Source organism: Schistocerca cancellata, chromosome 6 (assembly GCF_023864275.1).
Source record: "Schistocerca cancellata isolate TAMUIC-IGC-003103 chromosome 6, iqSchCanc2.1, whole genome shotgun sequence".
Lineage (NCBI taxonomy): Eukaryota > Metazoa > Arthropoda > Insecta > Orthoptera > Acrididae > Schistocerca > Schistocerca cancellata.
The window spans coordinates 31,818,894-31,963,072 of record NC_064631.1 but is presented as its reverse complement, the minus strand read 5'-3'; the positions used below and the strand labels follow the sequence as shown (position 1 = coordinate 31,963,072).

At 40.7% G+C, this 144,179-nt stretch overlaps 1 protein-coding gene and 1 long non-coding RNA gene across 7 annotated transcripts; both read right to left on the bottom strand.

Moving 5' to 3' along the window:
• Positions 1-39,326: 39,326 nt before the first annotated feature.
• Positions 39,327-123,767, bottom strand: LOC126191150 (transcription factor MafB-like). 6 transcript variants are annotated; one of them, XM_049931907.1, is made up of 5 exons: positions 123,488-123,767; positions 121,200-121,289; positions 100,759-100,851; positions 71,990-72,082; positions 39,327-42,040 (listed from the first exon to the last, which is right to left on the bottom strand). In XM_049931907.1, exons 2-5 carry the CDS (start codon positions 121,269-121,271, stop codon positions 40,928-40,930), a joined length of 1,371 nt encoding a protein of 456 aa, XP_049787864.1. In that variant the 5' UTR covers positions 121,272-121,289; positions 123,488-123,767; the 3' UTR covers positions 39,327-40,927. The 6 variants fall into 6 exon arrangements, with proteins under 6 accessions (XP_049787864.1, XP_049787866.1, XP_049787865.1 ...); XM_049931909.1 differs by having other exon boundaries at positions 123,514-123,767; XM_049931908.1 differs by lacking the exon at positions 123,488-123,767 and adding an exon at positions 123,190-123,471.
• A 3,132-nt stretch (positions 123,768-126,899) lies between these two features.
• LOC126190625 (uncharacterized) lies at positions 126,900-127,611 on the bottom strand. Its single transcript, XR_007538262.1, has 3 exons — positions 127,496-127,611; positions 127,231-127,341; positions 126,900-127,071 (listed from the first exon to the last, which is right to left on the bottom strand). It is a non-coding gene; the product is annotated as an uncharacterized LOC126190625 (long non-coding RNA).
• Between the last annotated feature and the right edge of the window lie 16,568 nt (positions 127,612-144,179).

Sequence of the window (144,179 nt, the reverse complement as noted above, 5' to 3'; positions counted from 1 at the left end):
TAGTCCTGTGGAACGGCTTGCCATGCCATTTCCACCTGGCGCCTCAGTTGGACCAGCGTTCGTGCTGGACGTGCAGACCGCGTGAGATGACGCTTCATGCAGTCCCAAACATGCTCAATGGGGGACAGATCCGGAGATCTTGCTGGCCAGGATAGTTGACATACACCTTCTAGAGCACGTTGGGTGGTACAGGATACATGCGGACGTGCATTGTCCTGTTGGAGCAGCAAGTCCCCTTGCCGGTCTAGGAATGGTAGAACGATGGGTTCGATGACGGTTTGGATGTACCGTGCACTATTCAGTGTCCCCTCGACGATCACCAGTGGTGTACGGCCAGTGTAGGAGATCACTCCCCACACCATGATGCCGGGTGTTGGCCCTGTGTGCCTCGGTCGTGTGCAGTCCTGATTGTGGCGCTCACCTGCACGGCGCCAAACACGCATACGACCATCAATGGCACCAAGGCAGAAGCGACTCTCATCGCTGAAGACGACACGTCTCCATTCGTCCCTCCATTCACGCCTGTCGCGACACCACTGGAGGCGGGCTGCACGATGTTGGGGCGTGAGCGGAAGACGGCCTAACGGTGTGCGGGACCGTAGCCCAGCTTCATGGAGACGGTTGCGAATGGTCCTCGCCCATACCCCAGGAGCAACAGTGACCCTAATTTGCTGGGAAGTGGCGGTGCGGTCCCCTACGGCACTGCGTAGGATCCTACGGTCTTGGCGTGCATCCGTGCATTGCTGCGGTCCGGTCCCAGGTCGACGGGCACGTGCACCTTCCGCCGACCACTGGCGACAACATCGATGTACTGTGGAGACCTCACGCCCCACGTGTTGAGCAATTCGGCGGTACGTCCACCCGGCCTCCCGCATGCCCACTATACGCCCTCGCTCAAAGTCCGTCAACTGCACTTACGGTTCACGTCCACGCTGTCGCGGCATGCTACCAGTGTTAAAGACTGCGATGGAGCTCCGTATGCCACGGCAAACTGGCTGACACTGACGGCGGCGGTGCACAAATGCTGCGCAGCTAGCGCCATTCGACGGCCAACACCGCGGTTCCTGGTGTGTCCGCTGTGCCGTGCGTGTGATCATTGCTTGTACAGCCCTCTCTCAGTGTCCGGAGCAAGTATGGTGGGTCTGACACACCGGTGTCAATGTGTTCTTTTTTCCATTTCCAGGAGTGTATTTCAAAAAACTCCCTAGAAAACAAACTACATGGGTATCCCCGAATCCAGTCTGTGGAGAGAAACAACTTGACCATGTTGCTATAAGCAGACTGTCTGCATCAGAGATACTAATGTAAAAGTTGCTAAGAGTGCAAGTTTAGATTCAGATCACTATCTATCTGTCGTTAAATTCAAAATTAGACCAATATATAAAAGAAAGAGCGAATATCAACCTAAAAAGTTTGACACTCAGAAATTAACCAAGGAACACAATTTCAGGACACTTTTGGAACAGAAAACACCTAAAACATGGGAACAACTTCAAAAAGATATAGTACAGACAGCAGAAGAAACCATTGTCCTTACCAAAAAATGGAAACATGCCTGGTGGAATGATGGCACTTTATAAAAGTGACCCAAATACTACAAGGAACTTGAAAAAAGAGGAGTTCCAGGCATTTTTGGGCCTTTTGTACATTTCTGGTGTTCTTCACGGGGGCAAAATGAATATGGAATAATTTTGGGACACTTGTGGCACAGGGACAGAAATCTTCCCTCCAAGTATGCCACTGCAAAGATTTCATTTTCTTCTGAGATGTGTTAGGTTAGATAATATTCACACAAGAGAGGAACATAAAAACAGTGATAAAGTGGCCCCTGTAAGTGATGTTATCGAAGGATTCACAAAAAACTGCACAAGGCATTACACAACAAGTGAATACCTTACAGTGGACAAGATGTTACTATCTTTTTGGGGACGTTGTTCTTTCAGAATGTACATTCCTTCAAAACCCGGAAAGTATGGGATCAAAATATTTATCTTGACAGATGCAAAAACATACTATGTAAAAAACTTGGAAGTGTATGGAGGGCAACAACCTCCAGGTTTCTTCCGTGTGAGTAACGCACCTGACGATGTTGTGCTCAGACTTGTGGTGCCAGTGAAGGGAACAGGAAGGAATATTACCCTTGACAACTGGTTCACAAGCTGCACTCTTGGAAGAAAACTGCCCACAGACTGTAACCTTACACTCATTGGGACACTGTGCAAAAATAAAAGAGAAATACTATTGGAATTGTTGCCTCACAAGAAAAGAGAAATACATTCGTCCATATTCGCATTTTGTGACAATTTCACATTGGTGTCATATCTGCCAAAGAAAAATAAATGTGTAATTTTTCAGTCTTCAATGCATACAAACAATAAAATCAATGAAGAAACTGGTAATATGAAGAAGCCAGAAATTATTACATTCTACAATTCAACAAAGAGTGGAGTGGATGTGGTTGATGCCATGTATCCAGAATATAACGTTGGAAGGCAAACAAGACGCTGGCCATTGTGCATGTTTTATGCCATTTTGAATATTGCTGGTATTTCAAGAAGGATATTTCTCAAGTAACTTGGTTTCGAACTCATAAAACAACACATGGCACAGAGAGCTAACCAGAAGAATCTCCCGAGCAACATTCGACAGCTGGCATCACGTCTATCTGGGATTACCATTGACAAGGAAGTTGTTCCAGAAGGAAAACGAGGTTGTTGCTATAAATGCAAGGACAATAAAACAAAATATTTTTGTAAAAGTTGTGGAAAGTGGCTGTGTCTCTCTGTAAAGTTATGTGAAGATTGTGCAGAAAATACAGATCAGTAATATGTATATCGTAACAAGAGAAAGCATTTTTTATTAGATTATGGTATGCACTAAAATGCATAATATTTTGAAATAGCATGCTTGACAATCCTAATTTCATAACTTGTGAGGATGTGAACTGTCATAAATAAAATAAAACTGTTTTAAATGTTCAAGAACATTTTTAAATACTGAATAATTTTACTTTCAGATTTGTGGAGAAGTGAAATGTTATATTCAAATAAATGTATGGTAAATTTAAATATTAATAAACAGTAAAAGAAGTATAGTAGCACTGGTGTCTTACTTATTCTGGAATTTAAATAAAATGGTGGGTCTGTCCGACCCAGCCCGTCTGTTTGTGTTACTTTTTTTTGCCTGTCCGTTCTAGGGTTAACCAGCCTGAAGAATTCCATCTCAGACTCTGCCTCCGATGCTGTCTCTGCGCTACTCTGCCCTTGGGGCAGGACTTAGATTCTCGCAGCACCTAGTTGCACAGGATAGTGACACCTTTCTCAGTGACTCACTTTTATACTCCGTACCTCAGAAGCTTGCAGTACACCATAAACCTTCCTTTGTACCTCCTTTTCATCATCATCATCATCATCATCATTTAAGACTGATTATGCCTTTCAGCGTTCAGTCTGGAGCATAGCCCCCCTTATACAGTTCTTCCATGATCCCCTATTCAGTGCTAACATTGGTGCCTCTTCTGATGTTAAACCCATTACTTCAAAATCATTCTTAACCGAATCCAGGTACCTTCTCCTCGGTCTGCCCCGACTCCTCCTACCCTCTACTGCTGAACCCATGAGTCTCTTGGGTAACCTTGCTTCTCCCATGCGTGTAACATGACCCCACCATCTAAGCCTGTTCGCCCTGACTGCTACATCTATAGAGTTCATTCCCAGTGTTTCTTTGATTTCCTCATTGTGGACACCCTCCTGCCATTGTTCCCATCTACTAGTACCTGCAATCATCCTAGCTACTTTCATATCCGTAACTTCCTTTTTAGAGATATATTTCCTCTGTGTACCGAGTTCTCTCGTCTGAAACCTTTTCAACTTGCAGCTCTAACTCCAGAGACTATGAGTTGGAAGAGTCCAGTGTACTTCTGGAAACTTTACATCAAACTTTACATCAAACTCCCTCATACCTGATCTGCTTGCAGGAATTTGCTGATGCGACATACAATATAATTCTTTGGTGGCACATGTGGGGTGAGCATCAGTTATTCATGCTTGGCATCATTTGGCATAAAGTTGCCACCAGTTACTTACAAGCCCACAGGCCTGAGGAATACGTACAGACTCTAGTATTTCTGAGAAAACTCAGCCCAAAGTTTAAACGAACTGACAGCTTAGATGAGGCAGGGAAAAGAAGCTTAGACGAGACGAACATCGGGACACGAGGCAAAGAATAAAGCAAGAAGAAAGAAGAAGGTGGTTCTGATGGTCCAAGGAGGTCCATTACGGCAAAGGTTCGACTACATGAGAAATGGGTCGATGACGAGGCATGACCGCACGCCTCAGGGGTTGTAGTGTTAACGGGATGGCTGAGAGGCGACACGATGAGAGAGGCAGCTCAGAAGGCAGCAAACGCCTATGTGTTATGACACACCACAGTAGAAGGTGAGAAAGAGATTCTGCAGAAAAATGCAGTCTAGTGAGCAGCATGTATCTGGTAGTCAGGGATCACCCTCACTACAAAGACAGTATATTAGTTTACGTGATGCAGCTAAATTGTTGCAACATTGTTTCATTGGTAATAAGGCGCAGCTCAATGAGTTCCTTTACAACTGTGCTAGTGCTTTCAACTTGGTTCCACCAGAACAGCACGATGTGTTATTAAAATTTGTAAAAGCGCGAATATTAGGAGCAGCATAAAGTAAATTGTTAGTCAGAGATTTGACTGCTACTTGGCCTTCAGTACGTGCTGCCTTAGTAGAAAATTATGGTTGTAAAAGAACTCTTGTCTACTATGTATGCTAAATGTTTGCAAGTAGGCATAACCATGGGAAAGCAAAGCCCAATTGGGTTCTAGAACAGATTCACTTCAGCATTAATTCAGGGAGGCAGTCAAGGGAGTTACGACAGAATCAGAGTTGGGTCAGGCTGTGATGTTGTATGCCGAAAGAACTGAAATTCAAAAACCTTTTAATCGCCATAAAACTTCGTGCTGTTTTGTACAGAAAACTATGTAGTTTCATATGCTATAGTCATTTTCATTTTAAAAAAAATTATTAGTGTGATTTTTTCTCACACATTTATAAAAAATAAAATATTTTCTGTTACGGAAGGTCATTTAATTTTTATTATTTGTATCGCACACATTGATGACCCTGTGACAAAATCTATGTGGACACTTAAGTTAGCCTAACAGGAATACATTGCTATTAAAAGAAGGAATTTGGTATGTTTATCAAAGACATAAAATTTCCCCCAAAATTGCAAATGTCCTTCTGTAACAAATTGTTGACATAATTTCAATAGAAAATATAATGAACAGTTAATATAAAATTTTCTGTTCCATAACTTCCTAATATAAGAGTATTATAATGTCTTCAGTACCATAAATCCACATAAAACATGAATACTTAATAAATATTTATTTTGTAAAACTTGTTACAGAAGGACATTTTTTGTTACGGAAGGACATTTTTTGCTATGGAAGGACATTTGTTATAAATGTCTATTTGAGTTTCCCTCTAAAAATGAAACCAGCCACTCACAGCATGTCTTTACCTAGCTATCCAATGAAACAATTGTGTCAGATGTTCTCCCTCCAGTTTTCTGTTCTCTCTCTCCATTGTTGTATAGGTTTAAAGTGGCTGTTCATGTTGGAAGTGTAAATTTGCTCGTTATAAAGGTTATATACAATTTGAAAGTAAGTATTAGTTTAATGTAAACAAAGTTTGCTTATTTATGCATAAGTCTGAAAAATGTTTTCGAATAAGCCTGATTACTTCAAAAGCCTGAGTGAAGAATGTAGGCTATAATTCCATGTGCTATATAAGCAAGTGTATCAAATATTTACATGCCGAGGCATCTTGTTAATATTGTTAGTATTTATCTGACAACTTCCAAATGTTTTTATAATTATTAACAGTGAAGGAATATTGTAGCATACTCTCCAAAGACTAGGTGACATTGTTACGTGCAACACTTTTAGAAACATGTAAATAGAATTTCTCAATTTTTTGGCTTTGTAATTTTTAATTTTTACTCTAAACAAACATGGCATATCTCCTTTGAGCTGAGCATACGTCAGACTTTGAGATTTCATATAAAATGTAATGTAAATTAATGGCTTACTATGAAATTTTTGGAAATGTAATGTAAATTCAATTGCTTCTTTGGTTCAGTTATAGACTTAACAAGTTTCTTAAATATATGAGCACGTGTGATGGCCAAAACTGGTGCTGAGTGTGTTAAGGAATGCACAAAATGAAAAATGAATGATCCAGGAACAGCACAAGTGTATCGTCAAAAAGATCGTGAAAGAAAGAAAGCAAAACGACAGAAGTTAACAGCTGAGGGAAAGATAGGTCATTTATGAAAATATGAAAAAGAAAAGAAAAAGATGCAACGCGCCCTTGCTCGTCAAGCCAGTGCAAATACAACATTAAAAATGTCACCTTGCACGTTAGGTAAAGCTACCGCTAGGATCAAGAGATGTCTCCCAAAATCACCTTCCAAGCATCCCGAAAGTTCTTGGAAAACTCGTCAAATCCTTTTCACCTCAAAAAGTTAATAACTTTTTTGAAGTTGCTGGTTTTACTGCTAGGAATGTAAAACCAAAACAATCATTATTTGAAAGAAAAAAAAAAGAAGGGATTCTGTGCCAAATCAAACAATACAGAATATGATACAATTTTATGAAAGAGATGACATAAGTTGGCTGTGCCCTGGCAGAAAGGAATTATTTCTATTAAATGTGGTAAAGAGTACAGGCAAAAGAGATTTTTGTTATAAAATATTAAAGAAATTTATGAACTTTTCTGCAAAGAGTATGGGGTGTTACCCATTGGACTGCCAAAATTTAAACAATTACGACCAAAGCATGTTGTACCTATAACACTAAGAGATCGAGAAGTTTGTGTCTGCACTTATCATGAAAATGCTGCTATGTTATTAAGGTCTTTGAACAAGCATGTGCCAAGCATACCAAAAAGTTTACATGAAGTACTCGAGAAAACAGTTTGTGATTCCACCAATATCAGCTGTATAGACAGGAATTGTGAAGAGTGTGGCACTTCAAATCTTGACAGCTATTTTGAAGGGTTAGATTTAAATGAAAGAATAACTTTTTATAAATGGTGTCTAGAAGAAGGTCGCACAAAGAAACAAGAAATGCAAACAAAGTTGTCAGAAGCAAAGCTACAACTTTATTTACAATTACAGACTTTGACCAGGCATGTTTACAATGCATGTAGGCAGCACTCCGAGTTGCACATGTTAAAACATGTCCTTCCCGAAACAGACATTGTTGTACTAGAGGATTTCTCAGAAAACTTTTCGATAAAACATCAATCTGAGATCATGCAGGCTCGTTCACCCAGTGTGTCAATTTTTACAGCCATTGTATATTACAAGTGTCCTGAACTGAAGCATATAAACTGTGTTGTATCTGATTCTTTAGAACATAGTAAGGACAGTGACCATGCTTTCAATCAGGCAATTTTAGCACATCTGAAAACGAAAGTTGGGTTTCCAATTTCACATGTCTATTATTTTAGTGATGGAGCTGCAAGTCAGTTCAAAAGCCGGTTCTCTATTTGTGATCTTCTTTTTCATGAAGAAGATTTTGGTGTAACAGCTGATCAAAGTTACTTCAAAACAGCTCATGGAAAGGGTCCACATGATGGCATTGGAGGAGAACTGAAGAGAGTAATTTTTTGTTCCATACTCCACAAAAAAAGTAGTAATTAATGCAGAAGAATTTGCAACAGCTTCAAAAGATCTTGCCAAAAGTATTATTGTGATTTACGTTCCAGAGTCAAAAATTGAAGCAGTAAAGAAAATGTTGGAAAGCCTATGGAATAACTGTTGGCCTATAAGTGGCCTTTGAAAATATCATTTTGCACAACCCTCTTCTGATAAAAAAACACATCACACTTTTGTAAAATTCTGTTTTTTCTGGGCAGCATAGTAGTGGAAGGACCTACAAACTTATCCAGAGTGCAAATGTTTTCAAGCAGCAGCAGAACCAATTAGTTCACAAATGATTCAGTCTTGTCTAATGGACCATTTTACTTTGCAAAGTGTTTAGTGATACAGCTGTTGTATACAGTTATGCATACATTATTCAGAAGTTTCATGCTGATAAAGACATTTACAAATTGATGGGAATGAAGTCAACAGACAATACTAAAAACACATTTAAAACTGTGAAGAATGATGTCTTTAATGTTGCTCCTGCTGACATTATTTCTGTGTTAAGTGAACCACATATTAATGGTAGTTCTGAAAGACTTACTTATAAATTTTCATATCCTGTTGATGTTTATGAACAATAACTAAATGAAAGTTTTTTTTCTGGTACTTTCTTAAAAAAACAAAAAAAGAAATGTCTCAGCAACATTAGGCATGCTTTCTTAAGCAACTACTTATGCCTAAGGATGTAATTTTTCAATTATTTTGAAGTTTATAAACCATTCTCCAGTGTTATTTTATTAAATGTAAAGAGCACTTTCTCAGAACAGTGTTTTAAATTATGTGTGTACAAAGTCTATATTTTACTAACAATAATTTCACTTTCCTATGCTACATAATTTTAATTTCAGTAATAAATTAATATGTAAGTTGTATGATAGCATTTATTGCTATAAAATTCAATAAATAACAATATATTTTGTGTTAAAAGTCAAATTTGTATATCTGGCAAAAAATGTCCTTCCGGAACACTGCAGCTACTCACTTTCTTGGATGCAGCATTTAACCTAAGAGCTAAAAAAATCTATTATGCCCTTATTTATATAATAAACATATGCACTTAAACAATTAACAAATTTGCTAAGTGAAACATAAACATCAGAGCAGGAATTAATCTTTATATTCAAGTATCAAAAAAGCTGTCCTTTTTCTTGTCCTTCCATAATGCTCAGTAAAATAATTAATACTGAAAATATAGAAAGATAATATTACTATTTAAATGTATAAAAAATTCCTGTTGCTCGTAACAGTTTTCAGAATATATGTTGTGCCCTAGTTTTCCATTTCTAATTAAAGTTTTTTATCCAGATTTCACAGAAAAGTGTCCTTCCATAACAAAAAAATAGCACGGCCTGACCCTAATGTGAACCAGTTTTTGCAGCATCATAGCTCTGAACTTGAGAAATTGTCCTATAATGATAAGTGGGTTATATATTTTAGTAGCAGCGAGCATGAGGACTGCCATTCTGAACAGTTGAAACTAATTCAGTATTTGTTTTGCTATTCCTGCACATAATGCTAATGTTGAAAGAGTATTTTCACTAATATGAGCACAGTGGACAGATGAAAGGAACAGATTATCTGTTGATTCGGTCAAAGGTATTGATTTTGTAAGGTATATTTTTAAAAATTTCAGTTGTTTGGAATTTTTTGATTATATTTCAAACAAGCTAAACGTTTTGCACAGGATTAGTTCTTCAGAGAAGTATAACTGACTGCTGTTGATTATCATATTTAACACTGTATGTGTCAGAATTAAAAAAAAAAAAGTATATGCCTGTGGGTACTATAAATAGCATTTAAATTTGAAATTTACATAATTTTTTTCATTGTGCAATAATGTCTTACATTTTTGACAAATATCCTACATTTTTTACCAATGTGTCCTACATTTCCATTAGATAATCTGGTAACCCCATACCATATGCAATTTTCATATTTAACACCACGCCACACAGCAGTGCACGATACACTCCATTTGAATTACTGAACAGGAGGAAAGTAAATATACCAGGATTACTATAACAGGAATCAATGCAGGTAAGTTATGATTAAAATCGATGTTAGCAGGCTGAAAGAGAGAATACAAGAAACTCACAGAATAGCAAGTGAGTCAATAGCAACACACAAAAAAGCTGGTAAGTAACAGTATAACAGGAAACAAAATGTAAAATAATTCAAGGCAGCAGGTAAATGTTGCATGATGAATCAGTAAGACGGGGTAGATCTAGAAAACTAGATTCAAAATGGCGAGGCCCATATGAAGGAGTACAAGTGGATATACCATATGTAGTCATAAAGATTAAAAGAAACACAGGTACATGCAAACAGACAGAAACAATTCTTTCAAATTTCAGGTATGGCACTCAAGTAGACAATTGTCCAACTCTTCACAGGGATAGCAACACACAACACGACTGCATTAGAGTATGCACCAAATTACTTTCAGGTGATACAGTTCCCGAGTTCTTCAGGATTGTACTATGACAATGTAGGACAAGTACAAATATAAGCACTACTTGAAGAATTGTTACTTGTGTAAATTTAGATGCAATAACAGAAAGTTTTTAAAAGGCAGAAAAATATGGTAAAGCAGCGGTACAAAGGTGCCGAGACACACAACAACTACTAAATGTATGCTCAATAGAATGTTGTTTACTAGACCAACAGGTGACACATCACATAGAGAAAGTTGCAGGTCTGCAGTGACTAGTACAACAGCTGACGAAACACAAGACCAGAAGGAGACCAGAAGGAAAAGAAGTGTCTAACTTCATAGGCCAGGTGAGTAAAATACTGTTTGGAACATTAGATGAAGTAGATGCAATATATTGCACAGAAAGAATCGACACTACGGAAAGAAATGCAAAAGGGCTGACAAAAAGAACAAGTGGCAGTGGTAAGGGGTGAACAGGACTGTTTATACATTAGTCAAATGAGCGTGTTTTAAAGATAGCCATGCAAAGATTAGAACATTTATGAAAGAGTATGTGAAAGAAACTGACATGGGATTTAAACATGTAGCATCCTTTGCCACAATAACTGAACAGGTCTTACAGTTATCAGCAGAATTTGGCTAGATTGAGGAATAATATGAGCAGATGGTCAATGCTATTGTAAATGCACAAAAAGGAATACTGCAGCCTCACATTATCAACCCTGTCCAAATTGTAAAGTATTTAAGTTTAGTACATGATGAGGTAAAGGATGTAAAATTTCCTGTTCCTCTTGCAGAATCTTCAAGTTCTTTGTTACTAAGAATAATTGATTTGGATGTTTTCATTTTGGGCAGTATATTAGGATATTTAATTAACATCCCCCTAATAGATAACTATAATGTACACTTGTATAGTGATTTTCCACTACCGAAAGAGATCCCAGAAATGAAAGGGAAGTATGTGTACATACAGCTAGAAACGGAATTCTTGATAATAGGTGAATCCAAAAGGCAATACATAAAACTTTCTGGGGAGCAGCTAAACTGCATAAAATTCAGTAAGAATAGGCGACTGTGCAGACAGTTATCTGCATTTTTGTCAACATTTGATCACGATTACGAAGTGATATAGACTATGTGATCAAAAGTATCTGGAAACCTGGCTGAAAATGACTTAAAACTTTGTGCTGGAATTCAATATGAAGTTGGCCCACCATTAGGCTGGTATTACACTATCAAATTTCTTTGTCAAAGTTGATAAGTCAAATATTTATGTCAAAGAAATTTGATGGTGTAATAGGGAACTTTTTCAAATCTCATCTGTCATCAAATAAATATGATCAAATCTAGGGCCTTGCTGCAGATTTGATCATAAAAGCCGCTTATGTTCTGTTCAATGCAATGTGACATGCTACCAGGTGGAGCGCTAGCATCGCAGCAGCGTTCTGTCATATGTAGTGTGTTTATAAACATGTCCGCTAGATTCAATTGGTGTGTACTGTCAACTACAAAATTAATAGAGTTGTATGAAGCTGATGAGGCACTTTACAATGTGAGGCACCCCGAATAAAAAAATAAATTAAGAAGATTGGAGAGCTATAAAAATATTTCGGAGGTCATTAGCTGTGAGATACGGCCTGGTTGCACGGCAGAAGACATAAAGAAGAATATTTATGGCCTCCGCTCAACTACTCCCATGAGAAAACAATTATTTCATTTTATTTATGCAAGTAAAGTTTACATGACATACAAGTGATTTGCATAAATTTGTTCACTGCAGCTACTTGAAGCATACAATAATGTTTGTATAACCAACAAGTATTTTATATTATTTTCATTACTATTATTGCAGATGCTTAAAAGCAAAAGTGGAGCCAGTGTGTAGGCAGTTTACACTCCACAAGTGTACTTGTTCCACTTGCTGTAATTCCTAGACTGGGCCACAGAGGCGGACGAAAGCGTGAGCAATGTAGAGAGTACTGAAAGTGGCAGTGAATGTGTAACTCTAACGTTCAAAGAAATGTTTGAGGTATGTACATTTGTTTACATTTTACATTACAAAATGTGATTATCTTGCCAGGGCCCTTTCCCAGCGCCATTGTAAAATGTTTTAAAGCATTCTCTAACTACTCACCCATGTACTGGATGTCCAGAAGCAGTTTGGCAAGCTACTGGTTCCATTCGCTGTAAGTCCTCAGTTCTTTGAGACTCAAGATAAGTGTAGTCACCTACTATGGCAGACAGTGTTTCCTGATGAGTGTACATGTGTTTTCTTCTCTCAGTTAACAAGTTGTGCAGTGTGCAGGCAGCCAGTGTAATTGTGGTACCTTTTTCTGGAGGCAGATTAATGGTAGTAAGAAAATCCTGAAACGAATGACAAGAATGCCAAAGCTGATTTCAACTAATCTTCTTCCTTGTGACAGTCTGTAATTGAAAACCTTTTCTTCCTTAGTGATTCCTTTTAAGGGGTATGGCTTCATAATGTTTTAACTCAGAGGAAAAGCATCATCTGCCCATACAACCATTGGAGTTGTAATGTTTGTGTTCCCAAGCTTCCTGCCTTCAGGAATGTTCAGAATATATCGGTCAATGATACACTCCTGTAGTTCCCTTCTTGAAAACACTACAGCATCACCAACGCGCCCATTAGTTCCTACATCAACATACAAAAATTCGTAGGTAGCATCTACCATGGCCAATAAAATGATACCGTTGAAGGATTTATAATTGAAAAAGTGAGATCCACTAGCTTGTGGGCATTTAATACTAATATGCTTTCTGTCCATTGCTCCTATAGTGTTATAACAGTTTCACTTCGCCTCAAAATCCTTTGCAATTTGCTCCCACTGGAATTCAATATGGTGTTGGCCCACCCTTAACCTTGATGACAGCTTCCACTCTCGCAGGCATACATTCAGTCAGGTGCTGGAAGGTTTCTTGGGGAATGGCAGCCCATTCTTCATGGAGTACTACACTGAGGAGAGGTGAGGCCTGTCACAAAGTTGGCATTCCAAAACATTCCAAAGGTGTTCTATAGGATTCAGGTCAGGACTCTGCGCAGGCCAGTCCATTACAAGGATATTATTGTCATGTAACCAATCTGCCACAGGCCGCGCATTGTGAACAGGTGCCCGATCATGTTGAAAGAAGCAATCTCCGTCCCTGAATTGCTCTTCAATGGTGGGAAGCAAGAAGGTGTTTAAAACATTATTGTAGACCCGTGCTGTGATAGTGCCACACAAACCAACAAGGGGTGAAAGCCCCCTCCATTAAAAACACAACCACACCACAACACCACCACCTCTGAATTTTACTGTTGGCACTAAACATGCTGGCAGATGACATTCACCCTGCCATCGGATCACCACATTGTGTATCGTGATTCATCACTCCACACAACATTTTTCCACTGTTCAATCGTCCAATGTTTATGCTCCAAACACCAAGCGAGGTGGCATTTACCAGCGTGATGTGTGGCTTATGGGCAGCCGCTCGAGCATGAAATCCAAGTTCTCACCTCCTGCCTAACTGTCAAAGTACTTGCAGTGGATCCTGATGCTGTTTGGAATTCCTGTGTGATGGTCTGTATAGATGTCTGCCTATTACACATTACGACCCTCTTCAACTGTCGGTGGTCTCTGTCAGTCAACAGACGAGGTCAGCCTGTACGCTTTTGTGCTGTATGTGACCCTTCATGTTTCCACTTCACTATCACATCAGAAACAGGGGACCTAGGGATGTTTAAGAGGGTGGAAATCTCGGGTAGAGACGTATGACACAAGTTACACCCAATCAGCTGCCCACGTTCGAAGTCCGTGAACTCCGTGGAGTGCCCCATTTTGCTCTCTCACTACTGAGGTCATGGATATGGAGTACCTGGCAGTAGGTGGCAGCACAATGCACCTAATATGAAAAACATATGTTTCTGGGGGTATCTGGAAACTTTTAATCATATAGCATATAAACCCAGGAGTTAAACAGTAATGCAGATGCTCTGAGCAGAATAAGGCCTGAAGAGAAGGAAGAGATAAATGTAAAACAGAGTGTGGAGACAGAGAAAACCTCTGTAGCAAAAGAGAGTGGGCAACAAAATCCCATCAATGTGTGACAAGCACAAGTGTCGACTAAAATAGAAAAGGAAATAGAAAAGAGGATCTCAGTCCTGAGGAGAAGGAGAACATACTGAAGGAGATGCATGATAACCCTTTCGGAGGGCATCAGGTAATGCATAGAACATTAGAAAGAATAAAGGCATACAAGCAGTGGTGCAGGATGAAGTGTGACATTGAAAATTACATTTGGAAGTGTCCGTCATGTCAGAAAAGTCAACACAAGCAACTAAAAACAAGAATGTCTTTAGAAATTACAAACACAGAGGAGACAGTATTTGAGAAATGTTCTATGTACATTGTAGGTCCTCTAGATGTATCAAGTATGGGTAAGAGGTGCCTGTTAACCTTCCAGGACGATTTAAGTAAGTTTACAATGGCAGTTCCATTTGAAAGGCAAGATGCTGAAATAGTAGCTGAAGCATTTGTGGAACATATAATACAAAAATTTGGAATTCCAGCCTCCTTTTAACTGATGAAGGATCAAATTTCTTAAGTGATGTGTTTAACAGAGAGTGTAAATTGGTCAGGATTAAATGGATAGATACTACAGCTTACCACCCAGAATCGAACGATGTGTTGGAATGAAGTCACAGAACACTTGCTGTATACCTAAGACACTTTGTCACAGGAGATCAAAGTCCATGGGACAGGTGGGTACCATATGCAATTTTCATATTTAACAGCACACCATACAGTAGTGCAGGATACAATCCATCTGAGTTACTGTACGCAAGGAAAATAACTGTACCAAGAGTACTACAACATGAATCAATGCAGGTAAGTTATGATTTCAAATTGTACATTAACAGGCTAAAAGCAAAAATGCAAGAAGCTCATAGAATAGCAAGAGAGTCAATAATGAGACATAAGAAAGCTAGTAAGAAACAGTATGACAGGAAACAAAATGTAAAAGATTTCAAGGAAGGAGATAAAGTGTTGTTGCATGATGAATCAGCAAGACGGGGTAGATCTAGAAAACTAGATTCACAATGGCGAGGGCCATATGAAGTAATAAAAGTGGATACACCAAACATAGTCATAAAGATTAAAAGAAACAAAGGTACATGTAAACAGACTGAAACAGTTCTTTTAAATTTCAGGTATGGCACTCAAGTGGAGAACTGTCCAACTCTTCATACGGATAGCAACATACAACACAACTGCATCAGAGTATGCATCGAATGGCTTCCAGGTGATACAGTTTCCAGGTTCTGCAAAATTGCGTTATGGCAATGTAGGACAAGTAGAAATATAAGCGCTACCTGGAGAATTGTTACTTGTGTAAATTTAGATGCAATAACAGAAATATTTCAAAATGCAGAAAGATAGGGTAAAGGTGCCGAGACACACTACAACAACTAAATGTAGGCTCAAGAATGTTGTTAACTAGATCAACAGGTAGAGAAAATTGTAGGTCTGCAGCAACTAGTACAACAGCTGATGAAACACGAGATCAGAAGGAAAAGAGGACTCTTTAACTTTTGCAAGATGGCGGCGCATATGGATATAGTGGCAAATCGCTCCATGAATATCGGTAAATTACCATCAGTGAATTGTATGCTATGTGCAAAAAAAGTGATGAAAGGTGTTAAAATATGTGTAGTGGCACGTAAATGGTATCATTCTTGTTGTTTCGTGGAAGCAAATCTCGGTCAACATTGGCCTACATGTGACTGTGGAACTGAGTGCAACAGTCTTGAAACTGCATTTGAAATGTGCAATGCTGGACTTGAAATAAGTGTGAGGGAACAACTGCAAAGTGACTTAAGTAAAGCTAGACAACATGCAGAAACACTGACAAGCTTCATCAACTATATGGACCTTCCCACAGATACGCAAACAGGCAAACGAGAGTGTGTATGTATTAGGCCTAAGAAAATCTCTCGACCTGTCTTAAATACCAATGTTTTTCGTGTTCCACTAATGAATAAATACGATGTTCTAAATGCAGAAAGTTCAGAATCACGGACAAAAAATCTCAGTGTAACAGGTAACTGCTCAGAAAGATCAGTTGAACAAAAAAGTGCCAGCAGAAACATGTTACCATCAAATACTATTAAATGAAAAAATCGTGTGAGAGCAACTTGTAATAAAACTGAATACAAGACAAAAAAGGAAACAGTGAAGAAGAAAAGGAAGAAATATACATATTATTGACAAGTTATAGTAAGGGACTGGCTACAATTATGTCTGATATGCAGTCCGAATATAAAGTGACTGGAATTTCGAAACCTGGTGCTCCTCTACAGGAAGTGCTGAAAAACTGTGAAAGTGCCGTGAAAAGTGACATCAACTGTGTCATAATCGGAGGAGGAACCGATGTCTGTAAAAACGAAAGCAGCCTTGCTGTAAGAACACTGAAAGAATCGCAAGAAAAAATTTCACAGGTGAAGGTATTTGTTGTAAACATTCCCTACAGACACAACTTAACAGAAGACTAGTGCGTAAACAGAGAAATCATCGCAACAAATCCGAAATTCAGGAAGATTTGTAGCGGTTTTGTGCACACAACTTTCATTGAAGCAACGAGTTCAGTAAGAGAGCATTTTACTAGACATGGACTTACCTAAGGTAAGTCTTTCCGCTCCCAGGATTGGAATGACTCCTTACCCTCTCCCTTAAAACCCACATCCTTTCGTCTTTCCCTCTCCTTCCCTCTTTCCTGATGAAGCAACCGTGGGTTGTGAAAGTTTGAATTTTGTGTGTGTGTGTGTGTGTGTGTGTGTGTGTGTGTGTGTGTGTGTGTTAGTGTTTGTGTTTTTTAGTGTCTCTATCAACATACCAACGCTTTTGTTTGGTAATTTATATCATCTTTGTTTTTAGATATAAAGAAAGTAATAGACTGTATCGTGTACCCCTTAACATTCTGTATAAATAAATGTATATCTGATGGATATATTCCCGAAGAACTCAAAGTGGCTAGGGTAGTTCCAATATATAAAAATGGAGATATAGACTCATCTTCCAGTTACAGACCAATCTCCATAGTCCCAGCTTTTTCTAAAATACTGGAATGTGTCATTTACCAACAGCTATCTGTTTATTTTGAAAAATTAGGAATAATTAGTGAATCCCAATATGGTTTTAGGAAAAAGTTGTCTACTGTGGATGCTATAGACTTTGTAGTCAAATACTTACATCAAGTGTTTGAGGATAAGGGCTATGCTCAACTCACATTTTGTGATCCAAGCAAAGCTTTCAACTGTGTGAAGCATAAGCCACTCCTAGAAAAACTGGAATTCTATGGCATTAGACATAACAGCCTTAAATTAATAAAATCATATCTTCAGAATCATAAGCAAGTTGTTTGTGTAGGGAAAGAAATGTCGAGTATAGAACAAGTCAAGGTACGTGTTCCGCAGGAATCTGTACTGGGCCCCTTTTTGTTCCTAATAATGATAAATAATCTGCCATCATTTATCAAGTCCACCACTGTGTTTTATGCAGAAGATACAACATTTCTTCACACTAGTGATGATGTCAATAGCCTTAAAACTTGTGCAGCAAAGACAATTGACCAAGCATTCTATTGGTTCAAGGCAAATGGATTTCTGCTGAATGAAAACAAAACACAGCAGATGGTTTGTAGTCTTAGAGATAAGCTTCTGTCAGATGATCCAAGTTATGTAAAATTTTTGGGGGTATACATAGATGATAAATTATCTTGGGGTCAACATGTACAATATATTAGTGGTAAGTTGTCAAGAGTTATTTACCTGTTAAGGCGACTTATGGATTGTGTTCCTGAAAAATATGTTAGAACATCCTATTTTTCATTCTTTCAGAGTATAATAACATATGGAATTATTTTGTGGGGGAACTCTAGCTGTGTACATGACATATTAATACTGCAAAAAAAAAAAAAAAAAAAAAAAAAAAAAAAAAAAAAAAAAAAAAAAAAAAAAAAAAAAGCAATTAGGATAATTACTGGTTCTGCATATTAGGCACACTGTAAACCATTGTTCTGTGAACAAAAAATCATGACTGTTATAAACTTATACATATACTATGTTCTAATTTATACGAAGAAGAAATTACCAGAAACAAAAACCAGAGGATGCCACAATACAAGAAGGAATAGGTGCCTTTATATTCCTAACCACAGATTTCCAAAGTCACTCAACAGCTATGAAATCATGGGGTACAAATTATTTAATAATCTTCCTCAATCTGTTCAAGAATTACCTGGACAATTATTCAAACAAACAATTCATGACTGGCTAGTCCTCCACCCATTCTATGATATAAGAGAATTTATGAACTGTAATATAATACTATAATGTTAATAACAAGCCTGTTGTTTCTTTCAAACTATTAATTGTATTTTAGTATGTATATGATGTTGTCCATTGCTGTAATAACCAAATTGTTGTGACAGTGCCACGACATTTAACAGTGCCGCCACGACAGTACGCGCAAACGGCGATAGAGGCACTCCCCAACTCAGCTAAGCACGGGAGTGCCACCTAGCTACAAACGGCGCCGGCCGCATGTCACGGCACGGCAGTCGAATGAGAGATACTGAGTTGTTATCATGTAACCAGCTTTTGTTTCTAAGTGAGTGTGTTTGAATATCCACGCAATTATTGGGGATTAAAGCTTATAACACTTTTTGGCGACGAGGTCGGATATTTTCACTGCGTTGTGGATTTGTGTGTTCGTGACGGGGCAGACATGGAACAGCTTATGCAAGCGCTCACTGAACAACAAACACAGCTGACGGCTGCTATTCAGGCACAACAAACACAGCTGACGGCTGCTATTCAGGCACAACAAACACAGCTGACGGTTGCTATTCAGGCGTTGTCGACGTCGCTTTCTCATCGTCTGTCTTCCTCTTCTCCGCCTCCATTCCCTACTTACGACGAGGCCGCTGAAGACTGGGAGGATTATGAGAAGCATTTGCGGCAACACTTCTTGGCTTTCGGCACTGTCAACGCTCCTATGGGTAAGTCATTATTTCTATCTTGGATTTCCCCACGGATCTATCAGCTGCTATCTCAGTTAGCCCCTCTGCGGGAACCTGCCTCCCTGTCCTTCCAAGAAATGTGGGACTTATTGTCTAACTATTACCACAAAAACACCCACGTCATTGCCGCCTGCGTGGCATTCTACCGGTGTCGTAAACAGCCCCATCAATCTTACCGGGCTTGGGCGGCGGAACTACACGGTCTGACTAGGAAATGTCAGTTTGTCACGGACACTCGTCATGAGTCTTATGCTGATTCAATGGTTAGGGATGCTATTCTACGGCTTGCTCCTGATAAAGAAGTTCGGCAACATGCCTACAACTGCCAAACCCATCGTTGTCGGCAGTTCTAAGCATCGCTCAATCCTTTGAAGTGTCTAACGCTGCTGGTGCGCAAATAGACACGTGGTGTGATGTAGGCGCTGTACAGTCAACTTTCGACACTGACAATTTGCCTGTTTCACAGGAGAACGAAGATGTGGCGGTGGTTCACTCGCGTAAACAACATCGCGTTGGGCCGCAACGCTCGCAGTGAAAACAGCAACCACAGAAGCAGGTTCGTTCCGCACTTCCTTCTTGTTCACGTTGTTTCGTACAGCATGACAGGGCTGCGTGTCCAAAACGTTGGGCCACGTGTAATTCATGTCGGAAAAAAGGCCACATTGCTTCTGTGTGTCAGTCCCCTAAAGTTCCTGTCGACGAGGACGAGGCATCGGACATGGATGTTAACTGTGTGCTTTCTCAAACAAATAAGTTGTTTGTTACTGTTCGTGTTCTGGATAAAGACATTCGCATGCAAGTGGACACTGGCTCTGCAGTAACTCTCATTAATTCTCGCACGTATTTGGAGTTGGGCTCCCCTCCCTTGTCTCCAGTTACGCGAAATCTGAGAACTTATAATAAACAGAAAATTCCTATCATTGGCCAGTTTGATGCTTTCACTGCCTACAAGTCTGTTGTTAGGCCCCTCACATTTTATGTGGTTGATCATGCAGGCACTGAAAACCTGTTCGGTTATGATGCTTTCCAGTTGTTCGGGTTCTTCATTGATCATGATGTGCACCTCATATCTGAGGATATCCCGTATCAACAGCTGGATGGATTGTGTTCTGAATTTTCGTCCGTGTTCTCTGCTGGTCTGGGTCGTGCCAAGGATTTTGAAGCCCACATTACTCTTAAACCTACAGCTTGCCCTAAGTTTTTCTGGGCACGCCCTATTCCGGTGGCGTTGCGTGCACCTGTCAAGGCTGAGATAGACAGGTTAACAGCTTCAGGGATTCTCCTTCCTGTTACCTCCAGCGAATGGGCATCGCCAATCATGGTGGTTTCTAAACCAAACGGGAGTCTGCGATTGTGTGGTGATTTTAAAGCCACCGTCAATGCTCAGAGCCTCATTGACACTTATCCTCTTCCCCGTCCTGAGGAGTTATTTACCAAGCTCGCTGGGGGCCAGTTCTTTTCCATACTTGACTTATCGGAGGCGTACCATCAGTTGCCATTGGATGCTTCTTCCAAGGAATTTCTCGTCATCAACACTCCTTGTGGGTTGTATCAGTACCAGCGGTTACCATTTGGCGTCGCTAGCGCGCTGGCCATTTTTCAGCGGTTTTTGGAACAGCTCACGGCGTCCGTTCCCGGCTGCATAAACTATCTGGATGACATTGTTGTCATGGGGGCCTCCACTGAGGAGCACCTTCGCAATTTGCGTTCACTGTTTCGGGTTTTACATTCGGCTGGGTTGAAGTGCAGTCTGGACAAGTCACAGTTCTTCCAACCCTCCATTGTGTATCTTGGTTTCCACTTGTCCTGGGACGGTATACGGCCTCTACGTCAGCACGTTGCGGCCATTAACGCTCTACCCCGGCCGTCTACGGTCAAAGAACTTAAGGCGTTTCTAGGCAAGATTACTTATTATCACAAATTCATTCCATCCGCGGCGGCGGTAGCTCATCCTCTGCATCGGCTGTTACCCAAGAACGTCCCTTTCTGTTGGTCCGATGAGTGTGAGCAGGCTTTTTTTCTGCCTGAAGGCTCATTTGCAGTCGGCGCCTTGTCTTGCCACATTCCGTCCAGGTCAGCACTTCGTTCTGGCGACTGACGCGTCACAGTATGGCCTAGGGGCTGTTCTCGCCCATCGGTATGAGGATGGGTCGGAACGACCCATCGCCTATGCTTCCAAGACCCTCAACGATGCGCAACGGCGTTACTCTCAAATTGAAAAGGAGGCGCTCGCTATCATTTATGCTCTAAAAAAAATTCAGCGTTTTTTTGTATGGTTCTAAGTTTCACCTCATCACCGACCACAAGCTGCTGGTCTCTCTGTTCAGCCCATCGGGGTCGCTTCTGGATAAGGCAGCTCACCGCCTGCAACGTTGGGCCTTATACTTGTCTCGTTTTCACTATGAGATTCACTATCGCCCCACGGCCCAGCACACCAACGCTGATGCATTGTCGCAATTGCCGATGGGCCCCGACCCGGTTTTTGATTGTGATGAACTACTCTGTTTCCACATTGATGAGGAAGAATGTCGTGCGGTCAAGAGTTTTCCACTTACAGGTTCGCAGGTCGCGTCGGCTACTGCACGGGACCCGGTCCTGTGTCAGGTGATCGGTTTTGTTCAACGGGGTTGGCCGGACAGGACCAAGGGCCGGGCATTGGATCCCCTTCGCAACTACCATGCCTTGCGCCTTTGTCTGTCTGTTCGTGATGGTTTTGTTTTTCTGGCCAGGGATGGCGCATCTCCATGGGTCATGGTGCCAGCCTCTCTCCGCAAAGCTGTTCTCAAACTGTTGCATGAAGACCATTGGGGGATTTCTCGGACTAAGTCCCTGGCCCGCAGGCACGTTTATTGGCCCGGTATTGATTCGGACATCGCCCACATGGTTGCTGCGTGTGGTCAGTGTGCTCAACAACTGGCTGCACGCTGACTTTGCTGGCCCCTTCCTCGGTACTTATTGGCCACTGTTGATTGTCGCCCTCTCGAAGTTTCCGTTTGTTGTTCGATGTCCGTCGCCCACCACTGCGGCGACGACGCTGGCTTTGTCCAAAATCTTTGCACTAGACGGTCTTCCATCCACGATCGTCACGGACAATGGCCCTCAGTTCTCTTCGCAGGCCTTCCGTGATTTTTGTACTCGACAAGGGATTCATTATGTTACAGCACCGCCTTTCCATCCACAATTGAATAGGGAGGTCAAGCGCCTTGTTCGCACTTTCAAAAGCCAGATGAAAAAATTCATTAGTGATTTTTCCATAGATGACGCTCTGCTGCAATTTCTGAGTTCTTATCGCTTCACACCTCTGGGTGATCGCAGCCCTGCTGAACTCTTGCATGGCCGCCAACCGTGCACTCTACTGCACCTGCTTCACACTGTCAGGCCTTGTGCTGTGTCTCCCCTAGCGCGGGAAAATACTCGGTGGGCACCGACGTGTGGGCACAAGGGTATGGATCTCGCCCTAAATGGATTCCAGGGGTGGTCAAGGCTCTTCGCGGCCGCCGGCTTTGTGAAATACGTACGGACGACGGCATGGTTGTTCACCATTACGACCAGATGCGCCCACAAGTGGTGGCAACGCCTCCACCAACCCGAGAAGCCAGTCCTGTCGCTGCTGCCAATCTACCATACGTGTTGATGCAGCCGACGTCGCTACCGCTTCTGCGTACGCCGGAACCGGCCCCAGTCGTGACGCTGCCTTCTCAGGGACCCATCTCGCTGGAGCACACCCCCAGGTCCACGACACCTATGGATGCTGCTCCGGAGTTTTCACCCATTACCTCGTCCGGGAGGCACGTTCCACGCACGAGCTTCCGTCCTGGACATTTTCGACCATACTCTCGTGTCTCTCCGCAGAATGTTCTCGGGGCCTCACAAGAGGCCATGGAGTCTCCGCACTGTCCATGTCTCCAAGGAAGTGAGTGCTTTTTTTTTTTCAAGGGGGAAAAGTGTTGTGACAAACCCATGACATTTAACAGTGCCGCCACGACAGTATGCGCAAATGGCAATAGGGGCGCTCCGCAACTCGGCTGAGCGCGGGAGTGCCACCTAGCTACGAACGGCGCCGGCCGCATGTCACGGCACGGCAGTCGAATGAGAGATACTGAGTTGTTACCATGTAACCAGCTTTTGTTTCTAAGTGAGTGTGTTTGAATATCCACGCAATTATTGGGGATTAAAGGTTATAACACAAATGACAATAAAATTATTATTATTATTATCATAGGCCAGGTGAGTAAATAACTGTTTGGAATATTAGATGAAGCAGATGCAACATATTGCAAAGAAAGAACTGATGCTATGGAAAGAAACACAGAAAGGTTACCAAGGTTGACAAAAGAAGAAGTGGCAGTGGTAAGAACCAGATTGGCAGGACTGAACAGGACTGTTTATACATTAGAGTCAAATGAGCATGTTTTAAAGACAGGCATCCAAAGATTAGAAAGGAGAAGTTTTATGAAAGAGCATGTGAAAGAATCTGAGATGGGATTTAAACGTGTAGAATCCTCTGCCACAGTACCAGAACAGGTATTACAGTTATCAGTAGAATTTGGCCACATTGAGGAAGAATATGAGATGATGATCAATGCTATTGTCAATGCATAAAAAGGAATACAGCAGCCTCACATTATCAACCCTGTCCAAATTGTGAATAAGTTTAAAACGTGATGAGCTAAAGGGTGTAAAGTTTCCTGTTCCTGTAGCTGAATCTTCAGGTTATCTGCTACTAAGAATAATTGAGGCGGTCCATTCCGAAACTGGTCTTTTTTTTACGAAATGAGTGAAGCCTACTCCGATTTTCTTCAGTACCCGACGCATTGACTGATTAGTCTATATTCACTCAAAAGTTGTTCTTTACTGTGGAAATCGTTAGCTAAAAATCGATCATCATCCCAAAACTTGCCTTATTTACTCCAAGTGTCATTCGAATAGTCACCTTATCCTCCCAGCCAATGAAATTCTTCATATTCCACTCGAAGGAAACGCGCGATATTTTTTCTGCGTTTTTACAGCTGTCGTCAGTAAAGTCTGAAGACGTGTGCAGTTTTGTGACAAAATAGGATTACGATGGAAGAAAGAATTACTCCAGGTCCAAAAGGCAAAGCAAGATGCCGTAAAAGTGATCCTGCTTTATGGAAGAAAACGAAGGAAAAATATAAAAGGTAAGAAAGACATCAAATTTGTGCAGTGTGTTTACACGACTGGTTTAGGCTCTGGTGTCAATGATCAGTGAACGTATAAAGATTAACAAAACGGCGGTGGTGGCTGCTGAAAATAAATTTTAGGTGTTCACAAATTTTTAGTAATACAATAGATTGTTTGCGCAGATAATTTTTTGATTTATGGTGACTAGCAGTTTCCAAATTCTCAGGGCTTTATCATCTGTAGTAGATCGCCCCAACATTTACTCCATACAAATTTTTTGATTCAGATAAACCTGAAAGTGTGAAACAGCATTTTCTGTAACAGTTATGATGACGGTCTGAACAAATTTATACAGCTACAATCACTGAGAATAATAATAGTAGTAATAATGGTAGTAAAAATAATTATTGGCATATTTGAGGAGTGTGCTACCATCTAGTGGGATTTATGTCAATCAAACGTCTGTCGTAATGTGCTACCACCTAGTGGCATTGACATAAACTCTGTGTTACGTTTAACAGTATTCAAAGAACTTAATAACTACTACATCCACAAGGTGTCAAAACTGTGGGTGTTCACACACTCTTGTGCTCTTACACAGCAGCTGCCACTGCAAAACGGGAATGTAACAATATTATATTCCTCTGATTTAATCAAACACCACATTGGGTTTTTATTATTAGTGTCCTCTTCATGTCCCATTTACATCAGGAGCTATTTTCAGGCCATTATTGTTATCGTTACAGGCATGGGCCAATGGAACCACCACAATATCCACAATGCAGTCATAATGGACCAATGTACAAATGCAGGAAATTAAGGATGTTAGACATTCAACAGTTCCATAAGAACTTCTACAGCTCTCCCAATAAAATTGAGCAAGACACTTTTATACTGAAATATCTGAGAGCAGAAAGGCCTAAAAGAGACAGATGCACAAAAGAAGGTAGCAGTAGGAAGAGTGTTCCAATGAGTATTTTGTTAAACTTGCTAATACCGATAAATTTCAAGTAAAAGTGTGCCAAAAAACATTTCTCAATATTTTACATGTCAGTAAAGATAGAATTCAGAGAACTGCCAGAAATCACTACCAAACCGGTGAAATGCCTAAAGAGAAAAGAGGTGGTGCTAGAGACAGGCCACAGTACGATGCAAAGAGACAATCTGTAAAGTCTTTTATTGAACGTTTGAAGTGCAGTGAAAGTCACTATTGTCGAGGAAAATCGTTGCAAAGAAATTATCTTCCCAGAAACTTAAGCATTGCAAAGTTACACAGGATGTATAATGCAGAGGTTTGTCATGATATGAGAGTGAAGCGATGGTTCTTTCGCAACATTTTCACAACAGGTTACAACATCGGTTTTGGTTCACCTGTAAGAGATGCATGTTCTACGTGCATTGAACTTAAGGGGAAAATTGAGCACGCAAAGGATTCGATGATTATTCAGTTAGGATTCATAAGTTAAAAGCTAAAGCTTTTTACGCAAAGCTGCAAGAAAAAAGGGATGATATGCTCACAATGTCATTTGACTGTCAGAAAAATCTGGGTAATCCTAAAATACCGGATCAAATTGCCTACTACAGTCGTCAGATATACACCTATAATTTTACAGTTGTGATGGACCATTCACATACTGAATTGACAGTACAAAATGTTTTCACATATACGTGAATGGAACATGAATACAAAAAGGGATAAAATGAGATATCCTCTGCAATATTTGACAGACTTTCTAAATGTGATTTATCGAACTACTCAAGTTTGCGACTTTGTGCTGATGGCTGCGAAGGACAGAATAGAAACTCTACAGTGATAATGATATGCTGCTGTTTTCTGTCAAAAGGGAGTCACCCAAATGTGAAGCGTATTGAATTGATATTTCCCATTCCAGGACACTCCTTTCTGCCATCGGGCAGAGTATTTGGACAAATAGAGAAGGACATCAGGACCAGGCCAGTAATTTGCAACCCAAAGAGTATGAAGATATTTTCGCATCACATTCTCAGGTTTCTAAATTGGGTATGGATTGCACAGTGAGAGACTGGAAGAAGGCTGCTGACAATATGATGAAAAAACCAAGTAGCTGGCATTTCAAATTTTCTTCAGCAAAGCGGTTCATCTTGTGTAAAACGTCTGAAGGAAATGTGACAGTACAAGAAGAACTGAATTACAATGTAGACTGTGGTTCAGGAAGGTCTGTGATGAAGAAAGGTAAATGTTTGATGAATATGGATGTTCCACAAGTTGTGTCCTCAGGAGAGCCCTTGAACCCAGCCAAGATTAAGGACGTAGAGCATTTGCTACAAAAACATTTTGGATTGGAGTGGAAGGTGAATGAAGAACTGGCTTTCTACAAGAATTTGTTAGCATCCAATACTGGAGAAACAAATTACTCCCCTGAAGAGACAATGAACGAATATTGTGAAACTCATGAGGATTTGACAGACTTAGTTATTTAAATTCTGCTCTATGAATAATAATGTAGAATCATTATTGTTTACTATGAATTGTGTTTTTTAAGTTCTAATAAATGAGTATAAACTGAATGCATCAGCACTATCACAAATGCACAAAAAAAGTATATTCCTGAGTACATCAACTACGCACTTGCAGTGTGCTGCAACAAAACTTGTCTAATCCTGGATATAAAGCAACATAACCAATTTCTTGATGGAAATAATTATATTCCCAATTAATCATGACTTTATTTATTAAAATTATGCATTCCTACCAGGAAAAGAGTTCAGTTTCTGCCGGCATTAAGAAGTTTTTAGTTTTTTGTGTCTCCTGTAAAATTTGTTATCATGCATAAGGCAAGTTTTTGAACAGACCGCCTCAATTGATTTGGATGTTTTCATTTTGGGCAGTATATTAGGATATGTAATTAACATCCCCTTAATAGATAACTATAATGTACACTTGTATAGAGTTTTTCCACTACCGAAAGAGATCCCGGAAATGAAAGGGAAGTATGTGTACATACAGCTACAAACGGAATTCTTGATAATAGGTGAGTCCAAAAGGCAATACATAAAACTTTCTGGGGAGCAGCTAAACTGCATAGAATTCAGTAAGAATAGGTGACTGTGCAGACAATTATCTGCATTATTGTCAACATTTGATCATAAAGATTGTGAAGCCTAACCGTTGTAACCGGTGAGAGTAATTTCGAAAGATTGTATGCGAAGAATAGATGCGCTGAATGAGAGCATTTGGACGCCCCTAGTGAATGGTTATACGTAGCTCCAAAAGAGGAAGGACTAACAGTTTTATGTGGGAGAGAAGCTCCTAAGGACCCAATAATGAATACCATGGGTAAAATAAGTTTTTACAAGTGCAAAGGATATGGAACAAGAGTATTTATACAGACAGACCGAGTAATCCACAGTAACATAACAAAGGAGAATATAATGCCACAGATAAATTTAGAATTTGACTGTTGTGTTGTGAATGAAGAGAAAAGAAACATTTCAGAGCTAACTTTAGATTTACTGTTAGATCATGTAGTAACACAGTTGGACAATTTAAAAGGCACAGGAAAATGACTGGATGACATCCAGAGAATGGCAGAGATACAGGAGGAAGGACTGAAATACTAGCGGTATCTTACACACTATTCAATAATTACATACATAACTGTAGCACTAATTATCCTAATTATAGTAACATGTTGTTGCAAACAATGTAGATGTTGTAAAGACTGTTTTAAAAGTATATGAAAATATTTTGAAGACAATGATTGTTGTGGGAAAGTATGTATAAAAATATTATTGTGAACCAACATCCAGAAGGCTGTTTGACTAGAAGACAACCAAACAGAGAGACTGAAGATGATGTGATTTACGAAAGGTGTTCAAAAGACAAAAACGAGGCAATTTCATTTATAAACAGACATTAAATTAAAGAAATTTGTAAAAATATTTATGTAAAATGTAATTGTAAAACAAAGGTAAAAGTTATCACAATTCATGAAATAGTTGTATCCAAGTAAAACAAGTGTAGCTTACTAAATGAAATGTTTAAATGTAATTGTGTTTTATCAATGTTTTAATATAACTGTGTTTTACCAATATTTTAATGTAAACATATCAATGTCAAAGTACTGATAAAAAAAAGTAATGTACGTCATCTACACCTATGTGGCATCTACGTGATTACTCTGCTATTCACTATTATGTGTCTGACAGAGGTTTCAATGAAGAGTAAATAAAAAATCTCACAACTGGTGCTACTCTGGACAGTAACACCAACTCTGCTGGCAAGGGAGGTGTTATATCCATGAGTAAGGCCGAGTCTGAATTGAATTATTCATAACAAACAGGGAATTGTTAAGGCATTTTTGTAACAAAAAGGGGAAACTGTAAAAGAGACAAGAGTAATGTACTGTATTTTGGCATGGCGTGAGGAACAACAGGCCCCAGAGCGGGCTTGGTGTCCAATGCCAGTCAGATGGGCAGTTGTGCTTCATAATCAGCAAAGAGTTATGTCATCAGAAGCCAATACAGGGCTTAGGACACAGTGTGACCATATTACAAAAGGCACCTCTGCTCCTCCACCCAGCCTCTGAAAAACCACTTAAGAATAGCACACACTGACAGCCATTAAGGAGGCAAGTAGCCCTCAACATTACGTCATGGCAGTAGCCGGTGAAATTGATGGGAAAAGGATACAAAACTCGGCAGCACGGCGCTCTGAGTTGTGCAAGTAGTGAAGAAAGTTGGCAGCAAGCATTCAAGGGCGTCAGGAGATAAGACGTGGGTCAGACGCGACGTGCTGCAGGGAGAGCCGGGGCTTGTTGTGGAGTTAGCAGGATCTGATGCTCAGATAGGCAGCAGCTGTGGGACTACGAGTTAGTCGTGTGGGTCACATTCCGAGAAAAGACGGAACGGCAGTTGTCTTACACCGTCTCTGTATTAGACTTGGCCACTCATTGGAAATGTCTGAGCAAGAGCAGTTACGAATTCATTCTGTACATTTTGAATAAACTTCTGATAGTTAAACGTTTCTGGAGAGTACTTCAATTACCTCCCAGTCTTTTTCTACGTTCACCGCAGAGACCGTAACTTCTTAGCTACGTGAAAGTTTCCCTCTCACAAATGCCAACCAGCTAATCTGTGGTTACGAACCATGTCGCTCAATCTCAAATAAAACTCATGCTCGGGACACGACACAGTGTCAAGTGTATTATTGCCAATGAATTAATATTAATATGTAAGATACATTTCAATGTAAAAAACAATTATGCCATAGGAATGTAAGAAAATGAAGAAATTCTGTAATATAATTTTGTCAAATGTACATAAAAAGACTCATAACTGATGCTACTCTGAAGAGTAACACCAATTTCACTGATGGGGGAGGTGATTACACCTACCCCATCAGTGAAACGGGCATTACAAAACTTGGCAGTGAGATGCTCTGAGTTGTGTAAGCAGTGAAGAAAGTAGGCAGCAAGCAGTCTACGGAAGTCAGGAGACGAGATGGGGCTCTGACGTGAGGTGCTCAAGTAGCCCTTGACACTACATCACGGCAATAGCAGGCAGGGTCAAAGGGGAAAAGGATACAAAACTCACCAGCAAGATGCTCCGAGTTGTGCAAGCCCTGGTTTTTGGGATACAGTTTCAGTCTCAATAAACTGTTGCCACATCTGAGAAACAACAGACCAGTTCACATTTAGTGATGAGGCTGAGAAAAGCCAAGTCTGAAATACATTGTTATTTATCAAATGGGCAACTGTTAGTAACAAATGAGGCAACAGTAAGATCTTAAGCGTGACGAGATGAGTTACAGTCTTGGAAGCATGGTGCCCATCAACCAGCCGTGGGCAGCTGTGCTTGATAACAAGCTAAAAGTTATAAGCTAAACACACAAAGAGGGCTGCGTGTACTTCTGACAATGGAGTTCTTGATAAGGAGTGGAATTGAAACTAATAGGCATACAGCACTTCTGGTTAGAGAGAGAGTGTGGAATGAGAGGGAGAAAGTGAGAAGGCCTGCTAGTGGGGACAGCACTACTTCATGAGAAACCAATGAAGGGCATAGGACGCAGTGTGTCACCATATCAAGAGGGGCGTCTCTAGCCCTCCACTCGGCTTCTGGAGAACCTCTAGGAGCTGATGGGCTTTTAGGCAGTAACTGTGGGACTCTCAATTTGTGGTATGGGTCATGACAGGCTTTCATTAGAACAGACGGAACAGTGTTCATTAGTCACTGTCTCTATATCAGACTTGGCCACTCAGCTACAGCAGTTAGGTTGTCTTGTCTAAATTTGAATACACTTCAAATTACTAACAAGTTCTGCGGAGCTTGTTCCCTTCACACTGGGTATTCCAACAGCTTAATCAGATCAAAGTCTCCCTCTCACTATGGTCAAGCAGCTAAGCCCCTTCTTAAAAACTGTGTCGGTCAATCCCGGACAAAACCCACGTTTGGGATGGTACACTTCACTTTCTGATGTTACACATGGTCAGCCCTGCCCTGGCCTTTTGGATATGATTCCAGTCTCAATAAACTGTCGCCATGTCCAAGAAATACCAGACCACTTCACATCAGTTTGCGAGTGTCCTGCTTCCATTCTTCTTATGGCCCTTCACTGCAGAGTGTGTCTGTGACTTTGTAAACATCAACTGTAGATGTGGGACTACCTGACAAACATTACCCTGTTTGATAGGTGCCTTGACATCATCAATTAGTGTGGTTGTCCATTGACTGGAATGACCGTATGGTCATTTGTTGACAGTTTGTATGATTATATCATGAATTAGACACAGGATGGGGAAACAGCAGTTTGTTTCTTTAATTTTGGACACCAATGTAGTTGCGCAAGCTTGTAACAGCATGTAGGTTGCTACTGAATGATAATGTGTAGACACACAAATGTAGGGTGACCAGATGTCCGAATAAATCTTGGCATGCCCTCCATTTTATCTCTTTGTCTGGGGTCTAGGTGGATTTTTACACTGTCTTCCTTTTTTGCAAAGTTGACCATAATAAAATTATATTTGAATTATTCCCATTCTATTGCTCTTTTCATAAATACCTTATCTACAGGTGACAGCAGGCACATTGATTTTACAGATTTTTCACTACTGATCATTTTCAATCCATAAGCAAGTACAAGTCTTGGCTTCGCATTACAGGTTTCATGTCACGTTCTAAGTACTCATGTGATTTGCTGTTAATAGTAACCCAGTGAGTTTTGTAAAGTATCTGGCAATGCCTAAATGCAAGCGAACATTCTCAGATGTTCTTTCTTAGAAATATCCTACTTGAGGACCGATTAAATGAAAAATTCATTTGCTAAAGGTTGAACAAGAGCTGAAAATTGCAACAAAAGAAGGCACTGATAAAGGAGTTAAACTTTTTATGGATGGAGCTATGTTGCTGTATCAATCATGCCATGAATATTTAAAATGATGACTTTGTATGTCTGACAAATTTTCCTGTTTGAAATGGATGTCTCTTAAAAAAGATGTTAACTACAGTGATGTTGAAAAAAGCCTTCTGTATTAACAAGATAAATGTAAAACTTTTGAAATTGAAGATGTAAAATGTTTTGACCAACTCTGTAATTTTAGACTATTTCTGAAAGAGAATAATAATGATCCTGAATTTAGAGGGTTATCTTGTAGTAAAAAACAGGCCAAATATTCCTGTGAAAGTAAATCTGTTGATTGTTATTCACAATATTTAAAACTTGCCAAATACTTTTTCAGTATATCAAGGTACAATGCAACTGCAGGAAGAGTATTTTCGCTCATTACAATCCAGTGCACCGATGACAGGAACAAGTTTAACCTTGAATCTGTTAAAGGTATGTTTATGGTTGAATATAATTTAAAAGAATTTCCTCAAGTATCTTTTTCAAGTATGTGTTAAACAACCCTACACTTCTACAGAAAATTAGATCTTCAGAGAAGCACCAATAAAAGTTAAGGAATGTATGTTATGTCTATTACTTAATTCATTTATTAAATTTGAACTTATATTTCCATGTGTACTCTTTTTTCCTAACTTTGTCGTCCTTTTTGAAGCTGTTTGTCCTCTTTCTTATATGTCTGCATCTGCTCACCCTTCATGTATGTTAATCTTTGGTGTTCAGCTTTAAGGATAGAGATTCTTTTCTGAAGTAGTTCATTTGCCACGTCAGTTTAAGATGGTAGTGGGATCTGAAGAAGCCCCATGCACTAGTCCCCCACCTTGGAGTTACAAAACGTTTGGCTTCAAAGCAAACTTCATGCAACCCACTAGAATAAATGCACAGTCAGCGACCTGTATTGATAATATTTTAACAAATTATGTGTTTGAAGATGTTAATAAATTTTGCTTAGATTTAGGAATCTCTGACCACTCCGCATTATTCATTGAACTACCAAAACTCTATAAAGAAATTTCATGTAACAAAAGCCACATGAAAAGGAACTTCAATGAAAAAAACCTAACTATATTTAGCAATAAGTTAAGAGAGGTTTAATGGCCTTATGACAGCTGTATCTCAAGTAGTACTAACTTTAACAAATTTCTTGGTAGCTTTTTTGAAATATTTAATGAAACTTTTCCACTTAAAACCAAATGTAACAAAATGACTAGGAAGATTAAGTGGATAACTCAGGGTATAAAAATTTCTAGTGCCACAAAGAGGCAACTACATAATGAACTGAAATATAACAAAAACAGACATTTTGCTGTGTATGTGAAACATTATAAACCCATATTCAAAAAACTTGTAAAGGCAGCAAAACAAATGGCAAACAATAAGTTTATTTTACAACATAACAGTAAGACAAAGGCAGTGTGGTCTGTTGTCAAATCAGAGTTAGGTGTTAAAGTCAGTAGTAATGAAATAACTAAGATTAAAGTAGATGATAATGTTGTTGTAAATCCAGCTCAAATATCAGAGTGTTTAAATGAATTCTTCATAAATGTAGCAAAGTCAGAAGTTGATGTATCAGGATATCAGAGTAAAGTAAATCCCTTTGGACTCAACCAAGAAGCTGAGTATCTCACAGATTTTAAAAAAGTCACAATAAAGGATGTGAAAAATGTTATATTGTCATTAAAAAATAAAAATTCTGCTGGGTGGGATGGGACACCAATTAAAGTGATTAAATGACATAATAGCACCCCCGCTAGCTAAAATAATCAACCAATCTTTTGAACAGGGGTGCTTTCCTGATGTGTTAAAATATGCTGAAGTGAGACCTCTGTTCAAGAAAGGGTCGAGGGAAGATATGGGAAACTATCACCCTATTTCTATTCTCCCAATCCTGTCAAAAGTGTTAGAGAAAGTAGCTGCAAATCAGATCAAAAATTTTATTGAAAAAATTATATTATTGTAAGTAACCAATTTCGATTCCAACAAGGAAAAAACACACTGGATGCAGTAAATAACTTTATTGAGAAGATATGCAAATCATTGGATCAGAGGATTAAAGTTGCAGGAATCTTTTGCGATCTTTCAAAAGCATTTGACTCGGTGAACCATGACTTGCTTATCTACAAATTAAACAAATATGGGATTTAGGACAAAGCTCTGAAATGGCTCACATCATACTTGCACAACAGAAAGCAAAGGGTAAGTGTCACATCAAATGCAGTGAATTATTATTCTAAATGGAGAACAGTATCACAAGGTGTGCCTCAAGGCTCCATTTTGGGGCCAATTCTGTTCCTATTCTATGTAAATGACTTGCCCATAAATATAAATTCCCCGTCAGTTCTGTTTGCGGATGATACTTCTGTTTGAATTGAAGATGATGCATAAAAAATTCAGAGCTCCACTGTGAGCACAATGGGTACTCTAGAAAACTGGTTCCAGTTAAATGGCTTGAAACTGAACATTGCAAAAACCAATATGGTACATTTCAAAACCAAACATTTGAAATGTGTGGATCTTAAAATACATCTCACTATCATCCTATGGAAGAAGTTTACAGTAAAATTCTTAGGACTAAATGTGGACAACAACTTAAACTGGAGTACACATATTGCGTTCCTATCAAATAAACTAAGCAGCTTGCATTTGCAATGCAAATACTAGCAAACTCTACTGACATGAGTACATGAAAAATAGCAATCATAGTTATTTTGAATCTGTCATTAGGTATGGTATCATTTTCTGGGGAAATTCAAGTAGTGTATCTCGAATACTGAAACTGCAAAAGAAAATTATAAGACACATGTGTAGTGCACAACAAACAGAATCTTGTTGCCCATTATTTTGGAACCTGCAAATCCTAACAGTTCCCTCGATATACATTTATGAAATTATAATCTTTGTACACAGCAGACAAAAATTACTTGAGGAAAATCATTTTAACCACACATACAACACAAGAAATAAAAATAATTTTATGTTACCCACACACCATTTGAAATTATATGCACGAACTCCACAGTATATGGGGATGACAATATATAACAAGCTAATGGGCAAAAATATATTTAATACGAAGCCAGAGAGCCTAAAAATAAGGCTACAGCAGATTCTGTGGGAGAAATGCTACTATTCAGTAGAAGAATTCATAGAGGATGACATGATAATTTGAGCAAGGGGTAAATAATAATTGTTAGTCTTTTATTGTATGTGTAACAAAATTGTATTATTATTATTATTATTATTATTATACCATTTGTTAAAATCAGTTGTTGTAATTAATTGTTAGTTTGTTTTATTGTATGTGTATTTTTATATTGTATTATTGTTATGGTACCATTTGTTAAAATCAGATGTTGTATGTATATGGTAAAACTTTACCAAAATTTTGACATGTTTCCTGTACCTGAATCAAATGATTTAGATTATGTATGTTATGAGACTAATAAACCACAATTCACAGTGATGGGCTGAGTGACTCAGTCTGCCTCACAAAGCTAATATGTATGGTACCTGGGTAATGTGAGCTCAGCTTGTTCCACCTTGAGGAGTCTACATAAGTGTATCCTAAGAAGATGATTGTAAGAAAGACTGAATTCTTTCAAAATGTTAGGTCACACTGGCTCTTTTCAGTAGCAGATACAATAATTGTCACCAAGTTTACTTAAGCACCACATAACATTTAGAGCTGTAGAGATAAAATTTGTTGATCAATAGCACTGTTGTGGTATTTCTGGTGCTATATTCGAGTCACCCATGACCATCACCAGAACCACAACCCTTAACCTACTTTCTCCTTTACTTATTGGACATACCTTTACATGTTTTGCCTAAGGAAAAACTGATCTATTGAAAATGACACCTTTGACTCGACCCTTCTAGCCTCCCTGGACCAGAAGCTGGTAGCTCAAAATGGCTGTATATCAATGGAACATCTTGTTATTCATATGAAAAAATACCATACCTAACATTGGCACCAATTCCATGCAGTATGAATTATCACATTGGTTACATTCATAAACTTGGTGATTGTAGGCCTCGTTTATTACTACCTCGAGTGTAGGGTTGCACAGATTTTACCCTCACCATCCTTCAGCCTGTGGGTCCACATTAATCATTCAGAATGAATGAAGAAACAGCATGGCCTTTAAAAGTTGAAGTGAAATGGTATAAAAATCAGGAACCAAGGACCAAGATTGTGAGTTTCAGGAATGTGAAATGTTGTAAATAGTGTACATATGAAAAGGGAAATAAAGAGTACAGGCAGGCAGCAGCTAACCTACAGTTTTTACACCAGATTGGTGGAGAACATGAAAAGTGCAATTTGGGAGTCTGGTGGTCTGGATTTTTCCAAGGAGGAGAGACTGAAGTGGCACAGGTGAAGTAGGACAAATCATCATGCTGTAAGCGGGCTACTTGTAACAGCTTACTGATTTTGTGCTACGCAACTGAGCCACCACTGCCAGCCAGCTGTTACTGTCACTTGGAGCCCTTCAGAATTTGGCCCAATCCAACTAGGCAGGTTACTGGAACATTGTCAGAACATTGAGTTGTCTACCACTGTGAATCAGTTTCTGCGGTCAGGCTGCCAACTTTCTGCCACCATCTCGAGCAGACCACAGGCCATCGGTCTAGTGGCAAATTGGGCAGGCTGAGAGTTGAACTGAGGTTCTCCAAAGTCTGAGACATTGGCATCCACCGATGCCAGCCAACACTCTCCTCCATCAGTTAGGGATCTGATCCTGGCCGACACTACTGACTATAACTGATGCTGAATGTGGGATCACTCCACACACAGCCACAGTGGCTGAGGTGCCAATGCCCACTCAGCAGTGTGACGCAGCTTGGAATACACTGCTAGCAAAGCCGCAGCAAAGACTCACAGATGAGAAGTGCTGACACTAGTGTGTCAATGGGCACATAGTTTCTACACGTTTCCTACAAATCAATAAATTGTTTCATCAGGCATTGGCTGCCTACATCTTTTGCATCTCTGCTCCACCTTCACCAGACAACCACTTGTCCACACACATCCATACCATTACCATTTATACAGATGTAGAATGGTAACGTTATAACCTTACACAAGAGTGAGAATCCAAAGCAAGCATTGGAAATGAAAGATTAAGTTTCAAAATGATTAGGAAATGAGACACTTAAAGTAGTAAAGGAGTTTTGCTATTTGGGGAGCAAAATAACTGATGATGGTCGAAGTAGAGAGGATATAAAATGTAGACTGGCAATGGCAAGGAAAGCTTTTCTGAAGAAGAGAAATTTGTTAACATCGAGTATAGATTTAAGTGTCAGGAAGTCATTTCTGAAAGTATTTGTATGGAGTGTAGCCATGTATGGAAGTGAAACATGGACGGTAAATAGTTTGGACAAGAAGAGAATAGAAGCTTTTGAAATGTGGTGCTACAGAAGAATGCTGAAGATTAAATGGGTAGATCACATAACTAATGAGGAAGTATTGAATAGGATTGGGGAGAAGAGAAGTTTGTGGCACAACTTGACCAGAAGAAGGGATCGGTTGGTAGGACATGTTCTGAGGCATCAAGGGATCACCAATTTAGTATTGGAAGGCAGCGTGGAGGGTAAAAATCGTAGGGGGAGACCAAGAGATGAATACACTAAGCAGATTCAGAAGGATGTAGGTTGCAGTAGGTACTGGGAGATGAAGAAGCTTGCACAGGATAGAGTAGCATGGAGAGCTGCATCAAACCAGTCTCAGGACTGAAGACAACAACAACAACAAACAAGTTTCAAAATATTTTCATCCTATTCCAATGTATGGAGTACAACTGCATGGCCTCTGGTGTTGAACAGACCATCAGCCATCAGGATGGTCAAGGCAGGTGTCGTATGACAGTAGAACAAAGTTCGAGTCCAATCAGGAGAGGGAAGAGAGGAAGTCATGCCGAGCTGAGGTCCAGAGAAAAAGATTACGAGTTTACAGCTCATGGATACTGTGAATAATAATAAGTAGGTGGTATGTTTTTTAAGACTCATCCAATCTGACAACCCCACGTTCAGCATACAGTGTTGCAACAACAGTACTAGCTATCTTCATCGGGTGGTGCAAGGACTGGCCACATTTTCTCTTTGCCTGGACTCTAACAAGACTGTCACCTTGAGATGATGGCTAAGTCTGATTCTGAAGCATTGTGTGTAGAAATGCAGACCTCAGCTCAAGCGGCTACTAATTAATAGCCCCAAGGGATTCTCATCAATCACTTTGATGTCATGGCTGACCAAAACTATAGTTTTAGAGGGACAAAAACTATTGCTTACATAGACAGAGAGGGTGTGCTGTGTCAAAAGCACAGATTTCATTTGCCATCACAATTGCTGTGCATCCGATCCAGTAAATGGCCAATAACACCTGGTGAATACAATAATCATATGTGTATTATGTATTAAAAGGCGATAAAACATGTTCTAGACGACACAAGCGAACCGCAGAGAATACAGGTGGTGAACGCATGCAGTTTCAGTGATGTAACAACTCGCCATTGCTGATTCCAGAGATGCTGCATCAGCAACATGACGCAGACGGCTGCTATCAACGTTACCTGACGGCCAAAAGGAATAATAATTTAACTATCAAAAGTTGGTGTGGCATTGCATGTTTGTTCATGTATATGGTTCCCATTGTATGACATCAGAAAATAGTTCCCCAGTAGACCTCTTACCGATGAAGTTAACCTCTGGGTAGTACCGACCCACTGTGCCTTGTATAGAGGCACTGTAATTGGTGTTTAAAGCTTGGGAGAGGTGAAGGAGTTGGGCTGGTGATGCCAGTCTAGTATTTTGTGCAGTTTACAGAGACAGTGTGGCAACTTTGTCATTTAGGCCCCTGTTGATAGACATAGCTGCAACTGTAGTTTTCCTCCCAAGGCCAAGCTACACAATATATGTAGGTCCCGGGACTTCGAGGTAGTCGCGGATTATACACTGGTTTGGTGATATTATGTTTCTGTGCGGCCAATTGAGTGTCGTCCTGTGGACTGTTTGGAAGGAAGGAGTGGTTATTTTGCTGTGATAAATACAGTGTGAGCTGTGTTAGAGAGAGAGAGAGAGAGAGAGAGAGATTTGCACTTGATGATTTTTAGGGAATTGGTAGAGCCTGATATTTTATCCGGCTCGTCCAGAGGTAATTGGGCTGCTAGCTGTTTTTGGGAGTGGTTTGGTAGTGACTGGTGTGTACTGAGAAGGGAAAGCCTCGAACCCACTTATCATACAGCGGATCTAGAATTGGTTTGTGTATATTCGAATTGTTTCATCTAGATATGAGAGAATGCACCAGTAGGTTGAGTTGGTAAGTGATGGGAATAGCAAGAAACCATTAACAAGCAACATGTAACTAAATAAAAAAAGAACTTGGTTAGTAGAAGTGATGAGTGGCCTGATTTAATTTAGGGAACTTCAGCAGGTTGTGTCATGCTAACACCTTAAGAGGCTCAGTTTTACATCAATTGTTAATTAAGGTTAAGGCAAAAAGAGGTGGTGGCACCTAGGTTTTCAGTTTATATTTTTGTTTGTTCCTGAATTTCCGTTTCTGTGGAGGGTGTGTAGTCTTTGCTGTCACTCATTCACTTACGAGATTTGAACTTGTATTGAGATATCTAGCCCAAATAAAGACAAGTTTTTCTTGGGTCAAAAGAAATCTTTATGAGGCTGTGCCCTTAGTGGCTGTTGCATGTAATTCATTGTGTTGTAACTGCAAGTTTAAGTGTCAATCTAAAAGTGATGTGTTTGAAGGATATTTAATTTCAAAGTCAAAGGGAAACTTATTTTGTTTGAAATTGAATGATGAACGATTTCTGAAAACAGTTTTATTACGTAAAGGTGAATCAGTAGAAACTGGCATTCCGATGAAAGCAAAGATTTAAGTTTCAGAGATATTACTAGCTTCCTGCGGAACATAATCTCGAGTTGGTATTAGGAAGCTTTGGTTTCAGTGAAAATCACTTAATTGCATTGGTATACGCAAACTACACAAGAGTCCGATACTAATAAAAGCTAACAAGATTACATTTAAGTAAGAAAAGTTCTAAGTGAGTACAAATCAGAACTGAAGTTAGCTGAAGTTGTTATGAAAAGTCAACAATCATACTCACAGAGGTGTGGTGGTTAATCTGTGGAATACATTACGTATCATTATTTATGTAGCAATGATAGACTACACACAAAGAAATAGAATAATCACTTCAGTTATCTTTATACCGGTATAAACATTGTCTAAATACACGTTTAATATGAATCAGCCTTTGCACTCACTTAATACCCGAGATGAACGTTAAAAGTTATTAAAAGAGAGATTGTTCTGCACTGGAAGGAAGTTGTTGTTTGTGAGGACAATTGCAAGCTGGATTTACGATTTAGCTTGACATAATATAAACAGGTAATGTATTGAAATAATTTTGGTGTCTTGTTTTGGACGATATGGAGATAACAGGTGTTGTCGCTGTATTCTGCTAGTCTCATCATTGCTGGTAGATAGTGACTGTCAGTGTCATTTGGATATTTTGGTGGTATCTATTTGAGGCGTAGTAGCATTGCTGTATGACCTCAAATTCTGAATAAAGTGAAAATGCTATTTGTTATTATCTAGCATTTGAATAAGCTGTCTCATCAGTGTTTATTATCGTTGCAGCTGCTAATCATGAAAGGGTTGATCTGTCCTCAATTCGTTGTCTAAGAGTGCAACTACTGTATGAGCTAGGCTCCAAGTGTTTGCCACACGCTTGGCTACTATTGGAATCTTCTGTGATCAGATAGTGATCCACAGTCATAATACCAACTGTCAATACAAAAACTGTACCTAATTCTTGCTGTATAGGTCGAATGGTTCGCTCAAGCAATTTTGAGCAGCAGAAAACCGTACATCGCGACATTGGTACAGTACGATCCCTTGTTGTTTTGAGCTAGATCTTGAGTTCCAACCAGATGGCGCATTACAAAGGTTGGTGCATGAATTGTGTGGTAGTAGACAGGGAAGTGACAGAAATGAAGGGGTGACCTGATTGTGTCCACTCATGCCTTCCGTAAGGGGGGAATGTCAGGGCAGCCTACAGAGAGATAGGTGCCATATTCCAGAGTCCATGTTTTACTGTGTCCTGCACTGCTAACAGAGAGTGTTGGATGGTACTGTCACGGTGGTGGCACTTCAGGATCAGGCAGCTCACACCTCACGCTAACATCACACGTGTCTAAGTTGGCAGCGGTAGGCGAGGTGGCGGAGGCAGTGTCGTGGCACGGAGGTGGTGCAGAGACAGTATCGTGCATCTGCTGTTCGAGGTATTGTTTGTACAGGTCGCGCTGCTGTGTGATGCGCAGCAGCTCCCCCCTGAGGCACCTGAGCTCAGCAATGAGAGCGCGGTTAGTGCCCCTGAGCTCCTGGCGCTGCTGCAGCCACTTGCTGCGGCATTTCTGTGAGTAGCTACGGTTCTTGAGTGCGCGCCGCTTCTGCTTGATTCTGACCACTTCTTCACGTGGGTAGCCGTGCAGCTTCTTGTTGAGCTCAAGCGCTGACAGTGACATTAATGTCTCATCATTGAGGATGTCCCTGGAGGAGGATGCATCCGATAAGGGATTCTGCCGCGACAGCAGCGACACCAGCTCGTGGTGGTGCTGGTTGTGGTATTGTTGTACTGTGTGTGAGATGGAGCCATCACACATCTGCCGCACTGGCACTTTCTCCTCGCCACGGTGCTGGTTGTGTGGTGCGTGCTCAGTCGGCAGTCCACAGCAGTCGCCCCTGGAGGCAGACGTGGCCCCCAGTACCCCACTGGCAGAGGCCAGCACAGGCTCAATCATATTGTCCGCTGTGCAGTTGGGTCGCAGGTCCAGCTGATCTGGCACCAGACAGTGCATAGCTGACTGTGGGAACCACTCCACATCATCAGAGAGCACGGTGGCAGAGGCTACAGTGGCAGCGCCCGAGACGTGCGGGGGTGACATGCACACTGACTGTGTGTCGGGTGGTGTGCCCGGGTGTTGCAGCCCCACCGACCCTGGTTCTGCATCACGCAGTGGCACTGCTTCGAGAAGCACACTGGTTTGCCGCTGGCCTGGGCTGTGCAGTAATTGTGCATCCTCACCCAGTGGCGTCGGTCGGTGACGTGTCGGTGATGGCTGAAGCAGCAGCATCGACAGCAGGGGGTGCTTCTGTTGCGGAGGCGGTGTCTCGACAACCGCACCCTCTTCGAGTTTCGTGGCATCCTCCAGCTGGTCCAGCTCGAACTGCTTGAGGTGTGTGTCTGTCTATGGACACAAGATAAGTACTTTTTGTATTTTTTCTTTTGAAAATGAATGATACATTCAGTGTAAAACCAAGACAAGTGCTAACATTGACATAAAAACAACTCTGAGAGTAATGGTGAGCCACATGAATTTGGTGTTAAGTGAACAAAGTACTGCTGTTCATAACATCAGAACCTTTCTGATGTTTTAATTCGGATTATGGCATCTCTCAGTCAATTGAAGGCTAATAATGAATGCTAGTCAAACACATTAAATGTGATGAACAGCAAAATGATTGAAAAAGATTGGTGGTGTTACAGTGGGAATAGTATCGTCAAATGCTGCATTGAGGGCAGAGCTTTGTGAGAAAGTTGACACTAGCAACTAAAATGCAGAAATTAAAGGAACAGGATGGCTGACGTGGAAACTTGTTCAAAAGCTGACAGTGGTCCTATAAGAAAAGGATGCTCTTCTGTACAGTTCAGTAATGAACAGAAATTCAAATGAGTTCACTGTCTTATTGAGACAAAGACCACAATTTAAAATCAGAACTCTCCACAGTTGAGTCAAATTTAGAGATGCACATAGTGTGTGTCAGTGGCAGCACCTAAGGACAAATAGGTGAAGTACTTAATGAAATTGCATTTAGGAGTAGCTCTGTAATGCAAAATATAAGTAAATTAGAAATAATATAATCTTAAACAAACCAATAACGGGTAAATTTTTGTGTCAAATTAAAGAATCTGCAGGAATTTGGTTTTTCAAGACATTTTCACAGTAATGTTGTAAGGGGTCATGTACAAGTGGAATCTTTTTCTGGGGATGGGAAATCCCATCTAGTACACTTCACTCACTATTGTAGGGATAATTTTGTACCCGATATGACAGACACACAGAAAATTAAATTTGTTGAAAGACTTTTACAACCAGATGTTGTGACATGGGGAAATCAAAGTAACTTAAAAAATTTAAGTTACCAGTAGTTTGAAATAGTTTTCTTAGCAATTTATGGTCTGAAGCCAAAGTGGTTAAAATCCAAAATGCTTTTCTGAATGGAACACCTTAACAGCAGGGAAAAGATAGCATGAAAGATTTCTGCAAAAATCAGATAAAAAAGCTTCTACATGTCGAAAGGCCTCTTGGAATGTTAACCGAAATTGCCACTCTGAGAAGACATCTGCCCAAGAGCTTGCAGTGGAACTCAGTAAATACATTTCATCACTCAAAGGAGCAGTTTCTTTTTTTTACCATCTTAAAAAGTTGGATAGTACCTTAAAACATAAATTAAGCATTTTCAAACCTCCGGGAACTAACATCTGAGGGGTTGACATCCAAACAGGAACTACACAGTGTGGTAGAGAAAATAACTGCAAAAGTTATCCTCCACGCAGAAGCCAGGAGATGTACCAGAATTCTGAACATAGGAGTACTAGTGGATGAAGAAAATATACAGTGCATCGAGAGAGAGAGAGAGAGAGAGAGAGAGAGAGAGAGAGAGAGATCGGATGTTAAGTGATCACTGTGAAGGACACAAAAATACTGGATACTCATGAGAGACAGCATAAATAGTACTTGAAAAAATTTGAAAGGAGCCTCACTGTGGGTCTCCATTACACCAGATATTCAAATAGACTGTTTTCCTATCTTAAAAATATGCTTCTGATTGTTGTTATTCTGATTGATTATAACATATAACAGCATTTACAGTCAACATTCTCATAAAATATGTTCTAGTTTACTCATACTGAGTATGAAGGAGTGATCTGCATTTACTGTCTTAGGAGAAGAAAAACTTCTTAGCCAAGATTGCAAAAAACAAAATTGTATTGTGGATGACTGGTTTCTGTAAAACTTATGTTGCCATCATCAGACCTTTGCACAGACTATTGTAAACATCTTGTGCCAGATGCACACAAAATCTTTCCATTAAATCTCCACATGCACAACCTACGACATGAATGATGTGTTGGCACGTCAAAAGTTAAAGTTAAAATTGCTATGTACACAAATCGCCACAACATTTCATCCATAAGATCACACAGTGTGCCTGCTAGAGCACCACAAGTCTTGTTACTAAGGGAGTAGGGCAACAGTGAAAGATGAAAACCAACTGGAACTGGTGTGAAGACACAATGAGGTCAAAGAAAAAATAAATAAATAGAACTGTAATGAAGGTTGTAGATGGATAAGGGTGAAGAAGGAGAGTTGTCAGATGTGACTAGTTAGGTGAATTTGTATGTGTGAATGGAAATAGAGAGGAGGAGTGCGGGGTGGGAAACAGTTGGTTGAATGCATTAAACACTTTTGGTTTCTCTATTATCAATGAAGTATATTTAGTGCCAGATCAAGTTCGTCTCTGTTTTCCCCTGGGGTTGGTTGTGCTACCGGCTTTTAGGCCCACATTACCATGGAGTCCACTTGCTCTCCTCCTTTTTTTTTGGGTGGGGGCACCAGGTGCCTGTTGCATCATGCGACTTGTCAAGGCTGAATTAGGCTGTTTGACACCGATCAAGTGTCATTCGGCCTATTTCTTAAAGTGAATGGGCTACAACAAAGATCATCGTTATGAAGCCGAGAGGTAAGATTCACCTCTGAGGATGCTTCAGTGTGTGTATCTATCACAGTCCATGGCAGATATGTACCCTTTCCCCAGGCCTGAGGGAGCTGCTTGTAAAATTATGATGTGGCCAGTACTTTTCCAAGATTGATTTGTCAGAAGGGTACCTCCAGCTCCCCTTGGACAAGGTCACTAGGCGCTTTCTCACTGTCAATACATCTTTCAGCCTATATTGATATCAGCACTTGCCTTTGGTGTCATGAGTGCACCTGCAATTTTTCTGTGCTTTTTAGAACAGTTGACAGCCTCTGTGCCTGGCTGGATCAATTACCTCGATGATATTGTTGTTTAAGGTTCTTCCACTGAAGATCACTTTAGAAATCTCTGATTGTTGTTTTCTGTTTTGCAATCTGTGGTTCTCAAGTGCAATCTTGCCAAATCTCAATTTTTTCACCCATCAATTGTGTATCTAGACTTTGAGGTTTCTCACACAGGGATCAAGCTGCTGCAACTGCAACTGCTGCTTTGCCACAGCCGACCTCTGTCAAGGAACTGCATGCATTTCTAGGTAAAGTTGCGTATTACTGTAAGTTTTTACCAGATGCATCCACTGTTGCTCAGTCCCTTCAAATGCTTTTGCGTAAAAATGTGCCTTTTTCTGGTACCCAGCTTGTGACCGAGCATTCAATTTGTTTAAATCTAAGCTTCAATCTGCCCTGTGTCTGGCCACTTTCCAGCTGGGTCAGCATCTCAGGTTGGCTACAGATGCCTCTCAACATGGTCTTGATGCACAAATATGCAGACATGTGTGAAGATCTATTGCTTATGCCCCTAAGACTAACTCCAGCTCAGCTGTGGTATTCTCAGATTGAAAAGGAGGCATTAGTGATTGTGTTTGTCCTCAAAAAGTTTCATGTCTTCTTGTATGGTTCTAAGTACCATTTAGTCACGGATCACAGGCCATTGGTTGATGTGCCACACAAGTCAGTGCACCATTTGGATCAGTGGGCTCTCTTTCCTCTCCCGTTACAATTAACATATTCATTACCAGCTGACATCACAACACACCAACGCCGATGACTTAACTCGCATTTTGATGGGCTGGATCCAGCTTTCGAGCAGAATGAGTTGCTTTGTTTCCATTTCGATTTTGAGAACCAGAACACAGTCTATGGTTTTCTCATTACTAGTGCCACGATAGCGTCACCTGTTACCACAGATCCTATACTTAGTTGGATCCTATCTTTTGTGCTGCACAATTGGCTGGAAAAACCCAGGGCCGTATCTCGGATCCCTTGCATAATTATTTTGCTGTCCACCTTTCTGTGATTCATGGGTTCTTTTGTTAGTGACTGAGGACACAGCTCCCTGGCGTGTGATTACCAATTCCCTTGTCGAACATTGCCAGACCTCTCGCACGAAAGCTTTGGCCCATCAGCATGTGTATTGGCTGGGCATAAATGAGGACATTATGCCAGTTATTCGTGCATGTGGGCTTTGTTTTTCCCCTGGCCAATGCCGCAGCACCCGTGAGAATGTCTACATGTCGATTTTGCTGGGCCCTTCCTGAATCAGTATCGGATCATTGTAATGGACACCTATTCTAAGTTTCCCCATGTGGCGATTTGCTCATCCATGTCCATGACAAAAACTGTTTCGACCTTGTCTAAGATTTTTGCAATTGAGGGACTTCTATAGGCTTCCTGTTTGTTTCTCGAGTTTTTGCATCTTTATGTCAGACTAGTGGTGTTCTCCATCTCTCAGCTCCCCTGTTTCATGTTCAATCTAATGGTGAGGCCAAAAGCATGGTTTATATGTTTAAAACACTGAAAGTACGTATCTGCCATGTCCCCTGAAGCTGCTTTAGATGTTTTTTTTTTTTAGTTTGTATAGTTTCACCTCTGGGACGGGACGGGGGAGGAGGGGAGGGGGGAAAAGGGGGGGGGGGAGGAAGGACCAACTACAGATCCTCCATTATCTGCTGCATTTGGCATCACTGACTCTTGTGATGGTTCCATCTGGTGCACCTGTTTGGACTCGTGGTTTTGGCCGCTGGCGTAACTGGGTTCCTACCATCATTGAGCGTCACCAGGGCTGTCACCTGTGTGTCGTCCACAATCCTGATGGGTGGATGTCCTTGTGACAACCTGCAGCACTGCACAGTGGGGCCGACTCCGGAGCGCCCACACAGCTTCCCCTGGTCCCACTCTCACCAATGTCCTGTGTCAGAAGGCCCAGTTCGCGCCACACTGCCTGGCAGATCACTGTCTGGGGTACCTGCCTCTGTCCCCACTTCTTGACTTCCATAGCCAGTACACCCTCCACTGCCCCTGATGCCGCAGCCCCTGCTACCACCTCCGTTGCTGGGTCCTGTGCAGCTGTCATCTCTGACGCCCCACTGATTCATCTGGTGCCAACTGATACCTTGACAAAGAAGGTCTTCGCTATGGAGATGTCATCCCCAGTCCTGCCATACAGCCTCTCACGAGTGGGAGGAATATGCAGCAACTGCCCCCTCATCTCTTCTACACCTCCTAGCCTGTGTCTGATTGCCATATGCTGCAGCTGCTGCGCACACGGGGTGACGAAATCGACATCAACGCCGTCACTGGTGTTTTCTGTAACTCGTAATCTTAATGCCTTGTGAGATCAGTGCGTCAACGTGTTCACTACTACGTTCAATCTGTACCTTTCGTGTTGCTCTATAAAGTACTATATTCCATAAATCGTGTTTGTTCTTGCCATAGCAGATTAACTTTGAAAAACAAAATGCTACAGTAGCTCTAACTTTTCAGTATGGCACAACTAATGCCCTTCAAACTCTGGTTCCTAACAATCCATACTTCACTGTGTAGAAACAGCAATTACATTGCCTTGTTGATGGGAAATAGCTAATGTAAAAATACCAGTTATGGGTCACAGGTTTCCACGTGCCCTTTAAAACAATGTACAGTAGCTGACCCCAAGTATGTGTATTTTAACAGAATGTTAGAATGACTAAGAAGATGAGAAAAAATAAACATTCAATATCCTGAGGGCTCACTAACAGAAGAAACATGTTCAGCATTAATGTAAGCAACACAGGCTTTTACTGTCTGAATATTGTCTTCATGAGTTGCAGTTTTCTTACTTTTTGCCTGCAAAGTTTCAGATTGACGTACTTGAAGAGAGATTTGGAATGTATAGGCAATTACGTAGAGGTCAGTACAATGTCAGCGTCAGGCAGGTATACGAGGTAGAAAAGAAGCTTTGCTTGCTGTCTGTAATTAGGCTAAATTTAAAATCAACTATTTTTGGCAAGATCAGCATACAATCTATACAGGACATTTTCTTTGAGGTAGCAAATACAGACATTGAGAGGTAGCAAATACAGACATCGAGATTCCTTGCCTGTATGACAGAATAGTAGTTAATCCATCAGAAATTAGTGAAAATTGCAATGAAGATTTGCCTGTTGTATCATACATAGCTATTTAGTTTTGAAACATACAAAATGGAGTTTTGTAAAGATTTCTAGAGTTAGATGACATTTTAGATGAACAAAAAATGTATTTCCTAATACAGAATGTGAATAGAGGCAAACTACTCATTCCTTGCTCTCAAGTTATCAGTGTGGTTGTCACTATTTGCCTGACAGTTACGTAACTGCATGATAAATTTGAAACTGAGTTTTTTTTAAAGTACCGAACCAAAGAGAACTGGTTTTAAATCTGGCTTGGAATTCAGTTTTAATGAACAACCTACCTTGGGAAAGAATATGGAAGTCGCAGTGCTCAAGATACTTGCAAAAAAGTAACATGGATTTCTACAAATGTTTTTATTAACAATTTCACTAGAAAGAAAAATCAAAGCATTTTGAAGGATGCCATCCCTAGAAAGAAAAACATATTTAACAAAAGTAAGTGAAGCCTGAACTGAGCTTTCATTTTATACATTGTGCAAAATTTTGTGGTGTAACATTTTTGCAATACATACTATACATATAAGTTCTAACAATATTATTATTCATTACTATCCTGTAGTTCCTGTATTACTTTCACATTTTGATGAGCTGTATAAATGGAAACAATGCGAGTCCCACTAGCTCTAGTTATAATACAATTTCTGGCCTTAATACAGCAAATTTTGAGAATACAATTTGATTTGAAAAGTTTGTACACTTCTTCTAGGTTTCCTAAAATTGATGTGTTTTGAACAATCATTGGGTTGCCGTCACTATCTTTGCTCATAGAAATGTAATAATGTTTGTCAGGCATTCACCTGCTAATATTATTATTGCAATAACTAACTAACAGAACTGTTTTAGCAGACAAGGACTGTCAAGGTTTAAGGTCAGTCGTAGTTTACTTCCACTATTTTTCCCCCTTACCTTGTAGTTGCTTACTCCAAACTCTTTCTGTATAAGTGCACAGGCAACTTTGGTTAAGGGAGTTAAAACCAAAATTTTTTCACTTTTACTAGAAATGTAAAACTTGTCTTTAAACTGGTCAATCATTTGTGCTTGTGTATCATTACAGGGCCACATATTTTTTGATTATCACCCCTTTCTCTCTGAAAGAATGTTTCACTTAATTTCAATGTAATTTTGTCGGCTTTATTTTGCAACATTTCTTTGAGCTGATTCATTCCTTTATTACTGGGGATATACGACAGTCACTCCAAAAGAGATGCACACTATTTTTGTAAAAATACAGTTTTCATTCTGCATGTGTGAAAGTTTTACATTGTGTAGATACATCCTTCCTGCTTGTTTTCAAACTTAGTTCAACCTGTTCCCATGAGTGGTACCGTCACAGCATGTCTTCAAGATGGCTGCTACACTTGACATTTGTCAGAAGCAACGTACTGTCATAGAATTCCTGTGCTGTGAAAACGAGACAGTCAGAAACATCCACAAGAGGTTGAAAAAGGTGTATGGAGATGCTGCTGTCGATCGCAATACAGTTAGTTGGTGGGCAAGCAGGCTACATGATGAAAGTGGGCACGGCAATATTGAGGATTGTCCTCGCAGTGGCAGGCCTCGTCCTGCACACACTCCAGACAATGTGCAGAGAGTTAACGAATTGGTGACTGCTGACAGATGCATCACAGTGAATAAATTGTCACGCTATGTTGGGGTAGGAGAATGAAGTGTATGCAGAATACAGAAAGTGTTGGCGTTAAAAAAGGTTTGTGCCAGCTGGGCTCCCAGGATGTTGACAGTGGCTCACAAAGAAACAAGAAAAACGGTATGCAGCGAACTTTTGGAACGGTATGAGAATGGTAAAGATGAATTTCTTGGAAGAATTGTGACAGGTGATGAAACATGGCTCCATCATTTTTCACCAGAGACGTAGAGGCAATCAATGGAGTGGCATCATGCAAATTCACCCAAGGGGAGGAAAAAAAAAAAAAAAAATAAATAAATAAAAAAAATTAAAAAAAAATTCAAAACCACACCTTCTGCTGGAACAGTTATGGTTAGGGTGTTTTTCGATTCCGAAGGACTCTTGCTTATGGACATCATGCCAAGTGGAACCACCATAGATTCTGATGCATATGTGACGACACTGAAGAAACTTCAAGCTCGACTGAGTCGTGTTCGACCACATTGGCAAAAGCAGGACGTTTTGCTGTTGCACGACAATGCACAGCCACATGTCAGTCAAAAAAACCATGGAAGCGATCACAAAACTTGGATATACAACACTGAAACACCCGCTTTACAGTCCTGACCTGGCTCCATGTGACTATCATCTCTTTGGGAAACTGAAAGACACTCTTCGTGGAACAAGGTTTGAAGATGATGACTCCCTTGTGCACGCTGCCAAACAGTGGCTCCAACAGGTTGGTCCAGAATTTTACCGTGCGGGTACACAGGCGCTAGTTCCAAGGTGGCGTAAGGCAGTTGAGAGGGATGGAAATTATGCGGAGAAATGACAATATTGTCCCTAAAGGATGTATCTACACACTGTAAAACTTTCAAACATGTAGAATAAAAGATGGATAAAAAAAAATTGTGTGCATTTCTTTTGGAGTGACCCTCGCATGTATTGAAGGCAAAGAGATGTTCAACAAATGCAAGCCTTTTTCAGTCACAAACTCAGGTTCTTCAGATGTGCTACAACTCAGTTGTATCTTTCCATAAAATCTTTGCTTTCAGTTATCAGTAGTTCAGGTTCTGTTTCACTGATAATTTCTCTCTACATGAAGCACAGATTTTCATTCTTTCTTCAGCACTCATGTTCAAATCGATCATCCAAGAAGTTGCATTCCCAATATACTTGCCCAGTGTGAAATTCTTTTTAAGTGATTGCAACAAGATTTGTACCACTTTTTATCCATAGTGTGTTTTCTTAAGCAATCAAAGAAAGATAAATCACAAGCAACAAAAAGACGAAACCTATAAGAAGTATAAAAATGTAAAATTCATTAATTTAAAAAATATTAACACATTACCTGTTAAGAGTAAAAAAAGCAACACTTTTTTGAAACACCATTACACAAACCTAGTAATGCATACCAGTGAAGTTAAGTGCTGGAATCCTCAGAGTGTACTGAATCTTACTGCATTCTGTGTGAAATGCCACTACTACTATTTCAGAAAGATTGCTACAAATAAGCTTGAATAGTGCAGCATATGTTGCATTGCAGAAACCTGCTCCCCTTTCCCCTTTCAGTGCTTTGGTAATTTTGATTCAAGAATTGATCTCTACTGAAGTTAATCATTTTGTGAATAAAATTTAAAGGTTTCATTTGATTATTATTTATTGGTAGTATTTATTTTCTGTTATGTTAGTTGTAATTCATTAATCATAAACCAAATGGCTTTACTAGTTGATCTGACATCCACTGAACACACCTTGTAAACTGGATTAAATGGTTCTGTATGCACAAGTAAAATAAAAAAATACTTAATGAGCAGCTTACAGAGTACATTTTTCTTTTAAACTACTGCAGTTTATACACAGCCGCTGTGAAATTGCACTACAAGTAACTTGTTAATATCATTTTAACTTTAGTTTTATGAACCAGTCTGCAAAAGTTCTGATGTAGTTAGCAAAGCAAATTTCAGTAAAATTAAATTTATTTCAGTATGTTCCCACTGGAATACCATCATGAGATTTAGCACACACTTTACAGATAGTGCACAAGTAACCTTTTTTTTCCAAAACAAAAAAATCTACTTTTAAAATTTTAAAAATTAAAAACAATGGTTTTGGAAAATTCTACGTTTTTGTTGATCTCGTAAAGTAGCACACATTTTTAAACCTTGGAAGAAACTAAAAGTGGTACAAATTTCAGTCTGTAACACAAATAATTTTGGGGATGTAGCCTCTTTAAGATTTCAAAGCATGCCAAAAATTCCACAGTTTTTGATCACTTTAAGGTTAAAAACTCGAAAATGAAAAGAGTAACATATATTTAATTTGGAGTTTTTCATTATTGTGATAGCTAGAATAAAAAGATAAATAATTTCAAAAGTCTACATCATCAAACTTCAAATTTAATTTTTTGGGTTGATTTCACATTTTTAAACATGCTGATTTGTGTGTCGTTAGAAACATGTGTGTAGGCCTAATGAAGCCATCAGTCCCTGCATGAATTTCGGATTTTCAGTGCCGAAACAGATAAGTTTGAGTGTATTACTGTAAAAACAGATAAGTTTGAGTATTAGAGTATGAAATAATTGAGATAAGAGCAATTTGGTTAAAATAGTGATGTATGCCACTAGAAATATAATATTTAGCCAGAAAACGTTTCTCGAAGTGCCTGCCAGTGGAAACTGCTCTTGGGTCGACAAGACTTTTACGACTACTCTTGGTAGGTGGGCTGCTCAGCCTTCTCTTTAGGTGATGCTGACTGAGTGGACCTTTTCCAGTATGAGGCATTCTCTTGCTGTTTTATTCAGCACTGTCCAAGTGCCAACTGTTACATGTTTTTATGTGAGGAGACAGTTGTTCAGGTTTTATGTAAAATGGTCATATGAAGTCAAGTCTTACCGAAAATATAAGAACAGTCTGCAGATGCTGATAAAACACTTAGTTTGGTAAGTTTCCTTTGAATAGTATGGCAATACTAAGTAATTAATTGGTTAACTCATTTAGGGTACCGGTACCCATAATTACACACAAATTAGCAGATAAATCGTTATTGCCATTCTTAACCAGTTACATCCACTGGAGGGCAATATTACTGGTTAACAATTATTAGGGTTCCTGAAAACTGTTATAGCCTGGCACTTTAATTTGGAAAAGCAAAACAATAATAGCAAACTTCAGTATGAAACTGAAGCTAACTTTAACTGCTAGTATGAGCATGGCTGGATCTAGGCCTCGTTAGGACGTGTGTTAAGCCCGCCACACACATTCCAGTATACCTGTCAGGTAAACCTGCACAGGTATACCGGAAAGGTATACCTGTGCAGGCTGGAGCATATACACACTGCGATAAACCGGAAGATTTTAACTTAGTCAGTTGAGAAATGGCGAGCAGACAAGAACACGACGCGATCGCGTTAGTCGGTTTGTTATTGGCCACGAAGTGCAAAAGGAAGCAAAAACAAAAAACGTGGTATAAAGAGTAGTTTACAAAGAGAAATTATTACACTCATACGAAATTAGTAAAAGAGTTATGTTCAGAACCTTCAGATTATCGTAATTATTTGCGGATGACTGAAGACGTCTACTAAAAACTATTGTTGCTTGTGACTCCTTTAATACAAAGGAAAAATACAGTTATGAGGATTTCTATTTCTGCCCATGAAAGACTGACAGCTACTCTGAGATTTCTCGCAACAGGTTGATCGTATGAATGTCTCAAATATTCTACTATATCATCACCCCAAGCTCTTGGCAAAATAATTCCAGAGACATATGATGCCATCTCCAATGTGCTGAAAGGAGTGTATCTTCAGGTATGTATAATAAATACACACATTTTTTAATTCTTTTATTCTTAGTAACTCTTTTTACATTTCAAAGAAAAAATTTCAACTCGAGCATAATAATGAATAATACATGAAATTCGAAAATAATTGAAAATTTGGTATTATTCGTCAATTAAAACCATAGAAAAATTAAAAATGCCCAAAAATCAAATATTATTATAAGTAGCTAAGTAAGTAGCTGCTGAGATTGGAAGTGGAAGCTCTTGACTGGTTACGAATTCTGCAGGCGCTGTTTGTTGCATAAACTAATCATATGAAGTAGCTTTTTTTTTTTTTTTTTGTGTTATGGTTTTAGGGCGCAAAACTGCTAAGGTCATTAGCGCCCGGTCTGTGACTTAGGAAACAGTAAAAAAACGAAAATGGAAACTAGCAGCAATGGGAACGAAAGTCATAAAATTGGAGAAACTAAAAGCAGAAGGAAGGCTTAAAAATTCACTACAGAAGGGGGTTGGTTGTCCCAAAAAAAACTTCAAATGACTGACGTCATTTCACTGGCACGAATGAACTCTAGAACGCGATCAGCCGATCGCGTGTCATCTGCTAAAATTGACGATATATCAGGCGACAGCTGTAGACGGGCGCGTAACGGAGTAAAATAGGGGCACTCAATTAAAAGGTGTCTTACCGTCCACAACTGAGAGCAGTGGGGACAGAGTGGGGGAGGATCGCCGCTTAAAAGATGTCTATGGCTAAAAAGACAGTGCCCTATCCGGAGTCTAGTTAAAATTCAAGCACAAGGAAGAGTTTTCACGTCCCGCAATTTATTTTGGGGAAGTGTCGACCAGTGCGCGTGCCATAAATGAACAACACGACGACATAAAACGCTCCGTAGATCGGCGACGGGAATCGATGGAATAGCTGGCCGAAGAAGAGAGACTGCAGCCTTGGCTGCAATATCGGCCGCCTCATTTCCGCAGATACCAACGTGTCCCGGGAGCCACAGGAACGCCACCGAGATGCCCCCCAGGTGGAGCAAGCGCAGACAGTATTGAATCCGGTGGACCAGAGGGTGCACAGGGTAAAGAGCTTGGAGACTGAGGAGAGAGCTGAGAGAATCGGAGCAGATAACGTACTGTATCCGCTGATGGCGGCGGATGTAGTGGACAGCCCAGAGAACAGCGTAAAGCTCCGCAGTACAGACCGAACACTGGTCGGGAAGCCGAAAGTGATTTGGGGTGGCGCCAACAACATAGGCACTCCCTACACCTAACAATGTTTTCGAGCCATCGGTGTAAAGAAATGTGGCTTCCGTCATTTGTGCACATAGAGCAGCAAATGCCCGACGATAAACAAGTGAAGGGGTACCATCCTTGGGAAATCGACAAATATATGAAGTAGCTGCGGTAGGACTTGGTGAGGTCGTACTTGAGCTGGGACTGGTTAGATATTCGGAGCTGTATGAACTCGTTGGCACGTTAAGCATTCCCATTTCAGCTTCATACAGGAGATCATTGATTCTTTTTCAACAATCAGACGCTGGCGTTTTCCAGTGTCCTCATTCTCATTGCAATAGATTTTCCCAGTAGATCATACCTATCATCTTGGGGCGAAGGCTTTTTAAAATGATCTCTCACTGATAGCAGAACGTCATTGGTCAGTTCCACACTTTTCCTCTTTTTTGCCAAATTTGGTCGTGATATCGGGAGTTCTTTGGAATTTTGAGGACTCTCGTTTGTCTCTGAGGGTTCTTCACTCCTGGGTGTCTGTGGAGCATCATCAATTCCATCCTGAAAGAAGCATATTATTAGACCCTAAAAGTCATTTACTCTGGTTTCATTTTTTATATCAGGAATATAATTTAAAATAAACAAAACTATAAGATAAAAGAAACATAAACCTTCTTTAAAAACTATTAAACCGATAGTTTCACTGTAGTATTTTAAAATTCTGTTTCTTATTTTCTTTATAACTAAACTTTTTAAACAAGCATTGGTTTTGTGTTATTTTAAATGTTATTTTCATTTTGCTTGTAACAGTAAATTTATAAAGCCTATTGCAATCAACACCGCTATACATCCACATTGTAAAAAAAATTATATATATATATATATATATATATATATATATATATATATATATATATATATATATATATATATATATATATATATATATATATTAATTTGCTGTTGTTTCAGTTTCCTGACTCGGCTGAGAAATGGAAAGTTATTGCTAAAACATTTGAAGACAGATGGAATTTTCCACATTGTCTTGGTGCCATGGATGGTAAACATATAGGCATAGTTACCCCAACGAATTCCAGATCTTTTTACTTCAACTACAAAGGCAGACACCGTATGGTACTTCTTGCAATAGTGGATGCTAACAATTGGTTCCTTCTTATGAATTTTGGAACTAATGGATGTGTTTCTGATGGAGGCGTTCTCCAGAATACTAAATTTTATGAAAAGTTAGAGAGTAATGAGCTCAAACTTCCAGAACCATGCAATGTTACAGAAAATTTCGAAAATGTCCCTTATGTTTTTGTAGCTGATGACGCCTTTTCTCTTACACTTAATATTATGAAGCCTTTTCGACAAGTGCAACTAGATTCAGCTAGTAAAGAAATTTACAACTACCGCATTTCAAGAGCAAGACACATTGTCAAAAATTGTTTTGGAATACTTGCATCCAGATTTTGTATATTCCATACTCAAATCAATTTGGAACCAGAGAACATAATGCAAGTGGTGATGGCAACTTGTGCATTGCATAATTTTTTGATGGAACAACATCCAGGCTTTTACACTCCTCCAAACAGTACCTATCAGGAGACGTACGATGGAACTACTGCCATTACAGATTTGGATACTTCGGAAACAAATATGATTGCACTGAAATGTCAGAACCACGGGAACATAACGTCTGCTGCTAAACAGCTTAGAAATGGGCTAACTTCATTTTTCATGAATGAAGGCAAAGTTCCATGGCAAGACAATAGGGTTCATTGAAACAAAAAATAGACTAAAAGAAGAAGTTTGGCCAAAGTATGTTATTAATTAATACAGTAAATACATAATTAAAAATGTGGACTTTGAATATAACCTTTCCATTTGTAAATACAAAATGTAGTTTAATTAAATAAATTGTATGAGTACTATAAATAATTTGAATACTTACTTCATCGATCTCACATCCATTCTCGTCATCCAAGTTTGACACAGACCCACAAGGAGTATCTTGATTGCCAATAAAATCAAACAAATCTAAGTACCACAATTTTGATGAGTAGATGTTGTCTGTTGAAGCTCCAGATTTCATTGACATATAACATTTCTTCTTTTCTTTATGTACATTACTTCTTAAATTATTTATTTTTTTTTACTACAGATTGCTTTGTAGCGTCGGGTTCTAACTCCTTCAATTTAATAACAGGTCGTTCATAGGCTGCATCTCTCTTTTCACGGTTGTGGTACTCTTTACTTTTCACCTGCCACAGACAAGGCTCCAACCGATACATTTCGATTAACTCTTCCATCACTTGGTTCCGTTTCCGATTTGACATGTTGAGTAGAAGAGTTGAGCAGTACCACGCATGTAGTCACTAGTTAACACTGTTGTGCACGTAAATACAAAGAAAACGGGCGCTCTCTACTCAAGGAGCTAGTCCCAGCCAACCATACACCTGTACAGGCGTGCCGGAGTGACACACACACACACACACACACACACACACACACACACACACTCAGGTCTACATGCCTGCGCAGGTAGAAAGAATTGAATTTTGATTCTTCTCAGGTCACCTGCGCAGGTCGCTATGCCTGTACAGTTTGGCCTGAACCAACTGACACACACACTCCAGTTCACCTGTACAGATGACCTGTACAGGTTTACCTGACAGGTATACCGGAACATGTGTGGCAGGCCTTAGTTGTGAACTCAATACAGAATGTAAATGGTACTAACTGTAATCCTTTCAAAGCAACCTCTCTCACTCAAAATTAAGTAACTTTAATGTTCGCAAAGAAAAGAAAAATGTTTTAGTTTAAGGCGATACAGTCAGGTTTCCCAAGCACATTTTCTCTGTTAATCATTCCTTACCCATGTCCAGTCATTATAAAGAAAACTTTGACTGGGAGGGAAGTCACAGTTGGCTTATGGTGAAAGCACCTGCTTTTTGGTGAAAAACTGTCACAGCAGTAAACTTCAGAATGCAATAATGAGGAAGTGTTATGAACAATACAGAGATGAGTCCATGTGCAGAAGGAGTAAGAAAATGTGTCATTGCCAAAAAATTGTGTAAAAGATGGCAACCTACAGCATCTTAGATTACAGCAGTTTGAGATGATCAACATGGCAACAGACAGGGAGCAGCACAATTTCAGGACCACATCACTATACAGAAATCAGCAGTCACAACAAGCAAATTGCACACAATTTAACATTGCTGCTATAGGCAAAATTCTGAATCATTTGGTGTGTGATGAAATCTGTGTGTAGGAAGATGGTTAGCACTGTGTCCTGTACTTTCGATTTCCAGTTATTTAAACGTCATTGATCGAAGTGGAAATAACTTTAGATAATTTATGGGAGCTCATTTCGGTAACGAAGGAGAATGTAGATTCAAAGATTTTGGTTTCGAGCAAGTGAATAAGAAAAAAATCTATAGAAGTGGAACTGACAACGGAATTCAAATGTGGGTAAAACCTCAATGCCACACGTACAAAAGTGCAGTTTGGTCCCCACCCTCAAACAAACCAATCAACAAAAATGCAGAGAGCTAGATATAACCTGACTTAGGAAACCCAAGCAGGAGTCATTACCAGACATCAGAAAGTTGATTACAGTGTTGCTACGGAATATGATAAAAGACCTTAAGAAAAGTCAAGAGAAAACTGTGAAGTAATTAAAGGAGAGTCAGGAAAAAACTGTGATACAATTTGGACTATTTACAGAAAGACAAGAGAAATTAAATCATGGATGTCAAACAGGAACAAGAAAAAAAAAACTCTGTCATATGGGAAAAGGCCACTGAGGTCAAAGGAATCCATAATACGCATTTAAGTAATATAGAGCAAAATGTGGGTAAGGACACCAAAACACTACCTGAGAGAGAAATACATACAAAGAGGGAAGAAGGATTAATTCTGCAGGCAGAAGATGTGACAAGAAATGTAAATATGCTAAATATAGCTATGCTGTGCAAATGATTAGCATGAACAAAGTGAGGTGTGTTACAAATCACGCTGAAATGAGAGCGAAAAGAGATTCACAAGAAATAAAAAAGTTCAGTCCAAGCGACAAACTACACCCAGTTGTCTTCATACACTTTTTCCAAAGTCTACTGCAAGAAATGTGGAATGACATGACCAGAAGCGCTTACATTGCGAATCAGACGAACAACAAAGCCTGTAATTCAGAACATGGCCAAAAGAGGAAAGTTTGTAGTGCTCAGAATTTGAGGTGATGTTTGAGCCAAAATACTAGTGTACAATTAAACAAGATGAGACTTTAAATCTGATTTGCAACTGTCCATACAACTGGAAATATGATGGAACATGCTCTGAAGTTTTGGAAAAGAAGAACACCACATTGTTTGCTGGGTGTCGCAACACCTACCATGTGAAGTATGTAGTAATCTGATTGGTACTACAATAGAAACTGTAGACCAGGCATGAAGAGAGGAGAAACACAGGGAAACCAAGGAATACCAGTTGGAGGAAGCAAGAAATGACAAAATTATAACCATGAACACACACACACAAGATAATGACAAAATCACAGACAGGGACATAAAACAATGTAGGATTATCGTAGAGGGCATGACTTATGTCAACTGTATGTTTAAGGGACACTGTAAAATGTGGCAGACAGAGTCAAAGGGGCACATTTTAATCCAAAAATTGCAACGCATTGAAGCAAAATAGCAGCAAAAATATACCAGCCAATAACATTGTTGAAAACTCCACTTAGTTCTGGACAAATCCTAGACCGAAAACAATAACGTAGGGCCAACAGAGACTGACCTGACAAGGAAGAAAGTGTGATACGGGTGGATGTACTGAAAGAAGAAAATCAAGAACTAATAAATGAAGACGGCAATGGTGGATGCCAGGTAGTGACTTCTATCACCATACCAGAGATATGTAATAAAAGGAATAAAATGCTGATGGACAAAGGGTCTCAGTATGTGGCATTTCTAAGAATATATACAAAGCGTTTTTGAGGTATATATAAAATACATAGCCTTTTTGTAGTGGTTTTAAAAGTAAAAAAAGATTGACAAAGAAATGTTTATGATGTATACCATAGTAATACATAATTTGCACACGGAGTTGATAATTGAATCTAACTGGTTAACAGAACATAAGATGGATAGAGTACCACAAAATGAACTGAGGCGAAACACAAATATACAGAGGACAGCACAGTTTTGTGGGAAGGCACCTGTCACCAATGAAAGAGGATTCAGTATGCAGTATTTGAAGGACATGAAGAGGGGAATGAAATGATCACAAACGAACAGGGATTAACTTAGAATCAGAGGAGGAAGAAGCAGCAGAGCTGCCAGAAGATGAAATAAAATTGAATATAGCATCAGTAGAAGAAATATCAGAAGACACAGCATTGGAGCTCACCAGCTTATTATTAAATTGTAAACAATTGTTTTCACAAATTCCATGAACAATAAACGGACTGCATTACAAAATAAAGCCACGAACACCATACTTTGTGCCTCCAAATCCATTTCCACAAGGAAAAGAAGGCGCCACTGGAAAAGGAACTGAACGAGATGCTCGCAACAGTAATCACAGAATGTGGTCATAACCAATACAGCAGTCTGTTTTTCACTGTAGATACGAAGGGTGGAGAAGCACGAGTTGTACTAGGCTAGAGAAGGTAAACCAGATTTCTGAACCTGAAAGAGATCAACCAGAAAATATCAAACAGTTTCTGCAGAAATTTAATGGCTCTGAAGTGTTTATGAACCTGGAACCAGTGCTAGAGGAAATTGCTCAGGAATTAGAACTGAAATTCAGAAAATCAGACTTCTATAGGCAAAAAACAAAATTCTTGAATAGATGAGGAGAAACTGGAGGCAGTACTCACATGTAGTTTTCTGGAGCCTAGTTGTAAAAAGCAACTTAGCAGCTTTTATGACTTGTGCACATTATATCGCCATTTCAGAAACAATAATGTGCTTAGCAATAAATCCTTGTAAATTACTTAGGAAAAACAGTTTGTGGTCACGGGCAGAAGCCTGTGAGGAAGCATTCCGATTGGTTGAAATGGCGTTCATAAATGTACCGATATTGTCCCACCCAGATTTTGACAAAACCTTTTATTTAGCCTATGAGGAATATGATTATGGTGGGATGGCACATGTACCGAACAGTTAAAGAAGAGGAGTGGTGGTTAGTGTTTTAACGTCCCGTCGACAACGAGGTCATTAGAGACGGAGTGCAAGCTCGGGTTAGGGAAGGATTGGGAAGGAAATCGGCCGTGCCCTTTCAAAGGAACCATCCCGGCATTTGCCTGAAACGATTTAGGGAAATCACGGAAAACCTAAATCAGGATGGCCGGAGACGGGATTGAACCGTCGTCCTCCCGAATGCGAGTCCAGTGTGCTAACCACTGCGCCATCTCACTCGGTAAGAAGAGGAGCATGACAACATAAAGACAACTGCTTTCAGAAACAGAGTGTTGACGAGCTGTGAACAAAATTATTCAGTAACAGAGAAGGAAGCACTGGCAATGCTATTCATATTCATAAAATTCCACTATTATCTAGCCGATTGGATATCTGTAGTGGTAACTAATCATTCGGCTTTGACATTCTTGTTAACACATAAACTATAACATTGGAGGTTGGTAAGGTGGACCTTAACACTGCAAGAATTTTATTTTGAGGTGCAGTAGTACCAACAGAACACAATTTGGTGCCTGATGCTCTTTCATGCTTACCAATGGGCCTGGAAAGACCAGCAGGAGCACTACTGACGCCACAAGGCAGATGTGGCTCATAAAGGAACAGTCCATAGAATACTGAAAAATTTATGTCACAAACAAAACACTGATGAATGTCTTATCATTAGTGAAAAGAAATTATGAGTGCAGTGCGACAGAGAAAATCTGAACACATTATCCAGTGCATGAAGGGTGTTGTACCAAACAAAGAATACTGACAATGTAGAGAGGAAATCTCCATGCCATAGACGAACCCTTAAGGTATATGCCAGGCCTGAAAAAGTGTGGCTCATGAGACAGCCTCCTCTGGCGAGTACTTCCCTCTCATCTTGACTTGTGCGGAGCCATTGTGGTCCCAACAAAGGCACGCCAGCCAATTGCAGCTAGTATGGGTCGTGAGACCTACCTAGCCCCTATACGACAAAGTCTTAAGACAATAGGCTCCTAAACTCCCAAGCCATTTCCCCCTCACAACCACAACCTCCCATTGCCCCCCATAACCAGACACAAATGCGTGTCCTCTCTGTCACCCAGTACCAACCTGGACTGGAACAACTGAACCACATCCTTCGCTAGGGCTTTGATTACCTATCTTCGTGCACTGAAATGACGGCCATCCTGTCCGAGATACTTCCCACCCCTCCTAAAGTAGTGTTTTGTCACCCACCCAACCTCCACAACATTCTAGTCTATCCCTATGCCACTCCCAATCCCAACCCCTTGCCACAAGTATCACATCCCTGTGGAAGACCCAGGTGCAAAACCTGGCAAATCCACCCACTCATCACTTCCTATTCCTGTCACAGGTTCATCCTACCCCATCAGGGGCTGGGCCATCTTTGAAAGCAGCCATGTCATTTACCAGCTCTGCTGCAATCACTGCATAGCTTTTTATATTGGTATGACTACCAACCAGCTGTCCACCAGTACGTATGGCCACTGCTGAACTGTGGCCAAGAGCAAGGTAGACCACCCTGTGGCACAACATGCAGCCGAACATAACATGCTTGATTTCAATGGATGCTTCACTACCCAAGCCATCTGGATCCTTCGCCTCCATCACCAGCTTTTCTGAACTGCACAGGTGGGAGTTACCCTTACAACACATTCCCCCCTCTGTAATTATCCCGGCCTCAAACTATGGTCACATAATGTCCTGACACCTTCCAATCCACCGTTTCCACCCCCTCTATGCAATCGCCTCCACCCTGTTTATTTGCAGCCCTTTGCCCATCTTTCCCCACTATTCCCCGTTTTCTCCACCTCCCTGCGCCACAACCTCTGGATGCTGCATCTGTTGGCAGCCTAGTCCCTGCACATCCCACTAGATACCATTCATTTCTCGCCCCACCCATACACTACTATCCCTTCGCCTTCCCCCTCCCCCTCCAGATTGCTGCTTGCATCCCACGTGATGTCATATGCCAGCCTGAGATGCTGGAGTTGGTGTTTTTTTGTGTGTGTGTGTGTGTGTGTGTGTTGTGTCACTTTACTGACAAAGGCTGTGGTCGAAAGCTACATCTGAGTGACTTTTAATCGTGCCTGTCTGCAACTTGACGTGTCTTTTTTATGGTAAATAGCAATCTATCTTTTCCGATATTTTTGATATTCCTACCTTTAGTTTCCACTGTTTAACACTTAGGTTGGATTTATTTAACCTAATCCTGATAAGTCCTGTATTTCAATTTGTGTTGTACGAAAATGAAGCTGATGTTTCAACAACCCATTCATCACTGCAGTATGCTGAGCAGATTTAATGTACTTCATTGAAGAAAATGCACTTTCACAAATGTGTGTTCATCTGAAAGAAGAGTTTATTTCAAGAGCGAAATCTGCGAGTTTTGGGTACCGAGCTTGTGGCACAATTTCAGAAACAGCTGCCTCTCCTTCTGTTCTGGACAGCATGGACAGGTCATTTTGTAACCTGCAGACTACTTCTGGAAAATCACTGGACTGTTAAGCAAATCTTGTTTTGTTTCACAGCAACTCAGCAAATGACACAAATTTTCCTCGTTTTGTTGGAATATAAACAACATAATAAGTTTAGGCTGGAATCCATTACTACCGCTAAGCATATCACAAATAGTGTGTTCCTTTCCTTGCAAATACAAATTATTTAAATGATTGGTAAAATCTATTAGAAATGCTAGTTCTGATAAAAAAAGAATCCTTTGGCTTATTTTCAAATCCTGCAGTATTCTATTTTACTTCTTCATTGAGGAGCTTGAAAAGTTCTTTACAGAGAGCAAAAAATGAGATAAGAATTTTCCTAAATTCATCCAATGAACTTTGGAATGACGAAGTCTATCTCCATATTCGATGTCATTTTCTTCCAAAAATTGTTTAAATTTTGTGTGAGACAATGATCGATTTCCTCTTATTATTATATTCGTAATTTTCATCATGACACTTTTTCACACTGTGCTTCCTGATGTATAATGCAGCAAACACTTATACAATTATTCAATTTTTTCTTAACTGCCCAAAGAGCCATTTTTACCTCTGTCCATAGCTGTGCACCATCAGTGAAAATTGCAGAGAATTTTTTAAAATGAGCAATTTTGTGACCACACTTTTTAGCAACATTAAAAATATCCAAATCTGATGTTCTGAGTAATGGAACTAAAATGTGCAAGTCTCCACGTTCAGAAAAGTCTTTCACCATCAGATGAATAAATATTAGTAGTTGACTACGATCTGGCCAACCAGTACTGTCATCCGCACACACAGAATAATACCGACGGTTTGGAACTCAATTGTTTAGTCTCTTTTTTATGCCATGTCCCATATCAAGAATTCTACTTTTTACTGGGTTATGTGACAAAGCAGCTGTTTTAAAGTACTCAGTAACATCAATGTAATCAAATGCTTTTCCAGTTTCTATTCCACATTCCTTCACGAGTATGACACTTGAGCATTTGCTAATTTTAAACAGACACATACACATACTATGCAGTTAGATTCTTTTCTCTATGACCTGATCATTTAGGCGACTGTTGTATTACCTTTCTCTTCATCTTATCCATTAACATGCATCATTCATCATGAGAATAATATCTGTATGTCACTTCATTGAGCAAGCAAACAGAAATGCCTTTGTTCTGACTTAAGCATTTTTAAACATTAAACATTGGGGCTATTCATCAGAACTGTGTATGAAGAAGTACTTCATACCATACATTGAAAACACAATTTTTCAGTGTTCTTTCATTTCAACATTCTTAAGAACTGTAACAGAAAAGGAAATGAAATGATCGTATGGCATTGTTGGCCGGGAGGTGCCATGCGGGGAAGTTCGGCCACCGTATTACAAGTTCTTTTTAGTTGATGCCATTTCGGCGACTTGTGTTTCTCAATGATGATGAAATGATGAAGAAGAACACACAACACCCAGTCATCACGAGGCAGAGAAAATCCCTGACCCCGCCGGGAATCGAACCTGGGAACCCGTGTGCGGGAAGCGAGAACGCTACCACAAGACCGTGAGCTGCGGACACTGTTATAGAAAAACAGCTACAGTAATAACCACAATCAAAGTCAGAATAAAAGCCATGGCAATAACCGAGATGACAATCTAAACAATAGCGCAATATTTATGAGAATAAATCCAAACAAAAAGCATAGAGCAATTGGAAAACAGAGATTCCTCTTCGATGACAGACAGCCAGTGAATGTGCAAGAGCCTATGCTTTGACGAGTCAGTCTAACAATAAGAGGTAGCTGGTAAACAAGCGAACCATAGGCTGTGGTGGGGCTGTGACATTGCCGTAGGAGTATAGTTGGAGAGGGAAGATGGTGCTGTAGGGGAATGGCTTGACCCAAACTTAACCAGGCCTTTTATACATACTTCAGCTGTGGGTACTTCGGACTCAAGAGGTGCTTCATGAAACTGTTTTTAAGTATGGCCAGTAGGAAACAAAAATATATCAAGAATACGCGATTGTCGAAGAACAAGACTACCACTATGAAACAAAGATTTTATGCACCTGTTGAAGTTTATGTGTACTAACACTCATGATTCTGTATTCAGTGGATAGACAAATGAAGAACGAGAAGTACAGGATCATACAGTCCAACAGTAGTCCGAGCCTGAGGCAATAGCCGTCATCACAAGGCGGCTGGCATAATGGGTGGATCATATGGAGCAGCAACGAGAGTTGTGTTCCTGGCAGAGGGACCATTTGTATCAAGGTGGTCGGCCACAGGACTCCGCCAAGTGACACAGTGATCATCTCGAGGGCGGGGCTTCTTTCTGGCATTTGTCTTGTAGCGGCCACTCACAGCATGCAGCGCCATCACCAGTGTGGGTGCAAGTGTGGATAGATTTTGGATATTTATGGTAACTCCATCTTGCTGTCCCAGTTCGTTATATGAGCACTCTGTGTTTCTGAAGGGACTCAAGGAGATAGTAGTGGTCAACCTTGCCATGTCTGAAGCTATGCACCTGCAATATAGCAGTTGGCCACACTCCCATCTCCTGTGGGTGCCCAAGTGCCTGGCATCATCCGCTGCACCCATCTTGTATGTGAGCAAGCCTATCACTGACCAATGCTTGCGTCGTGTGTTAGTAAATATCCCAGAGAGCAACCAAACAAGTTGTTTCGTTGTCCACAGAATATTCGGCAGGTACCACGAGAGGTCCTAGGACTGCCAACAGTGCAAATTCACAACCATGGTGCTGCTATTGTGTGCACTATTTCACCTACACATGTTGTGTTCCTGCAAGTAGGTTGTACTGTATCCATGTGCCACAACCATATTTACACCAGCATACAACAACACAATACCAGTTCATACTGAGCTCTCCACAGATGTGGTCTCTGGGCTTTATGATGAGCACTGCCATGCTCCATCTATCAGAGTCTCTCTTGAAACCTCCAGCGGCCTGCTGTATGATGCCAGTGAGTTCACTGACCTCAAATCATTTCTAGCGCTAAGTGTAGTTGCCAGCAGCCATTGTGCTACACAGATACTTGGCCTCCGCATGACAGATTGCCAAGACTTCGATATTATAGCGTGTCATAGTGTCCAGGCAATCAGAGGCAATTACACTCCATTCACCGAAACAAGAGACGTACTGTAAACACGGCAAGGCGCGTGACCACAGCGCTGCCGTCGAGGGGTGTACAAGGCAGGGGCGTCAGAAATAAAAAAATGAAAGTAGTGTTTTTTATAATTTGGCACCTGAACATGATAAAATGATCCGAGAACTACCTTCCAACACCTTTATTTACATTACATTAAAATTTATTGTCACTCAGAAAGAGAAATATTTAAGCTTCCAGGAAAAGTTGTTTTTTCGCGTTACTCTATATTTATCACGCCATATCTCCTAAACTGTGTGTCGCACAGCAAAATAATTTTATAATTGCCTTCAGTACTATATGTTGATGACGTCTGCAAATTTTCTGCCCAATAGAGTCAGTAATAATGAAGTAATGAACTAAAATCTCACGTCTGATATAGAACTTTTACCAAATCATCATCCGAAATATAGTAAGCGACAAACTTTTTCCCTTTAAATTCTTTTGTGGGGGTGTAAGCGAGAAAAGTTTCAGAAAGGTTTGAATTTAATTTTATAGTTTGTTTGAATGAGATGGGTGCAACCGTTTGTCCTTTATGAACGATACATTGTGCGGTTCGCAGGCGCGGCGCTCAGTCAGTGTGGTCGCCTCAGTTGCAGGTGTGTGCTCGTCATTGAGTGTTGTACAGCGGCGATTTCAGGATATCTTAAGTTCATCTGTAAAGACGCTTGAAAGACTAGTTGTTGATTATTAGAGTAAGTATATGTGTTTGTAGTCACGCTGAGCATTCACTGTTTATGTGCGCATCCAATAGCATCGCATGGTTTCTTATTTTATAAATTCACTTATTTCATTAGCATCACATACGGCTGTCCTCATTATGTCATCCACGGATTCAGCGAGCGAGGTCGACGTGTCAGTTTTGAGTCCAAAGAAGCGAGCAAAAAAGAAATCACTAAGTTCTTCTGAGAAGTACATGGTGCTTAATGTGTATAAAACGAAACTTTTACATCCAGAGCAGTAGATGAGTGACATTGTTTCGAAAACAGCTGCAGCTACAGGTGTTGGACGTTCTTCGGTGTATCATGTGATAAGTGAGTACAAGGCCACACACTCTTTGAAGTGTACCAAGAAAGGAAAATTACGACAAACTTTCTGAAAATGTTGATGACTTCGATAGAAATGCGATACGAAGGAAAGTACACGATTTTTTTTTTTTTTTTTTTTTTTTTTTTTTTTTTCGTAACGAATTGCCATCAATTGACAAAGTGCTTACAGTCGTGAACGAAGATGCAGATCTGGGCAATTTTCGGAGAACTACATTTTATAAGTTATTCAGAGAAATGAATTTCAAATATGTCCGGCGTGGGCGCGATAGCATGCTAATAGACAGGGATGACATCTTTTTATGGAGGCGGCGTTATCTTCGAACCATTAAACGGTTGAGAGATGAAGGCAGACCCATTTACTATTTGGACGAGACGTGGGTGAACGCAGGACATACCCGAAGTTACGTCTGGGTAGATGACACTATAAATTCCTCAAAACGAGCGTTTCAGTCTGGTTTATCCACCGGAAGTAAGGGCCCATCAGGTAAAGGGAAACGCCTGATTATCGCACACATTGGCAGCAAAGCAGGGTTCGTTGAAGGATGTTTGTGCACTTTCGAATCCAAGAAAAGTGGAGATTATCATGAGGAGATGTGCGCCGAAACCTTCGAGAAGTGGTTTCAAGATGTTCTTCCTCGGCTTCAGGAAAATGCAGTTATTGTTCTTGATAACGCGCCGTACCATTCTCGGAGAAAAGAAAAAGTTTCCAATGCGAATTCCAATAAGCACGAAATATTAGAGTGGCTAAAATCTAAGAACATCGATTTCGAAGACGGTATGTTGAAGAAAGAACTTTATATAGTTAAAAATCACAGAACAGCGCACAACGAATACGCAATAGATGAAATGGCGAAGAATGCAGGGAAAACTGTTCTCATAATTCCTCCGTACCACTGTGAATTAAACACCATCGAATTAGTGTGGGCCAGAATCAAAGGCTATGTTGCAGCGAAAAAAAAAACATACAAAATGCCGGAAGTTAAAGTACTGCTAGAAGAAGCAGTGCGTCCTCCATGTCGTAGAAAAAGTGGAAACTCAAATGTGGAAATTAGACTGCATTATAGCAGAGAGAGAGAGAGGAGCTGTTTGTTATAAACCTCAATGAAAACAGTTCAAGTTCCACAGAGTGAACCTTGTTTCGTCCTTTCTCATTATTATTACTGGTATTGTTATTACAATTAACAATTACTTGTGTTTTAATGGAGCGTTTTGTTAGCAACCTGAATGACAATAAATCTGCTTCGACAGAGTGAACTCAGTTTAACATTATTTTAACATTATTGTTAAATTTATTTCGTACATTGTTGCCCAGGTTTCACACGGTCCGCTGTGACAGCTCGGCAGCCAGCCGAACGCCGCCAGCTGCCAGCTGCAAAGCGTGCGCCAAGGATTTTCCACACCCTTACGTATCACGTGAACACCGAATGCTTTCTCTGGAAACGAGTGTAGTCGCTCACGTGGCACTGTTTATGTTTCGTCCCAGCTCTCAGTGAATGGACTTTAGTATGCTGAATAAGACATTAACTGAGACTTTAGTAATTGGGATTAAGTCTTCTGTTACTGACAGTACCACGGACTTACTGGCTCTCATCCATTTAAAAACAGGATTTGATTAAGAACTCTTTATTGTGTTCGTGTAATTATGCACCAAAGAAATAGAAGATTTCATATTTTCATAAATAAACTTATTACTCACAGTCCTACCTGTGCATCAACTTATCCTCTGTGTAACTGGATGTGGGTCTTAACAATTGGCAACTATGATAAAACAAATTTGTTATAGTTTGTTCCAGTCCTTGGTGATGGCTTCCAGTATCTTGTGCCATCAGCTCACAATGAGGATGAACATTTTTTGTCCCACCAATGGTGACTGCTTCCAGTTTTGTCCCAATTCCTGGCGATGGCTTCAAAATTTTTCGTTCAATGTCAATTGGTGACAGCCTTCAAGTTTTTGTTTGCTGTTGGCAATTGGTTCTTGGATTTCACAGTTTTGCCCCTGTCTGTGGTGACGGCTCCCTAGTGGCTTGTCCCACTTCCATTAACAATGAAATTTTTGTGAACTTGCTCTGAACTTTCATGCTACTCCCCAGTTAGATGCAAACTATTCTGCTTTTTCCACAATATCTGTGTGCTGACTTCTGGTTTTCTTTGCAATAAGTTCATCACTGACATGGCTCCCCACATATGCAGCAGGTGCAGTGCCAGGTACAACAATCACTGTGGTTGAAGATGATATCCGGTATCACTACAGCCTCAAAGGAAACCAGCCACCTTCCCCAAAACACATCTGTGGTCCATGGGCTCCAGGTGCTCTGCCGCAGTCTGCCCCTTCTGTTCAGCGTTGGCTGCATGGTACCTCTCTGCCCCAGGTTTAGACCTGCACTTCATCAGATATGGAGACCTTCCGGTGACACTCATCAAAAAGCTATTGTCGTTGGTGCTTTTGTGCCCGATGTTCACTGTCAATGTCATTGAGTGACCTCAGCAGTCAAACACTTCCTCATCCCACAATCCAACCACATGCCTCTTTTTCCTGGACTTTTCTGTCCTCTGCTGCATGTTCTGCCATTGGAGGTGTAGGTACCGACGTGCCAGGACTCCCCTATAGTCCCTCACCCTCGTTACATTTCATGTCGCAAGTGTCCTTACAGCCATATACACCCTACCATGAAGCAGTGATACAAAAGATAAGTAAAAATATGTTTTACTTACTGTATGACTTGAACATTGCAACATAATTGTTATTTTGGGTAATATGCAATTAGAATTAAACTTAGTAAGCTTACATCATCAGATTTAATTAATTTATTATGCAAGTTAATGATGTTCTTCAATTTACAATTGTTAATCTCAGCTACTTGTTTCAATATATGAAGTTCATGATTCTACTCATCCAATTCATATGTACACTGTATAATTTGTGCACCACAGAATGGAAATATGCCCACTTAATTATTATTATTTTTTTTATTGTGGATATTATGATGCTTTATTTGTGGTTTAAAAGTTACCAACTTTATACTGTTAGGTAGTCAAGAGTATGGCTTCAGTTTCAAAAACAGTACAGATAACTTTATAATGTGAGCATCTCTCTGGGCCTGTTCAGTTTAAGAGTTTCTACGTAACATAGCCAGGTATGTTCAGTGTTATTCATAAGTACCTTCAGCATTTCAGATGATGTCTACAATACAGCAGCGGATACTGAATCTCTCTGTTTAAGAGTCATAATACGCTCTGTGGCATAGTTGCACAAGAGGATGGATGCGTTGTTACATGTAGACCATCATCCACTCCACTTTGTTGCAATGGATTGGTTTGCCCCTGTTAGTAGGCAAACCAATGAACAGATTTTCAAAGTGGGCTATTGTTGCACCTTCCCTCGCAGTTCATGTCAGTGACTTCAATTAACTTCACGCATGCATTAACATTTGCTGCATCACACATAGTGTCCATATTGAGTACCTGTAATGTAAATTAAAACCTTGGTGAAATTGTCTACCTGCTGATGGGTGTCCATTTTCTTTCGTTCTTGCAGTTTTTTCATACAGCTGTTTTCTGATACCCCAGAAGCACTTACCAATAACCCAGTACAGTTTTGTATATAAGTTAGTTTCATTTGTAATTTACACAAAAAGGAATTAAAGATATTAGCTGCCAGTTGGCACTGATTTATATCAATGGGGCAAGTTGAAAATTTGTGCCAGACCAAGATTCGAACTTTGGTCTCCTGCTTACCAAGCAGATGCATCCAGACACAGTGGTCACCATAACCACACAGGCTACCCTAGCATGCCTCTTGTCACACCGACATTCTCAACTTATATACCACACACTACTCATGTAGTCCCCTGCTCATTAGCCTCATTACCCACAGCATCTCATCACTTCTCATAAGAGTTCAAACTTGGTTTGCACCTGCACTGAAGTGATAAAAATTAAGATAGTCACTGTGTTTCCTTAAGGCAGTACACTTACACCTGTGTAAATATTATCAAGTTTAATAACTTTTCCACTCCTGAAAATTTTTGGGATGAATTCTCAACGATAACTGAGTCACTTAAAATATAAGAGAGTCCAATGTATTCTTCTGCAGTACATTGATCACACTTACTGAAGGCCAGAGTCTTTAATAAGCTAAGTGGACTACAAAAGTGTGCAATTATACTAAATGTGAATTCCAGGTATCCAATACACACATGCATTATACAAAATGATTGATATCACGACAGGTCAGAGAAAATATAATTAAATATATAGTACAGGCCCAATTGGCTTCTACTCTTGACTGTCTGCAAAAACTGAAGAATAATAAAAAAATACTAGAAAACTGCTAAGAGTTAATTCATACTTATTTCACTGTAACACATCCTTTATATTCTACAATTAGCCAATGAGGTATTTTTGCTCCACATGCAATACATCTGTAAAGTAAATGCTTACAGAATTCTCAGTTTCTTCTGCTTCCAAATTTAGTGATGGATCCTCCTTGATAGATTCAGTAGACCTCGAGATTACCGATGCGTCTTCAAGATACTGAAAAAGTAAAATAAAATCTTTCAATTACAACTGTCTATACACTTCTGTACACATAGTGTGCCTCCCATTACTTTCTTGTAAACATTAATACACTTTTCAATGATTCTCATCTCTTATTCACAGGGAAATCTGATAAAGCAAACTTTCTGATCACCTATTTTATCTACATATATTTTAATGATGTCATCCCTGTGCTATACTACTGAAGGGTCTTTTCTGAGCATTGCCTCTCTCTTATTTACTGTACTTCATACTTTTTACAGACACTTAACTTAATGTGCTGACTCACAATTTGCCTCCAGCAACAGTGTTGTGTATGTTCCATACAGTATCCCTTCTTTAAAGATTTCATTAACCCATTAGCTCTGGGATCCCTCAACTAGGTGAATTTCCTCGGGCCTCCTCATCTTCAAAGCTTTGGTTTTAATGTGTGCAGCATGTATGTCAAGTGTCCTTCCCGCTGAAGTCTTATAGTCTTCACTTCCTGGGAAATAATAGGTCGTTATGCCATTATGCAATTCTGACAATTCTTGGTACTTGGTTCTCCCTTCTTTTCCATAAATTATTATCTTGCATTGGAGCAATGTTCTTCACCAAGATATTAAGCTAATGAAGCAACAGCTCTCATCGTATGCCTTTGACATAATCATGCTCTCAGTTTTGTCCACTACCACTGAAACCATAACTGTATTACATGCCCTGATGTTAGGAATTTAGGAGATAATGTGCAAAATCAGTCTTTTTAATATTGAATTAAGAAGCCATGGGTTGATCAAAAATTCATTTTTTAAATTCAGATTATTCAGATGTGTTACTTTAACATCTGACTATTTTGTCCCATCAATCCTTTGAAATGTTTGTGTAAGAACTGGTCGCCAGACCCCTAGGGTGCTGTTATGTAATCCTTCTACCCGTGTGCAGGTTGTTAAATTTTTCTGATACATCTGCCAGTTCACACCTTTTATTTAGAATTCTGTCCATCTACGGAACTCAAAACCACCTCATCACATGTGGTAGAGCAATATGTAGTTCAGCATTAATGGCAATTTTGAGCCCCTGCTATACAGAGAGGAGACCAAGTGGCTGATCCCACAGTATGCATTGTATCATCTTTCATGTTGCAGCGTGTGAAAATATAGCAAAAAACTAAATCATACACTGGACTGTTATTCCACTTTTATTCATTTACATGGTCCAACATTAATCAAACTTTGCAATATGCAACAATATATAATTATGAATTCATCACACAAATTTCAAGTAAACATCTTTAATAGTTTTGTAGACATAAAAATTTCTTTGAAACTCAAAATTTTCGGTACCATACTTAAAGACAAATTACTGCTTACATATCATTAAAATGCATGTGGAATGTGTGTGATTGTGGAATGTGTGTGAAGAATGAATCTTGAATTCGTGCGCAATTAAGAACAAGTGTTTGAAATTACACTGTGCAACAGTGAAATGAGCCATGTGAAAACAGCTTTATGATGATCCACAAGATATCTGACAATTTAACTTAAATGCCATTTAAGAGGTCGATTAGTCTCACTGGCTAATCAGAGAAGTGTATGCTTCTGTGTTGTGGAGCAAGGACATGTACTGCATAAGCTGCAGTTAGGAAATCATAACCGAATCACAAGTGTATAAGTTTGCATAGGCAGGGACTAAAACGATTTTATAAAAATTTTGCTTAACTGCAAATTGTTGAGAATAAAAAGATCACAGAGAGTCAAAAGTTGATAGATTTGTTAATAATATCCAATTTTAATGTAAGTTCATTTAAGACAGTTTGATGAATTAAAAGATGCCTTTTCTTACAACAAGTCTTAACTCTGCATGATATATTATGCAACAGTCACTTGTCATCGAAGTATGGTCTGGCAAGTATTTTTGGCAAGCATAACAACAAAATTAAGACTATTCATAAACCGACTGTAACAGGATTTAGTGACACAATATCATGAGTCCAATGCAACTATTGACTGTTAGTGTGTGCAGTATGCGACATTACAGCTCAACTTTAAACTGAATGTCTTCAATAATGCACTAGAGATTTGTATTTGACATTGAAGTATGGACTTTGAAACAGTTTTGTGATTTTGCTATTCTGAGAATGTACATAATATATTCTTTAAAACACTTATTTCAAGTAGCTGAAACTGAAAATTAACATTAATCGGATTTTCAGCTAATTCAAATTATGATGCAGTCAAGGAACACTTGCAATGCAGTCACAGATTTTAACAGCTTTTCTTGTCTGAGTTACATTGTGTGTACACCACGCAGCATAACATGTGGAGCTTGTTGAGGCGAGTGAAACTATCCCTTGCAGCATTATAGCTGGGCACGAAAGTATTTCGAATTAACCTTGCTGCCACATAAAACGGCATTAACTTGGCAGTGTGCCAACAGACATGCCATTCAGCCACAGCAGTTCAGAATGCTCCACAATTTCACTATGCTTCAACGAAGCATCCCGACCAGCCAGCTCACCCTAAACTCGACAGTCATTGCCACAAGTATACAGCCGAAGCCACTGGCCACACCACACCACAGAGCTCCAATCATCCACATTCTAGGTAATGTGAAATCATATGACACGGAATTTCCATCTAAGTTGCCAATTCAATTTCAATTAAGTAGCAACTTTTTTACTTGTTTTGGTGGGTTGTAAAAATTGTCTTTTTGTTAACAGACCAAATTTAATTTTAACTTACGTTACTTGCTGTAAATACAACAATCTTGATGTGATGTATAATATAGTTTATGCACAATTTAGAAAGCAATCTGTTGGCAATTAAGTAATGGATCAAGTAGTTTTTGAAGTTCTCCAACTCCAACAGAACCAACAAGATCAGCAGCAACTAAAAACAAGAACAGCATCACTTCCCTAGTGAGTAAATATCATCGATCACAAAGCAGCCACACTGACACAAATTACAATATTTGACAGCAAGTGCAAGGATTAAAGTATGTATGCAGCCAGACTGTGTCATCACTTCGAGGGGAGCAACATCAATGACGTAGACTAATGCTGTGAGTACTTCCTGGCACTGTGTGGGCTGGAAGTACATCAATTCATCAGAAAACTCCTCCTGCTACAGGAACCTGCAGAACTTGGCTTGTAAGGGCTATCGCACAAATTGAGGAGTTTCTATGAGCAACAGGTGCACATGATATCTGGAGGACTGAAGATTTTCTTTTACACCAATCAACGAAGTAAATTTTACCTACATCCAACTAACTCCAAAGTGTCAGTCAGCATTGTAAATTTCAGTGCACAGCAGATAACTGTGGAAAATCTTATGCCATTGTGCTCATTTGAGACAGACTAGTACAAGATGCTCCCGACCAAGTTATGGTGGAAGCACTGAAGCTATATGACCCCAAATACGGAGACTTACAAGCAGTCGTTCTTCCCACGCACAAATCGTGAATGGAACAGGGAAGGGGGGATCAGATAGTGGTACAATAAGTACCCTCCGCCACACACCGTAAGGTGGCTCGCGGAGTATAGATGTAGATGTAGATGTAGATGTTTAAAAGATGTACTACACACAACACAGGTCTTTGAACTAACAGGAACTCTAAGACCCCAGTTTCAGACCACAGACGTGGCAGTGCTGGCAACAGATCCTCAGGGATCTTTTCAAACACCACAGGCTAGCTCATCTCTGAAGCATCACCAGAAGCTCCCCTACCACCCAACTGATTCTACCACAACTCCTGCAAAGCATGTCCCCATTAACAAGCAACTTGCAAAACTTGCAGACAGTCAGGTCACCTTCCACCCATCTGCTGTAGCATAAATAGGAGAATCACAATAGCACCATCACCCAAGCAAATGGATACCAGTCATACTATCCAAGAGACAGCCTGGGAGATGTACTTGCAGGTACACAGACAGATTGTGTCGCAAAACTAAAAAGTGCTCCTGCTTTCAGCCAGAAGTTGATTATTTGTAGCATATAGTGGACAAGGATGGAGAGCGACAACAGAGACCAAACTACAAGCCATTTGAAATGTACCAGCACCCAGAAATCTTTAAGAGTTATGAGGGGGTCATCAATAAATAATGCACTACAGCTTTTCTTTTGGCCAATATCAGTTGCAAAAATGCAGAACTTGTTGTGGGACATCATAGAATCTTCCCTCATCAGCCCCTATAGTTTCATAAGTTCTGACAGATGGCAGTGCTATATTTAGCCTTCAAAATAGTATCTGTAATGGAGGTGTGTCCCGAGCAGAGCTGTCACTGAATTTCTTTTGGTGGAAAACCAGAGCATCATAGATATTCACAGGTGTTTGCAGAATGTCGATGGAGACCTGGCAGTGAACAAAATCATGCCAAGTCATTAGGTGAGGCAACTGTCATTACTGCCACAAGGTCGTGCAAACTTGGCCAATCTCCTGCATGCCAACCAGCTGCATACAGGTGTGACTCCTGCAATTTTGGAACAAGAGGACACTCTCATTTGATGTGATCAACAGATCACAACCAAACAACTTGCTGCACACCTGGACATCTCTTTGGTAGTTCCCGAGTTCGAGTCTCGGTCTGGCACACAGTTTTAATCTGCCAGGAAGTTTCATCTCTTTGGTAGGGCTGACACAATCGTCCATTAATTGGAGTATTCAGAGGTGTGTGCTTGCTGGGTTCCTCACCACCTAACAGAAGGCCATAAACAGCAATGAAGGACTATCTGTGCAGAATTGTTTACACACTGTGAGGCACTGATGATGATGATGATGATGATGATGATGATGATGAGGTCCCATACTCCGAGGAGCGTAGGGGATGATGCGGGAGACCCGCACTGCCGACTAGGCAAGGTCCTAGCGGAGGTAGTTTGCCGTTGGCTTCCTCCAACCATAATGGGGATGAATGATGATGATGATGATGATGATGATGATGATGATGATAATGACAGAACATCCAGTCATCTCAAGGCAGGTAAAAATCCCTGAACCCGCTGGGAATCAAAACCCAGGATCCCGTGTGCGGGAAGTGAGAATGCTACTGCAAGACCACGAGCTGCGGCATTATGAAGCAGTAAATGGGTGATGGGGATGCTGCTGATGACTGTTGGCTCCGACATCCACCAGTAGAGTGGTACCATGTGGGCATACAGGCTCTCCCAGTAAGCTGGCATAAAGCCATCACACTGAACAGAGATGATGTTGAAAAATAGGGTTTTGTAGCCAAAAGAGTGGGGAATAATATGGTGTACTGGAATAAAATAAAGTTGCCTTCAGAAAAAATGTGTCCCATTACTTACTGAGTGCCCCTCATGCATGCTGTCCTGAGCAAACTTAACTTTCACAGATAATTAATACCCAAGACAGACACTATGGGGGCATCCAGAATCCCATTTCAAATTTCAGCACAATGGAATGACACTTTCAGAAAATTGGAAAACTGCCTAATACACGTGCCCCAACACACACACTAAACACAAGGATGTCAAATAATTTTAAAATGCGACATACTAATGTGGGATTGATATGAACTTGTCCCACTGAGCACCAAGTTGATCAGAACACCCAGCAACACATGCTCTGAGAAAGTTATCAACAGCTCATGCAAATTATTTGTACACAGAGAAGGAATTGCACATTATTTTCGGTGTTCACAATTTCTATGACTACCTATTGGGCACTACTTTTGAACTGATGACAAACCACAAACCAATTCCGGAAATTTTTGTACCTGACCACTATATCCCCAAATGAACAAGCAGGATGGCTGCAATTATAAGCTGTGTTATTTTGTAATTATGAATAAAAGACTGGTTTTTGTTACAAGCAAACCATGCCAAAGCATGTGCACTCTCAAGGGACCCAGGTGGAACAGATGAGGTGCTTGATGTGTTGGTGCAAATCTGCGGTCAATTAGAAAATCAGCCTCCATCGGCTCTCAAAGATCTACCATTCATTGACAGTGGCGCAGATGCCAGACGTAACACGAGATGTCTCTGACATATCTGATAGTACACTTTCAACAGCTGGCCTCAAATATTTTGGCCCAACGGATCACCAACTGTATATAGATACGTCAAGGAGCTGTACCCCTGTTATAAGCTTATGATGGTGAATGTTCCACAGGTTCTCTGACTGGATGACTATCTATATTACACAAGGGCCTTGTGGGATGGCCAGAATGAAGTAGATAATTTTCAAAGCAATTATCTAATTTTTAAAGCAATTATTTGTTTTCTTCAACTGCCAACACTTCTTTTGTAGCACTTTCCAAACCTTTTGAACAAGTCTGCTTCCATCTCTTTCACTTCCATGTGTTTTCTATTTTTCTAAAACATTCTGTTCCTATGCATGCTGTTAATTCTTTGAGTCAATTACAGAATTCTACACACCATGAGTGTGCATTCCTTGCGCATAAGGAACTTTGGAATATCAAAACTGTCAATGCCTCAATTATAAAAGCCACTTTCAGTGTTGCAATTGCAAGCTACTTTCATAACTACAACTAAATTTTGGTGTTTCTCACTAATGCTATCACACTAAAAATGATAACTCCTTTTCAGAATGACTATATTTTTTTAAAAGAATGGATGACATGTGGTAAAGAAGACAGGTCCTTGAATGTACGCATTAATTATCTGCTGCAGTTCCCCTTAGGTGATTACACTCTGCAAGAATACAAAGCAGCTTATCAAGACGCGATTTTGCCAAACTGATTTTGACACGCTCAAACCTGGGTCAAGCCACATAATGGTGAATGTAAGTGAGTAGGTTAAGGGTGACCTGTTATTAAGTTTAATGACAAATGTTTGAAGTCTCATCGTACATTCTTGCGAAAACTTAAGAATATCTGTAGTTTTTAAATCCGAACTGATTTTCTCTAATTCCTTATGGGTACCAAACCCTAGAATATTGTTTTTTTTGCAGGCAGCAGATTTTTTTTCTTCCTTGGCATCAGCTAACTTGATCGACATGTTTTTCTCTAATATTTCCAGTGTCACAAAATGTTCTAATACTGTCGTCACTGTAGATACCAAAGTCATGTAGAGAAACAGGGTTAATGGAGCACCTGTCTGGAACTCTGTTTGGAAAGGTTCAATATTACAGGCTAATGACTTGAAGAAATCCAGTATGGGACACAACAATGGATAATTAACAAACTTACTCAACAACATGAAATTTTCACTCTTTCGTTCAGTCTATTTTTCTCCATACCCTCGATGGATTTATTCATCTTTGGTGTTACATCGACTGCTCTTTGAGCAACTGAAGACTTCTCCAGTCATCTGATAATGCAATCATCATCATCATCATCATCATCATCATCATCATTTAAGACTGATTATGCCTTTCAGCGTTCAGTCTGGAGCATAGCCCCCCTTATACAGTTTCTCCACGATCCCCTATTCAGTGCTAACATTGGTGCCTCTTCTGATGTTAAACCTATTACTTCAAAATCATTCTTAACCGAATCCAGGTACCTTCTCCTCGGTCTGCCCCGACTCCTCCTACCCTCTACTGCTGAATCCATGAGTCTCTTGGGTAACCTTGCTTCTCCCATGCGTGTAACATGACCCCACCATCTAAGCCTGTTCGCCCTGACTGCTACATCTATAGAGTTCATTCCCAGTTTTTCTTTGATAATGCAATGTCCCATTATATTACCTTGATTGCATCTCTGAATATATTATGAATGTAAGCCCACAGCAACCAATATCGAGCAGTTTCAACCCTGCTGAATACATTTTACATTCTTTCAGAAATAGACAATTAACTTTTGGCTCATCCATTAAAATCTGGAGAATCTTACCGTTGGGTATTTCTTTTGTCACACCAATAAATGAAGATAAAAAGTTGGCAGCTCTAGAGCGACTGAGAAAAGAGAACGTGGGGTATCTTGTTGTTACCTCTATTTTTACCTTCATTCCAAAATCTTGTATTTACATCCGTGTGTATCTCACACCTTTATTCAGTGACTCATCAAAATCAACAACAAAATAACTGGCTTACATCAGCAGCCAAGCAACTATTGACTGAAATAAGCCACATGAGAACATTGCCTATTTTATCTCGCTTAAGTTGCATTCTGTTAGCTATATCACCATCTTGACACATTCTTCAGATTACAGCAACAACCTTTACAGCCTCCTGAAGGGATTTGTGTGGTATTACTGTTTCAACACATCTGACAGTTTCTGCAGTCATTACATCAACTTTTAACACAAGTTCACCAAGTCCACATGGACAATTTGCTGTTGAAGGTCATACAGATATTTTCTATTCTAAAGCAGATGATACTGAAGTGTGTGACTCAATAGTAAGTGACAGGGCAGCAACTGACTTTTTTGGCTGGGGGAAAAAAGTCTTCAATCTGGGATGATGTTCTCTAACTTACAGCAAATTGTGTTTGCCTTTTTATCCCTTCATATGTTTAAGACGTGCCTAATGTCCTATATCACTTAAAATATATATGTGCAAAACTGCTTGGCGCACTGGGGCACCACGGCCTGCGGCGTAATCCGTCCACCTGCGCTGCGTGCCTGTCTCTTGGAACCGCCGCCGGGACCGGATCAGCCCGCGCTGCTCAACCTGCCCTGCACTGAATATTTCTTGGCTGAATATGACTTGTGCAGTTCCAGTATGATTTTTTGGCGACTTTGAGCTGTAATATCTCAGGCAATAGTTTTTGTAAAGAAATAAAATTTGGCCATCTTGTACAACTTTATGCGTTCTCTTAAGAATAATAATGAAAAGAATTTTACGAGCAATATTAAGCCAGAAAATTGTTGGTAAATTGGCCAAAAAAATAGGCGGCCGAAAAAATTTTGAAGTTTGGCTTCTTGCATCTCCTGAACTAATGCTATGACGAATGTGAAACTTGCCATGTTGTAACCTAACAAACAAGGTTCTTAAATATAAAGTTTCATTTTCATAGCACTTTTCAGTACTTAATGAATTAAGCACAAAATTGAAGATTTTGTAAAAACATAAAAAATGCGGTATTTCATTCCATGAAAGTTGGACGCAAAAATCAGGCCCGAAAACAATGTAAACTTTGGGTTAGCATGTCTAGTAGTGTGAACGCATGATGAAAATGAAATTTAGAGTGCAATAGATTGACTGCACAACGATAAGGAATAAAAGCTTTTATTCCCCTACTGTTTTCCAATAATCTACAAATTAGTCGAAAAGATGTTGATTTTTATGAAAAGATGAAAGCAGGGTGTATTCGATATTTCTTTTTCAAATACCGTTTTCTATTAACGCTTCAAAGCCAGTCTCATTCGAACCCTCCCCAGAACAATAAGTTTAATTTTCGATATTGGCTAACAACAGAGGCAAAGCAGCAAGAAAAATCGCACTGAGAAAAAGAGTTTTAACTTTGGCACGTTGTTTCTCGTTGATCAAAAGAGTTTAAATAAGTTATGGAAAACATGTTTTGTACAAGTAGACCGAGTGTGATCTACATTTGCATTACTAAGGATAAAAGAATATAACTGTTCATGTTGCGTGTTAATAATTTAAATGTATCACACGCAAATTAATCTATGGGTTTTGTTATACTGGCGTAATTACATCTGCCACAGTACACATGTGCCATCTCAATCACCAGGTCCGTTCACTTGCCAGTAAACTGCTACATATGAATAAGTCAGGCTTCATTTGAATAATTTTACACCTGTTGCATCTATTTCCCATCCTTCTTTTCGATCCGGGCTTTGGACTGGCACTGGCAAAGTTAAAAGTAGATTTATATATTTTTTACATTTTTGCCTTTTTTTAGTAATTAATTCAGAAGCATCAATAAATTTTCTCAGATTTAGTTCCCAATGATTAGCAATGCTTCTTTGTATGGTAAGTCTCAAAGTAGGGTGCTACACATCAAGTTTTGCAGTGGTATCTAGTTTCCCAGCGCACTTTCTGTTTCATGCAAACCGCGCATCTGCGCATTAGCATAGTTTTCTGCAAATGTTCACTCACGCTAACAGCCAGAAAATGTCTCCCTGTGAATTGCAGAGGATTCTTGTAATTGTAGCGCCTTCCCCTACAAGCCTTCTCCATTCTGTGGGACATTTTTCTACAATCTCCCTTATGAGAGAAAGGTGAAACTCTGCGAGTGCCATTTTTAGCGCTGTTACCGACCAGTGGAGAGCATGAGCATTTAGAATTCACAAATCCAGAATGTGAAAAAAATATTTCAGTCTTATGCACTGATCCCACTGAGCTCAGTAACATGTCACAATGGTCAACTGCACCCGTACTAGAATTGTAATCTACAATACATTGCAGTTTCTTTATTTTTTCGCCAGTATTTCTGTCAGTCTTCTCTGTTTCAACCATTTTAGTTGTGTGACTTGTGGTCAACATGTACACCTCTCTCTTATCACACCACTTGATAGCAAGGACCTTTTCAGTGGACCTAAACTGAGTTTCTCCTCATTTTAATTTCTTCTACAGTTTTGGCATGTTGCGCCTGTTCTTATAAACAGTGCCACATGCGGCTGTTCCATGGTTGTGAAGCCAGAGGAACCGGTCCGGGCTGGAGTACCAGTTATCGACATATAGGATATGAAACTGGTCCAAATATGGTCCCATAAGAGTTGCCACTACGTCGCCACTTTTTTCCAAATTGTGGAACCCAGTTTCTGTTGTTGCACCTGTATATACAATAAAATCTGAAATATACTCACTCTGACAGTCACACAGTACAAATTTCTTTATTCCGAATCTACTTCGCTTGGTTGGAATAAATTGCTGTCCTTTGAACAGCAAGAGACTTTCATCTATGTGAAAACAAGTTGAAGTACACAGTGTCCCTATTCATTATCATTATTACAACTTATGACCTTTAACCTTACCTATCCCCTTTCATTAATGCAGAACAATTAATGATGTTTTACTACCAATGACTGAAATAAGCTTTCCGAAAAATAAAAACATTTAATTACAAGTAGACTACACGCTAGGTGATAGCAAACTGCAGCATGATAGGAAAAAAAAACACCACAACATATGTGAAACAGGTTCAAATCAACGTGAATGAGATTTAAATCATCATGTGAACGTATATCTACCTAGGTTTGCATTTGTATATGGCAACCTGTTTCATCTATTTCAGTTTACAAAAGACGCGTAATGCATGTTTATATTGACTTCGGATCTGATGCTGAAAACACACACTGGCAGAAGTTGTCTGTGAAAGCATCTTGTAAATATATAGTAAATGTTACACTAAAAATGATATTGCCTAATAATATTCCAAATGTGAAAACAACTTTTAATCATTGGAGCAAGTTTAGAAGCATTATTATTTAACAATACAGTTGTTACACTTCAAACAATATTTCAATGCAAATCTCCATTACACACAGCATCAACAGCACAACAGTCATGAATGATAAAGAAATTAAGACTTTTCAGTCTGAGCATATAATAGACAAGAAAATGTGTATGTATAGATACCTTCTCTTATGCCTATAAGCGATTGATGTAATCTACTGTCAAAGGTAAATCATTCTATCTGGAAGCAGTATGGTGAGGAAGATAAGAGGGGGAGCTGGAAAATAAGTTCCCCCAGTTGACTGTGGGCAGAGTTGTGTGATATGGGTGAAAGACGACATGTCAGGTGAACGCGCACATGCAAGACACCGATACACCATTGGGTAGAGGTCAACCGTGATCAAGCAGATGGCGCTGTCGTAGTGCCTGCGCGAAGCGGAGGCCAGCCGCTCGGTCTTTTCCCAGAGCTATGGAGAGAAGGTGCGTTTTGGAGTCGTGGTCAAAGGCGGGAGTGAGAGCTGTTATCCGTTATGAATGGGCACGTGGAGTATCAGGCACAGAAATTCACAACTGCCTTGTTGAGGTTTATGGGTCAGGTGTGATGTCGAGGCAAATAGTGCGGAGATGGTGCCAGCAATTCAGTGATGGACGTCAGCAAGTGCAGGACATACCGAGGCCTGGACGGACGCGCAGGGCCACTACAGATGCGAATGTCAGGAAGGTGGATGACATGGTTAAAGGGAACTGGCGTATCACTATCAATGGAGTAATGGCAGAACTTGGAATCCGACATGAGTGAGCTCACAAGATCATCCACGACATTCTTCGATACAGGAAGGTGTTAGCACGATGGGTGTCCCACCAACTGATCCCGACACACATGGAACAACGTATGGCGTTCAGCCTGGAATAGCTTGTGCTTTATCAAGAATGTTGCAATGACCTTCTGTTTCGGATTGTGATGAGGGATGAAACGTGGGTCCACCATTACATGCCCGAATCGAAGGCCACATCCGTGGAGTGGAAATATCTGTCATCACCTGTCCAAAAGAAGTTCAAAAGAACTCTGTCTGCAGGTAAAGTGCTACTCACCGTTTTCTGCGACGCCAAAGGAGTTTTGCTGCTGGACTTTCTGGAGGATGCAACCATCAATGCTGTGTGGTACTGTGCCAGTCTGTCGAAAATGAAAGAGGTGATTCGGAAAAAGCCGCCTGGCCTTCTCAGATCTGGCATTCTGCTGTTGGATGACAATGCGAGACCACACACGGCGACGGCAACGCATAACCATATTGCAACTCTTGGCTGGGAGCGCCTACACCATCCGCCTTACAGTCCGGATCTCACACCAAGTGACTTCCATCTGTTTCCTGCTTTGATGAAAACTCTCGGCGGAAGGCGCATAGGCGGCAATTTTGATGTCAAACAAGCTGTTTAACGCTGCTTCTGTATGCAACGCCCTGATTTTTTCCAGGAAGGCTTTTTGAAGCTTATAAAGCGGTATGACAAATGTCTCAATCTACTTAAATTATGTAGAAAAATAAATATATTCTTATCTTTAATGTCTCATTCTCTTTTTTTTTTTTTTCCTTTCACACACAACTCTGACCACAGTCGACAGGGGAAACTTATTTTCCAACTCCCCCACATAATATCATAAGAAGCTCCTGAAAAATTAGTGGTGGTGGTGGTGGTGGTGGTGGTGGTGGAGGGGCTAAGATACTCACATGCTATTGAACAAGCAGTAGTTTAAGGGCAGTTTTTAAACAACAATAATTTATAGAGAATAATATTCACATAACAAACCTTGAATTATTAATTACTTTTAAAATTTGTGATTTACAGAACTTGCCAAAATGAAATTACAATGCTGGGTTAAAAACACAGAGTTTCATAAACTATATGAAATTCCCTAAGAAGCCCCTAATTTTTCCAGGTAAAATTTTGACCCTGAGAATTTGTGATTTTCCAGAAAAATCACCACCATGTATTGGAGGTTTACCTAACGTAATTGTTTCAGATAATGGGCCTCAATTCTGTTCATAAAAGTTCCAAAAATTCTGCATAATGAACAGCAAATGTCCCATTCTACCCAGCATTCAACAGACATGAAGAATGTCTGGGGCACACACTCAAGGGACAAAAGGGGCTGCAGAATGCAGAAGGCAAACTCAACTGATGTCCTCATGATCAACTGCATACTGCAAAAGCCACTTGTGCAAAAACCACAGTGCTCCACATCTTACAGTTAGACAGCAGTCGGGAACACTCAAAGTGTTCTGTACTGGAAACCCAGTCCTAGAACTGGGCTTTGGGTATGAACTTGGTCAGTTTCCTGCATCTGTGCCCAATCTAAAAGCAGCAGCTAAGGCAACAATTGATATGCAAGCGGGCATTGTATTGCAGCACATGAAACAGAAGAGCTCCCACTGATTCTCCAAAGAGCCACATGTACTTCCAGCAACAGTACATAAACTATCAGCAACCACTGCCAGACCTAAACACAAACAACCTATTACCAGCGAAAGATGCAAGGATGGAGATGGCCAACTCTTTGGTCCTTAGAGCAACCTCTATGCTACAGGAAGACACAACAATGGCAGCAGTGCGGAAGTAGAGAAATTTCTTTAGAGAGCCAGCCAGTTCCTCTCCGAGATCACACAGCACACAGTGGATCTATCAGCTGCACTTGAAAGCTTTGTGGAGGAGTGATTTAGTAGTCTTTCTATCTATGGAAGTTGACACTATTGACAGGATCAGTTTCACCGTCTCATCACAGGCAGTGATAAATTCAGCAGTGGGCCACAACAATCATGCCACTCAGCCACAAGAAGAATCAACACTAGCCTACATTTCAGATAATGTAAAATAATGAGGATAAAAATATATAGCAATTTGTGCAGCTCCAGTAAGGCTACCGACTCAATTTCAGTTAACTACACGAAGAAGCCCTCTTTTACTTCTTCTGATAGGCAGAAAAGTGATTTTTTTGCTTTTTAGTAAATGAACCTAATTCAATTTTTAACTTAAATCAAACAATGGAAACTCCAGGATGGAATGTAACAATATTAGAGAAGGAAAGTTCCACTCTGCCACACTGCGAGCAGCAGCACCAGTGCATGGTGGTAGTGGTGACTGGGTGGGGGTAAAGAGCAGGCTGGGGTGGGGAGGGGGAGGGATAGTATGGTGGGGTGGCAGACAGTGAAGTGCTGCAGTTAGATGCAGGGCAGGAGAGAAGGTGGGGGAGGGGGGAGGGAGTAATTAGTGGAAAGGAGAGAAATAAAAAGAAATTAAAAGACTGGATGTGGCGGTGAAATGACGGCTGTGTAGTGCTGGAATGGGAACTGGTAGGGGGCTGGATGGTGAGGACAGTGACTAACGAAGGTTGAGGCCAGGAGGGTTACGGGAATGTAGGATGTATTGCAAGGAAAGTTCCCACGTGCGCAATTCAGAAAAGCTGGTGTTGGTGGGAAGGATCCATATGGCACAGGCTGTGAAGTAGTCATTGAGATGAGGGATATCATGTTTGGCAGCGTGTTCAGCAACAGGAATGTCCACTTGTTTTTTTGGTCACAGTTTGTCAGTGGCCATTCATGCGGACAGACGGATGGTTGGTTGTCATGCCTACATAGAATATAGCACAGCGGTTGCAGCTTAGCTTGTAAATCAGATGACTGGTTTCACAGGTAGCCCTGCCTTTGATGGGATAGGTGATGTTAGTGACCAGACTGGAGTAGGTGGTGGTGGGAGGATGTATGGGACAGGTCTTGCATTTAGGTCTACTACAGGGGTATAAGCCATGAGTTAAGGGTTTGGGAGCAGAGGTTGTGTAAGGATGGACAAGTATATAGTGTAAGTTCGGTGGATGGCAGAATACCACTGGAGAAGGGGTAGGAAGGATAGTGTAGAGGACATTTCTCATTTCAGGGCACGACGAGAGGTAACCAAAACCCTGGCGGAGAATGTAATTCAGTTGCTCCAATCCCGTATGGTACTGAATTACGATGGGAATGCTCCTCTGTGGCCAGCTTGTGGGACTTTGGAAGGTGGTGGGACAGGCACAGTAGATTTGTTTTTGTACAAGGTTGCGAGGATAATTACGGTCAGTGAAGGCTTCAGTGAGACCCTCGGTATATTTTGAGGGGGACTGCTCGCCACTGCAGATGCGATGAGCATGGGTGGCTAGGCTGCACAGAGGGGAGTTCTTGGTATGGAATGGGTGGCAACTGTCGGGAGGTACTGATGTGCCATCTCTGAGGTGGAGGTCAACATCTAGGAAGGTGGCTTGTTGGGTTGTGTATGACCAGGTGAACCAAGTGGGGGAGAAGTAGTTGAAGTTCTGGAGGAATGTGGATTGGGTGTCCTCACCTTCAATACAGAAAGCAAAGATGTCATCAATGTATCTGAACCAGGTGAGGGGTTTAGGATCCTGGGTTTTTAGCAAGGATTCCTATAGACGGCCAATGAATAGGTTGGCATAGGATGGTGCCATGCAGGTGCCCATAGCTGTACCTCGGATTTGTTTGTAGGTAATGCCCTCCAAGGAGAAGTAATTGTGAGTGAGGATACAGTTGGTCATGGCAACTAGGAAGGAGGTTGTTGTTTTGGAATCCACAGGGTGTCTGGAAAGCTGGTGTTCAATAGCAGTAAGGCCATGGGCATTAGGGAAGTTAGTGTACAGGGAGGTGCCATCAATAGTGACGAGCAGGGCGCCGTGTGGTTAAGGAACAGTGGAGAGTCAGTGAAGGAAATGGCTGGTATCTTTTATATAGGAGGATAGGTTCTGGAATATAGGTTGAAGGTGTTTGTCTACGAGAGCAGAGATTCTCTCAGTAGGGGTACAGTAACCGGCCACAATGGGTCGTCCTGGTGGTTGGGTTTATAGACTTTAGGAAACATGTAGAAGGTGGGACTGTGGGGAATGATAGGGATAAGTAGAGAGATGGACTCTGGGGAGAGGTTATGGGATAGGCCTACGGATCTGAGTAGTGACTGGAGATCCTGCTGGATTACTGGAATGGAGTCACTGTGCCAAGGTTTGTATGTGGAAGTATCTGACAGTGGTATTCCACCTTCCACCAAACTTACACTATATACTTGTCCATTCTTCCACAACCCTGCTCCCAATCTCTTACCTCATGGCTTATACCCCTGTACAGACCTAAATGCAAGACCTGTCCCATACATCCTCCTACCACCACCTACTCCAGTGTGGTTTCAGTTGTCTGAGACTGCAGATGTGTGTTTAAGTTGCATTTGTGTGTGTGTGTGTGTGTGTGTGTGTGTGTGTGCGCGCGCGCGCGCGCGCGTGTCTATTGCTGACAAAGGCCTTAATGGCTGAAAGCTATAATTATGTGAATCTTTTTGTTGTGCCTATCACAACTCAGCATCTCCACTATATGGTGAGTGGCAACTTTCCTTCTCTAATATTGTTTATTTTTAACTTGTGTAATTTATTGCTGTGGCTACATCACTTTTTGTTTCAGGCTTTGGACTGACACTGGGAAAGTTAGGAGTATTTTGAACAAGATTCACACAATCTATTACAGTCTATTACAATACTACAGTCTCACGTACACTACAAAGTTTCGAATGAGTCCACCAAAAGTGTTACACTGGATTGGTAACAGTGTCATTTGTTCATTGAAAAATCATCATCTGGCTTAAGAATGAACAGTAAGGTATGGTTAGTGTCTGGCAACAGCGCTGCAAGGAAGTGGACCTCTTATTTCACCATACTTCAACTATAATTTGTGAGGATCCTTGCCAGTGTTTTCCTCTGTGAGATTGGTGAAAGAGCTACATTCACACATGAACAATAAAATCAGTGTGAATATATATCAGTTCCTCTGTGTGCATGACTTCAGAATAATATAAGTTTGCTATGGACACACACACACACACACACACACACACACACACACACACAGAGAGAGAGAGAGAGAGAGAGAGAGAGAGAGAGAGAGAGAGAGAGAGAGAGAGAGAAACTTGTAAGGCTACATTTCCCTAACTTCATCAAAACATTAAAACACAAATATCTGTTCCCAAAGGAGGTGTTTCACAGATAGTAATAAGTGCAGCATGAACAAGATGAGTAATTTTATTTACTTACTTAAGAATTATACACCTAACATACATTCATAAATGTTATGGTATGTTGATGGATTTTCGATGTTAAAATTGAGTATGCTGGGAGTGTATAGTGCCAACAATGGTCAGTCGTTACACCTAATCCTGCAAACAAATGCCACACACGGAATGATGTAGGTTGCTCAGAATACACCAACATGGTTTGGGACAAATATTTCCAGTAGCAAAAGCCTTATATTATAATTTCAGTAAATTTAGTAAAATTAATGTAATGTAGTGTATAGTAATTGTAGTGATAGTGACAGGTGCTTCTAGTTTGTCCCAGTTTGCCATTTAGACCACTAAGGAACAGACGTGTTCATGTTGAATATGACAAAGTAAATCTGTCATTTTATTTGAATAATTTATTGACAACTTATTTTTACAAGCAGAGAAATACAGATTTTTGCTGAGCTGAGAGTTTATTAATATTTGTGTGTTAGTGGGTATATGGGTTAGTTAATGCTAATGTCAAGCAAAAGACGTATTTCCTCTTTTTTTTTTTTTTTTTTTTTTTTTTTTTAGAATAAGGCAGGTAAGATTATTTGATAGCAGTTGCCTAATAGTAGATGAGATGTTTATTTTATATTTGTTTTGGAATTATGATGAAACCACCACTACGGTGGTGAAGTTTACGTCATTTTCATCTACTGCAAATAATCAATAAACTGTTTAACTTGATGTAGCCAATTGTTGGAACAAGTCAGTTTATCGGAATAGTTAATGGAATCATATGTTCGCCTTTGCACTTTGTAACCCAAAAATGAGCAAAAATATTTGTTTGTTTCCAGCTACCACATGCAACAAGACAAATGTAAATAATGGCAGTATTCAGCATAAGTCTTCACCCTGAGATATTGTCTGTCATGAAAATATTTCATTTTTCTATTTATCCACAGCAATGTCACATTTTCCTTGAGTTGAGCATTAGGAGAAACTCATATTTGTTCTATTATGCATACTGATCAGATTGTTTGTGTATGAATGTAGCTCCCTAGTCAGTTCTACAGGGTAAAATAAGGAAAGGAGTTCACAACCAGTACTGATCAGTGCAGTGTCTTCATATAGCTGTTTGATGCTAAGCCACAAGATCCCCTCAGCCACTGGATAATTGCTTCACCTGTTGCACAATTTGGTTACTGACTAAAAAGCACATTCTTAATTTGTGAATGTTTACTTTTAGCTACTTACAGCAGTGTACAAATAAAATATTATGGATCTGTTCCATCATACCATTCCCTCAGCATTCCATCTAATCTTGAGAGTGGTGACCCTTTCTGTGGCATCCTCTTATCAACTGCCACATAATGACCAACACTCACTACACAAAAGATTTAAAAGATGAGGTGAACTCCATTACAAGTTTCTGTTTCATGTGTTTTATAATATTATCTGGTGCACTAACCAGTTATAAATTCTGCTTGTAACTTATTTCGTTCATCTGGTATTGTTTAACAAAATCTGGCAATATCTACAAAAATAGGAATGTTCCTAGTTAGTAATTTATTTCATGATAAACATCTGTAAAACAAACTAGACAATGCTTAATATTTCTGATGTATCATCACACATACAAGGTGTGTTCGAAAAGAAACTGAACTTTTCAAATAGTACGCCAACCAGCAGAGGGAGCACACTGTGGCTTACTGAAACAAAGGTGCAGTTGTCTCAGTGGGTGGCGGTTGTCTCAGTGGGTGGGCTAAGGTCTCCTTGTCCAAAAAAAAAGCACCTATGAGTCTGTCAAAGTTATGATGCAGGCTGTGTTTTTTGATTACAAAGCCATTGTCCATGGCTGTGCTCAGATGGTAAACAAGGAAGTCTGACATGGAATCCTAGCATGCATGAGTGATGCTGTGTGCAGGAAGAGGCCTGAATTGTGAGAAAACTGTACCTGGATATTGCCTCATGACAAAGTGCCAGCTCATGCATCACTCCTGATCCAGAGCTTCTAGCAAAACATCACATTATTGGCAGTAGAGGGGATCATTTTGATGGGCACAGTGCTTAAAATGTGCAATAAGCAAAAAAGGCATCTTGAACACACCTTTTAGATCTTCCAAAAGATATTTGTGCAGGTTTCCTTTATCATTAGTCTCGTATCTATTTTTCTATTCCTAACTTTATTAGCATACTTGCATTTTCTGCTACTGTCAGGAACATCAGTTCTGATTTCAGAGCCACTAGGATCTGCCGCATACAGTGATTGACACTCCTATATACAAACTGGTTAATGTATCTGGCTACAGCTACATCCATATCATGTAAACCACAATGAAGTGCAAGGCAGAGGGTGCTTTTCATGGTACTTGCTATTGAGGCTTCTTCCTGTTCCATCCACAACTGGAATACGGGAAGGATGCCTGTTTAAATGCCTACGCCTATGCTGTAATTAATTTAATCTTGTCCTCATGATCTCCACATCTACATCTACCTCCATACTCCGCAAGCCACCTGACGGTGTGTGGCGGAGGGTACCTTGAGTACCTCTATCGGCTCTCCCTTCTATTCCAGTCTCATACTGTTCGTGGAAAGAAGGATTGTCGGTATGCCTCTGTGTGGGCTCTAATCTCTCTGATTTTATCCTCATGGTCTCTTCGCGAGATATACGTAGGAAGGAGCAATATACTGCTTGACTCCTCGGTGAAGGTATGTTCTCAAAACTTCAACAAAAGCCCGTACCGAGCTACTGAGCGTCTCTCCTGCAGAGTCTTCCACTGGAGTTTATCTATCATCTCCGTAACGCTTTTGCGATTACTAAATGATCCTGTAACGAAGCGCTCTGCTCTCCGTTGGATCTTCTGTATCTCTTCTATCAACCCTATCTGGTACGGATCCCACACTGCTGAGCACTATTCAAGCAGTGGGCGAACAAGCGTACTGTAACCTACTTCCTTTGTTTTCAGATTGCATTTCCTTATGATTCTTCCAATGAATCTCAGTCTGGCATCTGCTTTACCGATGATCAACTTTATATGATCATTCATTTTAAATCACTCCTAATGCGTACTCCCAGATAATTTATGGAATTAACTGCTTCCAGTTGCTGACCTGCTATATTGTAGCTAAATGATAAGGGATCTTTCTTTCTATGTATTCGCAGCACATTACACTTGTCTACATTGAGATTCAATTGCCATTCCCTGCACCATGCGTCAATTCGCTGCAGATCCTCCTGCATTTCAGTACAATTTTCCACTGTTACAACCTCTCGAAATACCACAGCATCATCCGCAAAAAGCCTCAGTGAACTTCCGATGTCATCCACAAGGTCAATTATGTATATTGTGAATAGCAACGGCCCTACAACACTCCCCTGCGGCACACCTGAAATCACTCTTACTTCGGAAGACTTCTCTCCATTGAGATGGACATGCTGTGTTCTGTTATCTAGGAACTCTTCAATCCAATCACGCAATTGGTCTGATAGTTCATATGCTCTTACTTTGTTCATTAAACGACTGTGGGGAACTGTATCGAACACCTTGCGGAAGTCAAGAAATACGCCATCTACCTGGGAACCTGTGTCTATCGTCCTCTGAGTCTCGTGGACGAATAGTGTGAGCTGGGTTTCACACGATCGTCTTTTTCGAAACCCATGCTGACTCCTACAGAGGAGATTTCTAGTCTCCAGAAAAGTCATTATACTCGAACATAATATGTGTTCCAAAATTCTACAACTGATCGACGTTAGAGATATAGGTCTATAGTTCTGCACATCTGTTCGACGTCCCTTCTTGAAAACGGGGATGACCTGTGCCCTTTTCCAATCCTTTGGAATGCCACGCTCTTCTAGAGACCTACGGTACACCACTGCAAGAAGGGGGGCAAGTTCCTTCGCGTACTCCATGTAAAATCAAACTGACATCCCATCATGTCCAGCGGCCTTTCCTCTTTTGAGCGATTTTAATTGCTTCTCTATCCCTCTGTCGTCTATTTCGATATCTACATCTGTGCCACGATCTAGAGAAGGAACTACAGTGCAGTCTTCCTCTGTGAAACAAATCTCTACAGGAGCAATACGAAAAGGGTTGCAGCATACCCCTAGGATAATTATTTAAAGCTATTTCTTGAATGAGATTTACACTCTACAGCGGAATGTGCTCTGATATGAAACTTTCTAGCAGATTAAAACTGTGTGTCAGACCGAGACTTGAACTCTGGACCTTTGCCTTTCGTGGGCAAGTGCTCTACCAACTGAGCTACCCAAGCATGACTCACGACCCGCCCTCATATCTTTTACTTTTGCCAGTACCTCGCCTCCTACCTAGCAGGAGTGCTAGTTCTGCAAGGTTGGTGGGTTGGTTGGGTTAAAAGAAGGACAAATGGTGGGGGGGGGAAGCAAACTGCTACGTCATTGGTCCTTTGTTCCGATTAAAACAATGCCACAAGGGTGAAGGTAAAAAGAAAATGACACTCATGACAAATACGGGGAGGAAGAAAAAAATCACAAAATGACAGAAGGGCAACAAACACTATAATAGACAAAAGAGGACAAGAAAACCACAGAGAAACCCAAGAAACAGGTAGAAGAGATTAAAACAAGAAAGCAGATTACCCGGCTGGCTGACCACGAGAATAAAAAGGAGAAGCCAGTGACTCTGCAACACATTAAAACCTCCAGCCTAAAAGTACTAGGGTCGACGACACAAGAGGGACAAATGACTTGTGCTAAAGCTTAGATCAAATGTAAAACTCACTCTCACACATAAAATGTAAAACCAAATCTGCTGATGAGGCACTGTCTGCTAAAATCGAGGATAGCAAGTCCGGCAACTGAAGATGATGTCACAGGGCAGCCAAAGTAGGACAATGCAGAAAAATATGGGCCACTGTCAACTGGGCACCGCACCAACACTAAGGTGCAGAAGGTAGCTGTGGGTCGCCCTAGTGTGGCCAAAGCAGAGCCGGCAGAGAATCACCGAGTCCCTGCGAGAGGCCCTCAGTGACAACTTCCACATATTCATAGTCTCCTTAATGGCTCGCAGTTTGTTGTGCACACTGAGATAATGCTATTCCGTCTCCCAAAGCTAAAAACCCTTGTGGCGTTATAACGAACGTAGGTCAGTTACGAGGGTCGCTGATCTCCAGAAGCAGTTTCCATGTAGCCTGTTTGGCCAGCCTGTCGGCAAGTTCATTTTCTAGAATTCTGATGTGACCTAGGGTCCAGACACACACAACTGAACCGTTCCAGGGCATAGATGGACTCCTGGATGGCTGCTACCAAAGGACGGTGAGGATAGCACAGGTCGATAGTTTGGAGGCTGCTCAGTGAGTCAGTACACAGGAGAAATGACTTGCCAGGGCACGAGCGGATGTGCTCAAGAGCACGAGATACGGCCACCAGCTCTGCAGTGAAAACATTGCAGCCATCTGGCAAGGAGCACTGTTCAATATGTCCACCATGAACATTTGCGAAGCCAACGTGACCATCAGCCATAGAGCTGTCAGTGTAAACCACTTCATGGCCCCGGTACATGTCAAGAATTGAGAGGAAGTGACAGCGGAGAGCCGCAGGGTTAACTGAGTCCTTAGGTCCAGGTGAAGCTGCGGCATAGGTTTACACTATGGAAGTGTACATAAATTGACATCGAGTAGAGGTGGTAAAGGGAAGGACTCCAGTTCAGACAGAAGGGACCAGATGCAAACCACAATTGGAAGCCCAGACCTGGGCCGCCGATGCACGAGATGAACCGCTGTGGTTGGGAAAAGGAGAGAGTAATTAGCATGCCCAAGAGTGTTACGCATGTGTGCAATGTAACTGAAGAGCACATCTGACCTGCAATGGAGGGACTCCAGCCTCCACCAGTATGCTGGTCACCGAACTCATCCTAAAAGCTACTGTCGCTAGTCGAACTCCGCAGTCGTGCACTGGGTTGAGTAAATGCAGCCCTGAGGGCACCGCCGAACCATAAACCACACTCAAGGAGGGATTGAACAAGACCTCTGTAGAACTGCAACAGCATGGAACGATCTGCACCCTAGCTGGTGTTGCTCAGGCAGCAAAGGGCATTGAGGTGCTGCCAACACTTCCGCTTAAGCTGACAAAGGCAAGGAAGCCAAGTCAATCGAGCAACAAAAACCAGTCCTAAGAATTGATATGCTTTCACTACAGTGAGTGGATCCGTCATTAAGGTAAAGTTCTGGTTCTGGATGAATGGTATGACACCGGCAGAAGTGCACGACACACGACTTCGTGGCTGAAAACTGGAAGTCGTGGGCTAGAGCCCATGACTACGCGTTGTGGATGGCTCCCAGTAGGCACTGCTCAGCAACACCAGTACTGGAGCAGCAGTACAAAATGCAGAAGTCCTCTGCATACAGAGTTGGTGAGACAGATGGCCCTACAGCTGCTGCTAGACCGTTAATGGCCACTAAACATAGAGAGACACTCACTCAATAGAGAGCCCCGTGGGACTCCATTCTCCTGGATATGGGAGGAACTACGGGAGGCACCAACTTGGATTTGGAAAGTATGGAGTGACAAGAAGTTTTGGATTAAAATCAGGAGGGTGTCCCGGAGACCCAACCCATATAAAGTGCAAAGGATATGATGTTGCCAGGTTGTGTCATACGCTTTCCGTATATCAAAAAAGACGGCAACCAGGTGCTGGCACCTGGAAAAAGCTGTTCGGATGGCAGACTTGAGGGACACAAGATCATCAGTGGTAGAATGACCCTGGCGGAAACTGCCCTCGCACGGAGCCAATAGGCGCCATGACTCCAGGAGTCAGTACAACCGCCGACTTACCACATGTTCTAACAGCTTACAAAGAACGTTAGTGAGGCTGATGGGCCGATAGCTATCCACATCAAGTGGATTTCTACCAGCTTTGAGCACTGAAATGATGGTGTTCTCCCGCCGTTGCGATGGAAAGGTGTCATTGCACCAGATCCGATTGAAGATGATGAGGAGATGTCGTTTGTAGTCGGATGAGAGATGTTGAATCATCTGACTATGGCTCTGAAGTGGCCCAAGAGCTGTATTGGGGCAATGTGCAAGGGCACTGGGAAGCTCCCACTCTGTAAATGGGCCGTTATAGGGTTCACTGTGGTGAGTAGTGAATGAGGGGACCTTCCCTTCCATCTGTTGTTTGAGGGTGCGAAAGGCTGGGGGGTAATTCTCCGACGCAGAGGCTCGAGCATAGTGTTCAGCAAAGTGCTCGGCAATCGCGTTTGCATCGGTAGATAACACGCCATTTATATTAATGCCAGGGACACCTGTTTGGGTCTGGTACCCAAAAACTCATCTGATCTTCACCCAGACTTGGGAAGATGACGTATGGCAGCCAATGATCAAGACATACCTCTCCCAACACTCCTGTTTCCGTCTTTTTATAAGCTGGCGAACGCGGGCACAGAGCTGTTTGAAAGCTATTAGGTGCACCATGGAAAGGTGCCACTTCTGTCACTGTAGAGCCCGCCTATGCTCTTTAATGGTCTCAGCATTTTCCGGTGACCACCAAGGTACAGTATTTCGCCAGGGGCATCCTTAAGAACAATGGATCGCATTTTCCGCCACAGAAACGTTCGTTTTAGTGATCCGCTCAGCCACCACATTGATGGTACCATTAGCAGGAGATTCAGCCATGACAGAAGAGGTAAAGGCTTCCCAGTCCGCCTTGTTTAAAGCCCATCTGAGTAGACGTCTGGGGCAATGGCACCAGGAGAGTGACAGGAAGATGTGAAAGTGGTAAGTCATCGTGGGCTCTCCAGTGGACAGATGGGAGAAGTCCTGGGCTGCAAATGGATAAATCAATGGCTGAGGAAGTACTATGAGATGTGTGGGGGCCCCAGTATTTAGGAGGCAGAAGTCGAGCTGAGACAGTAAATTTTCGACATCTCTACCTCGGCCAGTAAGCACGGTGCCACTCCACAAGGGGTTATGGGCGTAAAAATCTCCTAAAAGGAAAGGTTTAGGGAGTTGATCAATCAGTGCAGCCAACACGTTCAGGGGTACTGCACCATCTGAAGGAAGATATACATTGCAGACAGTTATTTCCTGCGTCATCCTTGTCCTGACAGCCACAGCTTCAAGAGGGGTTTAAAGGGGCAAAGTTTCACTACATATCAAGTTCAGGACAGACACGAACTCCACCTGACATTCTATTATAGTTGCTACGGTTCTTGTAACATCCCCTATAGCCGCAGTGGGCAGGAGTCCGCATTGCCAGGAACCAGGTTTCCTGGAGGGCAATGCAGAAAGCAGGTGTAAGGCTTAACAGTTGCCATAGCTCTGCCAGGGGGTGGGAAAAACTGCCACAATTCCACTGGAGGATGACATGATTGGAAGGCTGGGAAGGCATGAACTCTCAAGGAGGCAGTCACCTGCTGCCACTGGCTTAGTTCCTGAGCAGTCTATAACCATTGTGTCGTGACGGTTCGGCGAGATCTAGGTCCTCAGCGGACACCAGAATCTCCACCTCATCCTCAGATGCAGAGCTTGTAGGTAGCGGTGGTGTCGGTGCCACCACAATTCCTTGTTCCTGAGAGTCTTCTTTTTGGATTTCTCTCACTGCTCCTTGGGTTTCTCTGGCTGGGAGGGCTTCCCTGATTCAGTCTTCGGGACTGAAGAGGATCGTGAAGCTCTGTGACCAGCTGCTTTTGGGCACTTCAGCCACTGGCAGGAGTCATCTATCCCACTAGTGGGAACCTGGGAGAGGAGGGACCTAAGGGACCGATTCCTTGCGAGAGGAGCTGAAGAAGACTTTCGCTTATCTGGCTGAGAAGTGGGGACTGATGTCCCCGATGGTTGGGGGGTGGGGCATTGCTCTCATGAGGGAGCAACAGGGAGGGAAGTGCCACCCACCGTCAAGGGGGCAGGTGTAGTCTTACGGCTCTAGAGAGCGGACTGAAATTGGTGGAACTGATGGGGCTATAACGGTTTTCGTAGCGGCGGTGTAAGAAGATGTCATTGGTACAGGAAGTAGGTGCTCAAATTTCCTCTTAGCCTCAATGTAGGGCAGTCAGTATGTGGTCTTGTATTCCACGACTTTCCATTCTTTCCGGAGAACCTATAGTCCGGTGATCTAGGGGAATGGTGCTCTCTGCTGTTGATACAGATGGGAGGCAAGGCACATGAAGTACTGGGATGTGATACACGTCCACAATCGTGACATATGACACTGGAAGTACAGCGGGAAGACAGCACTTAAAGCCGAGATGAAGGCACCGGTGACTAGCTGATTATCCTTTGGACCCCTATGTATGTGCCTCATCACTCTTAAGTTGGCATGCAGCTCATCATCAGACTTCAAAAGAAGATCCTGTGAAATACAATACCCTGGATCATATTTAAGCTCTTATGGGGTGTGATGGAAACGAACATCCCTCAGCTTGTCACAGGTGAGTAGTGCCCGTGATTGGGCAGAGGATGCTGTTTTTATCAAGACTGACCCGGATCGCATTTTGGACAATCCCTCCACCTCCCCAAACTCGTCCTCTAAATGATCCACAAAAAACTGAGGCTTCATCGACATGAAGGAAGCCCCATCAGCTCTCGTACATATGAGGTACCGGAGCGAATATTTGCTGCCATCCTTAGCCTGGCATTTCTCCCATAACGTGGCCAGGGAAGGGAACAATTTGGGGTCATACGTCTTCACACTGTAGTTAGACCTCGACTGCTTAGACAATGCTGGCATTGGGTCATCAGCAATAGATGACATAGTACGGTTCGTGGAGTGTCATCTGCCCTGATGCCACCCACTCCAACCAGGGGCCCACCCCACGGGTGCCACCAACCCGCAGCAAAGGCCACCTGGCAGGACGGCCATTGCCAGGAGTCCCAATGCCCCAGGGTGACGGGCATATACTCCTTGACACATGTGGGGAGTTAACGGTGCATGCATCAGCAGAGCAATCCCTATGTAGTCAGTGGGCTACAACCAACAGGGTACATGGCGGCCCCACCACAAAGGACTGGCTACCGAGCTGGATATGAGGTGCATAGAAGTCCATGGTCACTGTCGGTGCAGAAACGGACACTGCATAGTGGATGGAGGAAAACCCACCCAGGAAGGTGTCCTTGTCCAAGAGACGGAGAATGGGTGGAACAGTTCTGCAAGTTTTGCAGGCGACCTTCTGTGAAGTTTGGAAGGTAGGAGGTGAGGTACTGGCAGTAGTAAAGCTGGAGGGAGGGTTGTGAGTCATGATTGCGTAGTTCAGTTGGTAGAGCACTTGCCCATGAAAGGCAAAGGTCCTGAGTTCAAGTCTCAGTCTGGCACACAGTTTTAATTTGCCAGAAAGTTTCATATTTCTTGGATCTTTTTTAGCAGGCTTTCTCGGGATAGTTTGTCTCTTTCTTCAAGTGTCTGCCAGTTCAGTTTCTCCATCTTCTCTGCCACACTTTGCCATGGGTCAAACAAACTTGTGACAATTTGTGCTGCCATTTCGTCCTATTTGATACAGTTGACTCGCACTTGAGCTATAATCTAGGCTGGGTTGCACAAGTGATTTGTAGCAGTTTCCTTTGTGGACCAATTGCGTTTCCCTAGAATTCTAACAATAAACCAGTCTGTTTGATTTACCTACAACTGATCCCATGTGATTCTTCCGTGTAATATCCCTACTAAAGTGTTACATCCATGTATTTGTACAAGTTGACCAATTCCAATTGTGTCTTGTTCACACTGTAGTCACAGGATACTACGTTTTTACATTTTATGAAATGCTCAAATTTACATTTTTGGATTTTTAAAGCAAGCTGCCAATCTTTGCACTACTTTGAAATCTTATCAAGGAAGCTATGATCCCCGATGAAAATTTCCTCTGCAGATGGGGGCAAAACATTGGGTTTTAATGCAATATCCATCCAAGCACAGCATAATAGCCTGGAATATTTTATCCCTGTCCTGCCCTTGACAGCATCTGTAAGGGGTGCTACTTACCTTCACTTTGACATCGCAATAGACATACTCAAATATATACTCTTTACGATATATTTTCCATTATAGTACTAAGAGGTTGAGGTACACATGCAGATCAACAGTTATTCCAAGGAGAGGTCCCTCCTGCCTAGCCTCCATACAGAATACACATTTGTGTGAAGTTTAATTTAAAGTACTTCATTACACACATGCATAACAATAAAAACATCATACAAGAAGGGTTATTGAAAATAATGTAATACTTGTTGTTCAAATACTGTTCACAACAAGCAACAAATAACACATAGAGTCACCGAAATTTTATAAAAATTCTGGGAATTACTGATAAAGGTTATAATGGCTCATTATCTTTAATTATCTGTACCTCAAGCATAATATAACAATAACATGAAAACTTACATGATCCTCAGAGTCATCCATATCCAAGTGTAGCTCTGATTCTTCCTTTTTATCAACACAGGGGTTGTGAACTGACAATGGATCTTGAAGAAACTGAGAAAAGAAAATATTTACTGATTTAAAGCTTGCACATATACTTTTCTATCTAATTACTTGCCTGTCGCACAAGAGGGTTTGTGGAGGGGAAAATATTTATGTTTTCAAACATAGCTTACATAAAAGATAAGACAGCTGACAAATCAATGATCTGCTAATTAACACATTAGCCCTAAAGAGCAGGAAAACTGGATACAATATACATGCATCTGATATCGAAGTTTCATTTACTCTGGAACCTGTCAAGTGAGAAGACACCTTCTATCAAATATCAAGAGCATACATTTCTTCTCACCAAGCAGCAAGTGGTATACACCAAACAGACACTCTATGACACAGGGACTATATGTTGCCCTTAATTTTGCAAATGAGACTTGTTACAGTGAATAAAACAACAACAACAACAACACCACACACACACACACACACACACACACACACACACACACACACACACAAAAACTTTCTACATCTAACAAATACCACTGTCAAGGCACTGATATGGTACAAATTATGGGAGTTTTAACTATGATACAATGTACTGATATTAACCAATTATGAACTCAAAAATTTCTGTTGTGAAAAATAAACACACTTTGGTTGCACCACTTTGATTCTTTCATTAGTCACAGAAAACAGCTCACGTAAATTATATCTCAGCACCAATCATCATCATCATCATCATCATCATCATCATGACCGCGACCAGAACAGTCGCTGGGTTGCCGAGAACAAAGCACGGTGGGACCAAACAAACAAACAAACAAATGAAAAGGATGAACACGAACAACGATGGACGACCGAGCAAGACCTTATGAACAACAACATTCAAGAAGCAACGGGGTCACAAGCAAAAACTTTATGAATCCACAATGTCCACTTGTACCCAGAAACAAAGTAAAGTAAACACACTGTCTGTAGTCGAGATGTCTATAGACTCATGCGAATATCAGACCGCCTCGCTGAGAAATAGGCAGGCACTTAAATACATCATAGGGTACATCGTTATTGGTCGCCGGGACCATGTGCTCCACCGTGGCGCCCTCACGTTATATGCAGGCCAGGAGCGCGTGCAGCCACAGCTTATGGTGCAACGGCTGCACAGACTTCTAGTGGTAATAGAGGTCCATGCCATCTGGCGCGGATATGAAACCCGTGGTACCAGATCCCTCCCCCCTGAAACATGCATGTAGGGGCGGAAATGCCCTGAACAGTGCCGATGTGGGCGGCAGATGGGAGAAGACCTGGGATTGTCAACCGCTGTTGGCGGGGAGGAAGGGACGTCTGAGGTGTCCATGACGGCCAATCCAGAGGTCAGGGCAACAGAGGGAGCCACTGATCCACCCGGAGGCAGGGAGAGCCGTCGGCAGGCCCGCGGGGAGGCAGCCACTGGGGGCAGTGACGGCGACTCAAGGACCACATCTGTACCTGCAGGAGGTAGCGGAGGAGGAGGAGGAGGAGGAGGAGAGGCGGTGGTGGGAGCCCTGCAGGGGCATGCGGGCGGAGCTGGTTATGATGGCGGTGCTTCAACCCTTTCGACCTCTGCACCGACGTCACACACCGCCCACAGGCCGCAATGCCAACCTGCCTTGCTCCCATACATGCAGGCACACACTGCCGCACCGGGGGCGTAACGCTGAGAGGACCAGTAGTGGGGGGTGGAAGGGGGACGTCATCAGGAAATGGAGCAGGGTCTGTGGCTCTCGCCCACGGAGGAGCTCCACCGAACTATGTCCAGCTGAACCACCACATCCCTGATAAGGGAGTGCACATACAAAGCCTTACGCTGCTGATTGGTGCACATAAAATCGCATTGACAGCTGAGACCCTGAGAGACTGAGGCCCAGGAACGATATGATTGACCAGGCAGTTTATGGTACTGTAGGAACTCCAGCTGATAGGTGAGAGAGCCACAGGACTGGACAACGGTGGCAACTTGCAGAGAAGAAAGAATGTGTCTGGGGAGGCCAAGACAAAAACAACGTCCGCTACAAGGAATCATCCGTTACTTGAAAAGCCGTGAAATGTTGTTTCAGCCAATGTAAGTATGTTTCCCAGTCTTCTTTAGTGTCATTAAATGGGGGGAACGACGGCATACATGGGAAAGCATCGGACACCCAAGGACTCGGAAGCTGTTGTGGCTGTGTATCCCTTGCATCAACTTTGTTTGTTAGGAACCACAGCAACTGCTGTAAGATGTCTATCTGGAGCTGCTGCTGCTGCATGAGCTGCTGCTGTTGTTCCAGAAGACAGTCCAACTTTGCTAACAACTACCCCCGTTTACCTCGTCGCCAAAATGTTGTAACCGTAACCTTCCAGTCGCAGGGTTGCAGGAGTACAAAGCATGGCAGGACCAAATGGGAGCGGCCCACGAACAAACAAACGAACGGGAAAGGACGGACACGAACAACAATGGACGACCAAGGAAGACCTTACGAGCAACAACATGCAAGAAGTAACAGGGTCACAAGCAAAAACCTCACATACACGGAAACAAAGTAAAGTAAAGTAAACACGTTGTCTGTAGGCAAGATGTGGATAGACTCACGCGAATATCAGACTGCCTCACTGAGCGAGAGGCAGGTGCTTAAATACATGATAGGGTACATCGTTATTGGCCGCGGGGACCATGTGCTCCATCATGGTGCCCTCGCGTTATACGCAAGCCAGGAGCGTGCACAGCCACGGTTTACGGCGTGACGGCTGTAGAGACCTCTAGTGGTAATCGAGGTCCATGCCGTCTGGCGCGGATTTGAAACCCATGGCACTCAGTACCAGAATCACCACCATCATACAAATTGATAAATTTTCTACTAGAGCGAACAGGCACAGAAAACAGCCTTTGATACAAAATGCAGAGACCACTTGCTTTATAAGCAGCATGGCGTGACTTCAGAGCTAGTCTATTGTCAAGTGGTGACAGTGCATGCCACACACTCAGTAAAACTAGAGCTCGCTCTCAGTGGCAAGGTAAACTACAGATATTCAGTTTTGGGCACTTAACACACTCATTATATCTGCGTCATTTCTTTCATTGATCACTTATGTAGCAACTTAAGAAAGTTAGTTACACATGTTGTCATATGCTAAGGCTATTGCGCAACAGGAGTGATGTGTTGTCAGGAGAAAGTACATGTTTCATGTTTCCTGCAAAAACAGTTCTGGTGCACTTTGGATAACAAGTGCAACATAGTGTGCCATTTAAATGCCATGGGAATAGGAATCATACTCCAAAGTTGAAGTACGTGGGACAGTATGATTCTTGTGGGCAAAATGTCTAAACTGTACACAGATTCGCCTTGAAGTTCTGTTGGTATATGGACCAAATGCAAGGTCATATTGAGGTGCTGACAATTTGATCAAGCCTGCACAGATGTGGGTGATGCCATTCAGCAGGCCAGATCTTGCACCATATGATTTCCATCTCTTCAGCAAACCGAAGTACATCTGGGGAAAAGCAATTTTCCAACAATGAAAACATTCACATGGTGATTCTTGAATGTCTCCATGACCTGGGCGTGAGTTTCTATCATTGAGGCATTGAATGACTGTCAGAACTTTCCACTCATTGTTTATGGAGACTTTGTGAGTATGTTGAAAAATACTGCCATGTATCTGCGTCTCTTTGAAGTGTTGTACAGCATTCAATAAAAGTTACTTGTGCTGCCATAATAACGTGTAACTTATTTTAAGTCCTTTCATACTTTCTGTGTTCTCCAACTGAGAAACTCCCCCTGCATTCTTGGCAAATGAGAGATCTTCAGTCCACTGTGTGTGCAATACAGACATAAAATTTTTGCCAGTATTAGCAGATGCAGCAGTTTGTTCATAAAAAGTATTTTATTTGTTTTATTACACATTTCCTATTTGAAGCAAACATTTGTAGATGGTTCGTTGCGTGGATGATTTAAGGGACCAAACTACTGGGTCATCAGTCCCTTTTTCCTGGAAAAGACAGGTCTACATGACTGGACATCAAAGATGGCCTACCGAGATGAGGGGAAGAAAACCCCAAGGTCTATAAAGTTTCAACAAAGGCTAGATAATGGACAAAAAATAGAAGAAAGCAGAACATAGGAAGAAAGGTACATGAGGTAGCCATTTCAGGAGCAGCCGGAAACCCCCAAAAGCACAGTGCAATGAGGGACATACACCGCCCCCCTCCCCCTCCCCCCACTTACGAGAGGTACCCTACTCAGAAAAGATAGACAACAGGTGAACAGACCACTCTGCATGGGCATACCATACAGCTAACTTTGGAAAAATAATACATAACTTATGGAATGAAGCCACTCCATGTCAAATTATATTTGGTGAAAAACCTATCAATATTATTGACAAAGAAATTAAGTTTACTATTTTAAATGAACTACCAAGAGAAAAGAGATAAGGACATCAAATAAGGTAATGAAAATAAAGCCTTTGGAGAGAAAAGGAGACAACAGTTCGGGGAAACCCATTGCTTTAAAATAGAAGGTTTGGACCTCTGAAAAATTAAGATATCCACAACAGTAAGCGCAAAAAGCTTTTACATTTATGTCATGGTTCATTTAAAGTTGTTAGGATTGCCTATAATGAATTATTATAACAAAATATGATAAGGTATACACCTAAGAAGCATGACTGACTTAAAGTACTTAAGAGTGAATCGATAAGATATAAGTGGGTCAATTCAAGGTTTGCGACAAATTTCATTAGTGGCTGAAATACATGGTGTTTCAAAAAGATTCTATGTATTACAAAGTACTATTTTGTCCAAACTATCGATTGCTGCGCCTCGGCTCAGCTATTGGAGAAACGAATACACAGTCTAGTTTATATTAATAGCCACTAGATGTCAGTTGTCTTCTGTTTTGCTTGGTAACCATCATATGTTTAAAATGGCTACTCCACAGCAGAAACCATTTTGTGTTCTTGAGTTAGCGAAGTGCAATTCCGTGATTACAGTGCAAAGACATTTCAGGTTGTGGTACCAAATTGATCCTCCGAATGGGTGGAACATTTGCAGATGGTATCGACAGTGTCAATAGCATCAAGAATCTCGTTACAAAATGCCATACGTTTGCATTTGTCATCAGGACGCAGAGCTTGTAACAGCTGTAATTTGTACAGCTTCATACAAACCGACATCTCAAAACACGCCAAATTGTTGTTGTAGGCATCTGTAACTCCCAACTGGCATGACGAGTTGATTTTGAAGTACTACGCTGGATAGCAGTTTGAATTCGTGCAACATTTTATTCAGGAATACGAGGGCGACCTGGACTCTTTCCTTTACATGCACATCCTGTATCTAGAAACTGTCGATTCCATCTGTGAATGTTCCACCCATTTGGAGGATCAATTTGGTACCTCAAACTGAAACGTCTTTGCACTGTAATCACAGAATTGCACTTTGCAAATTCGAGAACACAAAATGATTTCTGCTGCGGAGTAGCCATTTTAACATATGACGGTTACTGAGCAAAACAGAAGACAACTGACATCTAGCAGCTATTAACACAACCTACACTATGCATTCGCTTCTTCAATAGCCGAGCCAAGGTGCAGTGATCGATAGTTTGGACAAAATAATACTTTGTAATACGTATATTCTTTTTGAAACACCCTGTACATTTTCCGGGACAAGTAAAACTGGCAAGAAGGGAGTTAACTGCTCTTTATTCAATACACTGTCTTGTTGATAGATTTTTCCCAGCTACACGAACACATTCTTCATTTGTTGGTTTACTTGATTCTTCCGGAATCCCATTTGCAAATTGTACCAGAATATAATTTTCTTCTGTTATCCCTACTAATCAAGGTCAATGTTAAGGTGAGTAATTAATAGTAAATTCACTAATGGAAGCTAAAGGTACATCAGTTAAATTAATGGGTAAAAATGCTTCATGTTTCCCCTACACACCTAGTAATTTAACGTTTTGCACAAAATACTCAATCTCTTTGAGGCAAAATAAATGTAACTTCAGGTAATCTAAAAGATTAAAGAATGTGAAAATTGGTATAAAATGTAATTGGTCAATTAAAGAGACCTGTTAGCAGAGTTTTTTTACACCAGTGGTAGAAAAACGTTTCAAATATTGATTGCAGTGACAGTTGTGTAAGCATTTCAATATATTACAGCGAGCTCTGGTGCACGCAGTGTAGTGTAGTGTAGTGGTTAGCATTGTCGGCTGATACCGGTATGCTGTGGGTCGCGGGTTCAACAACAATAACAATTATTTCTCATCTCATATTCATCATTTCTGGAACATTCTTGAAGTATTTTACATTTGTAATGTTTGTATATCTGGAATATTTGATGGTTATATATGCAAGCACTCTAGAATATTTGATGTTTGTATAAATCACTGCACTTACTGTCTGGGAGATCAGTTCTGTTCTGGTTCTACATTGGTGTTAGTAATAAATGTGCTTTTAGTATTAAGTGTTGGACTTCACTGATGGGCATGCCTTCTGATTAAGACTTCAATGTGGTTTGGATGTGACATTGTTTGGTGGAGATGTGTGTGCTTCAAAATATCTACATCACCATGGCTCCAATTGGGCAATGTAAAACCCATTGTCTACATGATCAGGACTGGACTACAAACAGTACATCTCACTCCTAAGACCCATATATTCAAGAGACAGTAGAATTCCAAAACAGCAATAAGTTAGCTGCACATCAGACATCCACCAGTGTTTTCTGGAAACACTGGTCATGGCCCAATGGAATGGCTAAAGGATTCGACTAAATCACCAAGTACAAGAGGTGGGATGACATGATGCGTTTGGCAAATGTGTACTTTTACTTGGATAGCGCATCCCAGAAGCAATTTGAGATCAATGAAGAGAAGCTCAATAGCTAGGACAGATTCCATGTCAAACTGGGAAAACATTTGGCAACAATCTGCAGGAAGTCCGCTTAGCAGCAGGTCAATTGAAGAACAGGGCCTAACATCATCGCGAAATGACATATTCGTACACACAGAATGTTTTCGGCCTTTGCAACATTGTACATTGCTTGGTACAATGTGAAATTTTGTCATTTTCCATCATATTCAGAAGGAAGGTTACGTTTAGTGCCCTGCAAAGGAAAAGACCTTTGGAGGGCCGAGGACAACAAGCCAATCTGTACTCATTATGAACATGCTGGGCAGGTTGTACACTACTGCAGAGAAAGAAGACTAGTGATTGACGACTGTTGCACCACAAGACATTAACCATGACAACAATCCTATTCTCATTGGTCTACTGCAGATGACTGTAGTGCAAAGCTCATCACTGTACCCTGGCTGAGGCCACTCCGTATCATACCACAGCCATTCCCCCATCACTGTACAGAGCTACTAGCCACTAAATGATGTGACAATCTACTCAGGTGGCATCACCATAGACAAAAATCTTCCAGCCATGACTGTTACCAAGATATCATCATCATCATCATCATCATCATCATCATCATCAACTGCCAACCAGTCCTGTTACTGGCTGACTCGGAGGCGGCTCCTTCTGTATTGTCGAATGTTTATTATTGTCAGCTGAAGAAGACTATGGACTGTGATACAAAATTGATTGTGCTGAAGGTCCCAAATATGAAAAATGTCCAACCAAGAGGAACATGTATTACAAGAATAACTACTAATGGTAGAAAGAAACTTTGAATTTGTTATTTCAAAATGTAGTTTTGATGTTATTCTCAGATGAGAATTCTTTCAGGCACCATAAGCATATACAGGGTGTTACAAAAAGGTACGGCCAAACTTTCAGGAAACATTCCTCACACACAAAGAAAGAAAATACGTTATGTGGACGTGTCTGGAAACGCTTACTTTCCATGTTACAGCTCATTTTATTACTTCTCTTCAAATCACATTAATCATGGAATGGAAACACACAGCAACAGAACGTACCAGTGTGACTTCAAACACTTTGTTACAGGAAATGTACAAAATGTCCTCCGTTAGCAAGGATACATGCATCCACCCTCCGTTGCATGGAATCCCTGATGCACTGATGCAGCCCTGGAGAATGGTGTATTGTATCACAGCCAATATCACAATACGAGCACGAAGAGTCTCTACATTTGGTACCGGGGTTGCGTAGACAAGAGCTTTCAAATGCCCCCATAAATGAAAGTCAAGAGGGTTGAGGTGAGGAGAGTGTGGAGGCCATGGAATTGGTCCGCCTCTACCAATCCATTGGTCACCGAATCTGTTGTTGAGAAGCGTACGAACACTTCGACTGAAATGTGCAGGAGCTCCATCGTGCATGAACCACATGTTGTGTCGTACTTGTAAAGGTACATGTTCTAGCAACACAGGTAGAGTATCCCGTATGAAATCATGATAACATGCTCCATTGAGTGTACGCGGAAGAACATGGGGCCCAATCAAGACGTCACCAACAATGCCTGCCCAAACGTTCACAGAAAATCTGTGTTGATGATGCGATTGCACAATTGCGTGCGGATTCTCGTCAGCCCACACATGTTGATTGTGAAAATTTACAATTTGATCACGTTGGAATGAAGCATCATCGATAAAGAGAACATTTGCACTGAAATGAGGATTGACACATTGTTGGATGAACCATTCGCAGAAGTGTACCCGTGGAGGCCAATCAGCTGCCGATAGTGCCTGCACACGCTGTACATGGTACGGAAACAACTGGTTCTCCCATAGCACTCTCCATACAGTGACGTGGTCAACGTTACCTTGTACAGCAGCAACATCTCTGACGCTGACATTAGGGTTATCGTCAACTGCACGAAGAATTGCCTTTCCATTGCAGGTGTCCTCGTCGTTCTAGGTCTTCCCCAGTCGCGAGTCATAGGCTGGAATGTTCCGCGCTCCCTAAGACGCCAATCAATTGCTTCGAACGTCTTCCTGTCAGGACACCTTCGTTCTGGAAATCTGTCTTGATACAAACGTACCGCACCACGGCTATTGCCCCGTGCTAATCCATACATCAAATGGGCATCTGCCAACTCCGCATTTGTAAACATTGCACTGACTGCAAAACCACGTTCGTGATGAACACTAACCTGTTGATGCTACATACTGATGTGCTTGATGCTAGTACTGTAGAGCAATGAGTCGCATGTCAACACAAGCACCGAAGTCAACATTACCTTCCTTCAATTGGGCCAACTGGCGGTGAATCGAGGAAGTACAGTACATACTGACGAAACTAGAATGAGCTCTAACATGGAAATTAAGCGTTTCCGGACACATGTCCACATAGCATCTTTTCTTTATTTGTGTGTGAGGAATGTTTCCTGAAAGTTTGGCCGTACCTTTTTGTAACACCCTGTATAAGATATAGTTCATCATCATGGGATGGTGTTTAAAAATGTGAAGAGCTTGTTTCCATGCACAGACTGCATCACGGCATGCCTCAGTCCACCAGGGGACGACAGGGAGCACATCACAGCGAGGAAGAGGTGTGGAGTATGGAACATTCCACATAGTTAAGGATAGTGTTTGCTAGGTATTCTACCTGGTCATCAATGCAGAGGAAATGGTGTTCATCGAAAGTGGCCAGTGAGGAGTAGAGCTGCAAGTCAGTTTTTCGGTTTTGGAAAGCTGTCAGCTGGTTGGAAGCACAGATGTGGCAGACATTAGCAAACGAATGACGTAGGGGAAATGGTCAATTGAATGTGTGTCTGAGAGAACAGACCACTCTAGATGACGAGCAAGCGGATCAGTACAAATCGAAATTTCCAAGTTGGAAAACGAGTGCCTGGAATTGGAAAGAAGGGGGGTGTACTTGTGTGCAAACAGATTAGATTGAGCTGGCTGAAGATATCTACTAGGAGAGAGCCTTTCAGACAGGAGTGTGGGGAGCACAAAAGGGGACAGTGGGCAGTGAAGTCACATAGCAGCAAAAAGGGAGGGGGAAGTTGTGCGATAAGTTGCAAAATGTCTGCCCTAGTGACAGCAGAAGATGAGGGTGAGTGGACATTGCAAAGAGGGAGATGAAACTGGGAAGAGAAAAACAGACAGCAACAGCTTGAAGCTGAGTTGCAAGGAAATGGTGTGACTATAGACGTCGTCTCGAATGAGCAACGTGACTCCCCCATGAGTCGGAGGTCAAAACAGACTGAAGTGGAGTGTGGAGGTGAAAGCGACCGCGAGGGTGTAATTTTGTTTCCTGGAGGAAGAAAACAACTAGACAGTATGATTGCAAGAGACGCTGTAATTCAACCCAATTGGTTATTATGCCATGGATGTTCCACTGGAGAATAATCATATCTGATGACAGAGAGGAGATGTGTCAAATAAGGGCAGTCGGTGCAGTGGCTGCCAAGTGTCAGAATTCGAACGCGCACAATGACCAGGTTCAGAGGCTGGGGGATCCTAGTCCAGTAGTTCGACAGAGGTGTCAGTATTTGCCTTTGTTTGGCCAGCGGACTGGATGTTGGCAGTGCGTCCCAGTGAAATGGAGATCAGCCGAGTGAGTGTATCATGTGGTGACACATTGAAAAAGAACACCGAGGTGGAGAAGGGGAAGACTGTTTGCCTTTGTTTGACTGCTTAGAACATTGGTGTTTGTCAGGTACAGACCCAAAAAAAACGCTGGCTGGCTAGATTTGTGTGGAAAGTCATTGAGGGAGTACTACTAAAACTTCTGTTTGAGAGGTATGCAATTTTACTGGTGCAGGCGTAGGTCTGTTGGTATGGTGTGCACTCATAGCAAGTGAAGATGAGGGTGTGACCATGGGGCTCAATGAAGTAGAAGTTGCAAATCTGTGTAGCTATGTCATTCGTATGTCGGGGTATAGCAACGTGAGTAGGAACCATTTTCTTCACACGTGTCTCCTGAACAGCTTTCTCATTGAGGTATATTGGACAGTCGCGGGAGGAAGCAGCATAATCATCCTTGCAGTTGATACAGTGAGGGGAGCGAGGTGGACACCCTCATGAGTGTCCATGCTGCAGGTTACACATTTGGCTGCATTTTCGCAAGATTCACAGGTGTGGTTGTAGCACTAAATTTATTGCAACACATGGGATCAGGGTATATGGTCTAACAGTAATAGCTTTGTATCCAGCCTTAATTTTTGTTGGAAGTGCCACACAGTCAAAATTGAGGAATGGAGTGTGTGTTGGCACTAATTCTTTATCAAACATTTTCATGATGTAGTGAACTGCAGTCACTCACTTGGCAGTGAGATAAGCTGTTATTTCAGAGCAGAGAAGTGGCATGTGTTACTGAAAACACAACAACCCTTCCCTTGGCTCTTTCCACAGTTAGGTCATCCTTTTGGTGGAGGGCATAGCCCTGTGCAAGGGCATCAGATGCTTCGAAATGTATTTTGTGTAAGCACAACCACAAGGGTTGTGCCTGTGCCAGAAGTTGCACTTCCTCCACACAAGTCCTGAAACCATTCACGTTCGACTGTGGTATGGGAGCCCTTCATCACAGGGGTTTCACTTTCACCCCGTCTTTCCACTGTGGTGGAAATGGTTTCCCTGAGTAGACTTTGCAGTCCACTGGCTCTGAAGCAGAAGCAGCAGAGCCATCAAGTTCAAACAATGGATGTGTGGCTACAGTTGCCTTAGGCTGCAGTATTGTGTGTGTGTGTGTTTGTGTGTGTGTGTGTGTGTGTGTGTGTGTGTGTGTGTGTGTGTGTCATCTATTTTTGATGAAGATCTTATGGACCAAAAGCTTTATTTGGAACAGTCTTTTTGTTGTACCTATCTGCGGCTCAGCATCTCCGACATATGGTGAGTGGCAACCTTCCTTTTCATAACAGAGCCATCAAGTTGAATGACATCAACATGATCTGATGATTTACCACCTATTTTTGCCAGTGGTGGAAGCTTTCCTTTTTTTGCTCTCTGGGAGGGTTTTGTAGGAGCTATCACAGCAGCAGTGGAAGCAGGACTGGATATTTTACTGGGCTCTTCCTTTGGAGGTACTAGGAGGTCCACAGTAGTAGCAACTGTTTGACATATGCACTGACAAACGCAGGTACTAGTGCTCGCACTTGCGACCCTCATTTCCATAGAAGCGTTGGCTGTCGAAAGAGTTTTTTTAAGGGCTGAAGCAAATGATGTAGTGAATGTGGGAGGCTGCATGGCCTTATAGATCTTTTTGGCCTCAAGATATGGGACACATTTCAGTGTCTTAATCTCCTGTACCCTCCTTTCTTCAAGGAAGACACTCTAATCCGTACTCCAGACAGGGTGATCCCCAGAACAATTTACACAGGTGATCCCCAGAACAATTTACACACTTCGGAGGGGAGGAGCAACCCTCTCCATCATGGGCAGCCTTGCCATATTTTCCACAAGTGGCTCCACTCTTACATCCTATGGTGGTTTGCCCAAGACATTGGCATTAAAAACAGCACAGTGGGTTGGGGACATATGGCTGTATACTTAGACGAAGGAAATCTGCCTTGATATGCTCTGGGAGTTTCGTGCTATTGAAGGTAAATTTGAAGGAATTATATTTTATGAGATCCCCATCCACCCTTTCCAGTATATTTTGCGCATCAAACCCTTTTCAACACTTTTGCACATCAACAATCTCATCCTTGAGAATATTGACCAGATCTCTACAAGTCACAAGATCTTTGCTGTAGTTCGAGGTGTTGTGGAGCTCCATTTCTATGGCATATTCCCAAGGCACTTAGCTCTCCAGCAGTTGGTAATTTGTTGGGAACTAGCAGTTTCAACCAATAGCACTACATTACACAGTCGCTTGACTGATTTCAGAGTACCTGCGACGCCCTCTACACCTTTCTGAATATAAAAAGGCGAAACCTTCTCAAAGTTGCCCTGTTTTCACTTCACAATTAAAAATCCATTCTGGCCAGCAGCATGCATTCTGCTGCTATATACTGAAGAACTCTGTGTAATACTTGAGTCAGGAAGGCTGGCTACAGGAGCCCTCTTATTTGACTGGGTGTTAGTACTAGTCCCAAGAGCAGCTAGGGAAATAAGGGTCTACTCAGACAGAGCCCTGCATGCCTGAGTAAGCCTTACGCAACTGAGGTGAAACATGTTCTCCAGAGATTGCCTGCTAATGACTGTTCCAACTCAATAGTCATGCATCTCATCAGTGTGCGCCACACCTTGAGGTTAAAGGGATTTTTACAGAGGTTTTTGCCACCCTCGTGATCCGAGTGCTCAAGCCAAGATCCCCATTCCCTGTAACACGCAATGTTCTACTGCCATGCTGTAAACCAGTCACTGAAGTATGCCCAGAGCTTATGTTGATGGGGGACTGGCAGCACTTTCCAGTCCCTAGCTCAGGAATCTCGAAGTTGGAAAGCCCGTAATCAGCAAACAAATGCTGAGCCCCTGAGGGCTGTGGAGGTAAGACAGACCGTGGCCCATGACAAAACACTGTACCAACACTGGGGATCATCCACCAATTAGCCACCACTCATAAAGAGTATCAACAGCTGAACAATGAATAATTGTGGAGGAGGTCGAGAAGATGCTGCAAGATGGTTACATTGAATCTTTAGAATGTTCCTGGTCCTCTCTGGTGGTCCTTGTGAAGAAGGACAGCAAATGACATTTCTGCATCAACTACTGACAACTGAACAAAATTATAAAGAAATGCTTCTATCCATCACCATGCACTGATGAGACCATGGACTGCCTGAAAGGGGAAAATTATTTCTTAAGTATGAATATGCAGAATGGCTACTGGAAAAATGAAGGTGACGAAGCTGACCAGGAAAAGATTGCCCTCATAACTCATGATGGCCTCTATGAATTCAAAGTTACGTCACCTTACTTTTTAAAGCTCCAGCCACCTTCAGACGTGCTTTGACACCTTAAACAGATTATGTGTCTTTGTTACCTGGAAAACGCTGTCATTTTTTTTAAGACGTTTGAAGAACATCTCAGTTGAGTGACAACAGTGCTGAAGCATGTTCAGACTGCAGGTCTCTGCCTGATTTCGAAACAGTGCCTTTTTATTATCAAAGAAATAAAAATCTTGGGGTACCTACTGAATGATGTTGGAGTGAGTCCAGATATGAGCAATCACAAATTTTTCAACTCCTCAGCTGAATTCGCTCATACCACGGACAACTAATACAGGGCTGAATCAAGGCACATCCATCACCAGAACTACTGCAGGGAAACTGGAAAGTTGAAACGAGGTCCAAAAAAGATCTTCCTTGCCATTAAGGAGGTGCTAACATCTTCCCCAGTTCTAACATTGTATGACGAGAATACTGATGTAGAACTTCACATCAACACTGGTGGTTTTAGGACGCGGGCAGTTCTAGTACAAATTCAGTAAGGTAATGAAAAGGTGATAGCATCTGTTTCCACAGTACTCTCAAAGTCTGAGAAGAACAACTCTACAAATTTGAAAGAGTGCCTTGCAGTTGTCTGGGCCATCAAGAAGTTCCACTTGCATTAATCTGGCAAACTAACATTGTAAAGAATGCTAATGATGACAGTATGTGCCACAATTATCTAAGGGACATTTGGTACCACTCCCACCCGCAACAGTGTGTTTCCACTGAATTGGAATCTGCCTTTTGGGAAGGTTCCCAAAGTCGACTGCACTGACTACCTCACCTGCAATGCTGCAGCCAAAGCTGTGCTGACTGCTGAAGCTCTGCAAATTTCAACGTTCCTTGTAGAAGACATCATCCTGAAGCATGGAGCACCCCATGTATTGATCTCTGATCATGGTAAAGCTCACTGGTTGAGGCTAGTACCAGAGGTAATTTTACGTTGAAACATCAACTACACGATGGTAACTGCCTACCATCCACTGATGAATGACCTCACAGAATGTTTTAGGCGGACAATGGCAGATATGCTCTCAATGTACACTGATGTTGAAGACAAAGACTGGAATACAGTATGGCAAAGCAAAACCCTACGAGCTTCACATTGTTCTTTCTGCTCCACAGACATGAGGCCAAAACAACAATGCATACACTTTTCCTGTTTCAACCAGAAAATACACAAGACAACTATGTGAAACACATCAGTAGGACCAAAAAAGCAAGGCAGTTGACTTGCGTACAGACACTGGATGCCCAGGAGAAAGAGAGATTCACCTGGGAGACTTGATACGATTTTTATGCCTGAGCAGAAAGTGAAACTATTGGAAACATTATTTAAGCACTACTTGCATCTGCATGATATCCTTTATCGCTTGGCCGAGGTCACATATGAAGTTGAGGATTATGATCCTTCATCAGACAGACAGATGCACAGAGATGTCATCCATGTCCTCCATATGAAGCCCTACTATAGTCAGAGCTGCAGATTGACAATGGGAGGTTCCACAGAGGACGTCCAGGGTGCTGTGGCTGGCTCAAATGATGGCTTCTGAAACAGCAGTTTGCTGTTTTTCCAGGAAAGAGAGCAATGAGGCAAGCTCTGCGCCATGCAGTGTGGTGAAATGGTTAGTATCACTGGTGGGCACACTACAGATTGCAATTATTTTTTATTTTGTATTTATCAGTTCTGGAAGATTCTTGACATGTCTCATGTTCATAATTGTTGTATATCTGTAATATTCGGTGGTTGTATAAATACTAGCAATCTGGAATATTTGATGTTTGTACAAATAACTGCACTCTTAGTCCAGATCAGTTCTGTTCTAGCCATAAATTGATGTTAGTAATAAAGTGCTTTCAGTACTAAGTATTGAACTTCACTGACAATCTTGTCTTTGGATTTGGACATTATTGTTGCTTAGAAGACATTGCAATATTTCTAAAGTTGTGTGTTCAAATAAAGTGAAATATGTTTAGCAGTCTAGTAAATGTGTGCCACTGGTATGGAATAGTCATTGAGTCTTCAGTCACAGTGTACCCCTTCACACTTAACAAACACAAAATAAGATACTAAGATTAAAATGTTACAGTTAACTTTTATATTATCCACAATGCAAAGAAGAGTAATGGCTCACCAGTATTGGCTATTTGTGTTTGTAAATGTGAAGCTTTGAAGAATAAAGTAGGGACATGATGGTTAAAAATGATGTAATGAGGTAGTAGGGAACTGACGACGATGATGATGATAGGGTAAGGTGGTAATAACAAAATAATGAAGTACTAATAAAGCTAGAAATGGAATATGAAGATGAGAAGTAGTGTGGGTTGTGTGAGGTAGAGATTGTTAGGCTACATGGTAGGGAACAGTGTCTCTACAGTAACTAATTGTTGTGGAAGCATTTCATCAGGAAGGACATTTTCAGTAACGTAAACAAGAATGTAGCAAAGACACCACCAAAATAACAATGTTCAATAAATGTGAATGCAGTAAATGAACAGGTATGTATTTTAAAGCAACATTTGGTTTGTTCAGGTTATTTTCAAATCTGCAATGAAAAGTTTAGTAGTGCAAGGAAACCCTTAAACTGCAAGTGAAATGATAAAAATGCGTCCAAATTTACATCTATACTCTGCAAAGCACTGTGAGGTGCATGACAGAGGGTACGTCCCACTGTACCGGTTATTAGGGTTTCTTCCCCTTCCATTTATATATGGAGCAAAGGAAGAATGATTGATTGAATGCCTCTGTGCATGTAACAATTATTCTAATCTTATCTTCATGATCCCTATGTGAAGATACATAGGGAGTTGCAGAATATTCCTAGAATCAACATTTAAAGGCAGTTCTTGAAACTTAGTTAATACGCTTTCTTGGCAGCTTCACAATCTGAACACAGGGATTGTATTACATGTATTATTTTATGTACATGTGTAGCTGTAACTTAGAAATGTAAAATATAATGTAAACTTTTGTATTTCTCTTAAAAAAGTGAAAAAAGTTTCTTTTGTAAACCTTGACATGTCTCCCGTACATCAAATCAAATGATTTGCAAATTGTATGTAATGAGATGAATAAACCACATTCAGATAGTTTACATCTGTCTTCAAGAGTCTGCCAGTTCAGTTCCTTCAGTATTTCTGTGATACTCTCCCATGGATCAAACAAACCTATGACAATTCGCGCTGCCCTTCTCTGTATATGTTCAATACCCCTTGGTATGGGTCCCACACACTTCAGCAATATAATGCTCACACTACAATGAATTTGTTCAATGTGGTGTTGTCCTTACCTCCTGTGTAATGTCAATATGACATTATGTTTGTCCTAATGACTCCATCACATTAAAAATATCTGAATTTTCAAAATTTATCATTTGTTTTCATCCTGAGGCCACTGATGTTTCAAGTTATAGCTTCCACCCACTTATTCAAACATACATATTGAGTCGTTACATGATTTTTATTGAAATAATATCTGAATTACTTATTAAATATTATTCTTAGATATGTATACAACTACTAAGCTGAAGAACAAAGTAACTTATAGTTGCTCTGTATGTATTTACTGATGTAGGTTTCTCATGTTTATTTTTCCATGTGTGACTTTGAGGTAATTGACACTGAATTATGATAGCAGTACCAGAAATTACTCACGATGGAGTCAAGCCAAGATATGCCAAGAACAGAAAGTGTATGAAGTACAATGAAAACCAAACAGTGTAAATGGTAAAGTGATGCACCAAGCCACAGTTAACACGCCAGTGAGAACTCAACTCCCCTCAAACCCAGAACCTCCCACAGAAGAACCCCAAAATAGCCCCACTTGTGACAGGATACTTTCCGGGACTGGATCAGACTCTGAATGTGGCTCTCCAGCAGGGATACGACTTCCTCAAATCCTGCCCTGAAATGAGATCCATTCTTCATGAAATCCTCCCCATTCCACCAAGAGTGTCTTTCCGCTGTCCACCTAACCTTCGTAACTTCATGGTTCATCTTTATGAAATCCCCAAACCACCTTCCCTACCTTCTGGCTCCTACCCTTGTAACTGCCCCCGGTGCAAAACCTGTCCCATGCACCCTCCCACCACCACCTACTCCAGTCCTGTAACCGAGAAGGTGTACACGATCAAAGGCAGAGCCACGTGTGAAAGCACCCACGTGATTTACCGACTGACCTGCCTACACTGTGAAGCCTTCTATGTGGGGAATGACCAGCAACAAACTGTCCATTCACATGAACGGACACAAGCAGTGTTTGTTGGTGATGAGGATCACCCTGTGGCTAAACATGCCTTGGTGCATGGCCAGCAAATCTTGGCACAGTGTTACACAGTCCGGGTTATCCAGATACTTCCCACTGACACCAACCTATCAGAACTGCGGAGATGGGAACTTGCCCTTCAATATATCCTCTCTTCCCATTACCCACCTGGCCTCAACCTCCGCTAATTTCAAGTTGCCGCCCCTCGTCGACAAGCCGACAAGAAGCATGGACAGAGGACCGTAAACAGAAACACAGCGAGCGAATGAGGGAAGTTTGGGCAGCAAGGAAGGCAGCAAAAGGAACTGGCCATGTAGTTTAGTCCAAATGCGCTCTTTAAGGGCAAAACACCAATAATAATAATAATAATATATATATATATATATATATATATATGACAATAAGGTTGTGTGTGTGTGTGTGTGTGTGTGTGTGTGTGTGTGTGTGTGTGTGCGCGCGCGCGTGGGTGTGTGCGTAGGTGGGGGGTTGGGGCATGGAGTGCCCAAAAACGTGTGTGGTTATTTGTTACAAAATACTGAATTTTATCAAATGTGAAATATGAACTTATGTTGGAAAACATGAACAATTTGTAACATTTATTTATAAAATATGTATAATGAATATCAGATTAACATCACTTAATTTCTAAGCATATACGGCATATTGCTATTATTTGATTTACTTTTTAAAACTGCTGAATACTTCATAACTTGTGATACGTACTATCATGCTTTGACTGTACCACATGTGTTTTGTGATGTTGTCTTCATTCACCTATATCCACACAAATACTCATCAAGCTACCAGACAGTGCAAAATACTCCAAAAGCTACCATACAGGAATCCCTCCAAATGGCTCGATTATCAATTACCCATCTTTGGCTACAACCCGCCTCCCATAGCGACATCTATGTGTTAAAAGCCTATCAGTCCATAGCCCTCAACAACCTAGCCTCGCAAAACCATATTCATCACATCCAAGCCTCCTTGCACTCTCTCTTCTCAATCTATAAAACATTCCCCCCTCTCCAATCTCAAATTCCTGCATCTCATCTCCCAGATGGAAACCCTTGCCCTCCAGGAACTAGAGCAACACACACAATGCCACCTCATAAAACTGTCCAATCTATTCACCTCGTACTGCCACCTTGACCACTACTCTCTAACACAATAGTCTTCATCAGATATCCATACTGTTTTTGCTACGCCCTCTGACACTCCTTCCCGCCACTCTACAGAATCCAGAATGTCAACACGCCTGCAACACATACTGATCCTGTCCTCCACAAATCTAAGTCCCACAGAAGTATCAATCCCTGATCATTCCCTGTGAACTTTCCTGAATCCCCTAACCACAAACCTTGCCTCACCATCATTCCCCAAATTCCTCCACATGGAACCAGCCTTACATCTGGAGAAAGAATCACAACCCACCAGCCAAAAACTGATTCCGACTTTATAATCCTAGCTCCCAACAAAGGTTCCACCACTGTGGCTATGAATCGCAGGGAGTACCTGGCGGAAGGCCTCCACAAGTTGGCAGAAGCATCCACCTACAAGCCCTGCCACAGGGATACCTTTCCAAAAGTCCAGCAGGATCTCCCTCCTCAGCCCCACCACTGCAAGCACTCCCATCTTCTCCACGTTTCCGAAAGTTGATAAAACCAACCACCCTGGATGTCCCATTGTGGGTGGTTACCACGCTCCCACAGAGGGAATAGGCACTTGCAAGGCACCATACTATGCCAGCCGATTCATGGACCATCGAGAGGAAACCTTCCTAGCTAACCTAAAAACTCACCTCATTCAGATTCCTTCTTTCAAATCTGCACTAAGGGTAATGACATCCTATCCACATTCCTACAGAACCTCAGTATCATCTTCCCAATTCAGTTTAAAGCCATACTGAAATAAACGATCATGACTGTTTCAAAAATATGAATTGGTTTTTCAGAGACTGCTACCAGTCACAAACATTTATCAAAATAAAAACATTTATGAAATGTATATACAGATAGTAAAGTTGTTCTGTACTGGTATGTGCTGTGGTCGTCCTATGGAGAGAAGGGAAGGTTAACATAATATGAGGGAATATTAACTTCTTCATGTTAGTCAGTTCAGAGAGAGAGAGAGGGATGGGCATGTGTATTTTCTACTTCTTATGAAGGACATTGTCCAACCAAGAGCTTAAATATTTCTAGTATTCTTTCATTGTGCCTGTCTGTGACTCAATGCTTCCTCCATGGTGTGAGTAGTACTCAACCCTTTCCATATTGTTATTCCATCTTTGAAAAAAATGGTAATAAATAAAAGGAAACTACATACCACGGAGGCTGCCGCACTCGATATGTCATTTGTTTCCTCTTTTTTTATCCAAACACGTTTTTTGCCTTCCATCTTTGCAGTTCTAAGCCCCTGAAAAACATGCGACCATATAAAAACAGTCTTATTCAATTTTCATTGTTACTGTGAGAGAGTTCAAAGGTAGTATTTTCAGTACACTACTGATTGAAGCATATATGCCAACACGAGAAATAAATTTAACTCTGGCAGAGGAACACACATAGCAATGATGAACTGTTTTACAATTTCCATGTTACGAAGAACATGTGATCTCAAAATTATAGAAAATCAAAACTGGATGCAATGGAAACAAATGATTAGAGACTGCTGTTTCTTTTTAGCAAATGCTTAAGTTACACTATCCAACTCTGAGCATTGTGAGAATTGTATATTCATTTTTCTCCAAGAACTTAACTTCATCACTTCTAAGCAACTGACGTGTAAAGTGAATTTGCCAATTAAAACCACTTACCACAGACAACCTCAACTTCACAGATGAGGAAAAGGATACAAAAGGATCTTTCAATCTTTTGCAAGTTTAGTGTTTGTAGATTTAATGTAGGAATATCTTGGTGGAAACTATAAACTGAGAGGCTCACATCTGAATCTTGGATTATACTACAAACTGAGAGGTTTACAATCATGTTCTTATTGATTTACATAATAACAGAAAAGAATTTGTACTTCCTAACCACACATGCAGCACTTTAAAAATAAAATGAACATTTAACCCTGTGGACTGTTCAACAGTTTGTGAAGAACATTTATATCAGACAATTTAACGTGTGTTTTTCATACAGCTGTTTCTATGAGATTATATAATAAAGGCTTTCACCGCATTTGCCAGCAACTAAGGCAAGGAATGGAAATGTTTCATGGGACACAATCATACAAGCTATAAGATCAACTAGCAGCCATTTCTTCGAGACATTCCTTGACCACATTTATAGATCTACATTCAATGTCAAGACGCCACTGCCATACTGGAATCTTAATCTTTTCACTAAAAAAAAAAAAAAAAAAAAAAAAAAAAAAAAAAAAAACACACACAGATATAACCGTCCACACACATTGCAATGTCACAGAAACACAACAACAGCAATGCCATAAAAACACTTGTTACACGTTTCTTTCATACAAAACTGATTTAGTGAAATGCCTCGCTCTTAAATGCATACCCTTGTTAAATTTTCAGTAAGTTCTGATGTCATGTAATACTCGTTTTCAGTGATCATTGCACTCACCCTAGCAGCACATGCTGGGCAAATTACCTTTCTTTAAAAAAGAATTTAATTACATCCACACCCATTGCTGTGCCACATAACTAAATAGAAATTTGTTTACACACAATTTACAGGTCTACGCAGCTGAATGAACTACTGTATACGAATACTCAAACGATTCTGATTACACAAAGCAGAGTGAATACTTTCTACAGCCATTTATTTCATGCCCGCATAAACATTCCCTGAAATGATGTGTCTGTGGTAACATGAATCGGAAGTATTAAGGAATACGATAAAACTACCCATTCTACGATCTGGGGTAGTGATACTTTAGATCATAACAAACGTTCTTCTTGTCCCTTATCGTCCTGTAGAAAAGTTATCGCTTCACAACGGGTAAGCAAATCAACATAACCAAATTGTGACGGTTTGCACTTCACTGTCCTCCTTTTATCGTCATCACAAAGCATTAAACAATCGCCTCTAGTCTCACTGGGGATAATAGCGTAAACTGCTGTATCAACTACAGGTAATACATCACAACCAAGCCTTTTCTTTCAAGGTGTCACGGAAGATATAATACGAATTCTCTCGGGCGGAGCGAAATTAGTAAGCACTTTATAATATACATACAGGTGGACATAGTATTTTTCATAACGGTAAGTGATGTGCAGTATAGCACATAAAGTGGACCAAAATACAGACGGAAAACTTATTTACTTCCCCGTCGCAATTCGAAAACTAACCTTAACACCATTACGTACATAATTCACCGTTATCCTAAATCATTATTAAAGCCGCCAACTGTGTTTCAATCGTTCCGCTAAAGAATTAAATCATTTTAAAGTGTCAGCAAATGACATTAAATTAATGCAACACTGCCATAAACAAGTTACAAGTACATCATCATAACAAGATGTTGGTGAACTGCTTCGTAAGTCCCAACCAATTACAATAATGAAAGCATGCCATTTATTTTGTCACAGAATTAATGTCCGTATTCCCTTCATACATGTTTGTTACTTTTTCTCGCATATTTATTACCTAGGGGATGAAATTTAAAAGCTTACAAGCCACAATACCAACTGTTTGGCTTCTACTGAGCAGCCAATCAGAACAGGCGTCAGACGAGTAGCCACACATCATAATATCACAAATGCACGGCCCAATTTAAGAGGTCCTCACACGTTCAATAATAATTGTCAAACCGTCATTATATAAACAGTCTGAGGGTTCGTACTGTCAATACTAAAAATATTGACGAGCAGTATTGATGGCCGTTTAATATGCTCATTATCGTCAATACACACTGAAAGTGTGACATGAAGCATTGACGGTTTGACAATATCATTCATCAATATGTTGACAGAACTTCAACAGTCAGCCAAACGGCGTTAGTGTGCATTGTCTATGTTTTCAATTCGCCCAAGGAAAGTAAATGCAATTCGCCTTGGGGCGTTTCGTATTATACATTGAATTTTTCAAAATAGTCTTTTAACACAAAACAACAATTTTAATTATCTATACAGAGGTAAGCACTGTATATATCACTGTAAAATGGTCTACGAAGGATTTTCTATGACACTATAATTTGAAAGTATAGTTTTGTGAATTACATAGCAGTTTGGGAAAAATCATTCGACGTCAAAAATATACATCATAGATCTTCAATGAGTAGTTAGAGGTCTGCGAAATGCATGTCAGTTTCACCAAATTATCACACGTCATAAAAGATGTTTACGTTAATTGCCTTACGTATCCTTAACAGGCAGTTCCATAGAATTTTACTAATTGTGTTTACTGATATTACAGACCTGAACTTCGAGCATTCGGATAACCTGTCTCCCGCCAGAAATAAAGTTACGGTACTCCTAATCCTTCGTCGACTGCGATTGCCTCTCTCGTACACGTCTTTCTCTTCTTTATTTTATCTCGTATTGACATTAATAACTTGTCATATGCTGCAGGACTCATCGGAAACTAATTTATCAAAACTTTCGGGTCCGTAGTTCTGATTTCACTCAGTAAATTAGCGTGTGACCAGTTACCTGTAAAGGTAGAAGACGTGCTTTATTGGTGCTGCACATTTTAACGATTTTGATCGAGATAAACTTACGCTGCAGTGTTCTTCTTCGGCGTGTCAGTGTAGAAATGTGCACAGAATCAACCACGTGAAAAATCCGTGAAATACACACGATTATTTATATATAAAAGCTAATTTACTAATTTTACTTTGTGTGAGGCCGCTTGTACAAGATCATGTGCCGATTTCAAGTTCTAGATTCGCATATTTTACTGTTCCCGTCACTTCTTCTGCATAATCTTTCATTGATTGTATTAATACCCGTTTGTACTGAATTATTGTGAAATTTTGAACATTCGCGAGTGCCACGGCAATCTAGTACTATTAACGTCAATTCTAAGCTTAAACTAAATTGTGCTCTTCCAAAATTTTTGAGGTCAGTAAACCTATCCTCGTTCAAAACAATCTTTCTCTAATTTCGTTGCACAATTACATGAGAAATAGGTTAGTTTCAGAATTTTTGGACGCTTACAAAACTATATTTTCGTAAGTTAGCGGTTCGAGTGTTCTGCCAAAAGCGTACATCACCCTTGAATTTCATTGTATATCAGCGCAAATAAACGTGCGTTTTTGAGAATTCTCAGAATCTACCATTGTCCTTTGCATAATCTATGAACAATCTGTAATAAATCGGGGTTTGTGATTTAGTTACTGGAGCATATTTTCTAACATATGGTGTCACATCTAGTTTTCCCTTAAAGAGGAGTAACCATCATATTATTTACACTGAAGCGTCAAAGAAACTAGTATAATAGTGGTGGGCAGGAAATCGCGTATCTGTTAGAAATCACAGTGACTGAGAAGTCACAGATATCACAGTAGCAACTTTACAGAATCTAACTGCGATTTCAGTCACAGTTAGCAGTCGCAAGTAGTATTTCATATTCAAAGACGTGAGCCATCTATTGCTCGAATTTAGCACTGCTTTCTGCGATTTCAGTGACAAGTCGCAACTAAGAGTCGCAAGTAGCAACTAAAAAGCGCGGTTAACAGTGGCATCTGTTGGCCAAAGTTCGTACTACGTCCATCTCTTCGATACGGTATCGGGTCTAACTGCGATTTCCGTGACAAGTCGCAACTAAGAGTCGCAAGTAGCAACTAGAAAGCGCGGTTAACAGTGCCATCTTTTGGCCAAAGTTCGTACTACGTCCATCTCTGCTATGCGGTATCAAGCCTAACTGCGATTTCCGTGACAAGTCGCAACTAAGAGTCGCAAGTAGCAACTAAAAAGCGCAGTTAGCACTGCCATCTGTTGAGCAAAGTTCATACTACGCTATTCGCTACCGAGTCAAACTGCGATTTCTGTGACAAATCGCAAGTAAGAGTCGCAAGTAGCAACTAAAAAGCGCAGTTAACATACTTTTCCTAGTGTCATCTGTTGACCGACGTACGTACTTCGTTATGAGAGCCTTGTGCCTCACGAGTTCGATGTGCTGTGTGTGCATATGAAGGGCTTATTTCAATAGTGGTACAAGTCCATTTTTGTTCATTTTGAGATACAGAGTCGTAAAGTTAAACGAGTGCTGACAAATCTGCATTTGAGATACCAGAAATATTCAAGCATATGGCTTCTTGCTAGAGATGAACCTTTATTTATGTTTGTTTTGATCACTAATTTCAGACGCATTATAGACAGAAAAGTGGAGGTAATGGACTTGCACCACTATTGAAATAAGCCCTTCATATTATATGACGACATGCACAGTCAGCATCAGTTATGGTTGGTCAAATACTGCTGTGACTCTGAATGTATTATATTAATAAGAAACAACATTGCCTTTTTCTCCTGAAAATATCAAGTAACGTAACAAATGTGTTTGATTCTGCTTCCAATATGACAGTTTTGGTTAATACTCCACATGCCTACAGGACTTTGTAGTGTTAACACAGCAGAACTCAGACATCTGTGTAAGTGTAGAGAAATGAAAACAGTCACATGAATGCCTCACTTTTGTTCCGACACAGTTCAAGACTTGGGAGAAAAGTTTTACACCTGGTGTTCTACATGGCAACTTCACACACAAGAACTTTTTGCCGACACTACTACCACCTACATAAGCAAGCTTTTCCTGTGTTACTTTCAAGTAATGCATTTAAGCTATTCCTGATTTAACTGGAAGATCTGAACTTCCCACTTTCATATCAACAGCCTCAAAATGCATATTGTAGACTTCGGGATAAGTTACAGGTCAGTGTCACACCAAGATTGTGGAGAAGGGGGGGGGGGGGGGCGGCATGTCACTCTCCAACAAGTGTTTACCAATAAGTAAGTGGCGGAAAACTATGGGTATAGGGCGGCTTAAACATGTGGAAAATGAGATTTTTATTATTCACTCACTGCATTTGACATTTATTATTCCTTTAAAATCACACAACAACTTCAATAAAACACAGTTTAATCATTCACACACTTATTTCACAATTATTTCACTTTTAAACTGCAAATCCTCTAAGAACTGTCTTGAATCTTCACGAGTCTCTCTCAAAAACAGCCTTGATGTGGATAGATACGTACAGCAATCAGTAATCAGAGTCAGAACTGTGTCTGCAAAAACACAAGGATTATTAAACAATTTTTGCTGTCATTAATTACTAGCAATATAATTGACAGAGTAGATTGCTAATATTTGCTATAATGAATATCACATTTGCAAGAACGATCACACTGAAGTAATTAAGTCCATCGAAACGCTTAGAAACTAACCTCTCGTCTGACAAAAACGGTCTAAAGACGCAGTGGCAATTTCTTCAGATCTGTTGACAATGATATTTTGAGTTATCACTTTACTGAGTGACTGAAATGTAGTTCAGGTACCTGTGAACATAACAATATGTTACAATTCATTTTCTAAATACGAACTATTACGGTACTGTACGGCTACTTACATATTAATTACACTATTAATATTTTCACAGTTGTTTCTTTAATACAAAATTAAAGCCAACGGTAGAAAAAACGTAAAACATACTTGCCAAAGACAGGTTTGATGAGATGCAATTTTCTGTGTTGACAGATGTAACTTTCTCATACGGTGGTAAGTCGCAGAAATCGCAGGAATCACAGAAATCGCAGAAGTAGCAGAAGTCACAGAAATCGCAGAAGTAGCAGAAGTTGCAGAAATCGCAGAAGTAGCAGAAATCGCAGAAGTAGCAGAAGTCACAGAAATCGCAGAAGTAGCAGAAATCGCGGAAGTAGCAGAAATCGCAGAAATAGCAGTGGCGGAGGGATACACGACCTATGTTCCTTAACTGCGACTCTTAACTGCGACAAATCACAGTTAAGAATCACAGATACTCAAAAGTAGCATTCACAGAAATCACTGATATCGGAAAATCGCAGTTTAGCCCATCACTAAGTATAAGCATGCGTATTTCAAACAGGCGTCTAAAGCTAGCGAAATGAGGGATGCTCAACTACCGGACCTACCGATAGATGGCTCTACCAGCTGATTACTATCGTCTGTATTGCCCGCCGTATTTGAATTTGCCAAGAAGTTTCTCTCGGTCTGTACGGTGTATAAGGAATTAAGGATTATCGAAATGGTGATTTCTTGTTCCGCTTTCAATTGTACGAAGCGATGGAGTAAGGAAAGTGACTTACCATTTCACAGGTAATAGGACTACCGATACAATACAACAATACAGACTTAGTGCGTTTGCTAATTCGATGTTTTTGAACAGGTTTCCTCTAAAGCACCCAGAGCTGCTAAAGAAGTGGATTACTTCCGTGAAGCGGAAAGATTTTAAACCTACGTTTTGCAGTTTTCTTTGCGGAAACCTTTTCCGACAAGATGATTACGTAGTGAGCCCTGGAACGTGGAAGAAACGTCTCAGACCCGAAGCAGTGCCATCAGTTTCTGACTTTCCGACACATTTGATGCCACCAAATAAATAGCCACGACGACATGTTAGAATTTTGAGTGACAACGATGCTTCTCCATTTGAGGTAGCTAATTAATTTCCTTGCTATGTGTGTGCTTTTGACTTTTGTGAATTTATTTCGTACGGACACAAATGGGCTACATAGGTCTAAGCAATGTTGTAATACAGTTCCATATTTTTGTTTTTAGCGTTCTGTCCTCGAATCCGTGCTTGATTTGCCCTCTGCAGAAGCTACTGATTGCGTGGAGAATGTTGCCAATGAGAATTCTTCCGTGGAAAGCATGTCCCATTTATCCAATGCAGAAGACGCGAATTGTGTCGAAAACGTTAGTATAAGGATGTTTTCACACCCCCAAAGTTTTCTTATAATATTTTTTCATCAAGCCTTGAGTTATTTCAATCATACATAACGAAATTATTTCTTTATTTCAGAGTGCAGTTGGTTTTCAAGTAATTGATTGTGGTATACAGTCGAAAGTAGAAATGGAAGACAAGGCGACCGAAACTTGCAATTTTTTCTCAGACATTGTACACGAATTAAAACGTAAACCGAAGTGTGTCCGTGAAAAACTTCGAAGAAGAGAGAAGAAAGTGTTTTCCATGGATGACATCATAAGTTCATTGAAGGAGAAGGGGCATCTTCCTGAGAAGTTACATAACTTCCTCAATCATCAGAAAGGAACACAAGTGGAATTAGTGTGCAATTTAGTGGACAACTCTCTCTCGTCAAAGGGTAATAGATACACAACAAATGTGTAACTGTTTCCGATGACTGTGTACTTTTATTCACCAGCAGCATATGAATACCTGCAAAAATTAATGCCTCTGACCCATAAATCATTGATTTCCAAATTGGTGGCAAGTGTCGACTGTGAAACTGCCTTCTTAAAAGATGTTTTTAAGTACGTTGATTCGAACCCAATTGTAAGGGACCAGTTCAGCGATTCATGTCTAATTGTAGACAGTGTGGCAATTAGGAAGCAAGTAGTTTGGGACCAAGGAACTAAGCAATACACAGGTTTTTTAGAGTTTGGTGGGGAAGTGCCTCAGAAGTAATAGAGGCACCTGAGGCTCTGGTTTTCATGCTTGTCTCTATTAAAGGCAAATTTATATGCCCGATTGCATATTTCTTTATCAACGGTGTACAGGCAAATAATCAGGCCACACTGATAAAATCCGCTTCAGAGAGGCTGCATAGTTCTGGCATTAGGGTTTGGTATGTTACATGTGATGGCTGCAAGGAAATATAAGCACTTTACGTACACTTGGCTGTACTTTAAATTTTTCCAAGCGTTATTTTAAAAGCTACATTGTTTATTGTATCTTGGACATGTCATATGATTAAGTTTGCCAGAAATGCTTTATTTATTTATTTATTCTTTGCCCATGGACTCCAGCTGAAAATCCAGCTGAGAGTATTGGGTGTGTCATACAGTAGGCTATTAACATCAAACTTGATTTCATTATATATAAATGAAACAAATGATTAAACAGAAATAGTCCATAATCATACAAAAGTATTACATGTTTCACATTATATGTACACACAAATCCAAACAACATACATGATAATTTTAAAAGATACATTTCAGTAATGATATAACATATTAAACACCATCTTAGTATTCACTCAAACTGTATATACATTTCTCTGTGAGATATAGTTTCAAATGATTTTTAAAACATTTTAGGTCTGTTTCTTTTTTAATGATTTTGGGGAGTTTATTAAAAAACCATATGCCTGCTTCTTCTGGGGCAGTCATAGACAGTTTTAGATTTCTGTTTATCATGTAGTAATTTTCATTTCTTCTTGTACCGTGTTTGTGTACATCTTTATTTAGGAGGTGTTTATCACTTGACCTTACCGCCATTATGCTTTGGTATATGTACAGTGAATATACTGTCATAATATTATAGTATACAAAAGCTTGCCTACAGGTCTGTCTTGGTGGTATTTTTGCAATGCATCTCACTGCCCTTTTCTGAATTGTGAATATTCTTTATTCTTTTTAGGTAGCCAGCTTGTGCACTTCCCCATATATGAACTGAATAAGACAAATGTGGGAACACAAGTCCATAATACATTGATCTGAGGACTTTACCATCCACAGTTTTAGCTGTTTTATGCATGATGAAGATCTGTTTGTTTATCTTTTTACACAGTCCATCGATGTGCTCCCCCCATGCCAAATGTTTGTCTATTATAGTTCCTAGAAAATTTGTGCTGATTACTTCTTTAATAGTCTTTCCATTTATATTAACATTTATATTGTAATTTTCACTATGCTTGGTCTGAAATACTACAGTCATTGTTTTAGACTGATTCATAAACAGGTTGTTTTGTGTTAAATATTTATTTGCATTTTCGATAGTCAGGAGTGCTTCCTTCTCAAGCTCCTCCTTTGTTTCAGCTGTGAAAATGATTGTTGTGTCATCAGCATACATTATAAGTTTCTGATTTATATAGCTAGGGAAGTCATTTACGTAGAGTATAAATAGTATTGGCCCAAGCACAGACCCTTGCGGCACACCGTGTTTAACTGTTTGTAATTCTGATCTGTAGTTTGTTATATTTCCCCCACTAGTATGTCTGATTTCTGTGCATTGTTTCCTATTTGTAATGTATGATTTAAGTATGTCATAGCATTTTCCTCTAAGTCCATACTGATATAATTTCATCATTAATTTTGAGTGGTTCACACAATCAAATGCCTTAGATAGGTCCATAAAAATCCCACAAGTCTTTTGTTGTCTGTCAAGTAAATTAAGAATGTGCTCAATTATATCTGTTGATGCTGTTTTTGTTGACTTCCCTTCTCTGAAACCATGTTGTGATGAATGCAGTATACTGTACTTTGTTATAAAACTTACAATTCTATTCTTTATTATCATTTCATAGATTTTAGCAAATGTTGAGATCATTGATATTGGCCTGTAATTTCCTAATTCATCCCTGTTCCCTTTCTTAAATATTGGCTTCACTTTACTTACTTTCAGTGAATCTGGAAATATACCTTCTTCTATCGCAGCATTCAGCATGTGTGTCAATGGTTTTAATATACATTCTCTGCATTCCTTTATGAGATGTGATGTGACACCATCCAAGCCAGATGAATGTTTAATTTTAAGTTGTTTTATTAGGTTTGAAGTATCTGCTATTGAGTCTCCAACTGGCATTATTAGATGACATTTCATTGAGCAATTGAACAAGGTAAAACAAGAAGAAGGTATGACATTTGCCAACAAACTATCAGGACAACATATAAGTTATGTAAATAGAAAAATGAATGTTTCATTAGCTCCACAGACTTTGAGTTCTAGTGTGGCAGATAGTATAGACTTTTTGAGGAGGGTTGGTGATCCAAATATTAAAGGAAGTGAAGCAACAGTAGAATTTTTGTATAATATTGATAGGATTTTTGATATTCTGAACTCCAGAAATCCATTAGGTAAAGGGTATAAGAGCCCCCTGAGACTTGACAACAAATCTTTGGCTTGGTATTTAAAAAAAATTAAAAAAGGTTCAAATGGCTCTGAGCACTATGGGACTTAACATCTATGGTCATCAGTTCCCCTAGAACTTTGAACTACTTAAACCTAACTAACTTAAGGACATCACACAACACCCAGTCAACACATTGTTATTTTCAGACACACTGAAAATTATATCAAAAGCTTAAAAATCATTGGTGTTCCCATTGCTGCTCCATGCAAGAAATACTTTTGCTTCTGGGATAATTTTCAATATGCAATCAGTAAGGCACATAGCTCTGACAAGTATGCTCTGTGTTGAATCTCCTTTGAAGTATTAGCTAACATATAAACTGTCACAAGACCACATAGAGCTTTTTTCCCCCTGCATTCGGTCCAGATGTGATTGGAACAACAATCTGAAAGCATACCAGTTCAAATGTGCCAAGAGAAAGTTGCTCTTGGGTAACAGTGTCACTGCAATGAATGGGAATTGCTCAAATTTTAATATATGTTGTTTGCCACCTGTTTATGATTCTCATGCATGAAAGCATGTAGTAGAAAGTGATGAAAGTGCTGCAGAAAATGAAGTAGAGGAGTGGTGTGCACTTCTTGATGATAAGATTAAGTTCTCATTTCACAAGTGAAACATACTCTTATTATATTGCAGGGTATGTGTCATTACACCTTTCAAGGCAGATCACATGCAAAGACTGTCTTCACATACTGAAGCCACCAGTAGTTAAATCTGCATTAGAATGTGATTCTCTCTATGTCTATGCTTTTCCCAATATGGCCAATAAAAAGGCATTTGTAAATTTTGTTAACCGAGGAAAACTGGCTAAAACAAGTGACTGTGTGTACTCTGTTGTAGAATACTCAGAAACTGTTTCAGATGTTTGTGATTGCTGGGGATATGCGACAGAAATATATACAGGCCAAGATTTTGCATTGTGCTAAAAATAAATTTTTTAGATTACCCATTTCCTGCTCTTGGTCATGATTACCATTATGAAATTAGGATTGAGGACTTACATCAGACTCAACTTGTTTGTAAGATTGCATCCCTATACTCCTGCATACGCTTAAAAACATGTGGAAAAAAAGCCTGCTGAGAAAATTTTAAACAATAAATAAAGTATAAGGCAGAAGTTAAATAAACTCATATTGTTTAATCATGTATAGTGCTCAAATTGGAAAAATTATGTAATGGGACATTCCATGCAGATGGGTGTGATGTTTTGACAGATTTTTTAAAACTATTTTGTCCATAGATTTGTTGTTGTGTAATGATGAACTTCAAAAGATGAATCACATTGCAGTAAAATTAAGTCTTTACGTACTGTGTAGATATTGTAACAAAATTATAATACTGGCAGAAGTAAAGCTGTGAGTACCGGACGTGAGTCGTGCTTCGGTAGCTCAGATGGTAGAGCACTTGCCCGCGAAAGGCAAAGGTCCTGAGTTCGAGTCTCGGTCGGGCACACAGTTTTAATCTGCCAGGAAGTTTCATATCAGCGCACACTCCGCTGCAGAGTGAGAATCTCATTCTGAAAATTATAATTGTTTATTATATAAGCTTATTTTAAGATGTTTGGTGTTACAAAATAAGCACTTGCATTAAAAACGGGTGATTTGTGTGAAATTAACGAAAAAAAAATGTTCCGAGACTTATTTGACAGATGGCTTTCAGTGTTTTCACTTTAAGAAAACAGTTTAATCACAGGATGGGTGTGATCTAATGGAGTATGCAGTGGTCCTATGTTTCAAACAGTAATGTTTGCGGATACTCTGAAACTTAAGAGCAATAAAATTGTTACTCTGTTAATTCTTGTTTTAATACTTCCTATAATGAACACAATGTTCCAGTTGATCATAAGCATTCTTATTACTTTATAACCATTCTAGAATAAGGGGGCCTGAGTCAGGCAAAACCTAATTTTCTGAATTTTGTCTTTATTTTGCTAGGATGTCTTTCTATTATATTTTCCTGTGTTGAGGGGGGGGGGGGAGAATGCAAATAATCATATAGAATTATCTTTCTAGCACTACAAAGTACAGAATACAGTGATTACAGGTTCACATGGAAATCTAGGAAATTTCAGTATTCATGTTACATGCCTAATTTTCATCAATACCTACCTTAATTATACGGTTACACTTTTTGCTGATTTGAACTGTGTACTACGTGTTAAAAAGATTTTGTTTGGTCATAGTAATAAAAGCATTTCATTTTGTTAGTTCATATGTCCCATACGGAACTGAAATTATCAAGTTATGATGACAAAAGAAGGAAATAACATTAAGGAACCTTACTTCACAGAAATAATGTAACAATGGTTACACTTTTTGCTAGTTAACTTTAACATAAACCATTTAGTTTTCCATTACAAGTGAAAGCAGTTACACGAGTCACGTAAAGAACAAAGTTTCCCATAGAGAACTAAAGTATTTTACGTTTGAGTTATTGCAGACCCAAAGTATTGTGATCTTCATATTTCTATTTAAAAAAGTTTGTAATCCAAATTCACAGACAATCTGGAATCTGTACATACATGTGTGTAGCAAGGTACTTCTCATATGCCATGTGGAACCTTTAATTTTCTGGTTTAAATATAATTTATTTCATGAATTACCTTTAATACCAGCACTGTCTGAATGCATTATTTACCATTTAGAAGAAGAAATATTAGTGCACAGAATAACAAACCTCATGAAAAATGCGAGAAATTGTTCTGTACAGAACTTGGAATGACTCTTTATCAATAGCAGATAAAAAAGAAGGCTTCTATTAAATGTTCAAAGAAACCAGTCAGTACCTCTTAATTCACCATATAGGTGATACAGTAATAAAACAATTTACTTTTTTCAGAATTTCTGCTAAGTATTAAAAGTGTGAAGAGCTATTCAATTAGTATTTGCTTTACCAATAACCTGTAGTACAAGCACACGTATAAGCGGATAATTATGGGAGTCAAGAGTTATGTTAAAATGAAAGATACTGTTATTACTTGCTCACAAAGCATTGTAGTTGCTGTACAGTTTATGCTGTATGTGGTGTACCCAGTGTGATTCCTGGAGGACATAATATTCTGTTATCCTATGGGAGTGCACTGGTACCACACCTATTGAAAGTACATTTTGCTGTGGAATAGTTGTATCAGATGTCTGTACCAGAAAACAAATCTCCACTGTGACACCCTCATGTTCTTGGTATGCTATTAGCTATTATTACAGGAATACTCTTCACATGGAGGAGGAAGCATAGTGAGATTTTCTTTTTCATCATTTCCAACATTGTACACAACTTTCTTGCACTTTTATGTTATCACATTTTTCCCTTGATAATCGAAAAGAGAGAGGGGAAAAAAAAATTCAAGCGAGCTTTCATAAAAACTGAAAACTCTACTTGCGTCATTTGTTATTTTCAAAATGTTACTCTCTTTCCAAATACTGTTCAATTTCTTGAAACCAATTTTGAATTTCTCAGGTTATTACATATTATTTATTGTACATTGTCCACCAATACTTCTGTTGTTACCAGATAGTTTGTAACGTGGCACTACCTTTGTGCCACTGGTATTGGCTAGTGTACTTTTGCAGATAAGAAAATCGACTGGACTAGAATGTCCTGTCAGTATAGGACAAATTCAGACAATATGGAACTTTTTACACTGAATTTGCAATATAATGTCACCCTTGTCTCACACAGATTGTAGCAGCCATTGGGGTACCTGTCTGGCCAGCTTCTGCAGCTTTCACTTTCAGGTTTGTTTTTTGCTTGGGCCATATACTGACAACCAGTCATTCCAGTGATTGACACCATGTCAAAGACTGGAACCAAGATTCACAGAAATAGAATTCTATGGTTGTAATTCAAAGTGTAATTAATTTTGCTCACTGACATGTTTTGAATTCAATTTTAAAATTGTTTGGATGTCAGACTGGAAAATTACAGTTTTAAGACACCCCAACCTTAAAATTAACAGCTGTGATCGAGGTTATTTCCAACAAGTCCCTTCACTTCCTACATCATCATCATGGATCAGTCCAATATAATATTATTACTAGACTTAACTTCCAAATGATACAAGTCATGCATTTAAGAGGAGCCTTAACGTTGGGCTTTGTGTTTGTCTCATTTAAATGTATTTCTTGTCTCGCATCAAAGACTGAAGCACTGTTAAAAACTGGTTGGTGCTTCTACCATATCACTCAAATACACCGTGTCATGTACAGGCGTTAATAAAATCATGGCATTTAAATTAATGATCAAAGAGAGAGCCAAATTCGTAAGTTTATGTTGCAATTACAGTGTCAGATTATATGCAGATCGGTAATGCATCACTTCAGATAAAGAAAAAATAACGATTTTTTCCATTTATACGTAAGTAATACTTTAATAGTTCAGTTGTAATTTCTGTTGCCAGTAAAGATACCCTTAAGCAAACGATGTCAACTTTTTTTCAAGAGACGTCTTCACTGTTGTCCACACTTGATTTTCCGAATTATAACAGTAGTTAAAAGATTCGGCAAGTAAGTTAATTTGTTGACCTCCATTGAATCTTAAATAGTGTTTTAAAACGGGCAAATAAGTAAAGCACTCATAAAATCGTAAACAATTTATAGGTCAGCTTGTCAAACTTTCAAAACACACTCGAATTTAGGAATTTCATAGCAGAACTGTCACTGTTTTTTCTCGCTAGATTAGAAAAACTTCATTATGTTGATGTGTAGATATCTAGAACATCCAATATAAAATACTTATGAAGGCGCAGAACGAAAAACATTTTCATCCGTGTTTTCGCACTTCGTTTTCTGCCAAATTCAGATTTGGCGGACACTCAATGATATGATCTCTTGCCGGCACGCGCTAGAGCCATCTATCGGTAGGTCCGGTAGTTGAGCATCCCTCATTTCGCTAGCTTTAGACGCCTGTGTATTTCACAGAAATACAGAGATATGTAAACAGGCAGAAAACGGCGCTGCGGTCGGCAACGTCTACACAAGACAAGTGTCTGGCGCAGCTGTTAGATCGATTACTATTGCTACAACGGATTTATGGATAGCCCTGCAGGATTCATGGTGTCAGTTTCCTTCAGCACTACTTCAGACATTAGTCGAATCCATGTCACGCCGTGCTGCGGCACTTCTGAGTGCTCACAGGGGCCCTACACGATATTAGGCAGGCGTACCAGTTTCTTTGGCTCTTCAGTGTATTATCTGCATTCATCGTAAATTAATTCTGTTTTCGAGTTTGCTACAATTAACATCAAAACGTTCGAGGTTTTTGTGTTGACTTAATAGAAATCTCGTTTTGTGTATCTGCTTCAATTCTTATAGGAAATTAGCTACTTTTTAGCTCAACAGATTAAAAGACAGTCAGTAGATTTAATTTAAAGTTATTTGTTCACTGCTTTGTAATACATTGCACCAGCCAAACTGCAGGCTCACAGTGAAATCTATTCTCAAACACGGGATGAGTTGGTTGACGTTTGTAAGCAGCTGGAAATCGCCCTGACTACTGTCAAACGATTGGCTGCTGCTGCAAATTGGTGTGTTGGAAGAGTTCCCGAAAGTTGTGTACCTGTGGATGCTGTTTCCTCTGCAGAAAGTACAGGATCTGTCATTACACATTTGACTGTGGGCATGTCAATGGTAGATCTAGGTGTCGTGTACAGGTTGAACAGAGACCAGGGAGGACTCAGGATGTTGTACCGATCCCCCTAACTACCAAGTCTGAGGAGCTGTCTTTAACTGAGACAGAGCCAGTGGGACTCACTCACATGTTTTGGGGAAACATGTTTTGTCTGGTGTCAGGAGGAGACAAACGCAAAATGGTAGGGGTCTGTTAATTGCTGACAGTTGAAACATACGGCGAATGATGGTACCCCTTAGGGAAAAGGCAGCAAGTGTCAAGAAAGGATGCCAGGTGCACTCAGTGTGTATGCCGGGGGGCTTGATTCAACATGTTGTAGATACTATTCTGTCAGCCATTGAGGGAACAGGATGCAACCAACTGAAGATTGTGGCTCACAGTGGAACAAATGATGCCTGTCGCCTGGGCTCTGAGGTCACTCTTGGGTCATTCCAGTGACTGGCAGAGAAGATTGAGAAGACCAGTCTTGTGCATGGAGTTTCAACAAAGCTTACAATTTGCAGCATTGTCCCTGGAACTGATCGCGACCCTTTGGTTCTGAGTCGAGTGGAAGGACTGAACCAGAGACTTCGAAGAGTCTGTGACAGGCTAAATTGTGACTTCCTGGACTTGCGCCATAGGGTTGGGAATTTTAGGGTCCCCTTAAATGGGTCAGATGTGCACTACACCTCAGAAGCTGCTACTCAGGTAGCTGACTGTGGGCACAGTGCACACAAGGGTTCTTTTTAAATTAGATGACTCTCCACCCAATCCAGATAACGACACCTGTAGAAAACCCAGAGGTATCAGAGTGAAGAAAAGTATTAAGATCCTAATAGTAAACTTATGAAGCATTTGCAACGAAGTGCCAGATTTTGAAGGACTCATGAAAAGCAGTGAAGCTGACATAATAGTCGCTACAGAAAGCTGGTTGAAACCTGAGATTGAAGCAGTGAAGCTGACATAATAGTCGCTACAGAAAGCTGGTTGAAACCTGAGATTGATAGCAGTCAGATTTTTGGGGAAAATTTGAGTGTGTATCCCAAAGGCAAATAGGAAATGGACGTGGTGTATTTGTCACAGTAGACAAGGAACCCAAATCCATCGAGACAGAAAGTAAAGCTGCTTGTGTGACTATGTGGGCAAGGCTCAGTATCAGGGGTGTGCGTAAAATGATAATTGGATTCTTCTATTGCCCACCAGACTCATCTCCTGATGTAATCAAAAACTTTAGAGAGCTTTCACTTGTACGTAAATTCCTCAATCATACTGTAATCATTAGTGGAGACTTTAATCATCCAATAATGAACTGAGTAAATTACAGTTTTGTTAGTAGTGAGTGATAAGACATCCTGTGAAACAGTATTAAATGACTTATCTCAAAACTACCTATAGCAGATAGTTAGGAACCCCACTTCTGATGGAAAGATGTTGGATCTCATGACAACAAATAGACCTGACCTCTGTGAGGATGTCCACATCAAAACTAGTATCAGTGATCATGACGCCATTAATGCAACAATGATTACCAAAGTACAAAGAACATCTCAACCAAGCAGAAAGAAGTTCAATAAACTAGATAAAAAGTGAGCAGTGTCATACCTCAACAAGGAACATGAAACTTTCAGCACTGGGTGGGAGCATGTAGAGGACCTATGGCTCAAGTTTAAAAGAACAGTTGATCATGCATTGGATAGAGATGTACGCAGTAGAACAGTCCATAATGGGTAGGAACCATTGTGGTATACAGACACTCTAAAGAAAGTTCTAAAGAAACAGAGATTACTGCATAATAGATGTAAAACAAAACGTAGGGCTATAGATAGAGAGATACTGAATGAAACGTGTTCGGCTGTCAAGACAACAATGCACGGTGTCTTCAATGACTACCGCAGCAGAATATTGTCAAATGACATTTCACAAAGTCAAAAGAAATTCTGGTCGTATGTAAAGAGTGTTAGTGCCATAAGAGTTAGTGTACAGTCCCTAGCGAATGAGACAGGAACTGAAATTGAGGACAGCAAAGCAAAAGCTGAAATGCTTAACTCCATTTTCAAATGTTCCTTTACAAAGGAAAACCATAGAGAACTGCCCCAGTTTAATCCTTGTACCACTGGAAAGATGGATGAAATAAGAATTAGTGTCAGTGGTGTTGGGAAGCAGATGAAATCGTTAAAACTGAACAGAGGTCCAGGACCCGATGGAAACCCTGTCAGATTCCATGCTGAATTTGTGGCTGAGTTAGCCCCTCTTCTAACGTTAATCTATTGTAGCTTCCTAGGACGAAAAACCGTGCCCATTTCTTGGAAAAAGGCACAGGTCACACCTGACTAGAAGAAGGGTAGTAGACGTGATCAACTAAACTATCGTCCAATATCCTTTTCCTTTACATCAGTTCGTTGTAGAATCTTAGACCACATTCTGAGCTCAAACATAGTGAGGTATCTCGAACAGAATGACCTCCTCAATGCCAACCGTCACAGATTTCGGAAACATTGATCATGCGAAACCCTACTTGCACTTTTCTCTCATGTCATACTGGAAGTTTTGGATCAAGGCACTGGGCAGATGCAGTATTTCTCGAATTCCGAAAAGCATTTGAACTCAGTACCGCACCTATGCTTGTTGCCAAAAGTGTGATTACATGAGAATCAAGTGAAACCTATGACTGGACCTTTTGGTATGGAGGACACAGCATATTATCTCAGATGGAGGGTCATCGTCAGGTGTAGAAGTAACTTTGGGTGTGTCCCAGGGAAGTGTGTTGGGACCCTTGCTGTTCGTGTTGTGTATTAATGACCTAACAGTAAAATCAGGCTTTTGCAGAGGCCGCAGTTATTTATAATGAAGTACTGTAAGTAGGCTGTTTAGGTTTTTATGTTGGTAACACCACGTAGCGCTCTGTATGCAAATCACTGACTGTGCTGTGTGCAGTCAGTGGCTGGTTGGCGTTGTTGGAATATTCGCTATTGTAGTGCTGGGCAGTTGAATGTGAACAGCGCGTAGTGTTGTGCAGTTGGAGGTGAGTCGCCAGCAGTGGTGGATGTAGGGGGAGAGATGACAGAGTTGTGAGAGCGGACGATCTGGACGTGTGTCCGTCAGAAAAAGGAAATTTGTAAGACTGGATGTCATGAACTGAGATATATATATATAATGACATTTGAACACTATTAAGGTAAATACATTGTTTGTTCTCCATCGAAATCTTTCATTTGCTAACTATACCTATCAGTAGTTAGAATCTTTTATTTAGCTGGCAGTATTGGCACTCGCTGTATTGCAGTAGTTCGAGTAACGAAGATTTTTATGAGGTAAGTGACTTATGAAAGGTATAGGTTACTGTTAGTCAGGGCCATTCTTTTGTAGGGATTATTCAAAGTCTGATTGTGCTGCGCAAAATAAATAAATAAATAAAATAAAATAAAATTAAATTAAATTAAAAAAATTGTGTCAGTTTAGTGATGATCAGATTAAGTAAAGAGAGAAAAGTCTGAGTACGTTCAGTTTTGCTCAGCTGTTTGAAAATCAAATAACGTAGAGGTTTTCTAGCACTGTCATTTATAAATTTTTTCTAAGGGGATGTTACAGTACTATCTGAGAGAAGCTGCATAAATGTTCAGTCAGCTCTTGATATGACTTCAGTGTGGTGCAGAGATTGGCAACTTGCTCTAAATGTTCAGAAATGTAAAATTGTGCACTTTCCAAAACGAAAAAAATTTGTATCATATGACGATAATATCGCTGAGTCACTGTTGGAATTGTAACACCCCACCCGTCACTTAGCTGGTTTTGGCGTGTGTTTACCCCAAATAATTGACTAACAGATCGACAGAGAGTGCAAAACTACCGCAATATCGGATAACGCAAAAAAGTAATATGGCCTTGTGACTCCTGATTGAACTGCAGTGGCAGCGTTGACATTAATTTATTCAGAATTGATCACTTTTAATTAAAAAGGGGTGCACATTGATGTTATATTCAGCTATTGAACACCAGATGCAAATGTTGCAAATTAATTAAGAAAGTGACTTGGCATTTCAACTACATGATTGAAAACAGATGCAGTCGATTAGCACAAATTTATTTTAACTCCCGACCTTCAGTCATCACATTACAAGACTCTCCTATCAGACAGTGGTAATAAATTGCGTTTGCGTGGAGTAAAGCGCGATAACTCAAAAGTAATTCCTATCGACTGACTCAGGCGTAATACGAAGTGTGAGAAGAATTCTACAATACACGGCCCATGAAATCCCCCTGGAAACTTTGCCGACGTGATCCAACAAATTAATCAGTGGCCGGAGCGGGTGCAATATCACCGAATACAGCGTGGCGGAGCGGCGTCGTTGTGTGGACGTCGGCCGACCTCGTGGTGCTGCAAGGCTGCGCTCGTCTATCCACTCCTAGCTATCTTGCTCAGTACGTAGCTGAACCAAAACTTCCTATCTCCAAGCTCAATTGTTACCTTTGCTAAGTCCTAAACTGCAGAGATGCTCACTGTTTCTCAGGAAAGTTAAGTCAAGAACGCCACGTCCGCACTCTAGGCAAGCTGGGAATGGAAAAACTCTACGGAGACTTCTCACAGTCCGCTCTTTGCCTTGGTTTCCCCTCCAGCAAAATCACTTACGCCAATTGCAGTGCAAGTCGCATTAATTATGCATCGCTTCCCAGCACCGACCAATGCCTGCTCTGGGAAGTGAACAAATTCCCACAAAATTTCCCTTCCTCTCAACTTCTGTTATTTAGCTCCTCCCAGGCCACCCACCAAGGTTAGCATCTGTACAACACTAAGTTTTCCGGAATTCTGACTCCCAGGAGAGTACTTCAAATTCCTTGGTCCTATGTTCCCATCGGAGGCCGGCGTATTTCATTCTGTCGCTCTTCACCTGATTTGCTTCAGACTCTGCAGACCGTGAATTCAGCGTGAAGTTGCTATAGTCACAAACACGCATATTTTGACCTTTGTTGACCGCTCCACTGTAGCTTTGCGCGGCTTTCTCGCATGTTTCACAGAAAACGGGATGATGGACATTTATCGACAGGTGTACAAGTTCTCCGTCTGTTTCCCGGTACACCAGCATGGAGTCGGGGTCAACCACCCACTCACTGTCACTCATCTTAAGGCGGCTGGAGGCTGCGCACCGTTACCACTTTCTCAGAGCTCGAGCCGCCCTAAGCTGCCTATTGTCGCTTCCCTTAGCCACTCCCCCGGCGGCCACGGTCAATTCTAAGTACTTCCCTGGGGTAAACTAGCCTCCAGTAAATCAACGCGTTTCCGCAAAGTTTTCATGTCGTGTGAATTACTTTAAAACCATCACCCGACATTAATTATTCCAATACATCCATACTATACCCTCTATAAGATGCATTGTGACTTGTCAGTCATTTTTGTTCAGCCCTACTGTTCGCTGAACGTGAGTTAGGTGATCTTCTATGACTTCATGTAAGGGGCATAGTTCTTTCCATCTTGCAGAATCGGCCAACTTATACAAATGCCTGTGTCTAAAACTTTGTAGGGATATGGAATGGAATGATCACATATGTTCAGTCGTGGGTGAAGCAGGTGGTAGACATCAGTTTATTGGTCACTCATGTGACCGGTTGCAAAATATTGCTCAAGTGTGTGTGACGCTATCAGATAGGACTAAGAGGGGATATTGAATGTATACAGAGAAGGGCAGCATGAATGGTGACAGGTTTGTTAACTGCATGGGAGAGTGTCACGGAGGTGCTGAAGGAATTGAACTAGCAGACTCTTGAAGACATATATAAACTATCTGGACAAAGTCTATTCACAAATTTTCAAGAACCGGCTTTAAATGATTATACTACAACTCCCTACATATTGCTCTCAAAGGATCGTGGGGATATGATTAAAATAATTACTGCAAGCACGGAGGCATCCAAACAATCATTCTTCCCGTGCTCCATATGTGAATCGAAAAGGAAGAAATCCTAGTAAATGGTACAATGGGATATAGCCACTGCCATGCAACTTAAGGTGATTTGTAGAGTATGGATGTAGATGCTTCTTTTTTTCAACTACTATTGGAACCATTTCTTTCTTTCCATTGTTTTCTGTTCCTTTATTTTTGGTGTTTGACTTCTTAACTTCATAAAACCGCATTGTTAACTGACAATTTTTGTCAATATTATTGATGGTGTGAGACTGCTTCAAGTTATTGAACATTTGACAAACTAGTATTGACAATAAATATTGAACGTGAGCAGGCTCCTTGGTAAGTACCCAGTTTAATACAAAATCGAGCGACTGCCTGCAGACACTGTACAGCAAGGCCGGCCACGGTATGCCAATGGTGGTGGTGGTGCTAAGTTCCTATGGGGCCAAACTGCTCAGGTCATCAGTCCCTAGTCCCTAGACTTACACACTACTGAATCTAACTTCAACTAACTAACGCTAAGGACAACACACATACCCATGCCCGAGGGAGGACTCGAGCCTCCGACCTCCGACGGGGGGAGGGGTGGGGGGGGGGGGGGGAGGAGCCGCGCGAACCGTGGCAAGATGCACGGCGTGCCGAACTTCACGCGGGCCATGTGTGCGCGCCACGGACGGTCCAAGGTTCCGCCTGTATCGCTTTTGCTCGTTCCTCCCTCGGAACAGCGCGATATGCGACATTTCATTTAGCATTGCGGTGTGG

What these genes read in the sequence shown, in the direction of transcription:
- LOC126191150 (XM_049931906.1), bottom strand. Translation starts at nt 122,452, where the DNA reads ATGATCACTGAAAACGAGTATTACATGACATCAGAACTTACTGAAAAT. An exon ending in CGAGTGCGGCAGCCTCCGTG is followed by an intron (nt 100,852 to 121,199) that starts GTATGTAGTTTC and finishes TTCTTTTCTCAG; the next exon opens with TTTCTTCAAGATCCATTGTC. An exon ending in TGGATGACTCTGAGGATCAT is followed by an intron (nt 72,083 to 100,758) that starts GTAAGTTTTCAT and finishes TTACTTTTTCAG; the next exon opens with TATCTTGAAGACGCATCGGT.